This window comes from Oncorhynchus masou, chromosome 15, assembly GCF_036934945.1.
Source record: "Oncorhynchus masou masou isolate Uvic2021 chromosome 15, UVic_Omas_1.1, whole genome shotgun sequence".
NCBI lineage: Eukaryota > Metazoa > Chordata > Actinopteri > Salmoniformes > Salmonidae > Oncorhynchus > Oncorhynchus masou.
Window position 1 is genome coordinate 16164971 of NC_088226.1, and position 121896 is coordinate 16286866.

Sequence of the window (121896 nt, forward strand, 5' to 3'; positions counted from 1 at the left end):
TGGGGAGGATACTGTCATGTTTACACCCAATCCTCCCATCCGGCATTCGACGTCGCTGGTATACTAACCACCGGTCCTGGGATCCATCTTTACGCACACCTGGCATCAATCATTACGCGCACCTGCACGTCATCATGAGGCACATCTGGACTCCATTACCTCACTTATTACCTCCCCTATATCTGGCACTCCCTTAGGATCTTTCCCCAGTCAGTATTGTTCCTGTGTTTATGCGTGGACGCTACTGTTATGTTGTCTCGTTCCTTGTTTATTGTTTTATTAAACATTGCACCTGCTTCTCGACTCTCAGCGTCTCCGTTACAGACTCTAGTGTCGGATTATATTTCATAGCCACGGAAGGCTGGAAAGTCCCACCTATATCCCCCTCCTTTAAATCGCTGAAAGGCCTGTCACTTCTTGGCAGAAATATATGCATACTCGCACGACACTGTCAAACGAAGCCCATCGCTTCTATCCACATAAACTAGTTGTAGCATCGTTCGTTGGCGAACACACAAGGTTGAATATTGAATTCATTAGAAGAAACGGGAGAGAAGGAGACTGCCCCTTCCTTAATGTAGCCATTGGCTGTATTATACAACCAAAACATTAAGGAACTGGAAGTCTCTCTCACTCTCTTTCTCTCTCTCCATTTTCTTCTATTGAATTATATGTAGCCGAACACTTAAGTGGGTAGGTAGGGTGAACACTTGACATGCTATAATTTGAACTATGTAGTTAGGCTGTTATTAGGTATTATGATTTTCCTCTTTGTTTATTCATTCACAACTATGATGGGTAACGTTTTTTTTAGGGTCAATAATAAACCATTTATTACCATTCTCACAAAAGATGGGCATGCCATTGGTTGACATTCCTGCAGTACCTGGTAAAAGAACAAGCACACATCATAGGATGTTTAAGAAAATATATATACATGTGTGAATAACTACCGTACTAATATTGACAAAGGTTGCAGTAATGATTAAACGCTGAGCAAACGTTTTGTTAATGCCTTATACATGATTTATTATGGACTCTTAAAACAAAGTGTTACCCAGAACAGAACAGACAGCTCAGCTGCTGCTGCAGCAGTCAAGTGTAGTGGACATAGGGAGAAAAGAGAGAGAGGGAGAGATATGTACTGCCAGTGTATTGATGTTTTGACTCTATATTATATACAGTGCATTCGGAAAGTATTCAGACTCCTTGAATTTTTTCACATTTTGTTACGTTACAGCCTTATTCTAAAATGGATGAAAAAAACAAACATTTTACCTCATCAATCTAATCTACACACAATATGCCATAATGACAAAGCAAAAACAGGTTTTTAGAAATGTTTGCAAATGTATTAAAAATAGAAAACGTCAATATTACATTTACTTACAGTTGAAGTCAAGTTTACATACACTTAGGTTGGAGGTTTCAACCACAACACAAATTTCTTTTTAACAAACTATAATTTTGGCTAGTCGGTAAGGACATCTACTTTGTACATGACACAAGTCATTTTTCCATTAATTGATTACAGTCAGATTATTTCACTTATAATTCACTGTATCACAATTCCGGTGTGTCAGAAGTTTACATACACTAAGTTGAATGTGGCTTTAAACAGCTTGGAAAATTCCAGAAAGTTATGTCATGGCTTTCGAAGCTCCTGATAGGCTGGCTAATTGACATCATTTGAGTCAATTTGAGGTGTACCTGTAGATGTATTTCAAGGCCTACCTTCAAACTCAGTGCATCTTTGCTTGACATCATGGGGAAATCAAAAGAAATCAGCCAAGGCCCCAGAAAAAAATGTGTAGACCTCCACATGTCTGGTTCATCCTTGGGAGCAATTTCTAAATGCCTGAAGGTACGACATTCATCTGTACAAACAATAGTACACAAGTATAAACACCATGGGGCTACGCAGCCTTCATACCGCTCAGGAAGGAGACGATTTCTGTCTCCTAGAGATGACCGTACTTTGGTGCGAAAAGTGCAAATCAATCCCAGAACAACAGCATAGGACCTTGTGAAAATGCTGGAGGAAACAGGCACAAAAGTATCTATTTCCACAGTAAAACGAGTCTTATATCGACATAACCTGAAAGGCCGTTCAGCAAGGAAGAAAACACTGCTCCAAAACCGCCATAAAAAAGCCAGACTATGGTTTGCAACTGCAGATGGGGACAAAGATTGTACTTTTTGGAGAAACGTCCTCTGGTCTGATGAAACAAAAATAGAACTGCTTGTCCATAAGGACCATCGTTATGTTTGGAGGAAAAAGGGGAAGGCTTGCAATGATGGCAGCGTCATGTTGTGGGGGTGTTTTGCTGCAGGAGGGACTGGTGCACTTCACAAAATAGATGGCATCATGAGGAGGGGAAATGATGCTTCAATATGTCCACAACATCTGAAGACATGAGTCAGGAAGTTAAAGCTTGGTCGCAAATGGGTCTTCCAAATGGACATTGACCCCAAGCATACTTCCAAAGTTGTGGCAAAATGGCTTAAGGACAACAAAGTCAAGGTATTGGAGTGGCCATCACAAAGCCCTGACCTCAATCCTATATAACATTTGTGGGCAGAACTGAAAAAGTGTCTGCGAGCTAGGAGGCCTAGAAACTTGACTCAGTTACTCAGAATCCCAGAGCTTGTGGAAGGCTACCCGAAACGTTTGACCCAAGTTAAACAATTGAAAGGCAATGCTACCAAATACTAATTGAGTGTATGTAAACTTCTGACCCACTGGGAATGTGATGAAAGAAATAAAAGCTGAAATAAATCATTCTCTCTACTATTATTTTGACATTTCACATTCTTAAAATAAAATTGTGATCCTAACTGACCTAAAACAGGGATTTTTTACTATGATTAAATGTCAGGAATTGTGAAAAACTTAGTTGAAATATTTGGCTAAGGTGAATGTAAACGTCCGACTTTAACTGTAAGTATTGATACCCTTTACTCAGTACTTTGTTGAAGCACCTTTGGCAATGATTACACCCTCTTCTTGAGTGTGACGCTACAAGCTTGGCACACCTGTATTTGGGGGGTTTCCCCCATTCTTCTCTGCATATCCTCTCGTGCTATGTCAGTTTGGATGGGGAGTGTTGCTACACAGCTATTTTCAGGTCTCTCCAGAGATGTTAGATTGGGTTCAAATCCGGACTTTGGCTGGACCACTCAAGGACATTCAGAGACTTGTCCCATGTTGGCTGTGTGCTTAGGGTTGTTGTGCTGTTAGAAGGTGAACCTTCACCGCAGTCTGAGGTCTTGAACCCTCTGGAGCAGGTTTTCATCAAGGATCTCTCTGTACTTTGCGCCGTTCATCTTTTTCTGATTGCTCAGTTTTGCCGGGCGGACAGAGTCTTGGTGGTTCTTGGGGACCTTCAATGCTGCAGAAATGTTTTTTTTTTTTTTTTTTATGTTTTCAAAAAAAAGTTTGAAATATCCAATAAATGTCGTTCCACTTCATGGTTGTGTCCCACTTGTTGATTCTTCACAAAAAAATACAGTTTTAGATCTTTATGTTTGAAGCCTGAAATGTGGCAAAAGGTCGCAAAGTTGAAGGGGGCCGAATACATTCGCAAGGCACTGTAGGTGTGACAGACAGACGCAAAGACAGACAGAGTGACAATAGATGAGAACAAGAACAAGAAGCACAGACAGTACAGTAAAGGTTGAGAAATGCTGTACTATAGTTAATTATGTTATTTTGCATTAGCATTATTGCGCAGGGTTGTGGGCTGGTGTGAAATGACAGTGCTGAATTTTTGTCCCAGCCCGCCCCTGGCTATGCCGAAACGTATATAGGCGGACACAGCCCGTTTGTCTATAAAATCCACTTGTCGTTCCTCCTCCTCAGTGACTCCGCTCTCCGGGTTTTCTAGCTTGCCTCCTTCTCGTCCCACTCACACACACTGTCAGAGCGCGGAGTTGACACCCTCTGGCCACTGTAACCGTTGCGAGGCAGCCTGCTCTTTCCTCAGCTGAAGCTCTCATTGACTCGGGTCTGTGTCCTCATGCAAGGCTGCTGAAGAAGCTCTGAGAATCAGGTTTTTTCTTCTCTCTTTGCTCCTGACTCACTCAGATCGGACTCATCAACGCTTCATTACAGCAAAGCTCCTAAAGACAAGAGGATAAAAGTGAACGTTTAATTTCAAGACTTGTCACTGTCTACTAATACTCTTCACAATGTCTGGCGATGATGCACCTGCTCAGCAGCAAAACGCCGAGGAAACAAAGCAAGATAATAAACCCAGCGAGGAGCCGAAAGCTGAGTCCAAGCCGGAGTCCCCACCAGTCAGTTCCACCGAGGCGGCAGCCACACCGGCGGCGACCGAGAAGGTCCCCGAGGAAGAGCAGTTCACCTACCGCTCTCTGGTCCTTTCCGGCTACGGGGGCTATGATAAGGTGAAACTGCAGGTGAAGAAGGGGAAGCCGGCACTCAAGGCCGGAGAAGTCATGGTGCGGGTCAAGGCATGCGGGCTGAACTTTGCCGACCTGCTGGCCCGGCAGGGTCTGTACGACCGGCTGCCGTCCCCACCTGTCACGCCAGGGATGGAGTGCTCCGGGGAGATCGAGGCTGTGGGAGAAGAGGTGACGGATAGAAAAGTAAGCGCGCCACATCCTCTCCGCTCTCTCCTCTCCATCTCTCTCGCTTCACCTGCTTCTGAAGCCTCTGTCTTAGAAATGATTTAGCTTACTCCTATGATTGCCTAGTAAACCTGATCATTTGACAATTTCCATGAACAATAATATGTTGGCGGCTACTTTGTTCCAAAGAAAGCACATTTGTTTAACTCATTTCTTGAGGCATTTGGGTTTATATCAGGATGCTGTTTGATTTAGGGCGTGTCAGTCTTTGCTATTGATTTGAATTGACAATTCCGTCTCACATGTGTTCATGTTAGTCATCTATTACCAGCTTCACCATCATCATCACCACATTCAACACTAAAAGCCCAGACCAATACATTTGAATATGAATGTAATCTGATTTCAGAATATGACTGTCTATTTGTCCAAAGTCTCAAAATGACCAGAGAGTTGGAACAATGACAGCCCACAAGAATAATGTAGCCTAATGTCGCAGCTAAATGCTTTGGAGGGTTATTGCTAGCCCAGCCACTGGTGCGTAAATGGAGAGCATAGCAGCAGAATACTCACTCAATCTTCTGAGTGGAAAGTTACAAGCCGAGGAGTGCATTTGTTTATGCTTCCAGCAAAGGACCCAATTGTTTAATTGGCAGTGAGTTCAATGAAGCCAGCGCCCCTCGTCTACCGACAATAAAACAAATGAGTTGCTTTGCGCACGGGAGATTGACAGCTCCAAATTGTGAGTCGCGCCATCGGCTAGACAGCTAACCTGCTGAAATGCGTGTAAGCACTCGGTTCTGTGGATTTGGAGAGATTACAATGCTATCTCTACGTTTAGGGGATAGAAAAGACGAGATAATTAAACATTTTTAAAAACATTCCGCATGTGGCACTTTGGAGCACCGTTTCGGGGATAGGAGGGAGGTGGTGGGGCGGGTGCGACTCCACGCAGTAGTGACACCGTTGCCTTTGTTACCGAGAGCGATAGTGGCTCACGCACTAAGCGAACGGAAAGGGCGAGGCGCAAGACCAGGAGAAGCCGAAGATTTAAATTATTACTCGCGATCTTTGTCAACAGACATGTCTTTGGGAAAGTCACAAATCACCAACCATTCAATCTTCTGATTTTTTATCGATTTGAAATTAATATTGCTATATTCTGCATACCACGCCCATTAAACAGCATCTATTTTTAGGGTATACACGGAGCATACCAAACATTAGGAACACCTTCCTAATATTGAGTTGCAACCCCCTTTGCCCTCAGCACAGCCTCAGTTCGTGGGGGCATAGACTCTGCAAGGTGTGGAAAGGGTTCCACAGGGATGCTGGTCCATGTTGACTCTAATGCTTTCCACAGTTATGTCAAGGTGGCTGGATGTACTTTGGGTGGTGGACCATTCTTGATACACACGGGAAACTTCTGAGCATGAAAAACCCAGGAGAGTTGCAGTTCTTGACACAAACAAGTGCGCCTGGCACTTACTACCATACCCAATTCATAGGCACTTAAATCTTTATCTTGCCCTTTCACCCTCTGAATGGCACACATACCCAATTCATGTCTCAATTGTCTCAAGGCTTAAAAACCCTTCTTCAACCTGACTCCTCCCTTTCATCTACACTGACTGAAGTGGATTTAACAGGTGACATCAATAAGGGATCTTAGCTTTCACATGGATTCACCTGGTCAGTCTGTGTCTTGGGTAAAGCAGGTGTTCTTAATGTTTTGTACACTCAGTGTATTTCCGTACTATGAATATTTTGAAAGGACTGTATTATTTTGCTTATCTGCTTATCTATCCTATGTCTTCACATAATTCCATTGTCATATAATCAGCATTACTTGTAGGATACTAACATTGCCTATGCATTGATCATTCCAGGCTACCTCTCCTTGTTTGAATAGTGTGATGAGTCATGTTTTACTGCCAGTTATATTACTGACGGCATGGCAACACCAACCACATCCTTTCAATGGAGCTAATAGCAACATATTGTGCATAACGACCCTTTAAATCTGTTCATTTTATAACAATATGACAATTTAGGCATATAGTAGCCTAGAGATATTGTTGCTATATTATTTGAACCTGAGACCGAACACCATCACAGATCAAACTCTATGACAAAACCACAATGTTCACTAAGCACAAAGAATTGATGTATATTCATTGCTATTTTTAAAACACCAATCATATGTTCTGATTTTATAACCCTGCTGTAAACCTTTATTGCTCTTAAACAATTGATTAACCTAAAATTACAAAACCCATTGACATGAAGACAAATTGACCCAGGTCTAGACTAATTAAAATAAGAACACTCTGCATTTGTTGCATTTGAACCATGTCAGCAAGAGCCATTAAAGCACGAAAGAGAAGGTGCCAGATCAGTCCAACCCTATTCTTTATATAATGCCCAGAAGCCCTGGTCAAAAGTAGTGCACTATATAGAGATTAGGGTGTATTTTGGGAAGTACACTAATAAGATCAGTGCACCTCTGTCTCAGTAGGGAGTGGTTGTGTCCCTGAAATCCACTGGACCTGAACATCCGTAGGGATAAGATGAGCATATAGAAGCGTCTATATACCAGAGTTATTGGCTCTGTGTCGGTCTTTGACAGCACAATGGTCTTAGACATCATAATATATGATATGACCCATGTCCTGTTATATACTTCCCAGGCCTCACTGCACTTTGTTATTCATGCAGATTGGATTAGAAGGTCACACACACACACACACACACACACACACACACACACACACACACACACACACACACACACACACACACACACACACACACACACACACACACACACACACACACACACACACACACACACACACACACACACACACACACACACACACACACACACACACACACACACACACACTGCAGTCCCCATACACTCTGCAGTCCCCATACTACCCCTACCTTCCCCCAACTCCAACTCCCTAAATTAAGAGCCAATCTTCCTAATGGATAGAGATCTCTGTGTTTTGGCAGGAGGGAGCTCACAGAGAATGTGCTGACCTTAGTTGCAGTCACTGTTTTTGGGAGGCTTCTGTTCTCTCTCTCTCTCTCTCTCTCTCTCTCTCTCACACACACACACACAAACATAGACTCACAGACAAATGCATACATACACACACGCTGTCACTGAGTCTGCAGTGACACAGTGACTAGAAGTAGGTTACAGCTTTTCTCAATTGCTAAAACACTAAAACCCATTGGCTGAACAAAGTTCTCAGTTGCCTGGACTCATTTAGCTAATTATGCAGTCTGTTGTCAATACCTTAAACCATTTCACATGGTAAAACACAGTCTGTTGTCAATACCTTAAACCATTTCACATGGTAAAACACAGTCTGTTGTCAATACCTTAAACCATTTCACATGGTAAAACACAGTCTGTTGTCAATATCTTAAACCATTTCACATGGTAAAACACCATTTGCAGATCTCACTTAGACTTTTCAGCAAAACTCTAAACACATTCTCATTCGCAAAACACATTCTGCACTCTAATGCACATGTCATCCATACTGGTAAACACAAGTGGCAACAATCAAATACAAATAGATAACATATGTCATTGATTGAACTCAACCACTCAAAATTGATTTAACCTGTTTCAAATGATGCGACACAACCAACATAAGCCAGTTCAGAGAGAAAACAGGTTGTTGAAGGTGGGAAGGAGAAAGTCTGAGAATGGATACTGTAGTACAGTGCATTGTAGGCTGTATACTGTACAATGGATTCATTATATGGCCATGAACATTGTGCTTTCCATTTATTAACAGTACTGACTGCTCAATAGATTTTGACTGGTTGCAGGTTCATATCAACAAAGAACAAGAATTGCAGTATCACAGAGACAAAGGACAAGATTGTGAGATGCAGGGTACAGTACTGTAAAAATAGGGGTACAAGGAGGAGGAAGAACAAAACACAAAATTGCAAAGAGCAAAGCAGAGTAATTTCTGATCAATTTTGAGCTACTATGATAGAACATGTTTTCTTTCATCAAAGGACAATGACGGAAAAATATGAATATTTTTTTTAATTAAAAATGTACTTCTCCCTGAGAATTGTATGTTTTGGAACAATGTGTTTTCTATTTTTCGGTGTATTGTTTACTGACTGCTTGAGAGTGTATATCATTTTGGTAAACTTTGTTTATGATTTGAGAGCAGTGTTGGATTTTGAACACAGGTAAAAACTGTTTTGAGGCGAATGTTTCATTTTGCAGGAGGAGTCAGAGGTTACGTAAATAGTGCTTGAAGATGAGGTTTTGTGTTGAACGTTTTCAGGAAATGGAGGTTTCAGAAATTGTGTTTTAGCAGAAAAACTGAAAAACTGTAATACAACAGTGACATCACCCCGAATAACCGCACGAGCAGCGCGGGGAAAGAGCGAGTAAGTGACAAAAAGAGGGAAATATCCCAAATTACACTCTATTACTCATGACTGACAATCCTCGATCAGCACTTTTTTTCACTAAACCCTTTCCTTTTTTGAGAGTATAAGCTTTAGCTGAGCTCTGGTAGGACCTGACCCATATGTTCTCAATTATCTCCCTCCGGCCCACATTGTCAGTCTGGTATTTCCTCCGTCCCTCCTACCTCGCTCCGTTCCGTCCCTCTTGTCCTCCTTTTCGCTACAGATGGGAAGCACACTCGTAGCTTGCGTTTTGCACAGTCTGTCTTGATAGTCGGCCTTAAACAACAAAAGGGAGGAGAGAATCAGACGCCTGGAAACTTGGAGACAAACAGACGTCGTATTTCTGAGTTGTCGTTCTTGGTCCCTCTCGGTTTTTTGAGAGTGTGTGCTTTCGTCATTGTTATAATTAAGCAATAAGGCCCAAGCAGGTGTGGTATATGGCCAATATACCACGGCTAAGGGCTGTTCTTATGCACGATGCAACGCGGAGTGCCTGAATACAGTCCTTAGCCGTGGTATATAGGCCATATACCACAAACCCCGACGTGCCTTATTGCTATTAGAAACTGGTTACCAGCGTAGTTAGAGCAGTATAAATAAATGTTTTGTCATACCTGTGGTACACGGTCTGATATACCATGGCTGTCAGCCATTCTGCATTCAGAGCTCAAACCATCCAGTTTATAACAACTATTATAACCTGGGTGGTTCGAGCCCTGAATGTTGAGCAAAACCATGGGTCTGACAAAACATGTGTTTTTCTGCTCTAGTTGCATTGGTAACCAGTTTCTAACAGCAATAAGACATCTCGGGGGTTTGTAGTATATGGCCAATATACCACGGCTAAGGGCTGTGTCCAGGCACTCCGCGCTGCGTTGTGCTTAAGAACAGCTCTTAGCCATGGTATATTGGCCATTTACCACACTCTCTCGGGCCTTATTGCCTAATTATAACACTGCCGAAAGCACACACACTCAAAAAAACTCAACAGAACCGAGAGGGACCAAGAAAGACAACTCAGAAATACGACGTCTGTATGTCTCCAACTTTGTTACCGTAAACAGTTCTAGCCCATCAGTAACAAGACTTGCTGTCGCGGTACCGTTGTCATGGTAACGGCTGCAGTGGTAGAAAGAGCAGGTAGAAAGCACAGATTATAGGTCAAACTCAAGGTAGGTTCCATCCGTGAACAGGGCGGGGCCGTGATCCTGACACATATAATGCTCCATGGATGACCCTCTCAGTCTCACACGGTTCACACATCAGCAGACTGAAGGGTTTATCAGAGTCCAAAACGTGTCGGCGTACGCACAGTGGTTGTTCTAGAATATTGGACCGTTGACCTTTCAGACTCTGGAAGTTCCAACACAGCTCAAGCAATTTCTCCAACTGTCAACACATTCAAATGAATAGAGGAAGCGTGCCGGAGACGCGTTCGCTGGGAATTATGGGGAAGTGTGCATTTAGCCTCTGTGTGTCAACCGTGGATGGTGTTCTCAGAGCCGTGTAGCTATGTCACAATGGGACCTCTATGATTTACGCTTAACAATGTTCGACGACAACACTGCTGACACAACACAGTAGGATGAATACATTGTCCTTTGTCCTTTAGTATAACCTAGGCTCCATGAGAAAATTAAGGATCCATACGGAGTTCATAGCTACTCCTCCAGTTGAGACTAGAATCCATGATCTAACCAATTGGGGGCAAAAGTTGATGAGCTTGTCAAACCACATAACCTCTGACTTGTAGCCCACATACCCCCAAACCTGAATCACTAGTTGATAAAGACCAGTGGTATACAGCAGCTGACTACAAGGCTCTTTGAGAAGCTCCCCCTCATACACTGTGTGGTGACTTCATTGGAGGCTGGAGAGTCAGGAGGGTGGGGGGCATAAGAGAATTAGGAGGGGGGTCACACAGTAACAAGTGCTGTGATAGACAAGTCACAATGAGGACTTTGGCCAAGAGTGTGTGTGTGTGTGTGTGTGTGTGTGTGTGTGTGTGTGTGTGTGTGTGTGTGTGTGTGTGTGTGTGTGTGTGTGTGTGTGTGTGTGTGTGTGTGTGTGTGTGTGTGTGTGTGTGTGTGTGTGTGTGTGTGTGTGCGTGTGTTTGTGTGATGGTGACTCACATGCCTCACATGGGCACACAATACTTGCCGATGTAGTTGAATGTGAGGGTTGAGTCATCAGCGTGTTTCGTGCTGGGCTCCAACGCCTCCGCCTATTGATCCTACCTGCCATACTGGAGCTCCAATTAACAAACTAAGGGCAATGAGTTTCACCACAGACACAGGGAGATGGAGAGAAGGACAGGCAGAGTGAAAGAAAGAGAGAGTGAAAGATGAAGACTGATAGAAAAGGAGTGAAAGAGAGAAAGAGGAAGGACTCAAAACGCATCAGCTTGAGACGGGGATATAAAGAGAGGGAGAGTGAATGAGAGGGAAGAGGGAGATCTCTCTAATTGGAGTGGATAGACAGACAGCGAGGCGCATCGCTCCCTCCAGACCATTAGAGAGGCCCGGGCGGGCGGGAGGATGGTGGGGAGGCTGGGGCGGGAGGAGTGGGTTTGTTCCCAGGAGGAGAGAGCTTGTCTTGTGCTCAACCATGGAGAAGAATCTGGCAGGGCCGCTGATGAGTGGAGAGTGGCCAGGGGAGAAGATGGGACCCATTGTCCTGTCTCACTGATGAGGATGAGGGGAAACGGGCAACTCCTCGCACAGGGCCCATGGAGGGAAGTGGAGAGAAAGGGTGACGGGAGGAGGGAGGGAGATTTAAAAAAAGCCGGGGTAAAGGAGATACTGTACAAGACAGAGTGAGACAGAGAGAGAGACAATCAGAAGAGATACTGAAGGAGTAAGAGGGAGAGACAGCGCGGAAAAGTGACAGGTTGAGGGAAAGGGAGAGGAGTAGAACGAGGGAAGGAAGGAGTCAGATGGATGTAGAGGTGGGGTGGAGGAGGAAGAAAACAGGAAGAATGTTAGAATGCAGTGGTGGGCTCTGTTTCCTGTGTCCATGGTGTTTCCCTCCCCGATTGGCCAGTCCCTCGGCAGGGGGGGATGTTTACAATGGGGCTCTTCCTCCTGGACAGACAGGAGAGGGTCGGAGGTTCCTGCTGCTCTGATAAAGCCCGAATGGGGACACGGCACACAAAATGACAAGCAAGGGAGAGGAGGGGGGTTGGGGTGATAAGGAGGGAGGTGATAATTGTCAGAGAGAGAGGAGTAGCAGTGGGGGCTAATGCCACATCATGTTATGATGTTGACTGTTGTCACAGTGTGTGGTCCTATATAACAAACAACTAATGACAAAATAACTAACCTGACCTCCACAGTATTTGCATTGTGAACCTTAGATTTGTAAAATTCCCCCCAACACCAAACCACAAAACAGCTGATCCCTTGCTTTCCATAAACATAGCCACTTGTAACTTGTGAACTAAATGACATGTCTACAGTAGATATACACTAGTTAGGGTTGCAAAATCCCACTAACTTTACCCACATTCCCAGGTTTTCTCCAAATCCTGTTTGGATCCAGGATATCCTGCCTATTCCCTCCTGATTCTGTGAATCTTCCAAACAGGATTCTTGGAAACCCTAGGAATTGTCAGAAATGTACTGGGATTTTGCAACCTTATAGTAAGCCATGACTCTTTCCCGTCCATGCAGGTGGGTGACAAGGTGCTGGTGCTGAACCGCTGTGGGCTGTGGCAGGAGGTGGCTGTGGTGCCCGCTACCCACACATTCCTCATCCCAGAGGGAATGACTTTTGAGGAAGCCGCCGCCCTCCCCGTCAACTACATCACCGCCTATATGATGCTGTTTGACTTTGGCAACCTGAGGCCCAACCAGAGCATCCTCATTCACTCTGCTGCAGGTAGGAACCAATCACCATAAACACTGTGTAAGTAGGAACCAATCGCCATCACTAGTAGAGGGAGATAACATAGAACAAGACACACATCCCATAAAATTAAATCATGAGTGACCCATAGAATTAGAGTAAGTACTATTGTAATTGTAATCCAGTGACACACTTATTTCTTATTATAAACTGGGTGGTTTGAGCCCTGAATTCTGATTGGCTGAAAGGCATGGTATATCAGACCGTATACCACAGGTATGACAACATTTTTAGTTTTACTGCTCTAATTACATTGGTAACTAGTTTATAATAGCAATAAGACTTCTCGGGGGTTTGCGATATATGGCCAATATACCACGGTTAAGGGCTGTGTCCAGGAACTCCGTGTTGTGTCGCCCTTAGCCGTGGTATATTGGCCATATACCACACCTCCTCTGGCCTTATTGCATACGTTTACACCTGCAGGCCAGCAGGGGGGTCTCTGTCATTCAAAGGAACAATATGAATACATATATGAATACATTCCTGAATACAATATGAATACATGCTTTGGGAAAACACAGTGATAAGTCTTGAATGGTAGTGCTAAACCCATAGTCCAGTCCAGGTCAAGAATGTTGTGTACTATGAACCCAAGGAAATGCATCAATCTGTATTGTTCCATAGCTCCTGTCTATGATTGTGTATTATAACTATGTGAATTACGAGAAGGAGTGATATTGTAGATACTATGTAAGAGTATTGCAAATACCACTTAAGATCCAACCCTGTGTGTGTCAGTACTGAGTAGAGCAGAGAAGTGGTGAGAGTTGGGGTTGGAGGAGCACCTGTCACCTGGCTTTGGGGGTCAGAGTGCACTGTATGGGTGGAGGAATGGGGGAGTGAGGGGGCGTAAGCACCTGGGTATGGGTGTGTTGAGGTTTTGAGTGTTTTTGAGCGTAAGAGAGTGAGTGTCTCCGTTGTGTGTCAAGGACAAGGCCAGCTGGTCAAAATGGAAGACAGTTACTTTTTATTCTTCCTGTGCATACAGTACATGCATGTGTGCAGCGTGCATCTGTTATGTGTCAACACATTAAAATCACGTCATCATTTCCTCAATCAAAGTTTGTACCGACAGATGTAGCCTATTGAATGTCATTGTAGAATAGGCCTATGTATAAAATGCATCCTCCAATTGCAACTTCTGCCTACTGGTATGCCCACATAATGTTCTATTTATAATACCCTCAAACACCAAGATGGGCATACCTAATTTCAAAATAGGCCATCATCACTGTCAATCGTGAATGATAATTCTTCACGTTTTACCGGTGAAACGTCCAAACTGCATCTGCGTCTGTGTCAGTAAAATGCAAATGAATCATTATGTGATCTTGTGAGACATTGATTCAGCTTTTATCCAAGCATCATTGTGAGAAGTGCTAATATCTTATTTGTAATAATAACAAGTGACGACCAGGACTATTAGGCGTAGGTAATATGGACAGCCCTTCCGGGTGCTAAAAGGACAGCGCCAGAATCGCGTAATGATGTTAAAGAAGTTGAACCAACTTGTGTTGCTGAAGGACAGTTCTGTCATTCGGCCAGTTCAGGTACAGACAACAATAATTTGCAGTATAACCTAATAAGCCTATGACTATGTGGGATAGCTATTTGTAGGCAAGAGCCTAATCTAAATATAAATACATATAGCACTGTTTGTGAGGAGAGCTTTTGTCGCGAGTAGGCATTTCATGATATTGTGTAGCTAACACTATGCTGTATCATAAATCAATGTTGATTTGATTAGCTTGAACACATGGTTACAATATACTAGAGGTTGACCGATTAATCGGAATGGCCAATTAATTGGGGCCGATTTCAAGTTTTCATAACAATCGGAAATCGGTATATTTGGACGAGTTTTTTTGTTTTTTTTGTTTACACCTTTATTTAATTTTTATTTAACTAGGCAAGTCAGTTAAGAACACATTCTTATTTTCCACGATGGCCTAGGAACGGGGGGTTAACTGCCTCATTCAGGGGCAGAACGACAGACTTTCACCTTGTCAGCTCGGGGGATCCAATCTTGCAACCTTACAGTTAACTAGTCCAATGCAATAACGACCTGCCTCTCTCTCGTTGCACTCCACAAAGAGACTGCCTGTTACGCGAATGCAGTAAGACAAGGTAAGTTGCTAGCTAGCATTAAACTTATCTTATAAAAAACAATCAATCAATCAATCATAATCACTAGTTAACTACACATGGTTGATGATATTACTAGTTTATCTAGCGTGTCCTGCATTGCATATAATCTGACTGAGCATACAAGCATACAAGTATCTGACTGAGTGGTGGTAGGCAGCAGCAGGCTCGTACGCATTCATTCAAACAGCACTTTTGTGCGTTTTGCCAGCAGCTCTTCGTTGTGCGTCAAGCATTGCGCTGTTTATGACTTCAAGCCTATCAACTCCCGAGATAAGGCTGTGTAACTGATGTGAAATGGCTAGCTAGTTAGCGGGGTGCGCGCTAATAGCGTTTCAAACGTCACTTGCTCTGAGAATTGGAGTGGTTGTTCCCCTTGCTCTACATGGGTAACGCTGCCTCGAGGGTGGCTGTTGTCGATGTGTTCCTGGTTCGAGCCCAGGGAGGAGCGAGGAGAGGGACGGAAGCTATACTGTTACACTGGCAATACTAAAGTGCCTATAAGAACATCCAATAGTCAAAGGTTAATGAAATACAAATGGTATAGAGGGAAATAGTCCTATAATTCCTATAATAACTACAACTTAAAACTTCTTACCTGGGAATATTGAAGACTCATGTTAAAGGAACCACCAGCTTTCATATGTTCTCATGTTCTGAGCAAGGAACTGAAACGTTAGCTTTCTTACATGGCACATATTGCACTTTTACTTTCTTCTCCAACACTTCGTTTTTGCATTATTTAAACCAAATTGAATATGTTTCATTATTTATTTAAATTGATTTTATTGATGTATTATATTAAGTTAAAATAAGTGTTCATTCAGTATTGTTGTAATTGTCATTATTACAAATAAATAAAATTAATCGGCCAATTAATCGGTATCAGCTTTTTTTGGTCCTCCAATAATCGGTATCGGTATAGGCATTGAAAAATCCTAATCGGTCGACCTCTACAATATACCATATTACAGAATAAAAGAAAACAGAGAGGTGAACCATTCATAGAATTTATTACTACGTAGAAATGCAGGAAATTAAATTTAAAACAACCATAAAAATCAAGCTTTTGGTGTTGTGTATTCATGCATCTCAATAAACTATGACCTAAATGCATTATTACCTCCAACTTGGCCCAATTCACATTTATAATTGCCCACCCTGACATACCAAGCTAGAGCTGCGTCGGTCTCAACCAAAAGCCAATATAGTCTAAATATCCCAAGCAGGGCTACAACAACTTCCAGAGTGGGTCAGGCTCCTTGGGCTTTGCGGTGGCAACTCTGGTTTGGGTGTCCTGGGCGGAACGGTGTCACCGTAACCAAGTGGTCACATCATCTTGGGTTCCACTGCGCAAGAGGAGGTCCGTGGAGGTTTATGAACGTCATTGCAGACATACAGTAAATTTGGATCCTACATCTCGGTGTAACCCCCTGTCAAATTACGCTGAGCTGCCGGGATTGAGTTATATCTACTGTATGTTCAACGTTCTGATTGGCCAAAGTGCTATACATACAGTTGAAGTCAGAAGTTTACATACACTTGGGTTGGAGTCATTAAAACTCATTTTTCAACCACTCCACAAATGTCTTGTTAACAAACTATAGTTTTGGCAAGTCGGTTAGGACATCTACTTAGTGCATGACACAAGTAATTTTTCCAAAAATGTTTTACAGTCAGATTATTTCCCTTATAATTCAATGCATCACAATGCCAGTGAGTCAGAAGTTTACATACACTAAGTTGACTGTGCCTTTAAACAACTTGGAAAATTCCAGAAAACAATTTGATGGCTTTAGAAGCTTCTGATAGGCTAATTGACATCATTTGAGTCAATTTGATGTAAACCGGTGGATGTATTTCAAGGCCCACCTTCAAACTCAGTCCCTCTTTGCCTGACCATTGGAAAATAAAATAAAAATCAGCCAAGACCTCCACAAGTCTGGTTCATCCTTGGGAGCAATTTGCAAACGACTGAAGGTACCACATTCGTCTGTACGAACAATAGCACGCAAGTAGAAAGACGCAGCCGTCATACCGCTCAGGAAGCAAACTCGTTCTGTCTCCGAGAGATGACCGTGCTTTGGTGAGAAAAGTGCAAATCAATCCCAGAACACCAGCAAAGGACCTTGTGAAGATGCTGGAGGAAACAGGTTCAAAAGTATCTTTATCCACAGTAAAACGAGTCCTATATCGACATAACCTGAAAGGCCGCTCAGCAAGGAAGAAGTCACTGCTCCAAAACCGCCATAAAAAAGCCAGACTACGGTTTGCAACTGCACATGGGGACAAAGATGGGAATTTTTGGAGAAATGTCCTCTGGTCTGATGAAACAAAAATATAACTGTTTGGCCATAATGACCATTGTTATGTTTGGAGGAAAAAGGGGGAGACTTGCAAGTCAAAGAACACCATCCCAACCGTGAAGCATGGGGGTGCATCATGGGGGTGCATCATGTTGTGGGGGTGCTTTGCTGCAGGAGGGACTGGTGCACTTCACAAAATAGATGGCATCAGGAAAATTATGTGGATATATTGAAGCAACATCTGAAGAAATCAGGAAGTTAAAGCTTGATCGCAAATGAGTCTTCCAAATGGACAATGACCCCAAGCATAATTCCAAGTTGTGGCAAAATGGCTTAAGGACAACAAAGTCAAGGTATTGGAGTGGCCATCACAAAGCCCTGACCTCAATCCTATATAACATTTGTGGGCAGAACTGAAAAAGCGTGTGAGAACAAGGAGGCCTACAAAACTGACTCAGTTACACCAGCTCTGTCAGGAGGAATGGGCCAAAATTCACCCAACTTATTGTGGGAAGCTTGTGGAAGGCTACCCGTAACGTTTGACCCAAGTTGAACAATTTAAAGGGAATGCTACCAAATACTAATTGAGCGTATGTAAACTTCTGACCCACTTGGAATGTGATGAAAGAGATAAAAACTGAAAGAAATCATTCTCTCTACTATTATTCTGACATTTCAAATTCTTAAAATAAACGGGTGATCCAAACTTACCTAAGACATGGAATTTTTACTATGATTAAATGTCAGGAATTGTAAAAAGAAAAAAGAAAAAAAAAAGTTTAAATGTATTTGACTAAGGTGTATGCAAACCTCCGACTTCAACCGTATTTACAGTATTTGGTTTGTCATTCTATCGTTTTTAGTGGAATTCTTGTTGTAATTCAATTTAATTTATTTAGAATATATTGAAATATTTTTCCAATAAAAAGTTTTACCAGCTCTGTGTATTCTCAAATCTCTGATTCATGGGGGTTGGGTTAAATGCAGAAGACACATTTCGGTTGTATGCATTCAGTTGTGCAACTGACTAGGCATCCCTTTCCCTTTCCCGTGCTCCGGCAGCACTACAACCCTGTGTTAGGGACAGTATGTGGGTAGATATGGCTATGAGAAGCACAGATGATTTATCCTTCTGTGTATGTTAGGAACCACTTCACTCTACTCAGTGCAGGTGTGTGTGCCACTTGACATGGAACACAATCATTACGAGATGAAGTAAGAGATTCATGTACTACTGTAATATCCACAAGTGTGTTTCAGAGCTAGCAGAGGCTAATGAGTCAGGCTAATCACTCAGTTAAAAGTCACCGTGGAATTCACAGGTGTTTGCTTTCATTCCTATTATTTAGCTGATGTCATTCACCAACTTGGACCTTGGAAACTTGATGTAAAAGTGGAACTCAGTTCGCCTGGGGTTTTGTGCACTGTACGAGTGTATGGTTTCCATAGAAGGAGGGGGCGTACAACACTAAGTGTTCCCCTTGGTCTGGTAGAGTGTAGTGTAGTCCCGAATGGCACCCAAATCCCTATATAGTGCACTACCCTTTACCAGAACCTATATTGGGAATTGTACCCAGTTTCGGACACAGTCTACGCAGGTCTGGACCTCTGGTTTCTCATGGCTCCCACCTGTCTGTAAGGACACATGGATTACAACAAAGGATTTTACTGAATCCATAATAGAAACATTTGCCTAACAGCCTCTTTGCCTGAAGAAGAAGAAGAATTCTTACTCTTTCTTTCTTTTTTAAATCTCTCACCCACTCACCCACTCAGGGTCATTAAACAATCTATAGATGTATATTTTCTTCACTGTTTGTGAAGGCAATTTAGTTGCAAATGCAGTTATTGTGTTTGTAACCGTAGAGGCAGTACGTACTCTAGCTGCAGCAGCGGTGCTACTTTCATATGCATTTCATTTGAGTACACACATTTAGAACCCTATTCCCACAATGAGAGATGAAGGAGAGTCTGAGGAGCGGAGTGGGGAACGAGATCTACTTTTCAATTCACATTACATCCTTCCCTTCCCTTTTGTTGTGGTTGGCTATGCGACATTCTTGGTCCGCCGCTCAAATTTACCGTAAATATCACAGTAGCCACTAGCTAGTAAGCAAAAAGTATTCAACAATCCGAGCAATTTATCTTCTAAAACATATTACAATATTGAGTAATGCAACCAAAACATATTACACCCTTGAATAATGCAACAATCCACAAGCATGTGCAGACAATGAAAGGGTTTATTTTGTTGTCTGTATGTAACACAAGGGATATGAACAGGGTCTCCCACGTCTTAGACCAAAATTCTCTCTTTGACTGAGAGCACTCAGGGCAGACACTGGTTTGGAAGTTTGCAGGAGGGGCTTCCTCATTACGGGACCATGACCGACTCATGTCTGCTACGTTCACCCCCCTTTGACCTCCTCCCCTTTGAGAGACCGCCCCACGTTGGGCGCCATTGTAACACGAGGGATATAAACCTGGGGCCCGTATCCACAAAGCATCTCAGAAAATATCCTAGGAATCCTGATAAAACCGGTTTTAAGCCAAAAATAGCTCCCAGCTCAGAGTGTTTTAGGATGATGTTAACAAGACACTGCTCACAAGCTTATCTCAGCTGGTAATCACAACAGTTTGAGGAACCGCAAAGGAAAGATAGTAATGACACTCAATGACATTGTTGCAAATGATGAGGAATAACCTCTCGTTGTTAACTCTATAGCACACTTCAGACAGCCACGGTGAATGTGACTGTAAATCAAATGTTACAATGGGAAAACGTTTGATATAATTGAACCTGACACGATCACTTCTCTTAATTTTCACCTTATATTTTGGCATGCATAACCTTTTTTTAACCAATTCTAATGGTTGTTGAAAGCTGAATTTTGACAATATTACCGTTATATCAACGCACTTGTCACTCCCATTTAACAACTCGAAATCGCATTGGCACAGTCGGCCTCAAGTCACTTGCCGATAATGTTGCAAAGAATGTTGCATACAAATAACATAACATTATTCATGTTATGAAATAACATAATGTAGGTAATTAAATAATCGAAATAAAAACATTTATTTGTTTATTTATTAGCCTATTTGTTATAAGTGTTTAAGCATATGATGTGAAATAAGCCTCGTGAAATCATTGTCAACGACACAAGAGATGCTGTTGCATGGATATTTCGATTATTTATGGGTTGGTTATAAAGAATTATCAAAACATTATTTGAATAACTCCAAAACAATTGCATGTGTCACAGGAACCACTGACTCGCTACATTTTTCTATTATCGAAACAGCTGCTGGTAACTCTTAATGGGTTAGGACAGCTCATGAGGTGTGCTAAATATCTGTCGACTAGGTGTGACTCTTATGACTAAAGAGGCTTAATGCATAGCTTTTATTTTTACTCATAAGAATAGGAATCGCATGTCTCTTTTCTCAGCACTTACAACCACGGGTTTCCCACAGGATCAACCAACGTCTTCGACCATTAGACCAAGCCTGCAGTCCAAACACGTTCTTTTTTTTACCCCATCAGGCCTTGCGCTTTTCCTCAGGGGAATCCCCGTCGAAACAGGATGCAGTTTGATTGCCATCTTAAGTGGATGTCCAGTTCACTAACATTGCCCCCTAAGCCCTCGATTTAGCTTGAGTGAGCAAGTGGAGAACTTTGATCACTTGTGGGATTGATATGACCCACAGTTCAATGCAAACTGTGTTCATGTGTCAAACTGTGTCAAATTTCATCAACATGGCTACATTTTCGGCATGTGAGACAAAATGATGATGCTGGCTTGCAAAAAAATATATAGATGCCATTGATTTAAGCTTTGGCAAATGGGAATGATGTTCAAATTGGCTTAGTCTCGTAGTGAGGAGCCTATAAAATGTAGCTAGCTTCATAAATATATTTTGGGGAATTCAGAATGTATTGGAATAAATGACCAAACTATAAAACCAGCTAGCCAGCTATGGGTAACTGTAGCTCGCTACCTGACAGGAGTGCTAGCTAGCTATGTTAGCTTGCTAGGTACATTAATAGCTTTAGGTTGGTTGTTTTAAAACTCAACTTCAAGATTTCCACCAAGGACGTTGCCTCTCCGATCATCACTCTCCCTCACTTGGGCAAGGGACATTTAAGGTACACTCGGATGTGATGATGTAAAACGTCATTCAAGGGCTGAGGGTTTACAGTAGGGCCAGGGGCTGTCTATTTTGTGTTTGGACTGCAACCCAAGCGAAAATTCCCTCTTGGGCTGAGGGCAGACACTGGTTTTGAAGTTCAAAGGCGGGGCTACTTCATCACGTGACCATGAGCGACTCATGTCCGCGACATGTATACATTAAAGTGCTAACAATAGCTAACACAGCTAACTCAAGGAACATTAGCATATCAATAATGAATGTTTACCCCTCCCATACGAATATAGTAACGTTATCATACAGTGTCATTCATATTATAATATAGGCTACACAGTTAGCTAGGCAACATTAGCTAGCAAGCTAGCTAGCGAAACAAAATAATTTCTGCATTCTCACATAAACATGCTGTCTGTAGCTACTATATGCTGACGATTAGCTGAACCATAGCTAGATAGTGTAAGTCTTAGAGCTCCTAACTACCATATTAAAGGTACAGTGCCTTGCGAAAGTATTCGGCCCCCTTGAACTTTGCGACCTTATGCCACATTTCAGGCTTCAAACATAAAGATATAAAACTGTATTTTTGTTGTGAAGAATCAACAACAAGTGGGACACAATCATGAAGTGGAACGACATTTATTGGATATTTCAAACTTTTTTAACAAATCAAAAACTGAAAAATTGGGCGTGCAAAATTATTCAGCCCCTTTACTTTCAGTGCAGCAAACTCTCTCCAGAAGTTCAGTGAGGATCTCTGAATGATCCAATGTTGACCTAAATGACTAATGATGATAAATACAATCCACCTGTGTGTAATCAAGTCTCCGTATAAATGCACCTGCACTGTGATAGTCTCAGAGGTCCGTTAAAAGCGCAGAGAGCATCATGAAGAACAAGGAACACACCAGGCAGGTCCGAGATACTGTTGTGAAGAAGTTTAAAGCCGGATTTGGATACAAAAAGATTTCCCAAGCTTTAAACATCCCAAGGAGCACTGTGCAAGCGATAATATTGAAATGGAAGGAGTATCAGACCACTGCAAATCTACCAAGACCTGGCCGTCCCTCTAAACTTTCAGCTCATACAAGGAGAAGACTGATCAGAGATGCAGCCAAGAGGCCCATGATCACTCTGGATGAACTGCAGAGATCTACAGCTGAGGTGGGAGACTCTGTCCATAGGACAACAATCAGTCGTATATTGCACAAATCTGGCCTTTATGGAAGAGTGGCAAGAAGAAAGCCATTTCTTAAAGATATCCATAAAAAGTGTTGTTTAAAGTTTGCCACAAGCCACCTGGGAGACACACCAAACATGTGGAAGAAGGTGCTCTGGTCAGATGAAACCAAAATTGAACTTTTTGGCAATAATGCAAAACGCTATGTTTGGCGTAAAAGCAACACAGCTCATAACCCTGAACACACCATCCCCACTGTCAAACATGGTGGTGGCAGCATCATGGTTTGGGCCTGCTTTTCTTCAGCAGGGACAGGGAAGATGGTTAAAATTGATGGGAAGATGGATGGAGCCAAATACAGGACCATTCTGGAAGAAAACCTGATGGAGTCTGCAAAAGACCTGAGACTGGGACGGAGATTTGTCTTCCAACAAGACAATGATCCAAAACATAAAGCAAAATCTACAATGGAATGGTTCAAAAATAAACATATCCAGGTGTTAGAATGGCCAAGTCAAAGTCCAGACCTGAATCCAATCGAGAATCTGTGGAAAGAACTGAAAACTGCTGTTCACAAATGCTCTCCATCCAACCTCACTGAGCTCGAGCTGTTTTGCAAGGAGGAATGGGAAAAAATTTCAGTCTCTCGATGTGCAAAACTGATAGAGACATACCCCAAGCGACTTACAGCTGTAATCGCAGCAAAAGGTGGCGCAACAAAGTATTAACTTAAGGGGGCTGAATAATTTTGCATGCCCAATTTGTCAGTTTTTGATTTGTTAAAAAAGTTTGAAATATCCAATAAATGTCGTTCCACTTCATGATTGTGTCCCACTTGTTGTTGATTCTTCACAAAAAAATACAGTTTTATATCTTTATGTTTGAAGCCTGAAATGTGGAAAAAGGTTGCAAAGTTCAAGGGGGCCGAATACTTTCGCAAGGCACTGTACCTTAGAACAAACCAGGCTTCATTTGATCAATATCATGGAAGTCATTATATGAGGTAAAAGCAAATTGCGACTGAAAACGTTGATCATTTCCTAGGGAATAGCTTCTTGCCTGGACCTCAGTGCAGTCAAGCAACAACAACAAAAATACACTGTTGAGATATAAAGCTTTGGCGACAACAGGCTGCTACTACAATTTTAGGTACAAATTCAATAAAACAATTAAAAGAAAATAAGGAAAATGTCTGGACACTTCAGCTGTTTCAAAAACATTGGTATGCTATTAAAATGTTTACTGTAAGAGTGTTGGCTTAACGAGACAATTCTGTTTACACTGCCCTTCTTAGAGGGGGCAACTGTCAGGCAAGTGTCGTGCTCTACCTCCGGTCGAGACGTGACAAGTTCGCAAGTTTACATTGCAGCATATATGTAGCCGGGGGTATTTTTTCCAAACCTCTAGTAAGTGTGAAGACCTTCTTAGTCCACATCCACCCTTGTTTAGTCCCTAACTAACACCTCTGGTTGGTTGGGTCATGTGGCCTCCTCCCCCTCACATGGCGGTGGACGGTGTTGGGCAATGCTGCAGCCTAAGAGTCTGTCAGAGCACGTCTCTGTTTTTAAACTCTAGATTAGTGTCAGACATCAAACATTGTGTGTGTGTGTGTGTGTGTGTGTGTGTGTGTGTGTGTGTGTGTGTGTGTGTGTGTGTGTGTGTGTGTGTGTGTGTGTGTGTGTGTGTGTGTGTGTGTGTGTGTGTGTGTGTGTGTGTGCGTGCGTGCGTGCGTGCGTGCGTGCGTGTGTGTGTGTGTGTGTGTGTGTGCACAACCACAACCACAGTAATGGTACGTGCGGGTTTTTGTATTAGTGTGGTTGTGTGTCAGTGGTTGCCTGTCCTGCTCTTGCACCGGTGAGATTAAAAACACAACCAGCTATTTGAATCATATCTCTAACCTACAGTTTTACACATATGTACAGAACTTCAGTGTGTCCGGATGCATGTCTTTAATAGTGAACACAGACCGCTTTTTAATAAGATTCAGTGACTCTGTTTTTGCAGCTTTAGTATATTAAAGCAGTGGATGGTACTGCATGAGGACACAAGGAGCCATTTCTCATATCCAATCTCAGGGCATGTCCAGACAGATATGATTTAATTGTCTGTCATTTTTACTGGCAGTAAATCAATATATAGATCAACAGCCAGCTTCTTATCGTGTTGACCATAGAGTCATTGTTTGTTGAGCAATCTTCTGCTTCGGCTGTCATCAGTCTCTTCATCAATGTTACTCGGTTTCTTCCCTCTTATCGGCCTGTGGTGCCGTAGAGCCATGCAGGTGAATGAGAAACTACTAGAGCTCTGTCTATGGCTCTATGTGGCTCTATGGTGGTGCTGCCTGGTGTTTTCCACAGGCTGCTAACTTGTTGGCTCCCACTGTGAGGACCCAGGCAGAGAGGTGTCTAGCTCATTGCCTGCAGCAGCAGCACCACCCCCCACCCACCTCATGACAAGGAAAGATACTGTATGTTCTCTCCAGCATAATTATCACTGTCAATGTTTTAGCTCTCTGGAGATTATTAACATAGGCCTTGTCTGTCCTCGTACCCAAGAGAAGAGACCTCAGCTAAGGAGACCAAATTCAAAGGTAAACCTCAACCGTACCTCTGTCATAGAGTTTAGTACAGAGACTCAGAGAGAGAGAGAGAGAGAGAGAGAGAGAGAGAGAGATAAAGAGGTTCCCCTGGTGTGTCAGTGTCATGGCTGTGTGTGAACCCGGGAATCGTTGACTGACCCCAGTTGCCTCTCTCTCTCGTGGGCCTGTGGGCCGGCCGTTCCCGTCCCCTCTCCCCAAACAATGGCATGTTGTTCTCCTACCATCCCGCCCTCTCTGTCCGCTGGACTCGCACATCTGCATCCTCCCATCCTCCACCTCCCCTCCTCCCCCCTCCGCATGACCCCGACCGGGGAGGTTCCTCATGACCATGGCGTATCAGTGCTCGATACCTCGAGTGCATACATTCCCCCCTTTGTTTTCTCCAGAGGGACAGGGCAAGGGAAGGAGTGCAGTGACATTTGGACGTGTTTGGGGGGGGGGGGTCCACTGTACCCGGCCAAGAGCCTTTTCCTGCGACCTCTCCCTGAACCGGACCCTGTGTTTATGGATTAGGTCTGGCCAGCAGCCCTGCATGCCACCACGCCCAATAATATATACACACACACACACACACACACACACACACACACATTAACACACGTGCGTGCACACACATACATACACACTTGACTGGGTCTGGGCCAGAGTGGTCTGACTAACACTACCCTGTATCAACAGAGAGAGGAGAGGAGAGGAGAGGAGAGGAGAGGAGAGGAGAGGAGAGGAGAGGAGAGGAGAGGAGAGGAGAGGAGAGGAGAGGAGAGGAGAGGAGAGGAGAGGAGAGGAGAGGAGAGGAGAGAAAGAAAGAAAGACAGAGAGACAGAAAGAAAGAAAGAAAGAAAGAAAGACAGAAAGACAGAAAGACAGAAAGAAAGAAAGAAAGAAAGAAAGAAAGAAAGAAAGAAAGAAAGAAAGAAAGAAAGAAAAAGAAAGGAGATTGAGTGAAGATGATAATGGAAGAGAAGAGATAGAGGTGACAGAGTATGGAGAAAGTACAGAGATGTTGATGTTACCTGCTCACTCTACACTCTTAGAAAAAGGGTCCCAGACGGGTATTTCAGCTTTCCCCACAGGAGAACCCTTTTTGGGTCCAGGTAGAACCCTTTTTGGGTCCAGGTAGAACCCTCTGTTGCAAGGTTTCTACATTGAACCCAAAGGGGTTCTACCTGGAACCAAAAAGGGTTCTTCAAAGAGTTCTCCTATGTGGACAACCAAAACGTTTTAGGTTCTAGAAAGCACCTTTTTTTCTAAGAATGTAAGATATCACTCAATATGAGAGACAGACAGAATATCACTTTGCTAGTTTATCCTACAATTTCAGACAAATCCCGTCTCTATTTCAGCATATCCTTTAGCAGTCTACAATGACTCCCCACTGTCTGACTACCCCGTGCTGTAGGTCTTACCCTAGTTCAGTGAATGCTAATAAGGGCTGTGTTGGAGAGGAGAGTCCTGGTTGTGTTTGTTCTCTGGGCCTAGCTGGCTGGCTGGCATCATACCCAGACGCAGATCAGCTGCACTGATAGCACAGGAAAACCAGGGCATGCAGCCTCCACTCCGCTCCAACCTCCAACCCACCCTCCAATCAGAATACGCTCTCACTCACAACCCTTGCCTTATGACCCCATTCAGCTTAAGCCCCTACACCCACCCACAGAAGGTCACACACACACACACACACACACACACACACACACACACACACACACACACACACACACACACACACACACACACACACACACACACACACAGGTGTGTCTGTCTGTACATTTGAGTTGGTATTTATTTTTCTACAATGTGTTTTGTGTTTGGAAGAATGTGTTTGTTTGTGCATGGTTATCAATGGGTTTTATGAGAACATGTCTGTTTGTGTTTGTGTGTACAATGAGTGTATGTGTGTGCTAGTGTCTCTGTGTGCGTTAGCATTGTGTGAATTCTCACTCAGGAAATCGTAGGTTCTGCCTTCTCACACAGGATGTGTTTTGAATTCACTCACCCAGTCACTAAAAATGTGCATCCTATACGTGGTACAGAGAGGAACCTGCCATACGAGAAAGCATACTAAAACACTCAGCGAGTTCACAGCTACACAGAGCAAGGGGAAACCACTATGTTACGTAACACGGAGTCATCTTATAGCAGACACAGACACACGCCCAATGCCGTTCTATGCTCACACACTCATGTAAGCCTCATGGAGGATTTGCACAATAACAGAGCAAGAAACATTGCTCAATCATGCCCGACTTGTTGATCTTGTTCACCGTCCCTTTGGTAACGAAGGATTCTTGAGTTTATGGTTTTATGCCATTCTTTGTCAGCCACAGGCACCACAGGCTAATGATAGGGTGTGGGAGAGGGTCAGCTTGGAGAGTGGAGGCACAGAGAATGACACGGGGCAGAGCGCATGGAACCCTGACGTGACATGCGCGGCCTCACATCTCTCCGTGATTAGCATTAGCACGTGTGCTAGCTAGTGTTATCATTGCTAGCACCATAGGGCCCACACCTATAACCACAACCTAGCCTTTTTAGGTTAGAATTTACAGTAAGCACGGTCTGAGGTGAGTTAGCTTCTCCATTTGAGTTATGCTAAGACAAGCTCTCTATGTTTGCGTTGCTCTTGAGCTTACCTCTTACGCACCGTTCACACGAATGTGGTCAGTGTGTGGATGACTGTGAGAAAGTGCCTGTGTGCACTTTAATAATAATATGTAATATGGTGCAAGTATGTACAGTAGTAGGAGGTTTGCGTATCCTCCTTCCCTTTGGGAAATCTCAACAACATTTAGTGGCCCCACCCTCTCCTCACGTTGAACTCTGGGCGTGGACACACACATCATACTGGACTACATAGTAATGTGAACTCCACAGTGTTTAGGACAACATTCCTCTTCACTCTAGAAGAGCATGTTATTGAGACCTAGAGTGGAATTGGTGCCAAAGTCTGTGTGTGTGTGTGTGTGTGTGTGTGTGTGTGTGTGTGTGTGTGTGTGTGTGTGTGTGTGTGTGTGTGTGTGTGTGTGTGTGTGTGTGTGTGTGTGTGTGTGTGTGTGTGTGTGTGTGTGTGTGCGTGCGTGCGTGCGTGCGTGTGTGTGTGTGTAAAGAGTCCACTGTGTATGCTGTTCCTCCCTACACACCCTGGTCAGTTAACGAGAGACAGAGAGGGAAAACAACGCTTTTGACGGCCCTGTAATTTTCTTAGTGAAACCTATTCAATTGAATCCCAAGCAGAACGAATGGAATTAGGCGCGGGAATTTGCTTAAGTGTCCATCTTTGCACAGACAATGGTTTAGTGTTCAGGCAACGGGTTAGTGTTCAGGGACGGGTTAGTGTTCAGGGGACGACCTCGCGTCACATTGCCAGGAGAATGAAAGGAAGAAAAAAGGCAGTGCTGGTCTGGGTCTTGTGATGGCGGATCAGTCACAAGACGGGCAGACAGGCCCTGGATCTGTGGTTCTCAGGGGGATCCAGCCAGAAACAGGTGCCCCTTCCTCCCTTTCTAACACAGGTGGATGAGTGGGACAGAGTGACAGGCACCAACTCTAAATATCAAAACTCTGTCCTACCCCGACAGCCTAAACACTTCATGTTGACCATACACATTACTAGCTTGCCATATCAAAGTACATGTGTGATCAGAAGTCCATGTGGCTTTCCTTTTTGGGGGGGGGGCAGTCTTCAAGGTAAGCAATTTCTCATCTCTCCAACCTTCACACCAACGTACACACTCGTCTACTCTCTGCTGGCTCTCGGTAAGTCGTTATGTGGTGATCGGGTGGGTGTTACTGGCTGATCTGTCACATAATACCCCTGGATGAGCTTCTGATTGCCACCAAATGCCTCCTGTTTTGCCTGGAGGAAAAACAGCCAATGAAACAAAATGGCTCCTTTGCTCAGTCGTCACTGCCAATTTGGCCTGGGTTTCCCTGGCAACACAAACTTGGTTTCACTCTGAGGACAGAACGACAGGGAGAGATAGTTCTAGCTGTTTGGAGGCAGGCTGACTCACTGACACTTCCATCCAACAGCAACACCGTTGCTCTTGTTATTTCATTAAGTTCTTGATTGCGTTCCAAATCAAATCAAATTTGTATTTGTCATATACACATGGTTAGCAGATGTTAATACGAGCGTGGCGAAATGCTTCACGTTCCTAGGAAATTATGCTCTCTTCCCTACACAGTGCACTACTTTTGACCAAAGCCATATTAGCCCTGATCAAAACTAGTGCACTACTTAGGGAATACAGTGTCATTTGGGATGCAGACCTTCTCTCTTTCTCCTTGCCAGGCTTGAATACAGTGAGAAATGTCTATTGAGTTCCCATTGGCTGAAGGTCTCTTCAGAGTAGAGCCAGGAGGGAATTGGTCTCGTTCTAGTTTTATTTTCTTTGTAAGTGTCAAAGTAGAGAGAGGAGGTCAGCCTGTACGACGTAGCAGCCAGCGACTGCAATAGATTCAAATATACCTTCTCCTTGGTTCCTTTTGTCTCTGTCTTCTCAAGCTCATGGTGTGTGAGTGAGTATGACCAAGACGGTGGACCACAACTCCCATCCCAACGTGTTGCTGATGATAACCACAGTCAACCACGGCAGTTTAAATATGCTTGAGACAGGCATCTGTTTGAATGTAAAATGTCCATGTTGTGAACGCTCTGTTTGAATGTAAAATGCCCATGTTGTGAACGCTCTGTTTGAATGTAAAATGCCCATGTTGTGAACGCTCTGTTTGAATGTAAAATGCCCATGTTGTGAACGCTCTGTTTGAATGTAAAATGCCCATGTTGTGAACGCTCTGTTTGAATGTAAAATGCCCATGTTGTGAACGCTCTGTTTGAATGTAAAATGCCCATGTTGTGAACGCTCTGTTTGAATGTAAAATGCCCATGTTGTGAACGCTCTGTTTGAATGTAAAATGCCCATGTTGTGAAAGCTCTGCTTGAATGTAAAATGTCCATGTTGTGAACGCTCTGTTTTGCGTTCCTCTATTGGCTCTGGCCTCAGTTATAAGACGCGGTCTTAACTTGGTCCGGCATGAGTGACCTTTACGGGCCATGTTCAGTCCATCCAGTCAGCCTCCCTCTGTCCTCTCTGTTCTGTCCCACTACTTCACAGTAACCTACTGAGACCTGGCTTAAGACACACACAGGGACACACACACACACACACACACATACAGTATGTTCAGAAACAGTCGAATCATACACACACCAATACTACATCAAACAGCCATGCTGATGTAAGCTACACCTACAGAAAGCAATGCTCTCACACAGCTGCCACTTTGTCCACAAAGGTCATCACAGACAATGCGTTGTTCATCGTTTCAATGATTGATTCCCTATATGAGAAGGTTTTCTTTCAACTGGCACAGTTACGAAACTATGTTTTCCTGTTTCCTTGACCCCGTGTCAGACATTGCTCCCATAGCCAAAACAAATACCTCAAATTACCCTAGATTCTTAGTCAGGTCATCTTGCATGAAGCTAAAGTCAACCATTGTCATCTGACGTACAATGGCTACTTTCTCTAGTTGTGGATGTTTGTGTGCCTCTATGTCTAGTTGTGGATGTTTGTGTGTCTATACGTCTAGTTGTGGATGTTTGTGTGCCTCTACGTCTAGTTGTGGATGTTTGTGTGTCTCTCCGTCTAGTTGTGGATGTTTGTGTGTCTCTACGTCTAGTTGTGGATGTTTGTGTGTCTCTACGTCTACTTGTGGATGTTTGTGTGCCTCTACGTCTAGTTGTGGATGTTTGTGTGCCTCTACGTCTAGTTGTGGATGTTTGTGTGCCTCTACGTCTAGTTGTGGATGTTTGTGTGCCTCTACTCTGGACGTCTAGTTGTGGATGTTTGTGTGACTCTACGTCTAGTTGTGGATGTTTGTGTGCCTCTACGTCTAGTTGTGGATGTTTGTGTGCCTCTACGTCTAGTTGTGGATGTTTGTGTGCCTCTACGTCTAGTTGTGGATGTTTGTGTGTCTCTACGTCTAGTTGTGGATGTTTGTGTGCCTCTACGTCTAGTTGTGGATGTTTGTGTGCCTCTACGTCTAGTTGTGGATGTTTGTGTGCCTCTACGTCTAGTTGTGGATGTTTGTGTGCCTCTACGTCTAGTTGTGGATGTTTGTGTGCCTCTACGTCTAGTTGTGGATGTTTGTGTGCCTCTACGTCTAGTTGTGGATGTTTGTGTGCCTCTACGTCTAGTTGTGGATGTTTGTGTGCCTCTACGTCTAGTTGTGGATGTTTGTGTGTCTCTACGTCTAGTTGTGGATGTTTGTGTGCCTCTACGTCTAGTTGTGGATGTTTGTGTGCCTCTACGTCTAGTTGTGGATGTTTGTGTGCCTCTACGTCTAGTTGTGGATGTTTGTGTGCCTCTACGTCTAGTTGTGGATGTTTGTGTGCCTCTACGTCTAGTTGTGGATGTTTGTGTGCCTCTACGTCTAGTTGTGGATGTTTGTGTGCCTCTACGTCTAGTTGTGGGTGTTCCTTTTTGCCCATGGCGGCGGGTAGGAGGTAATGTGATGTGTGTTTAATGCTCTCCTTGCTTACCCCTGAGACACACACACACACACACACACACACACACACACACACACACACACACACACACACACACACAGCCAGCCTCTTACTGACTGACCTGGCCTGTCACAGTAAACAAAACAAATCACATTTAATGGGATTTATGGGTGCCTCAAGACATATTTATATCAGCTGAGTTGAATTGAGTTGGAGGTGTCTCCCTGAGTGAGTATCTCTCTTGAGGTAATGATTAGTGAAGCTCGGATAGAGTTTATTCGGTATTATACTTCCTCCCCTTAGCTACCCTGTTTAGAGAAACAACGAGGTAGAAAATGAAGGGATACATACACAAGTCTGAGCTCCAGCTCATCTTAACCACCCGTCTTTGTCTTCTTATCCTCTCTCTCTCTCTGCTTTACTGGCGTGAATGGGTGGTTGCCACGGTCGCAAATTGCGATGTTCACTGTAAATGAACAATATTTTTGAGCAACAATAATAATGTATCAACAAAAACAAATCTACATGGGAAATAACACACACAAAAAAGCATCAATTGAGAAATGTAATCTACTAGGCCTTATGTGTATGACATGTTGGGAGCTTTAGCCTCTGTTATGTTATAACAGGCCAGGACGTATATCCTGCAACATCTACTGTCTCTACGTTTTCTCCTAACAAACACTCTCTCTCTCCAGGTGGGGTGGGCATCGCGGCCACCCAGCTGTGTCAGACAGTGAAGGACGTGACCGTGTTCGGGACGGCGTCGGCCAGTAAGCACGAGACCATCAGCCAGGGCGGAGTCACGCACTGCATTGACTACCGTACACGGGACTACGTGGAGGAAGTCCGCAAGATCAGCCCCAAAGGTGAGAGGTCAGGGGTCATCCGACCCATCTTACAGCACTGAGATGGGCTGTGTCTCAAATGGCACACTAATGCCTATATAGTGCACACTATGGGCCCTCGTCGAAAGTAGTTCACTACATAGGGAATCGGGCACAATTTGGGACACAAGCACGGTGTGACCCATAATTTCCACAATGTGATCCATGAGATAAGTATACTGAGATGACTAATGGGCCCTGGGTCATGCAACCCGTTGGTCCTAAGGAATACTCTGTAGTTGCAGTGTTGTGTTCGTAAAGTTGTGTTTGTCTTCCATTTGCAGATAAGAAACTGCTGTTTGTTATCTGCATGATGCTTCCATTTCGCTGTGTCACGACTCTCAGCCCTGATAGCTGGGGTGCTTTTGAGACGGTCACGAGTGTAATCAACACTAGACAGAAAAGTGCTTTTCCGCTCAGACAAAGTATTTGAGAAGCCCGTGACTCAGTGTGGATCACATCCCCCAACATATCCCCAAGGCCAGGGCACTTAAGATCCGTTTTTGCCCGAAGAGACATTTAATTCATTACTCATCACCGAAACAGAACGTCCTCCAATTCCTCACTCTTTGCTCACTTACCTCTGGTTTCATAGAAGCAGGGTGGAGAATTTTATACCAGGAGCTCATTTGGTAGTACCTCTCCCAGCAGCAGCAGTGAGAAAGAGAGGGAAACAGAGAGAGGGGGGATAACTGATATTTTGGACAGAAGATCATGTCAAATTAGCGGCGTGGATCAATGAGAAGTCTATCAGTCTGTGTGACTGTGGCTCAGTTAGGGCAGGGTCCTGCTGAGAGCCTTGTGAATCAACGGGCCTATCAGCTAATAGACCAAGGAGAGGAGAGGAGAGGAGAGGAGAGGAGAGGAGAGGAGAGGAGAGGAGAGGAGAGGAGAGGAGAGGAGAGCGGGACTAACCCACTTTAAGGAGCCCCACATTCACTGAAAAAAAGTCATAATTGGGAAAGAGCGAGACAGCATGAGCAAAGATATATAATATGTTGCAGAGACACTGGATGAGTCTGGGTCTCAAGCTTTAGTTTGTTATTTATTCTCTCCAAGAAATCACTACCTGGGAATGGAATGGAACTCCAACAGACTAGGATAGGATTATGTTTATTCCTTGTCTTATCAGTGACATTAAAATGAGTAGAATTCCAGCGTTTTCTCCCCCTCCCGTCAATTTGGCATCTGTATGGGCTGCTCTGCATAAACATAGCAAGGCCTGCCCTCCTCCCTTTACACCACCCGCATTCTAATATGATACCCACCAACCAAGCAACATTGAACTGTACTGACTACCTCTCTCTGTCTTTCCTCCTCTCCTCTCCTCTCCTCTCCTCTCCTCTCCTCTCCTCTCCTCTCTTCTCCTCTCCTCTCCTCTCCTCTCCTCTCCTCTCCTACAGGGCTGGATATTGTGCTGGATCCTCTGGGAGGCTCAGACACCCACAAGGCTTACAACCTGCTGAAGCCCATGGGCAAGCTCATCACCTACGGTGAGACAGGAAGGACAAAAGAACTCAATCATACATTGCTTAATTTCAACACTTATCAATACCAGTGGTTTAAAACACAAATAGCACAGTGTGTACAAAACATACACAATGGGTTGGGTACACATCTGGGTACACAACTTCTTCCCTACAGAGGTCCATGTCCTCAGTGTGTGTGTGTGTTGTCCGTGGGAAGGCCTCTGTAGTTTCTCTCTGTGATGATGCCAATTTGCAGCGGGCATGGCATGCATGATACAGTGGGCTGGGGAGGCATGCCTGGAGAACAGGGCCTTGCCTTCTGTATGTTGCAAAAAAGACGACCCAACTACCCAGCATGGTGGTCCCAACCTGATCCATTCACCCGATGAACCCTTCTCTATCCCCCACCCCATAACTCCCCCCGCCCACACTCCACCTCCCTCCCTGCTGCTCCTCTACCAGTTTATCAGAAGTATGCATGGCGGAACAATGGCCGTTCTATCCGCACGGAACCTGGAATGTCTGAATGTAGCAGACTGAATACCTCTCCGGCTCCCTCTCCTCTCTCTAAGCATGCTTTGTGTCCCATCCACAGGAGAGAGGGAGATAGTGAAAGAGAGAGGATGAGACAGAGAGAGAGAGAGAGAGAGGAGGGCAGAGAGGGTTATGAGAAAAGAGATTTAGAGTGAAAAGGGGATTTGTGGAAAGTGAGGCTGGGAGGAAGAAACGAGGACAGAGTGAGGGAACGGGAGAGAGACAGAGCATTAAGGAAGAGAGGCAGAATGGGGAAAGGACCTCAGCCTGGCAGTAGAACTGTCCTTCGGGAAAATGGCACTGAACATGGGACATACTAAAAAGATAACGTAAAAGAGAGATAAAAGAGGGGGATCCAGTGGAAAACATTAAGGGCAGAGAAGGTAAGGCCAGAGAGGGAGGTAGAGGGAGAAAGAGGGAGTTGGGGCAGATAATGAGACTTGGAGGTGGACTGAAGTGGACTGGATAACAAGGGCTGATCAGTCAATCAATTATACACAGACCCAAACTGACCCTACATTAAGAATAAAACTGACCCCAGGACCCCTGCCCTATTCTCTCTCTCTCTCTCTCTCTCTCTCTCTCTCACACACACACACACACACACACACACACACACACACACACACACACACACACACACACACACACACACACACACACACACACACACACACACACACACACACACACACGCACAGGCAACCCATTTTAACACATTAACGCCCTTTAACCCTTTGTGCTCTCTCCCCTTGCAGGTGCAGCTAACATGCTAGCAGGCCAGAAGAAGAACCTTCTGGCGGTAGCTAAGACCTGGTACCACCAGTTCTCCATCCACACACTCAGCCTTATCCAGAACAACAAGTCAGTGTGTGGCTTCCACCTGGGCTACCTGGACGGAGAGGTGGAGGTGATTCAGCAGGCCATGACCACCATCCTGGACCTCTATAAACAGGGCAAGATCAAACCACGCATCGACTCCACCTATCACCTCGAACAGGTGGGTGTATGTGTGTGTGTGTGTTTGGGGCGGGGGGCTGTGTGTGTGTGCACTTGTGTATATGCGTATGTGTGTCTGTGAATAAAAGGGAGTCTCTCCCTCCATCAGATGTCTCTTTGAGTGAAAGACAGAATCAGATTGACAGAAAGAGGGATAGAGGGAGGGTGAGAGAGAGGGGGAAGAAAGAGGGGGCTGATATGTTCATTGGTTAATGCCAGGTCCAGTCAATGGTTAGGCCTGTGATACTGGCCAGAGAGAAGTGTTTCTCTCTCTAATGTCTCTCTCCCTCTCTCTGTCTCTCTCTCTCTGTCTTTCTCTCTCTCTGACTCTGTCTGTCTGTCTGTCTGTCTCTCTCTCTCTCTCGGTCTGTCTGTCTGTCTATCTGTCTCTCTCTCTCTCTCGGTCTCTCTCTGTCTCTCTGTCTCTTTCTGCCTCTCTCTGTCTCTCTCTCTCTCTGCCTCTCTCTGTCTCTCTCTCTCTCTCTGTCTCTTTCTGCCTCTCTCTCGGTCTCTCTCTCTCTCTCTCTCTCTCTGTCTCTCTCTCTCTCTCTGTCCCTGTCTGTATCCACAGCTTATTCACTTACTCTCTGTTCTCTCTCTTTCTCCGCCTCACACCCTCCCTTTCACTCTGTGTATCTTTTTCTCCTTTTCTCTCCTGTTGTCATGGTAACCCCCATTGGTCTGCCAGTGCTTCTGTCTTAGGGAGGGGCCCCGTGTATGACAACGAGAGACAGAATGGGATGAAGGAGTAGAGGATGGAAGAGGGTAGATGAGAGAAGGATAGAGAAGTGAGGTGGATAGAGTTCAAGGAAAGATGATTGTAATAGGAAGTGGCATGTCGCAATAGCTGTTACAATTCCTCTCGGTGTGAATTCTATTACATCTCATCAGCATAAAACAGCTCTTAAACTTGAATTAATAAGACGGTATATCGATTAATGTGACCCGGGGGTCCCAGGCACCACACCCTGACTCCATCTATCAACCCCCTCCTCTCTGACCTATCCTGCCCTGCTCCATGTCTGCACTATTAATCATTGAACATGTTAACACAGCATGTATTAGAGCCTGGTGCCTCTTCTTCAGCAACTCCGTCAGGGCTTTGTACTGTAGAGCATATTAGCTGTGATGTCTACCGTTCTCAGACAGACAGACAGTGCTTCTAGTGATTATTAGTGCATACACTGCAGGGAGGTAGGGAGCCACTCACTGTGAGCACACTCAGAGTTAGACGGCAGAGGCAGACTTTCAGAGAGAGAGAGAGAGAGCAGAGCAGTGAGTGATTGAAGGCTGGATGCTTGAGTGCATACAACAATTGCAGTGCTGCTTCAGTGATTGGGCTCATTGTGGTTTCATTCACACAAGCTACACTTGTAAATCCGTGGTGTCCCCACCCCTGATTACCACACCTCCATCGTCTGTCCTCTCTCCTCCTCCACCTCCTCCTCCTCCACCTCCTCCTCCTCCTCCACCACCTCCTCCTCCTCCTTCTCCTCCTCCCCGTCATAGGTTTTTCATTAAAGTGATGTTCCAGTGTTTTTGTATAATATCAGCCAGTAGTTTTGAAAGTAGTGCTCACAGGTCAAAATGGTTCCCCGGAAATTGTGCACAATTGTGTACTACCATTTTACATGGTATGTTACATCCTGAAAGAAAATGACAAAGAAATGATCAGTCTATAATTTTAATGGTAGGTTTATTTGAACAGTGAGAGACAGAATAACAACAAACAAAAAATCTGAAAAACGCATGTCAAAAATGTTATTAATTGATTTGCATTTCAATGAAGATAATAAGTATTTGACCCCCTCTCAATTAGAAAGATTTCTGGCTCCCAGGTTTCTTTTATACAGGTAACGAGCTGATATTAGGAGCACACTCTTAAAGGGAGTGCTCCTCATCTCAGTTTGTTACCTGTATAAAAGACACCTGTCCACAGAAGCAATCAATCAATCAGATTCCAAACTCTCCACCATGGCCAAGACCAAAGAGCTCTCCAAGGATGTCAGGGACAAGATTGTAGACCTACACAAGGCTGGAAGGGGCTTCAAGACCATCGCCAAGCAGCTTGGTGAGGAGGTGACAACAGTTGGTGCAATTATTCGCAAATGGAAGAAACACAAAAGAACTGTCAATCTCCCTCGGCATGGGGCTCCATGCAAGATCTCACCTCGTGTAGTTGCAATGATCGTGAGAACAGTGAGGAATCAGCCCAGAACTACACGGGAGGATCTTGTCAATGATCTCAAGGCAGCTGGGACCATAGTCATCAAGAAAACAATTGGCAACCCACTATGCCGTGAAGGACTGAAATCCTGCAGCGCCCGCAAGTTCCCCCTGCGCAAGAAAGCGCATATACATGCCCGTCTGAAGTTTGCCAATGAACATCTGAATGATTCAGAGGACAACTGGGTGAAAGTGTTGTGGTCAGATGAGACCAAAATGGAGCTCTTTGGCATCAACTCAACTCACCGTGTTTGGGGGAGGAGGAATGCTGCTTATGACCCCAAGAATACCATCCCTAGGGGGTATGCTAAGGGGACAGGACAACTTCACTGCATCAAAGCGACGATGGACGGGGCCATGTTCCGTCAAATCTTGGGTGAGAACCTCCTTCCCTCAGCCAGGGCATTGAAAATGGGTCGTGGATGGGTATTCCAGCATGACAATGACCCAAAACACACTGCCAAGGCAACAAAGGAGTGGCTCAAGAAGAAGCACATTGAGGTCCTGGAGTGGCCTAGCCAGTCTCCAGACCTTAATCCCATAGAAAATCTGTGGAGGGAACTGAAGGTTCGAATTGCCACACATCAGCCTCGAAACCTTAATGACTTGGAGAAGATCTGCAAAGAGGAGTGGGACAAAATCCCTCCTGAAATGTGTGCAAACCTTGTGGCCAACTACTAGAACCGTCTGACCTCTGTGATTGCCAACAAGGGTTTTGCCACCAAGTACTAAGTCATGTTTTGCAGAGGGGTCAAATACTTATTTCCCTCATTAAAATGCAAATCAATTTATAACATTTTTGACATATGTTTTCCTGGATTTTTGTTGTTGTTATTCTGTCTCTCACTGTTCAAATAAACCTACCATTAAAATTATAGACTGATCATTTCATTATCAGTGGGCAAACATACAAAATCAGCAGGGGATCAAAGACTTTTTTCCCTCACTGTACATATATAGCATTTTTGGGCAATTCGTATCAAATTAAATCAAACTATTTGTCACATGCGCCGAATTCAAGTGTAGACTTTACCGTGAAATGCTTACTTACAAGCCCTTAACCAACAGTGCAATTCAAGAAGAAGAAAATATTTACCAAGTAGACTAAGATAAAAAGTAACACGATAAGAATAAGAATAACGAGGCTATATACAGGGGGCACCGGTACCGAGTCAGTGTAGTTGAGGTAATCTGTACATGTAGGTGGGGGCAAAGTGACTATGCATAGGTAGCAAACAAACACTGAGTAGCATCAGTGTACAAAATGGAGGGGTGGGGGTCAATGTAAATTGTCCAGTGGCGATTTTATGAATTGTTCAGAAGTCTTAGGCTTGGGGGTAGAAGCTGTTGAGGAGCCTTTTGGTCCTAGACTTGGCGCTCTGGTACCGCTTGCCGTGCGATAGCAGAGAAAACAGTCTACGGTGACTGGAGTCTCTGACAATTTTATGGACTTTCCTCTGACACCGCCTATTATATAGGTCCTGGATGGCAAGAAGCTTGGCCCCAGTAATGTACTGGACCGTTCGCACTACCCTCTGTAGCGCCTTACTGTCAGATGCCGAGCAGTTGCCATACCAGGTGGTGAGGTCAGGATGCTCTCGATGGTGCAGCTGTATAATAATATCCTTTTGAGGATCTGGGGACCCATGCCAAATCTTTTCAGTTTCCTGAGGGGGAAAAGGTTTTGTCGTGCCCTCTTCACAACTGTCTTGTTATGTTTGGACCATGATAGTTTGTTGGTGATGTGGACACCAAGGAACTTGAAACTCTCGATCCGCTCCACTACAGCCCTGTCAATGTTAATGGGGGCCTGTTCAGCCTGCCTTTTCCTGTAGTAGATCAGCTCCTTTGTCTTGCTCACATTGAGGGAGAGGTTGTTGTCCTGGCACTACACTGCCAGTTGTCTGACCTCCTCCCTATAGGCCGTCTCATCGTTGTCGGTGATCAGGCCTACCACTGTTGTGTCGTCAGCAAACGTAATGATGGTGTCATGGAGTCGTGGGTGAACAGGGAATACAGGAGGGGACTAAGTAAACACCCCTGAGGGTCCCCAGTGTTAAGGATCAGCGTGGCAGATGTGTTGTTGCCTACTCTTACCACCTAGGGGCGGCCCATCAGGAAGTCCAGGATCCAGTTGCAGAGGGAGGTGTTTAGTCCAAGAGTCTTTAGCTTAGTGATGAGCTCCGTGGGCACTGAACAGCATTCTCACATAGGTGTTCCTTTTGTCAAGGTGAGAAAGGGCAGTGTGGAGTGCGATTCAGATTGCGTCATCTGTGGATCTGTTGGGGCGGTATGCAAATTGGAGTGGGTCTAGGGTGTCTAGGAGGATGCTGTTGATGTGAGCCATGACCAGCCTTTCAAAGCACTTTATGGCTACCGACATGAGTGCCACAGGGCGGTAATCATTTTGGCAGGTTACCTTCACTTCCTTGGGCACAGGGACTATGGTGGTCTGCTTGAAACTTGTAGGTATTACATGGTCAGGGAGAGGTTGAAAATGTCAGTGAAGAAACTTGGCAGTTGGTCTGCGCATGCTTTGAGTACACGTCCTCATAATCCGTCTGGCCCAGCTGCATAGGGAATGTTGACTTGTTTAAAGGTTTTGTTCACATCGGCTACCGAGAGCGTTATCACACAGTCATCCAGAACAGCTGGTGCTCTCGTGCATGCTTCAGTGTTGCTTGCCTCGAAGCAAGCATAAAGGGCATTTAGCTCGTCTGGTAGGCTCGCATCACTGGGCAGCTTGTGTCTGGGTTTCCCTTTGAAGTCCATAATAGTTTTCAAGCCGTGCCACATCCGAAGAGCGTCAGAGCCAGTGTAGTAGGATTCAATCTTAATCCTGTATTGACACTTTGCTTGTTTGATGGTTCGTCTGAGGGCATAGCTGGGATTTTTTATAAGCGTCCGGATTCGTCTCCCGCCTCTTGAAGGTGGCAGCTCTAGCCTTTAGCTTGATGCGGATGTTGCCTGTAATCCATAGCTTCTGCTTGGGATATGTACATATAGTCACTGTGGGGACGACATCATCGATGCAGTTATTGATGAAGTCGATGACTGAGGTGGTGTATTCCTCAATGCCACTGGATGATTTTGGAACATATTCCAGTCTGTGATAGCAAAACAGTCCTGTAGTGTAGCATCCAGGTCATCTGACCACTTCCGTATTGAGTGAGTCACTGGTACTTCCTGCTTTAGTTTTTGCTTGTAAGCAGGAATCAGGAGGATATAATTATGGTCAGATTTGCCAAATGGAGAGCGGGGGAGAGCTTTGTATGCGTCTCTGTATGTGGAGTAAAGGTGGTCTAGGATTTTTTGTTTCTCTGGTTGCACATGTGACATGCTGGTAAAAATGTGTTAAAACTGATTTAAGTTTCCCTGCATTCAAGCATTCCACTAGGAGCGCCACCTCTGGGTGAGCATTTTCTTCTTTGCTAATGGCCTTGTAGAGTTGGTTGAAAGCTGTCTTAGTGACAGCTTTGTTTTGTGATGGTAAATAGACGGCTACGAATAATACAGATGAAAACTCTCTTGGTAGATAGTGTGGTCTACAGCTTATCATAAGGTACTCTACCTCAGGCGAGCAATACCTCGAGACTTCTTTAATATTAGATATCGCGCACCCGCTGTTATTGACGAAAAGACACACACTCCCACCCCTCATCTTACCAGAGGTAGCGTCTCTGTTCTGCTGGGGCATGGAAAATCCCGCTAGCTCTACACTGTCCATATCGTTGTTCAGCCATGTCTCGGTGAAACATAAGATGTTACAGTTTTTAATGTCCCGTTGGTAGGATAATCTTAATCGTAGGTCATCAATTTTATTTTCCAATGATTGCACGTTAGCAAGAAGAATGAAAGGCAGTGGGAGTTTACTCGCTCGCCTCCGGATTCTCAGAAGGGTGCCCGATCTGCGGCCCCTTTTCCGGCATCTTTTCTTCATTCAAAAGGCGTGGATCTGGGCCTGTTCCAGTGAAAGCAGGATATCCTTCTCATCAGACTCGTTAAAGGAAAAAATTTCTTCCAGTCCGCGGTGAGTAATCGTTTTTCTGATGTCCAAAAGTTATTTTTGCTCATAACAGACGGTAGCAGCAACATTATGTACACAATAAGTTTTAAAAATTACCCAAAACGCAAAAATAAATTACAAAGTAGCACAATTGGTTGGGAGAATGTAAAACGTCAGCCATGTTCTTCAGCGCCATCTTTTATTCCAATTCGTACAATATGTTACAAATTTGTAATTGCTTAAGATCCCGGACTGCATCTTTAAGCATTCTGTCCATCTGAATATCACCAGTTGCTCCAGTTGCTCCCTCCCTCTCTTCCTCTCCATCCTTAACATGACTCCCCTCTTCCATGCCTGTGTGTGTATGTGTGTGTGTATGTATCTCAGGGCCAAGCTTTGACAAGGCTTTGGGTTGCTAGGAGATGGCCCTCTGTTGCCGTGGCATTGGTCGTTAGGTGGTCTGCCTGCCTGCGAGGGCTGGAGTGGGTGGGGGTAGAAGGGAGGGGTGGAGGGCAGAGGAGGCTGATAGGAGGATCTATAGGAGGATGGGCTCATTGTAATGGCTGGAATGGATTAACTGAAACAGCATCAAACACATTGAAACCATGTTTCACTCCATGTTCCATTTATTCCATTCCAGCCATTAGACAGAGCCCGTCCTCCTATAGCTCCTCCCACCAGCCTCCTCTGATGGAGAGACAGACGCAGACATTAGGCGTAGCCAAGCGGTCGGTATAGGGTGGGACTGGCCTGTCTAGGATCTGCCCCTTTGTCACTATGATTGACAGGTAGGCAGGACAGGAAGAAGCCTATGGGTCAATCAATCCTGGCTGTGGCACAACCCTGGGGACCGGCCTCTGACGTGACACTGTGACAGGCACCTAGAAACCAGTCAGTCAATGATGGTAATGTGACATGATCAATACATTGTCCAGCTCTCAATGAGACCCCTACGTGTTATCTATCCTGTGGTTTAATTAAACATACGCGGACGACATAGACAGTTTTAAACTGAAGTTATTTCAAATGAAAATAAATGTAGAATTTAGCAATGCATTAAAAAATTTAAACACAGAATAATGATTCATAATTACACCAGTTTTTCTTCGTTCTTTCTCTCGGTCTACATGATTCTCCATCTAAAGCTTTTGCTCTTGCTTTCTGTCTGTCAAGCACTGACTCAGGCTCATGTTTACACGACCTCTCCATCTTTCTCCCTCTCTCTCAGCTATTAATACATCCTCCCACTAAAGTTTGTACAAACTTCACTCTCCTACGTTCTGATACATGCCTGTAGTTTATGTTTAAGGAGTGATAGACTGGGCAAATTATGCTTGCGGTGCCTGGCATCATCGTCTTCTATGGGTTTGGAGAGCAATTTAGTGTGTGTGTGTGTGTGGGGGGGGGTGTTTTATGTGGTTATGTATGCATATTTGTGTGAAAGACAAACCAACAGTCCTGGACACATGATTGTAGATGGATATCTACTCTCCCTCCCCCTCTCCCACTGTCCATCATTCATTCATTCATATCTCTCTCTCTGCCTCTGCTTCTCTATCCAGGTGGGCGATGCCATGCGGAGAATGCAGGAGAGAAACAACATTGGCAAGGTGATCCTCATCACCGAGCCTATGCCAGAGGAGGAGAAGAAAGAGGAGCCTAAGAAAGAGGAGAAGAAGGAGGACAAGAAGAAGGAGGACAAGAAGAAAGACGACAAGAAGAAGGATGACTCCAAGAAGGAGGACAAGAAAGAAGAGAAGAAGAAGGAAGAGCCGAAGAAGGAGGAGAAAAACGAGGAGAAAAACGAGGAGAAGAAAGAGGAGAAGAAGGAGGAGCCCAAGAAAGAGGAGAAGTGAGGGATTGATGGATGGATGGATAGTCAGGCAGGCAGACCATAGGGGAGCTCTTGTCCTGGGAGCAGGGGTTTGGTTTGGGAGGGGTGACAGGGCAGGGGAAATGTGGTGGGGGAGGGAAAGGGAGGTGTGGTGTGTGTGTGGATTGGAGTTGGGAGAGCGGGGGATGGGGGTGGGCTTTATAGACACATTGCACAGCAGTCAATCTGTCATCCCTACCATCATCTCTCAGACCCCTTCCCAGTCCACTCTGACAACGAATACTCAGGCCTGGGCCTTTACCCACCCCTCCCCCTCCTCCCCTCTCTCTCCTCCCCCACTCAAGCAAGGGTCAACTTATTTCTGAATCCCTCACGCTCCCTCATCCCAAGGCACCTTAATGATAGCCGGGCTCACAGAACAGCTCCCTCCCTCACCTCGCCACCATGGGAAAATGACCACTACAATAAACTCTCCTTTGACTCATGTCATAACAGTCTGAAGGTGTTGCCTGTTGAGACCCCAGAGAGATAGTCCGAGAGAGAGACACACAGAGGGACAGTGTGGGTGTAATTCCCAGGCCTGGGGTGCATCACCGTTGCCTTGACAATGATAATTCGACCTGTTCCAACTCACACAGTGCCCCTCCTCCCTCCATGTCGACTCCCACTATGCTAAATTGCCCTGCCCTGACTTCCACCTGTCACCTCTCCTTCCTCCCCTCCCCCTATCCCTATTGTATAAACCCACAGACAGACAGACAGACAGACAGACAGACAGACAGACAGACAGACAGACAGACAGACAGACAGACAGACAGAACCACACCCACCCACCATCTCACATACGGTCCAGTGTTTTGTTATGTCACTGTGCATGAGTCAGTCAGTGTTTGCTTGTCTGTGATTGGCTGTCAGCTCGCCTGGAGATGTTTGCATGGCTGTGTGATGCTTGACTCCAAATCCAGTGGTTACAGAACTCCCCTGTCAATCACCACTACCCACTCTTTATTTAAGTATATAAAGAAAGGTTAGTGGCACGTCCCTTAAATGCCAGGGCACTTCTAGTATCACACAGCTCCGCCCTCACAGCTGAGCCCACACTACAAATCCCATAATCCTAGAGGTGACGCACTAGAGACCAGACAATAGCGTGTGACAGGATGAAGCTCCAGACAGAGAATTAATGAGCCATTTGGTCCAGTATTAAATAGGGAGGGAGAAATTAGGGCTTAGTTTTGGTGCTCTATAGTCACTGATGTTTCTAATGAACCAACTGTTGGCAAGCAGTGCATATTGTCAATTAGGAGAGAAAATTGTCTCTCTTCAAACAAGGCGCACAAACACACACACACACACACAGGGCGATGTGTTCAAAGGGGCAGTATTGTGTAGAGACACGAAGACATGTGAATGGAGTAAGATAGAGTTGAATGCCACCCAGTTCCTTGATATCAGACCCTACTCCTCCCCTGACATTCCACTCCTTTAACAGTGACCGCTTGCCTGTCGTTCACCCTGATCTGAAACAGGAGAGTTTAGAAGGGTCAAAAAAACTCCTGCTGCTGTGCATTCTCACCCGTCCCTCCCGCTTCTCCTTTCTCTACATCTCTCTCTCTCTCTCTGTGGTCGGCATAGCAACAGGCACCAGGCTCGTCAGAGATGGCGCTCTGGTCTATTTCTCGGTCTATCGAGAGTGAGTGTGTGAGTGAGCAGTAAATTGTCTAATGAAACCTTGGCTTTAGTATTAAAGCTGTAGTACAGAGCAGTAAAGTCAGGCTAACATCCAGGTTTCTATACTCTGGAAATATTTCTATTTGTATCGGTATATTATGAGGACATTCAAATCTCATATAGTCTGTGTGCTGTTGGCACACCTGGGGCCACAATCAGTTGTTGGCCTCTCCCATATGAATGCACTGCTGCCCCTTGTGGACATAATTTAGAACAGCAAGACTGGTTTTCAGAAGTTGATTATAGGCGACTCCTTTGTATCAATAAAGCGGGGTTTTGTTTACGTCCTCCTCTAAATTATATTGAATTAATCTGATATTCATTCTTACGTCAGAGATTAATTGTCTATAATAAACCATGGGCGGAAGCTAAACCTGTTATGTGCAGGAGTCCTGCAGTACGGACTTCAAAAACACACCACTACTATCCCATTTGGAAATATGTGAGAATCCATGCTCTTTACACACTTGTCTGTCCGCCTGCCTGTCTGTGAAGAGTCTCAGATGGTGACTAGTGACTTTGTAAAGAAGTTGTTGTGTTAGCATGAGTGACCTCCCTCATGTTGTGTGTCAGTCATTGTGTGTGAAGATGTGTGTGTCCTCAGGTCGTTTGTCAGGTTAAGAAAAGACTCCCACCACCTCAACCCCATTACAACCTCCCCTTCCTTGAACTCTTTATCTGCTTCACAGCTGTCTAGCTCTAATCCTTTGTTTCTCACTCTCTTTCTCTCTCTCCTCTCCTTCTCTGACGAGGCCAATGTTAAGAGGACAGTTGGTATAGGTATTTTGCACTCTGCTCGCTGATCTTAATGCACTTCCAGGCATGGCAGTCCCACTCCAGTCCCACTGTCTCTGAATCCGCTCCTTCCCCACTCAAAGAGACCATACTGTATCTGCTGAAACTCACTGGAAGTACAGTGGAAGTGACATTTTTGCATGCACTCAAAACACAAACACTCATCTCCTCCTCTAACTTCTGCCAGCTTCTCCTGGGTGGCAGCTCAAATGAAACCATTCATTCATCCAGGGCTGTGAAAGTGACGACCCGGTGTAGCGGGGACAGCAGTGGGCCTGGGACGGAGTGTGAGTGCCATGCCAGTGTGGGGAGTGACTGTGTTCTGTCAGGCTCTGGTTAGTGTTATTTTCTGATCTGCTGGGCTCCTTCTGTGAACCTGTGGACCGGTGCTTTTGTTTTCTGAATGCCATGTGAGAAGCTAATGCTTCAGTAAAAGGATGTTTTACTTAGTAGGTTATTTTTTGTTGTTGTTTGACTTAATGTTTTTTTGTTTTGTTTTCCAAGGGGTTTAAAGTTCAAAGTTCATACTCTTTACGCAGGGACCTGCCTAACTACATTCCTTTTCAATGTGATGAGCCTTTCTGTTGGGCCTGACCATTTGTGCCAAACTGTATGTACTCCTCTGTCAATGCCTTGATTACAACGGTGCATTCAATGAAAAGGAGAAGAAGAAAAAATGTTTCTGGGTACTTTTCCTATGACCTTGTAGAAAAACAAAAACAATCTGTGTATGATTTCTGTCCCAAATGCTTATGGGTGCTGATAGAGTTTTGCTACAGTTTACAAAAGGTTCTAGTTGTTTCTGATTGGTTGGGGTCTTGCTCTCATGCCTCAATCCTAACACACACACACACACACACACAGACACAGAATCTTGTTGAGAGGCACTTCCCTCCATATCCAAATTCCTCATTGTGCTAGTCTCAGATCAGCGAAATGTGTTAAGAGTATTATCAGGCCTCAGACATCTACTACAACAAGCTGATCCCACATCAGTCGACAGGCCTATGCGTTTACATTCATACCATATAATCTCCATAACAGTGAATGGACAAGGTGTATGGACGATTAGGCTGCACAGCAAAGCAAACAAACTCAAATCTTCTTAGAATTGCAACCCCAAAAAATAAAAAATATATTTTTTAAACTGATTCTTTCAAAAATATACATGACCAGGCGAATCATTGAATCATGGAGCATTTCTTTCATCCACCTCTCTCTAGTTTAGCTTTGTGAACACCACCATACTCCGGTTTCCTGTTTCTCTTAGCCTGATTCCAAATGATTTGTATGGGATGAGAGAGAGTGAGTTAGCAGATGTGTAGGGGATGTCATAGCGAGGCCATATGGCACAGCTGCACAGATAGAAGCCCAGCTCTCGGTCTGTCCCAGATGCAACATATCTGCCCTAAAGCCGATCCCAGTTCACATACAGCCTGTTGGTCTCAGACATTCCATTATCCTCTATTGCACCTCGAGAGCTCTTTGGTTCTAGTCAATTATCAGTTAGCCAAAGCCCCGCCCTCTCCCCTCTCCATGCACACACTCATCATACCATACACACACATCACATAAACATCTGGAATTCAGTTGCATGCATCCAATGGCATGTGGTGCAGAGATTATATGTCATTTGATTCAATGTTTGTCTTCCTGTTTGATAGAACCAAAAGGTCTCTTAGATGAACTCAGCTGCAGCACACGGGTGGGTGGGTGGGTGGGTGTAGTGAGTGGCTGGGGCGTGGGGTGTAACTGGGAGTCAGAGAGGAGAGGATGAATCTGATGTTGGCTGTGCCTGAGCCCTAACCCACTCCTCCCAACCCCTAGCGCCCGATTGCCTTTCCAGCTTGGTGAATCTACGTTGTATGTCAGCTTGAATTGCTTTTCCAGCCAGACACACATTCTTATGCAAGAGCTCTAAAACCAGAGATGATCCTTCGAGAAACTAAGGCATTTCATGCATTGGAAAACATCACAGCGCCCAGCTATATTGTTCTAGATAACGTGCTGATTGTTTCTTGGGAGTAAAGAAAAAGTGTTTCATTTGATTGGCAGCAGTAATATCACTGTTTCACATGGTTTCTCACAGGTCATTCCAAACAGCCTCCTGTACTCTTGATCAGAAATGACTGCCTTTGAGTACATTTGTCTGTCTTTGTTTTTCTCTCTCACACACACACACACTATATCGTTCTCCTTTCCAGTCTTATGTCAATCGCAGTGCTTGGTGGAGTGTATTCCTAGTTAGAAAGATAATCCCAGTCTGGAGATTATTACCACATCCAGAGGCGTACAACCCCCACCCGTCCACCCCCCTTCCCTAAAAGAAAACAACCCAACCGCTTCTGGCTGTCTCTGGCTCTTCATTAGCAATCACTAAAAACTGTTGCCACGTGCCAACTACCAACACATTCCACGACTCTATAGAAATGTTGTGAGTGTCTGGTGCATTTGGCTAGGCTTGTTATGATGTGTATAGTACACTAGGATCTGTGTGTAGGTGACCCGGAAAAAAGGCATGTGTGTATAGTTCACTATTCCTTCCACTGTATTGTTCAGTAGTGTCTCTGTGCAGAGGGAGTCCCCTTTCCCTTTCCACCCTCATCATCATGGTGCCAACAGCAGCCAAATCACTGCACCTATACCCGCTCCTGCCCCCCTCGCCTCTCCTCACTGCACCCATACCCACTCCTCTTCCCTCATCTGGCACTGTCAAGTCAGCCTCATAACAAGATGCACATGAACCCATCTACGGGAAAGTTTCAGGAAAAAGAGGTCCATTGTCACTTTCCCGTCCAGACAGCTCAGATTCCACACATGGTTTACTGTGAGACAGCTATTCGACCTACACATTGATTTTGTCATTCCTTCTCTCCTTCTGTCCACAGTGTTGTTTTCCACTCGTCTACTAAGTTGTCTCCACTTTGTTTTTTTTAAACCCTTTGAATTGATGCTGCTTCTGTGCTTGTCTGGGTTTACTGCGTACGTGGTGCCATGCTGTCCACAGTATCGGCTCTAGAGCTTGTAACGCTTCAATGTGTAATGTTACCATATGCCTTACATGTTTTCCAGGACTAATAAAAAAGCATAACGGAAAAAAAAAAAAATTTGACCCCGGAGCTGTGGTTTTGTTTGTGTTATTAGGATTTTACTGTGAGGAAACAATATTGAACTGCAATTACTTGATATTTTATGGCTCATGTTTTGAGTGCGTTTACATAACGAATGTGAATGCTGTCAGCGGCGGGAGTACAGAAAAGGTATGCACGGTTACGCGGTCGCGGTAAGATAAAGACGGGAATGTTTACTGTCAAGTCTCTAGGGATTCAAAACACAGGACAGATCAAATAAACAATAGCTGCCAGGACTAGTATTGGTCCAAATAAAATAGTAGCTCAAATACTTATTAGTATATCCTGTCACTATCATCCATAAAATATCTGTGGAAATCAATTGGTCCTGATTTAAGCATGAACAACAGCACAACTATAAAACTCTTCAGAACCAAAATAACTTCTCTCATTGGCTTATTACTATACAGACTCACACAAGCCTTCAAAGATTTCTAGGGAGTCTAGGGACACAGAGCAAAAGACATCAGCGTACAGATTAAACACCTTCATAAAAACACAGAAAATACTATCTTTGTCAGGTTTTGTTTGTGACTTGAGACTTGGCAGGGGCCTCCTCAATCCCATGAGCCCTCAGTACTTCAGACAGGCGATTCAGATAGGTGGAGTCTGGATAACCATTCCTGTGTGGACACAAAATTACATTATGGTGTATATCTCAAATGGCACCCTAATCCTACATAGTGCACTGCTTTTGACCAGAGCTCTATAGGTTACATCCTTTATGGTACCATATTCCCAAAAGTAGTGCAATATAAAGGGAATATGGTGGCATTTGGGACACAATCTAGGTAATAAAACGGCCAGCACATAACATTGACCCCCGACTTTCTGCTCTTTACTGTTGCTATTTCAGTCGAGAGCCACTAATGGGTACTGTGACTCCAGTACTCACCCAGACTTGCCCCCCTGCAGGCTGGTCTTGTGGGGGATGCTGTCCCAGCTGACCCTGGCCCCTGGCTCCCTGCCCGTCACAGTGAAGGTGAGGCCTAGCCTGAAGGCTTTCTCCAGCCGCGGTAGGAGTTTTCTGGTCCTCTCACATAGGGGAAGGTAGGCCTCAAATACACCCCCCCGAAACGCAGAGCCAGGCGAGGGGTGGCCCTCCTACAACAAGAGAGGGAGGCAGATAACGGGGTGTGTTCCAGATTGCAATAGCCAACAGACAGTGTTAGGAGTTAAACATGACAGAACTTAGAAATGTAAAGCAAGAAATTCCTGACAAGGGATACTTAAACTTAACATTTGAATATAAGCTGATTTAATAATGGCAAGAGTGCATTTGGACAGTTGAAAAAAAATAACACATGAATGACATGACACATTTAGAATGTCAACAATAATTGGCCCATCAGATAGCCTGGTAGAGAAGTCCTGCCCTTACCCCCTGAATGCCATCTGGGATGCAGTAGGTGATCTTAACGATGGCGTCTCTGCCATGGCCTGGCAGGCTGAAGGGCATCTCAGAGTAGCTCATGTTACCCTGGACACCCTGTGGAACTGCCACCTCAGCCTTGGATTGGACACTGCATTGGACATGGGCTTTGAGAAGGCACTGTGGGCACAGGGTCATCCCACACCCTGTCCTCGTCACTGAAGCCCCACTCTCCCCACACACACAGATCTGTGTCCGTGCCCCAGACAGACTAGACCTTCCCGGGCCGTGACGTGTCAGAGCTCCCCCTGACCCGGGCCTCTCCTGGTTCTCTGCTCCACTAAACTGTCTGTTGTTGTCCTTCTGGGTCACTCCGGATCTCATGTTGCTTTCTTTTGGGGGCGTGACCATGTCTTGATTGGTACCGCCACCATTCACTGCTCCGGGCCTTCCTCCGTTGCCTATCGCTGAATGGCTGAGAAATGTGTCAGTCTTGCTCCCGTCTGCCTCCATGGTCCCTCCCCTCTCCACTTTCTCCTTTATGACAGGGTCTTTCCTCGCTGGTGATTGGCTAACAACTGTGTTCTTGTGTTCTGATTCGCTGTTCCTCATCCTCTTGGAAGAATCACTCCTTTGGATGTCATTCTTCTTCCTGTTGGCACCAGGCCCCTCCTCTCCCCCTCGCTGAGTCTCAGACATCCACTGAGGGCTATTGGTCTGAAATTGTGTGGAGCTCTGGACCCCATTCACCTGAAATGGACTGGACTGATTGAAAGTGGAGGTAGACGGGACAGAGAAGCCCTCTTGTCCCCCCCTCTGGCCAGTCTCCCCAGGGAACACCTCCCTCAGTGCTGCACCCACTTGGGAGCACAGCTGCTTGGGGCCGATTAGAAACACACTATCTCTCATTGTCTGGATGGAGACCTTCTTGAACCGTTGCCTCACCTCAGCACAGCACACCTCTAAAGTCTCATCTGCTGGGTCAGACACGCCTAACTCAGCCAGAGGCAACTCCTGCAAACAGAAGTCTGTCTTCACCATGGCAACCAACCTCTGCATCTCCAACTGACAGGTGTGCAGCACAGATGACTCCGCCCCCCTAAGGATGACAGTGACGTCACTGCTTTTGTCTGATGGGCTCTCCCTCATCTGCAGGTCAGAGGTCATGTCCTGTATACGGGTGGCGTAGGCCTCCTTCATGTAATTCCATATCACCATGGAGACGGTTAGCTCTGCACTGTAGGCATTTCTCCTGTCCAAGCTATTGGACCACCTGGCTCTGGTTGTGGCTTTCTCAGCTTCACTCTGTCCTGGGTCCTGGACCTTGGACCTGTCCCGTCCAGAGAAACTAGTGGCCCGCTTTAGGGTGGACCCTGACCCGGAGGTTGAGATGGTGGTGCCCCCTGACAAGGTGTTCAGAGTTGAGGTGAATGGGGCTGTCTCACCCTGCTGCCCAATGTCTGTTGGTGATGAGCTCAGGAAGAGTCCATTCTCCATAGAGGAAGGGGTGAACAGGGGGTCACCTCTCTTGAACAGGATATCCTCTCCACTACCCTGTGTACCTTGCCTGTAGAGTCCCCCAACATTTGACCCTGCTCTGTCTGAGCCAAACAGGTCATGGCCTAACATGGGTCCAAAACCTGGTCGTACACTTGGAGATGTGTCCCCTACCATCACTGTGTCCCTAGGTCTGGTGCCTAGCCCAGCCGGCCCTAATGCCTTGAAGCAGGGGGCAAACTTATACCCTCGGGCCCCCTCGGTCCTCCTCTCTGTCTCATATTGCTTCAGCAGCTTATCTACCCTGGCGTCCAGGGGAGTTCCTGCTGTGGAGGAGAGAGTGGGTGTGAGTCTCTCCTCTTCCCCTGGCTTGGAGGAACCAGATGTGGATGAGGGTGATGGTAACAAGCTGGCTACATCCTCCACCGCCTCCTCTCTCTCCCCCAGGAGGAGGAACTGTTTGGCTTCGGACACGTCGCTGCTGTTGCCAACTATGTAGATGTTCCTGTCATCCTCACTGAGCAGCAGCTTGGGCAGCCTGACCCGCAGGCCCTCCATGGCCCTGGACAGGCCTCCGCTGGGAGAGAGGACACTCTTGGGCAGCTGGGCTCGCCGGAGCCTGGACTCGTTCTCCTGGTAGAGCCGGCTCAGGTCCGCACGAGCCCCACTCAGACTCTCCTGCCCATTGTCCCCCACCCCAGGTACACTCTGTAGGAACAGGGTGGTCAGCCCCTCAGCGGTCACGTCCACCACCTCTACCCCATGCTGGCTGAGGATCTCCTGGTACTCCCCTCCACAGTGCCACTGCAGGTAGTGGAACAAGTCTGCATCCATGATCAGGGAGAGGTCCTCTTCCACCATGGGGGGTTGCTCAGACAGACTCACAGCACCCCCCTCTGCCTGGGCTGTCCCCTCCCCCTCCCAGCCCTGACCTCCAGACGTAAAGTCCCTAAGTGGGCCTGAGCCTCGATCACTTTGCTCATCACCTCTCCTGTGATGGTCTGCTGCCTCCTGGGTATGAGTCCTTTTCACTTGGCCCCTAGAGCCTCTAGTAAGGACTCCCAGAACACCATTGGCCCCAGCTGGGGGTGTATCTGTGGAGGCCAGGACCCCAGGGAGCCCCAGTATTTGGGCCAGTGCAGCCTGGACCTGGGAGTAGAGGCCCTGCAAGGTGCAGAGCTGCTCTGGGTTGTTATAGCGGATCTGGAGATCATGACTCCTGTCAAGGCTGGCCAATGCTGCCTTTCCTCCAGGTAGCTGGCTGTAGTCCAAAGTAACAGACATGCTCAAGATGACCTGAATGGGAGAAAGAGAGGGGGAGAAAGAGGGAGAGCATGTAAGTCTAATCAAAATGTGTCACTTTCTCCCAATATTATGCCAACAACGTACCTTATTTGGGTTCAGGTCTTTGTGAGGTTCACTCAAGGTGAGTTCATACTTCTTCCCGTCCACCATCAGAATGTGTCGGCCATGTTGAAGCACGCTCCTTACCACTGTGCGGGGTCACCAGAGTACAAGAGCTCAATCAATCTCAGTCAGAGAAACACCCTTACTAAGCACTCCTGCCCCTGGCCTCTCCTTGAAATGCATGCCAACCCCCGAGCCCGCCGCTAATCGATGGTGGCAGGACACAAAGCATAATACTTTGCAAATGGATGCAAAATGACGTTTAAAAAGAGTGGCTATGGTCAACGAGCCAGATGGAAATCTACTGGGAAGGAACTTCGCAGTGGCAACGATGTTCGGTAGTTACTTTATGCCTCTACGTTATGGTGAAATAGTCCATTTACCACCATCACGTCTCCAGTCTCCTGATCTCTTTTCTCTATCAATTCATCATTCACATTCCATCCCCTACGCACCCCACCAGCCCTCCCCTCCCAGGAGCCTCAGACACACACACTCACACACACACACACACACACACACACACCTACTGACCTCCAATGTCCTCAAAGGTGATGAGGGCAGAGCCGGGTGTTGCCTTGACAATGGTGACATGTGCTATTTCCCCTCCTCCATTCCTGGCCCTCAGGAAGTAGATGTATAGCTTGTCTGTCAACCGGTCCTCCTTTATATCAGTGGGCAGGCCACTCACCCTTACTGTCCTGCACTGCTCCGCCATCTGCTGGGCAAACCTGGGTTACTGACATACAGGAGGAATATATAGGTGGGTCTACCAAGCCAAGTATCCCTTCAACAATAACCACTGATCGTAAATTGTCAATAAATATGTAATTGACACGTAATAGGCCAACATAATATTTTTTTTGTGGGGGGTATCTGGATATTTGATCAAATTACACCCTCTGCTGGACGTTGCCAGGAAACTTCACCAACATAAACGTCGTTTTATTAAACTGCTGTGTCAACGTTAGTCAATGCTATGGAAACGGCTTGAGGTACGGTTGATGTTGATAGTATACTGTAAAGAGAGATGTGCGAACTGTTCACATGACATGCGCACTGACTGCTCGAGGTTCAAATGGAGTCCACAAAGAGCAATCGACCAGTAGTAGGCACAGTATGCGTCAAATCACTTTCATCCACTGTTTCAGAAATAAACGCTAAATGAGTGCGCATAGTTATCCATTCCCTTCCCGCTCTATAAAAGAGACGATCACTTTGACCATCAGGTCACAACATCAGTGAAAATCAAAGGAATGGGTAAGTGTGCGGACGACGAGACTGAGAAAATGAAACTTCAAGGAAGTGCACAAATCCAAAGACACAATCTAAAATAACCTCAAAGTAGAGCTCTTCAAGGCATTGCCTCTTTTCACAATGATATCAACGCAAATATCCTTACCGTACTTTTTAAGAAGCCTCTCATATCTCTCGTCTCGCACCAAAGACGTGGACGTGCTTCCCTTGCATGTTGTTCAAAACATGGATGGAAAGTGAAACTAAATGAAGTAGGAACTAGAGGGTTAAGATTGTTGTTGTTCTTCATTTCAAACGCCAGGGGGCGAACACAAGGCCAGGTTCACAGATCCAAAAATGAATCAGTGGCATTGGTCAACTGAAGACCCAGATTAGAATTAGCCAATAATGAAATACATTTGTCTTTCAACAAATTGTGTGTGTGTGTGTGTGTGTGTGTGTGTGTGTGTGTGTGTGTGTGTGTGTGTGTGTGTGTGTGTGTGTGTGTGTGTGTGTGTGTGTGTGTGTGTGTGTGTGTGTGTGTTTGTAAAGGAGCTAGGGTTAGTTTTTTTAGGGTTAAGGTTAGGTTTTCGGCTTAAGGTTAGGTTTAGGGTTAAGGTTAGTGGAAGGTTTGGCCGGGGGTAAGCCGTTATGGTAAATAAGCATTTGTTCTTAATTAACTGACTTGCCTAGTTAAATAAAGGTACATTTAAAAATTAAAAGGGTAAGGTTACAGGGTTAGGGTTAGAATTGTGAATGGGACTGAATTGTGTGTCCCCACAAGGTTAGTTGTACAAATCAAATCAAATTGTATTTGTCACATGCCCCGAATACAACAGGTGTAGACCTTTCCGTGAAATGCGTACTTACGAGCCCTTAACCAATAATGCAGTTCAAGAGTTTACTATTTACTATATAAACTAAAGTTAAAAAATAACAATAATGAGGCTATAAGCAGGGTGTCAATGTGTGTGTGTGTGACTGTGTGTGTGTGTGGGGGGGGTGCAGATTAGTCGAGGTAATTTGTAAAATGGGTCAATGTAAAGTCCGGGTGGCCATTTTATTAATTGTTCAGCAGTCTTATGGCTTGGGGGGGGGGGGGGTAAAAGCTGTTAAGGAGCCTTTTGGTCCTAGACTTGCTGCTCCAGTACCGCTTGCCATGCGGTAGCAGAAAGAACAGTCTATGACTAGGGTGACTAAAGTAATGACCATTGTTTGGCCCTTCCTCTGACACCGCCTAGTATATAGGTCTTGGATGTCAGGAAGCTTGGCCCCAGTGTTGTACCGGGCTGTACGCACTACCATCTGTAGCTCCTTATGGTCAGATGCCAAGCAGTTGCCATACTAGGCGGCGGTGATGCAACCGGTCAGGATGCTCTCAGTGGTGCAGCTGTATAACTTTTTGAGGATCTGGGGACCCATGCCAAATCTTTTGTGTGTGTGTGTGTGTGTGTGTGTGTGTGTGTGTGTGTGTGTGTGTGTGTGTGTGTGTGTGTGTGTGTGTGTGTGTGTGTGTGTGTGTGTGTGTGTGTGTGAAGCCAGTCACTGAAGTAAATTCAACATTAAGTTCAACTTTATTTTCACAATATGTCTCACTAATCTCTCATAATTTGAAAAATTAAGAAGAAACAGTCAAACATCTGCATAGACATTATTCTCGCCAAAGAGATGATTAATTCTACCAAAGACATGACGACAGGCTGAAACTGCTTCTCCAATAGAAATCCCCGATGACACTTGTAGGCGATGTCATGGCGACAATAGCTACCTAACTCATGCGCAGAAGCACATTTTCGGGTCATACGGGTTGTCTTCCGCTGAGCTGCGCTTGTGCAGACCGTCAAATCAAAGGCATTCCTTCGATATAACATTAAAACGTGTTAGTTTGTCAGTTTCACGAGGTTGGAGTAATAACATGTTCAACTACTTAAGACATTGACTCAAATATAGGTTGTGCCTTTACATTTTGAGAAAATTAACAACTAACGAATAATTTTTCACTTCTCTCATTGACTTCTCAAACCTTGGCCCGGTCTGCATGGTTTGTTTCGCAAGTCTTCCGTAAGTCTTGTGATGTGGCCCCTCGGGGGTTAGAAACTCTATGATTCAACCCTGTTCAAATGACAGAAATATATAATTATGAAACAAACTGTGTGGTTCGAGCCCTGAATGAACTTCAGCAACCAGAATGCTCAGCGACATTCTCACTGGCCAATGAATTGAATCGATAAACAAGTCCCGGAGCACTACTTATCCAATCAGAGAGGAGTTTGTTACAAGTTGCCGCGCATGCCTTGTAGAAAAATAATTAATGCGTTCTAACGTTGGAGGTCATAGACAGAACTGACAAAACAGTAGGTGAGTGGTAATGTAGTTCTGACTATATACATGTATTAATATATAATTAACAAAGCTCCCTAATAGTCAGATATTGCTGTGTGACGAGTTATGTGTAATTATTCCGTAAAACGGGAAGGTACGCATTGAGTAACAATGACACGAGCGAGCGATTTGCAAGTTCATGTCGCTGCGTGAGCATGTAGCTACAGATTGTCGTGATAGCTCTAGATCAGGGTAACAAATACTGTCGTTTGGCATGACAGGTCCAGGTGTGACATGTTTCTATTCACATAGCTAGTTAAATAGTCTTAGTCGTTTTTGTTGCGAAGTCTGCTTGCTTGGCTAGCTAATGTAGCGTTGGCATCATTGACAGACCAAGGCCATCACGTCAGAATGGAATAACTCCGAGCTCTTGATAGCTTTAGTGGTTACTTACCTACATGCAGATATATTATACCACTACATACTCAGTAATATGATTAAGAGCTATAAACTTAAATACATTTTCTTTCAGGGCCGCAGACATGGCGAAACTATTTGAATCCATCGGGAAGTTGGGGCTGGCCCTCGCCGTTGGTGGAGGTGTTGTGAACTCCGCCCTCTTCAATGGTGAGACATTGAGCTCTGGAAATGGATCCGTCGATCTTGATATCATGGAAACACCTGGAGTTTGATTTTATTTGAACTTTTATTTAACTAGGCAAGTCAGTTAACCCACATTCTTATTCATTGAAAATAAGAATTTGTTTATAACTGCCTTGTTCAGTGGCAAAAGGACAGATTTTTACCTTGTCTGCTCAGGGATTTGATTTTGCAACCTTCCGGTTACTAGTCCAACGCTCTAACCACTAGGCCACCTGCCGCAATATTAGGAATGACTTAAGACTTAAAGTTGTGAATTCCATAACACTACCAACCTGAATTGGCCTAATATTTCTTAATGTTTCAGTTGACGCAGGTCATCGGGCAGTTATATTTGACAGGTTCCGGGGAGTGCAAGACGCCGTAGTTGGCGAGGGAACCCACTTCCTCATTCCCTGGGTACAGAAGCCTATCATCTTTGACTGCCGTTCTCGTCCACGCAACGTGCCTGTCATCACAGGCAGCAAAGGTAACTAACATGAGTCACGAGGACCAGCATATTAGCCTTCACACTTAGTCTTTCTCTGACATACTAAAAGCTTTTACCCCCCCCCACACACACACACAGATCTGCAGAATGTAAACATCACACTGCGCATCCTCTTCCGGCCAGTGACGAGCCAGCTCCCACGCATCTTCACCAGCATTGGAGAGGACTACGACGAGAGGGTACTGCCGTCCATCACCACAGAGGTCCTCAAGTCCGTAGTGGTGAGTGTTAGACTAATGCCGCATTTCCATTAAGGTTTTACTCTGGGGTTTGGGGGTAAAAACAGACTTTTGTGTTTCCACCTCTGAGGCCTTGTCATTAAAAAAAAGTCTGAATGGCATTGGGTTGCAGTGAAGTCTATGCTATCCTGTTTTTATTTTTTTATTTGCGTCTATGTGTGTTTGTGTGCACCTCACAGGCCCGGTTTGATGCCGGTGAGCTCATCACCCAGAGAGAGCTGGTGTCTCGGCAGGTCAGTGACGACCTGACAGAAAGAGCCAACACCTTCGGCCTCATCTTGGATGACGTCTCACTGGTGAGCTGCTGTTTTAAAGGAATAATACTCAAAACAACTAATTCCTATGATTTTATAATATCTTGTGAGTGCAGAAAAATATTGTTAACGTTTCATATCATTGCTCTAATGAGTAAGGAAGCAACAGTGTTTTACCAAGTGGTTCTGGTCATTACTTTTACATGTTCTGTGTTTTTAATTGAAGACATGTTCCTCCTTCAACAGACACACTTGACGTTCGGTAAGGAGTTCACAGAGGCTGTTGAGATGAAGCAGGTGGCTCAGCAGGAGGCCGAGAGGGCCAGGTTTGTCGTGGAGAAGGTAAGAAGGCTGAAAGGGTTTGTTTGAGACATTGACAGATTTGTTCTTTAAGGTGATAAGAATGATGACCATGCATTTAAAACACTTGAAGCTAGAAGTGACCCTGAACAACCAAGTGATTCTGACCTTGCACACCTTTTATAAAGGATGAATAGAAGTCAACAGTGTGTTTCTTCTCTACTTTCCCCAGGCCGAGCAACAGAAACAGGCAGCCATCATCTCAGCGGAGGGTGACTCTCAGGCCGCCCTGCTCATTGCTAACTCCCTGCAGGAGGCTGGAGACGGGCTGGTAGAGCTGCGTAAGCTGGAGGCTGCCGAGGACATCGCCTTCCAGCTGTCCCGCTCCCGCAACATCACCTACCTGCCTGCCGGCCAGGGCACACTCCTCCAGCTGCCCCAGTGAGACCCACACACCCTGACCTAACCGCCCCTCCCTGTGACCGGCCATGGAGGGGGTGAGGGAACGGGTGTCCACCTTCACACACTCTCCTCCCACTCCGACTAACTATGGACTAGTGAAATAATGGCGGCTTGGGAGTGTGGAAAGGTCCATGATAAGGTTCTGAAGTCTGGGCAGTGTGTGGGGAAGAGGGAGCCTTAGGATTGATCTATGGTAAACTACATATAGTAAGTCAATTTACTGCATCACTGATTTTGTATTTACCTTGGCTTTGTCTGGCAAATTCAGCGCAGTGACAGTCCTGTGATATGAAGAAGTTGTAATTGTGTTAATTTAGGAGAAGAGCTGTTTGGAATGTCATGAAGGATGGAACATTTTAGCACTATTATAACCACCACGGCAATCACAATACTGGGGATTTATTGCTCTGAGAGGACAAGCTATTTAATCAACTGGATTTGCATTAATCTTAGCCAAGCACAAACTTCCATGGGTGAATAAGATGCTGCTATACACCAAAGTAGTGTAGGATCCAAAGCACCCTTGTAATTTAAAGTTATGAGTGGAAAAACCATTGTACAAATGATCTGAACTAATCTACCCAGAGCCGTCTATTCTAAATATGACTCTGAATCTACCCATCCCTTTGACTTAGTTTATTGTGTCTATGGCTTGTCAAATGTCCTCTCACAGCTAGCTTTCCTAAAATCCTCCCAGTTTGATTGCCATGGAGTCCCAGTGCTGCACTCCCCTCTACTTGATTGGATCCTCTACAGAATCATCTTTGGTTTACTCGCACGCTGTCCACACCACCTCATCCATGGTCCTCTGTGACATGTCCCTCCTAGCCCAGTGGTATGAAACGTGCCTGTAAGATGGTCAAGTGTCGCAACCTTCCCTGATTCTTTAAAGTTTGTCGCTGTGTCTGTTATTTTGGAGGGAGGATATGCAAGCCCCCGCATTCCACTCAATATGTCTCAACTTAACAATAAAATTGTCCTATTTCTACAGCAACTCTTTTTGTGTGTGTGTGTACCAAATCTCTGAAATGTGACACTGATGTTCAAGTTATGGTTCTCTCATTTATAGCCACAAGAGGGCCCTATAAATATATTGTGAGTTTTGCATCCAATTGTGAATACCTGCACTTGTGTGCATAAATATAAAACTTAGACCAGATGTAACTTTTATCTGCTATTGAGTAAATTCTGTATAGAGTTTGAAAGGACTTCCTAAGCATATTTTATGTTTACATTGAGGCAGAGAACAAACATTTACTAGGTTACCATTGCACAAATATATACAATGTAGTTTATACACTAACTAAAGTAGCGGTAGTTTTATAAATATAAACCTGGCTATGCTTCATATCAGATGGTTTTGTTCTTGACTGGTTCTATTGCCTTTCACCTCCTAGCCCAACAGCCTGATTATAGGTTGTAGACACTTTAGCACAGATCTTTGCAGAATGGAGTACTATAAACAGTGCCTCATTCAGGTCTCGCTTACACAGGATGTAAGTCTGATTTCCTGTTTGTTTTAGTCAGTTGTGGGCACTACAGTAAATATTACAATCTAATGAACGTATTTGTATGACTGTAATTGGCATACTTCAACTGACAATTACACTTCTGTACCTAGGTCAGAGGGGAAAGTTAGTAAATATACAGTTGCACATTGTTCCACATTTCATTTTAGAAGAGTGGTTACAGACAGGAACAACGGACCAGTCTCAATCTACTGTTTGGTTAGTACATTACATCCATCCTTATAGACTTCTATGTCCAGGAAATGGGCAATGAAAAAATGTATAAAGTTAAATACTGTATCCAACAAATCTCCCTCAACATCTGGGCATTGTCATTTAGATGTACATTTCATGCAGTCGTTCGCTTTTTCCAGTAACTGATTCCGTGTCTAATCCAGCTCTGGTTTTCTCATAATTTCCCGGCTAAAGATGGGGACAGATACGAGTGCGCGCATTGTGCCCAGTCTGGTTTGGATAGAAGACGAAAAAATTGTGGCGCGCCTACCCAACCCAGACAGCGGCCTGCCTGTCAGTGCCTGGGATGAGCGAGAGTCAGTAACGTTAGTGCGAGCGAGACCTTGGCTGGGCCACGTAGCGATGGATCTACAGTAGCACCGAGTCTACTGCTAACATATCAGTGTCATACATTCTAAAAATGCATTAGTAAACACATTTGCAATCGAGCATGCAATAGGATTATCAAACAGTGGTGAACTGCAACAGTAGCTGGCTCTTTTTGTGCGTCTGCAGCACTCCAGAATCCCTGCAACTCTGATTGCACGAAATGAGAAAGAGGGCGCTCTCACCGAAGGTAACATTTATCTACAAGTTATTGTATATTTTTAATGTATTTACAAACATGACATTTGTCTAAAATGCAAGACAAATTAATGATTTTCTTAACGATTGTATTGTCTTGGTTATTATCAAGCTAGACTGCTGACAATAAACCGTCATTGAGTATGTAACGAGCTGTGTGCTATCTTGCTAGGTTTTTCATGGGGAAGAGCGAATTTAAAAGATTCTTGTAGCTATGATTGTTAAACAATTTTATTAACAAATATTGACATATTTAACCTTGATTTGTATAAACGATGTACACGATTTGATGCTGCAATAGTGTATACTAGTGTAAAATCTCGGTTTAGCCGATTTATATCTGGGAGGTTTTGGGTTAAAAAAAGTGAAAGTCGTCTGTGATTAGCTAGGATTTGCTAGCTAACGTTAGCCGTGTGCCATGGTAATTCACATTTGCGCTAGCTATGTAAGCTAGTATTATTTCTGGTGAAACGGACAGTGCACGGCGAGTTTGATTAGCTAGGTAGATGCATTCAAATTGTTTCTGTCTTGTTAGTATGTCGATTTCCAACCAATGTAAAATAAAAGCGTATGTCTTTAGATAGCTACTGTAAACTGAATATACCTTGTTAGTTGTTTGTTAGCTAATAAATTGGCTAGCCGAACGGCCTTCCGTCCGATGGTCTTGACCAACCAATGTTTCCTTTTTGTTTAACCCGTTGCACTTATTTTTAAAGTTGGTTGTTACCAACAAAACTGCATATAATCGTGTAACCTTTGTTAATCTGCGTTGCTTTGGAGGTTGTAGGATTCAACTAATATAGCCGTCCGTATTTTATCAATCTGTTTGTATTATGAAAATATATCGTGGGTTGGTAACGCGTCAGCGCCAAATTGACGTACCTAGCAAGTTAAGCTAGCATGCAATAGCTAGCTAGCTAGCTAGGCCAGATTGATTACAAGCGAAACAGAGTTAGCATTCGTGCTAGATAGTCTGTTATGTTTGAGTAGGGGGCAACGGATTGCTTTGCAGTGTGTCAGCCGTGATTTAGGTCCAGCTGCTACCTTGCCAATTCTTGCGAAACAAAATGTCAACTTTTATTGAGCACAATATGTCGGTTGTGCAGACGCTTTTATGAGGTGTCTTTTGCCATGCACACGTTCGTTGTGTTGAACATAGCCTCATTTGTAAAACAACATTCAGACATTTTGCTTCCAGTTCCTTCATATCATATTGTCAGACCCAACTTCATAGATACATGTTTTTGTCAATAGTAATTAAATGGCAAGCTCCCACTAATCACTGTGGCATGTATTTTAAGGGATTTCAGTATGTGTTTGTTATTAGTGTTTTAAGTTTGACAGACTTCTCATCTGTCAAAATTGAGAGTCACCGTGGACCATCTCATTAGCCTACGTTGTTGCATTTCATCATCCGATACTTTCCCCTCTTCCTTTCCTGTGTTGTCACAGAGAGGGCTGTGGTGGGAAAAGTACCTCATTCTCATACTTGAGTAAAAGTAAAGATGTCTTAATAGCAAATGTATAAATTAAAATAAAAATTGTAAGTCAACCAGTAAAATACTACTTCAGTAAAAGCATTTGGTTTGAAATATACTTAAGTATTAAAAGTAAATGTAATTGCTAAAATATACTTCAATTAAAGTGTATATCATTTCACATTCCTTATATTAAGCGAACCAGGCAGTATTTTCTTGTTAATTTGAATTTACAGATAGCCAGGGGCACACTCCAACACTCAGACATCATTTACAAACGAAGCATGTGTTTAGTGAGTCTGCCAGATCAGAGGCAGTAGGGATGACAAGGGATGTTCTCTTGATAAGTGTGTGAATTTGATCATTTTCCTGTCCTGCTAAGCATTCAAAATGTAACAAGTACTTTTGGGTATCAGGGAAAATGTGTGGAGTAAAAAGTATATAGTTTTCTTTAGGAATGTAGTGAAGTAAAAGTTGACAAAAATATAAATGGTAAAGTATAGATACCGCAAAAAAAACAACTTAGGTAAAAATACCTGTAAGTACTTTACACCACTGAGGGAGGGAAAGAGCAAAAAATAAACGTAGTCCATGCATTTGGATGGAGGATTATGACAGAGCAGAGGCCTGTGGAGGTTTAAAGCGTGATTGCCTACCACTGCTGCCCTTCTATCTATATCTCTAGAAGGCTTAGGCACAAATACCTACAGGGGCATGGGGCTCCCCTACTGTGCGCAACACAGTGAGCTGGTTAAGGTCTTATGAGTTTGGAGTCAGGAATGTGAGCCCTCACACATTTGCCTCAAAGGGAAAGCTCATTAAAGTCCACAGACAGAGGGTGGAATTCAATGCTGCAGAATAATGCGTTGAAACAGTGGTGAATGAAATTAAACCTCTGGGAAGGACTCAGCTGACACACTTTGGTGCATACCCTCGACATGTCACTAGCTACATAAAGTTGCGATTCCCGTCTGCACAGGATTTGAACCCATCTTGCAGACACTTTAGATGAGGGAGCAAAGTTCATATTTGAAAGCAGCCCAAACGGTTGTGCTGAGCGATCATGTTTTTTTTTTTAAACAACTAATTGACCAATGTCAGTTCAAATATTTGAATTCCATTTTGTTCTGTTTTTTTTCTGTGAGCTCAACGCAGACATTGCACAATTTCTCTAGAGATAAATCAGATCATGCCCGAACTGTGCGCTGTAGTATGGAGTTGTAGTTTCCAACAGGCCAATATTCTACAAGGTTTAATGCAAAAAACGTGGTAAATAACGACAATGACCAAAATCCTTTGCTCACATACTGTCCGGTTTATGTTTATTTTACTCTTGCTACATAAGAGACAGAATGCGAGATCAAGAGGGAAAGAGAGCAGTTGCTTCGAGGTATCTCTACCTGAAAATACGTGATCTAATTGATTGATAGATAGTCATAACAGTATGCCATATTTACTTTGAAGTACTACTAAAATAGTGATTTGTCAGACTGCATAGGCAGCAGCTCTATAGAGAGAATTCATATTCATATACACAACTGAAATATTTGATTAAAGTAATGTGAATAAATTATGGTTAATAAATGATAAGCAGTAATGGGTAGTCACTACCACACTGCAACTTTTATTAATTGTTTTATTCTGTGTTACAGCACTCAACTCATATAATACAGTTGAAGTTGAAAGTTTACATACACCTTATGTACACGCACACACACACACACACACACACACACACACACACACACACACACACACACACACCCTGACCCATGCCAAATACATTTAAACTCAGTTTCACATTTCCTGACATTTAATCCTGGTAAAAATTCGCTGTCTTAGGTCAGTTAGGATCACCACTTTTATTTTAAGAATGTGAAATGTCAGAATGGTAGTATTAGAGACTGATTTATTTCAGCTTTTGTTTCTGTCATCACATTCCCAGTGGGTCAGAAGTTTACATACTCAATTAGTATTTGGTAGCATTGCCTTTAAATTGTTCAACTTGGGTCAAATGTTTCGGGTAGCCTTCCACAAGCTTCCCACAATAAGTTGGGTGAATTTTGTCCCATTCCTCCTGACAGAGCTGGTGTAACTGAGTCAGGTTTGTAGGCCTCCTTACTCACACATGCTTTTTCAGTTCTGCCCACAAATTTTCTATAATTTTCCTTTTGCTTGATGCCATCTATTTTGTGAAGTGCACCAGTCCCACCTGCAGCAAAACACCCCAACAACATGATGCTGCCACCCCCGTGCTTCACGGTTGGGATGATGTTCTTCGGCTTGCAAGGCTTCCCCCCCCTTCTACCTCCGAACATAACGATGGTCATTATGGCCAAACAGTTCTATTTTTGGCAGACCAGAGGTCGACCGATTATCATTTTTCAGCGCGGATACCGATTATTGGAGGACCAAAAAAAGCCGATACCGATTAAATCAACTATTTAAAAAAAAAAATGTAATAATGACAATTACAACAATCCTGAATGAACACTTCTTTTAACTAAATATAATACATCAATAAAATTAATTTAGCCTCAAGTAAATCATGAAACATGTTCAAATTGGTTTAAATGCAAAAACAACAAACGTTTCAGTTCCTTGCTCAGAACATGAGAACATATGAAAGCTGGTGGTTCCTTTTAACATGAGTCTTCAATATTCCAAGGTAAGAAGTTTTAGGTTGTAGTTATTATAGGAATTATAGGACTATTTCCCTCTATACCATTTGTATTTAATTAACCTTTGACTATTAGATGTTCTTATAGGCACTTTAGTATTGCCAGTGTTACAGTATAGCTTCCGTCCCTCTCCTCGCTCCTCCCTGGGCTCGAACCAGTAACACAACGACAACAGCCACCATCGAAGCAGCGTTACCCATGCAGACCAAGGGGAACAACTAATAGAAGGCTCAGAGCGAGTGATGTTTGAAACGCTAATAGCGCACGCTAACTAGCTAGCCATTTCACTTTGGTTACACCAGCCTCATCTCGGGAGTTGATAGGTTTGAAGTCATAAAACAGCGAAATGCTTGACGCACAACGAAGAGCTGCGAAAGTCACACACGAAAGTGCTGTTTGAATGAATGTTTACGCGCCTGCTTCTGCCTACTACTGCTCAGTCAGATACTTAGATACTTGTATGCTTAGTCAGATTATATGCAACGCAGGACACGCCAGATAATATCTAGTAATATCATCAACCATGTGTAGTTAACTAGTGATTATGATTGTTTATTTTATACAAGATCAGTTTAATGCTAGATAGCAACTTACCTTGCCTTACTGCATTCGCGTAACAGGCAGTCTCCTTGTGGAGTGCAACGAGAGAGAGGCAGGTTGTTATTGCGTTGGACTAGTTAACTGTAAGTGTTAACTGCACTTTTCGCACCAAAGTACGTTCATCTCTAGGAGACAGAACACGTCTTCTTTCTGAGCGGTATGACAGCTACATGGTCCCATGGTGTTTATACTTGCGTACTATTGTTTGTACAGATGAACGTGGTACCTTTAGGCGTTTGGAGATTGCTCCCAAGGATTAACCAGGACTACGATTTTTTTTTCTGCTGTTTTGGCTTAAGTCTTTTGATTTTTTTCCTATGATGTCAAGCAAAGAGGCACTGAGTTTGAAGGTAGACCTTGAAACACATCTACAGGTACACCTCCAATTGACTCAAATGATGTCAATTAGCCTATCAGAAGCTTCTAAAGCCATGACATAATTTTCTGGAATTTTCCAAGCTGTTTAAAGGCACAGTCGACTTAGTGTATGTAAACTAATGACCCACTGGAATTGTGTTATAATCTGTCTGTAAACAATTGTTTGGAAAAATTACTTGTCATGCCCAAACTGGATGTACTAACCAACTTGCCAAAACTATAGTTTAACAAGACATTTTTGGAGTGATTGAAAAACGAGTTTTAATGATTCTAACCTAAGTGTATGTAAACTTCCGACTTCAACTGTACATAGTGCATTTAATGTAGAAATAAATCATTGAAAACTGATTTTTTTTTTTATATTCAAGCTGAAACAGGACCAACCTCGAAAAGCATGAATCGCTCAGCACTACCAAACTGGAAAAAGCAGAGTCATAAACAATCAACGTTACACTGAATTTAACCTCGAGATCTGACAAGGTAATCGTAAAATTACCACTGATATTGTGAAATCGTCTCTCTTCCTGCTCACCACATCAAAGGGCCGTGCTATCTCATTGTGAGTGAAACTCTACTGTGACTCATCTAAGTAAGGATTTTACTAAATATGAGCTGCATAACCTCAGCTATCCTGTGTGTGGTTGTGGAATGTTTGCACATGCTCTCTTGCCCCCCCCCCACACAAATCTCACTCCCTGTTTGATCATGTTAATGACCGGAACAGCACGAAGGGTGTGCAAAGTTGTCATAAGTTCTGGTCCAGTAATTTCGTTGCAAATCTTCACTGAGCAGAACGAACCCTCAGTCTTTCGATGTTAGGCACGTGTCAAACTCATTCCGCGGAGGTCCAAGTGTCTGCAGGTTTTCACTCCACCCTTGTACTTTTTTGAATTAAGGTCACTAATTAGTAAGGAACTCCCTACACCTGGTTATCTCGGTCTTAATTGAAAGGAAAAACGAAAACCTGCAGACCCTCCGAATGATTTTGAAACCCTTGGTGTAAAGGTAGACCTACATCTGCCTGCACTACTCATCAGGAAAGCCGTGACTCATTTGACACTCACTCCACTCAGAGGGACCATCAAGGCACACAGGCCTCTGTCTTCCTGACCCTACTACATTCCTGTGCACAAGCAGCTGTTCAGAGAGTACAGGGCCTATTGGATTGGTTCTGGCAGATATAACATCACATCTGCACACGGGGCAGGAGAGCATCTGAGGGAGTTTAATACTCCAGTAGGTGAGACGAGGTGCTCTATGGAGCGCAGTCACTCCTCTTGTGGTTGTAATGCGCCAAGAGCGGTCCATTTCTCAGAAAGGATCAGACAGTCAGCATGCACAGGAAGAAAGGTTGTGGGTGGGTGTGCATTGTTTTGCTTTTGTCTGAATGCCTATGCATGTCTGTCCTCTATTTATTTTTTTGTCAACACAGCTGTAGGCTGTGTGCTTGTTTGTGTGTATTTGAATCGCTCTGTTCCAGAATTGTACTTCTCGCAACTTGAGTGTAGTGGATAGAGGAGGTGGACCCAGAGAGTTTGGGGCTGTGTGTGGAGCTCGGCCTCAGACACAGTCCAGCTGGAATCTGTTATTTGAGGGCCTCTTTGGCTTGATAAGTCTCAGAATCGTGGAGCTGGGTTGTGAGGGTTAACCTATACTGGGCCGTTGAGCTGAGGATGTTTGTTGTTTATGAGAGAGGTTTAAAAAAATATTTTTTCTTCTTGTGGCTCTCGAAGTTGTTGCAAATCAAGAAGCCGACCCCAGTGCTGAGTCAGCGTCCCGTGCCCAAGGTCATTTTGGGGTCTGACATACATGGTGGAAATAACAAAAAGCTTAAAGTTGTAGCTATGTCTGACTTAAATGTTTCAATACAAGTGTCATCTCCTCGCGCACTGTGCCTTGAGGGTCACTGCCGTGACAGTGTTATAGGGGCGGCAGTAAACGACCCCTCAAAAGCCAAGTAACAAGGATATTGCAAGAGCTTTGTTTACATTTACAAACAGTATGTTTTTTGTTCTTTGATCACTTGCACACATGCGCTGTGCAGGCTTACTCAATCACTCACTCAAACAGAGACGCTGATGTACAGTTTCCTGTGGTTGAACTCATTTACAGCTCCCATGCTGTGGTTATTTTGTGCTTCGTAACTGCCACAATAGAGGGGAAGGGTGGGTGGGTGGGTAGGTGGGTAGGGGGGGCAAATGACATTTTATAGCTGTTAAGGTACGATTGCAAATCATACATAGTAGCACACCCCCTAATCAGAGTTCAAGAAGCCAATTGAAACACCTGGAAGAGCAGAGAGCTTACTTTTTCAGTAAATTGTCGAAAGATAGGCCTACATGATTGCCAATATTCATTGCTTCATCATTAATCGTTATTGTAGAAGAGAATGTGTTCTCAATGACTTACCTGGTTAAATAAAAGCAAAGTAAATAAAGCAATATTGTGTATTTCATACCAGCTTATGAATATTGTTATATATGTCAGTGTATCTATTTAGTTTTATTGAACCTTTATTTAACTAGGCAAGTCAGTGTGTAAAGTGTGACCGCTATTGAAATGTGAAAGCTGAGATTGAGGTATTGATTTGTGAAACTGGTGTTTTGAAAGCCGAGTTGAGATGGAAGATGGGTTTTCTGATTAAATGTGAGCGGATGATAGGATGGCATATATCAAGTCTGGTTAACAAGATGTTGAGATTAATGAAAAATGACTTGACCTGAAAGCATAAATAGATTGTGAAGAGCAGGAGGACTGTGTTTGGGGTTAAGTCCTCTCTCACAGAGCTCTGATGCGTGTGGTTTGGATGTTCACACATGCCAGTGAAACGGTTGCGGTGAAGCATGGCTCAGTCTCAGTTCACAACGCCTTCCCCAGGTTATAGTTTCACATCAGACAGACTCACTCTGAGGCAGCACCACACGCTTGTCACCGAATTGAGCCTAATCTCTCGTTCTCCATTTCTCTTGCTCTCACAGGCGGCAGATTGCAGATGGCTCCTGAAACGAGGCACAGAAGTTCTGGCTGCAGCTCAACGTCCGGCGTGAAGCTCACCCTCAAGACAGAAGCTTAAAGACTGAAGCCCTAACGGACAATATAACACTGACAGCCTCGAGTGAGAGACTAACCTGAGAGGCTTCATCTGCGGAGAGACCAAAACCTCATCGAGGTTGCAGAGCAGACACCCCAGATTCCAGAGAAGCTTTGAGATTCAAGCTCAACAGAAGCCTAAGCTTGTAGCAGAATGCCACTCACGGTCTGTCCTCAGGCTTTGTCCTGTGGTGAGCATGGATCCCCTGTTTGAATCTGGGTGACGCTTTCTTCCCTTCGCCCCTTCCTCCTTCCTGTCTCCTCAGTGGCGGGAGGGGTGGGGGATTGCTTCCGTTCCCCCTGCCCCTCCTTACAACATAGCGAGCTTACTCTCACAGTTTAAGAATACCAACACTGCTAACAAGCCTCTGGCTGAGCTTCAACTAGCACTACTACAGTCTTCCCCTCCCACACACATGAAATCCTGCCAGAGCCTGAAGGGAGAGGTGTCCAGCCCAGGTGGGATGTCACAGGAGGGGCGCAGAACGCAGCAGGTGGCCCAGTCCTACTACCACTCCCCCGCCCCAGACCTGGACCTAACGGGCAAGCTGTACAAGCGGGAGGGCGGGGGCAAGCCTTACTCTGTGCTAGTGGACAACAAGATGGCAGCCAAGAACCCCATGGGTGACCAGACTCCCAGTCAGCTGTCCCCGCAGCATGTTACCTCCCCCCAGCAGCAGTACTACAGAGAGGGGATAGTAGGGCAGGAGGGGGGCGCGCAGGGGGCCCAGGCAGGCAATGGGGGCACCTCCGAGGACTCAGAGGAAGAGGAGGAGTCATTCAATCGGGAGCAGATCATCGTGGAGGTCAACCTGAACAATCAGACACTTAATGTATCAAAGGGGGACAAGTCCGCCCCCCAAACCGATGCCTCAGAGAGACACTGCAGCGAGGAGGAGGAGGAGGAAGAAGATGAGGAAGATGTGGAAGAAGATGAAGTTGAAGAGGAGGAAGAAATAGAGAGTCGTAGAACGAGAGCCAAGAGGGCTCGGCGTGGGGTGGTCCCCGCTACCAGCCAGTCCCGGAGTAAGACCCAGTGCACCGCTCTGAGCACCACCGGCATGACCACCAGGGGCCGACGGAAGAAGACCACCCAGCCACCCAAGAGGACACGCCAGACTGCCAGGGAGGGCAAGGGGACCCCCTCAGCTGGCTCTGCCACAGGGGATAAAGCGGATGGGGAGGAGCGGGAGACGCTGGCGTGTGAGAAGTGCCCCCGTGTCTTCAACACTCGCTGGTACCTGGAGAAGCACATGAATGTCACACACAGACGCATGCAAATCTGTGACAAGTGTGGCAAGAAGTTTGTCCTGGAGAGTGAGCTGGCCTTACACCAGCAGACTGACTGTGAAAAGAACATCCAGGTAAGGAGAGCTGGAGCGTGTCCCAAATGACCACCTATTCCCTATACAATCTACCACTTTTGACCAGCGCCATATGGAGCCCTGGTCAAAAGTAGTGCACTATGTAGGGAATTAATTTTTTTATTTTACCTTTATTTAACTAGGCAAGTCAGTTAAGAACAAATTCTTATTTTCAATGACGGCCTAGGAACAGTGGGTTAACTGCCTGTTCAGGGGCAGAACGACAGATTTGTACCTTGTCAGCTCGGGGATTTGAACTTGCAACCTTTCGCTTACTAGTCCAACACTCTAACCACTAGGCTACCCGGAATAGCGGGCCATTTGGGACGCAGACCTGGTCTCTGGTTTTTAATTAACTGTACAAGGTGTTTTTGACCTGAGCAATCAAAACAACTCCATTGATTGGGTACATTGGCTACAGTTACGTACCAGGTACAGTGAAACGAAAATCTGTCTGTCATCAAGGCCAGATTTCTGGGGCTTGAAGGATGTAAGAAACGTTTTTGTCCAGCAGAGGGAATCGGAGCGTTAGGAACCAGCCTAGGCAGATACTGTTACAGCAGTGTGGGAAATACCACCTGCAGCTCCAGACACTGTGATTGTCTCAATTGCTTGCTCCTGTTCTTAGATTGTGTCAGGGTAATCAATGGCACAAATCAACATTACTGAATGTGTCATCTGTGTGTGTTGTTCTGCTGCTCAGTGCGTCTCCTGCAACAAGTCTTTCAAGAAGCTGTGGTCGCTGCACGAGCACATCAAGATCGTGCACGGCTACGCAGAGAAGAAGTTTGCCTGTGAGATCTGTGACAAGAAGTTCTACACAATGGCTCATGTCCGCAAGCACATGGTTGGTAGGTGGACTCCAGTTAGTCTGTTCCTGCTCTTTCTGGTAACTCCCAAATGTCCCTAATAGGATGTGCAGTGCCTTGATAAAGTATTCACACACCTTGGGTTTCTACACATTTTGTTACAAAGTGGGATTAAAATGTATTTAAATTTGACAACAACCTACACAAAATACTCTGTCAAAGTAGAAGAACATTTTGAACATTAAAAAAAAAAGATTCATATGAGTTAAATAACAAAAATATAGTTGTTGCATAAGTATTCAGCTCCCTGAGTCGATATATGTTAGATAACACCTTTGGCAGTGATTTACAACCGTGAGTTTTCTTGGGTAAGTCTATAAGAGCTTTACACACCTGTTGTTGTGCAATATTAGCCCATTATTCTTTTCATAATTCTTCAAGCTCTGTCAATATGTTACAGAGCATGGCCAGGCAGTCATTTCTGAAGGTCTTGCCATAGATTTTCAAGCAGATTTAAGTCAAAACGGTCACTTGGCCACTCAGGAACATTCACTTTCTTCTTGGTAAGCAACCAGTGTACATTTGCCCTTGTGTTGTAGGTTATTGTCTCGCTGAAAGGTGAATTCCTCTCCCAGTGTCTGGTGTAAACCAGACTGAAACAGGTTTCCCTCTAGGATTCTGTCTGTGCTTAGCTCCATCCCGTTTCGTGTTGGATTTGCCCAAAACATAAGGCTTTGCACTTAGGCCAAAAGGTGTATTCATTTACGGTATTACTTCAGTGCCGTGTTGCATACAAGATGCAGGTTTTGGAATATTTGTATTCTGTACATTTGTACTCTTTTTCACTCTGTCATTTAAGTAATTATTGTGGAGTCACTACAGTGTTGTTGATCCGTCCTCAGTTTTCTCCCATCAGGCTTTAGAAAAGCTCCCTGGTCTTTGTAGTTCAATCTGTGCTTGAAATTCAATACTTGACTGAGGGATAATACATACATATGTGGTATGTATGGGGGACAGAGGAAGGGTTGGTCACTCAATCATGTCAACCCCTATTATTTCACACAGTGAGTCCATGTAGCTTATGTGATTTGTTAAGAGACATTTTACTCCTGAACTCATTTAGGCTTTTGCTTAAACAAAGGGGCTAGCTACTTAGGCAATGATTATATTTTAGTTATGTATATGGAATTATTCTTCCACTTTGATATTTTGAGTAGATTGTTGACAAAGAAATGACATTTTAAATCCATTTTAATCCCACTTTGTATCATTAAAATGTGAAGAAATCCAAGGGGTATGAATACTTTTGCAAGGCTCTGTACATCTGTATCAATTGGAACTAACTCACCCTCTTTTGCCTTTCTAGCTCTCTTTCATGGAGCAACATTCAGAGCTCTCTTTTATCGAGAGCGAGAAAATGAATACTCTTCACTTTTGAGCACGATGAATTACTGTTTTAACGGCCCCAATATCTATCCCCTGTCCCGCTCTGGTTGGCACCCACCTTTAACATGTTCCTTTCTCTCTGCAGCTCACACTAAAGACATGCCGTTCACCTGTGAGACCTGTGGCAAGTCGTTCAAGCGCAGCATGTCCCTGAAGGTTCACTCGCTGCAGCACTCTGGGGAGAAGCCCTTCCGCTGTGAGGTGAGCTGTTTAGACTTGCAGTCGCACTGTCCCTCCCACACTCAAACACAGACTGAAACAGAAGATTTATTTCATTTTATAGGGTATTGGAAGAGATGGACACACACACACTGTCAAATATATATATATATCCAAAACTGAGGCTTGAAAGCAAAATAAAGATGTTTCAATAAACCGTGCGTAAATGAAAGGTGAAAACAAAACACAAACGTTTTGGCCTCAGGCCATCATCAGTTGGAATTGTCGGCAGGCACGTCTGGCTTTGTTTCAAGGATAATTGCATATGTAACATGATCAAGCAAGAAAACACATCAGAACATTACTACCATAGAATGCCTGATCTAAATTATATACGAAAGGGAAAAGAGAAATATCATCAAATATTACTGTTACATATACCATGTGAACATTTGTTCAGAATATGTAACACAGGATTGTAATAGAGTAGGGGTGCTAGAGAGACCACTAGATGGGGATATGGAACACCAATAAGTGACAATATACCAGTTACAGAAACCCTTCGATAACAAATCTTCATTCATGCATGACGGGTGGAGTTTTTAAATAGAACATCCACCTGCTTTCGGTCTGGAGAAGACTAAGTTAAAGATTACTTTATAGAGTGTATACACTTTTTTTTCATGAATATTAGTTTTATAAGGACAGTGTTTCATCAGAGTATGAATAGTGTCCATTTTTTATGTATTTGTATTAGAGGTCGACCGATTTAATCGGAATGGCCGATTTCGATTTCAAGTTTTCATAACAATCGGAAATGGGTATTTTTGGGTGCTGATTTCAGTTTTCTTTTTTATACCTTTATTTAACTAGGCAAGTCCATTAAGAACACATTCTTATTTTCAATGACGGCCTAGGAACGGTGGGTTAACTGCCTTGTTCAGGGGCAGAACGACAGATTTTCACCTTGTCAGTTCAGGGGATTCGGTCTTGCAACCGTACAGTTAACTAGTCCAACGCTCTAACCATTGCACTCCACGAGGAGCCTGCCTGTTATGCGAATGCAGTAGAAGCCAATGTAAATTGCTAGCTAGCGTTAAACTTATTTTATAAAAAACAATCAATCATAATCACTAGTTATAACTACTAATCCAGTTTAGCAGGCAATATTAACCATGTGAAATTGTGTCAGGTGAAATTGAGTCATATGCAACAGTTTGGGCTGCCTGGCTCATTTTGTGAACTAATTTTCCAGAATTGTACGTAATTATGACATAACATTGAAGGTTGTGCAATGTAACAAGATTATTTAGACTTAGGGATGCCACCCGTTGGATAAAATACAGAACGGTTCCGTATTTCATTGAAATAATAAACGTTTTGTTTTCGAAATGATAGTTTCCCGGATTCTACCATATTAATGACCAAAGGCCCGTATTTCTGTGTGTTATTATGTTATAATTAAGTCTATGATTCGGACTGAGCAGCAGCAGGCCCGTAATCATTCATTCAAACAGCACTTGCTTGCGTTTTGCCAGCAGCTCTTCGCAAGCACAGCGCTGTTTATGACTTCAAGCCTATCAGCAGCCTAATGGCTGGTGTAACCGATGTGAAATGGCTAGCTAGTTAGCTGGGTGTGCGCTAATACTGTTTCAAGCGTCACTCGCTTTTAGATACGGAGTAGTTATTCCCCTTGCGCTGCAAGGGCCGCGGCTTTTGTGGAGCGATGGGTAACGCTGCTTCTAGTGTGGCTGTTGTCGATGTGTTCCTGGTTCAAGCCCAGGTATGGGCGAGGCGAGGGACGGAAGCTATACTGTTACACTGGCAATACTATAGTGCCTATAAGAACATCCAATAGTCAAAGGTATATGAAATACAAATGGTAGAGAGAAATAGTCCTATAAATACTATATTAACTCCAACCTAAAACCTCTTACCTTGGAATATTGAAGTCTCATGTTAAAAGGAACCACCAACTTTCATGTTCTCATGTTCTGAGCAAGGAACTTAAATGTTAGCTTTCTTACATGGAACACATTTTTACATGGCACATATTACTTTCTTCTCCAACACTTTGTTTCTGCATTATTTAAACCAAATTGAACATGTTTCATTATTTAGTTGAGGCTAAATTGATTTTATTGATGTATTATATTAAGTTAAAATAAGTGTTCATTCTGTATTGTTGTAATTGTCATTATTACAAATAAATAAATAAAAATTGGCTGATTAACCGGTATCGGTGTTGAACAATCATAATCGGTCAACCTCTAATTTGTATTAGAATCCTTAAATATTGACTTCTAGCTGGTAAGGTTTGAATGGCTAACTCAGACAAACTGAGCAGGATTCAGACAACTATGGGTTGTTTGAACAGAGGAATATGGCCTGCTCTACTGTGACTGCTCCAAAATGGGGATTACTATTGAACCAAGGCACACTTGACTACATATAAACTATCCCTAAATGTTTATGATCACACAGTTGGAGCAATGGCAACCAGGTCTCGATGCAACATGTCCATGTCAAACATTAGCAGACCATGAATACACATTGTGTAGAGAATAACTGGAATAAAAATACAGACGGGTGGAGTTGGAATTTTGGACTGTTTACTTTTTAAAGACCCAGTGCAGTCAAAACTCTATTTTTCCTGTGTTTTGTATAATATTGTTGTACAACAGCTGATGAAACTAACACTGTAAAAGTGTGAAAACATTTGAAAACAAGTGTTAATTCCTGATTTGTTTTTTTTCAACCAGTAACTATCTACATAGGACCGTTTAATCAGCAGAGCTCTATACTGCAAATCAGGTTTGAGCAGTTCGAGAGGTAACTTCGGTCAACTCTGAGTTCAACTCTGGATAACCGGTACAACGAGGCTCACCTTTTAGCAAGGTACATTTCTATGGCAAGGACTCCTTCATAACTACCTGCCCTGGGGCAAGTAACTCTATTTATACTGCTTGAAGTGTCTGAGCCGTAAGTTGAGGACCAATAAATTCGGATTTATTCCCTCTCGCATAGATTGCGTCATCATCCACTTCATTTGAGGAAGATGACTGAATATTAAATTGTCATGTTAAAATACCTATCCCATTACACATTTAGTAATGACAGAATGCATTTGAAACTTCACACTCAGTAAAAAATTTCTGACTATTTCTATTTTTTTAAACCTTTATTTAACCAGGCAAGTCAGTTAAGAACAAATTCTTATTTTCAATGACGGCCTAGGAACAGCGGGTTAACTGCCTGTTCAGGGGCAGAACGACAGATTTGTACCTTGTCAGCTCGGGGGTTTGAACTTGCAACCCTCCGGTTACTAGTCCAACGCTCTAACCACTAGGCTACCGTGCCGCCCCGAAGGAGGTGCTTATGTATTGGTAAAGCAAAGCACAGCATAGCAAAGCCGGCATTAACGATAAGTAATCAAATAAAACAGCACTTCTAAAAGCCTGTTTCGGACCATAGCGTTCTATATTTGCAATACAACTTTTCTTTCAATTAGATTTTGGCACAAATGAAAATGTGGTATCGACTCACCCATGGATTGATGTCTCAGCATGGTCTCAGTGAAGAGTTTGGCGTTCCAGTAGCCATGTGTGACATGTACACGCAGTTTATAAGCCTCATTTCGACTGGCAGAGAAATGCTGCCTGTCTGTCCTTTCCCTTCTCGTTCATTACTACGGGACACCTGGAGATCAAATTTGAATATTGAAACAATGTTGCAAATGTCAGAGAGCTTGACAGCAAGGTTTACGCAAATCTCCATTGTTGAAAAATAAATGCTAATCAAAAAGAAATGAGATAATGTCTAGATGTGTTTTATAGTGGAGATCAAGTTTATAAATTGCATGGCTGGGCAGATGAGACAGTGGATTGCGCATTCAAATGGAACAGAGTAAATAAGCATTTTAACATAATAGATTTAGCCTGTGGTTACTTGTGGAATAGACACCGGCTGGATTTAAAAAAATAAAAAATGTACCTTTATTTAACCAGGCAAGTCAGTTAAGAACAAATTCTTATTTTCGATGACGGCCTAGGAACAGCGGGTTACCTGCCTGTTCAGGGGCAGAACGACAGATTTGTACCTTGTCAGCTCTGGGGTTTGAACTCGCAACGTCCGGTTACTAGCACAACGCTCTAACCACTAGGCTGTCTGGGAACATGTGGTAGGTTGGATGGCTGGTGCTCCATGTGATTAAATAAAGCAACTCCACTAGCATGTTATTAAAGAGTACAGCTGACTCGGTACTGCGTAGTGGGCTCCTTCTTCCACTGCATCTGTGTTAGGTATATATTATGTGTGTTTATGTATGTATTATAGTGTTGTTATACAGTAGCCCTCGTGAATTTCCATTCCAGGAATGATTGTGTACTTGCTATGACGTCTAAATGGCTACGTCTCAAATGGCACCCTATGTCCATATATGGTGTACTACCACCCCTCATGGGCCCTGGTCAAAAGTTGTGCACTTACTAGGGAATAGGTTGCCGTTTGGGACACCCTAAATGTCTCTCTCTCTCTCTCTCCTCCCTGTCTCTCTATAGAACTGTGCTGAGAGGTTCCAGTATAAGTACCAGCTTCGCTCCCACATGTCCATCCACATCGGACACAAGCAGTTCATGTGTCAGTGGTGTGGCAAGGACTTCAACATGAAGCAGTACTTTGACGAGCACATGAAAACACACACAGGTAAGACACAGTGAACACACACCAGTTTACACTCTCGCACACTCACTGAGGAATTTGTGTGACACAAACGTGCAATTACAAAGCTCACCCTCCAAGGACTATAAAAGCCTTTGAGCTTTTTCATGTCATCGAAATGTTTGAAACCAAATATTCAGACGCTGGTGTTCCAATAACGTTAGAAGCCAGACCTCTTCATTCGTCAACATTCGGAGGTTCTCCCTGACCAAAGCCGTCCCATTTACTGAAGAGTCTGCATGGCCTTCAGTCTTGATCCCTCGTCAGCCAGTGAGACTCCGTAGATGCTCTATAAAAGGAAAGCAACGGGGCGTCTCAAGGCGAACAGTACCGAGACCTCGCCCAGCCTCTATAATGAGAGGGTGGCATAGGATCAGTGGTGCCTCTCCCACCATGTCTACTTCTAATGACTACCCTGACACGTTCTATATTACATCTTATATTTTCTCCCCTGCCACTTCTCTCCTTTTCCAAAGCAGAACACCGGGACCAGGCATGTTCTTTTTCAGTCTTTTTAATTTCTCCCTCCTAGTGTGGGTGTATTCTCTGCACTCCCTGGTGGTTCTCTTTGTAAGGTGTAATTATTTTACCCTCTCCTGGCCGCCGCTGACCGATTTGGCCTCCTGTGGTCAGACACACCCAGTGATGCCTTGTAATACACAGTCTTCTTCTTCGTCCTTCTTTTTTCCTCCTTCCCCCCCAGGGTTTATGCTTTCCTCTGGAACTTACCTACTACACAGAAGTTGCAGAACATTAACAAAAGGCTCCAGTATAATTTGTCACAATTAAATGATTCACTGTCATACTGTAAATGGTTTACCGGAGCCTCTCAGAAAACATGCAGCTCAGATCAAAGCCGAGAGATGCTTTGAGTGTGCTGTGAATGAGTGTACGGGGGTGGTAACGGGCACATTGAATGAAAGGTTAATGAGAGCAGCTCTCGAATGGACAGCCGTTGTTCATTTTCTCATCTCCTCTCATCCCAAAGTGTGAACTGGCATCGCTGCCTGCTGAGTGGGTGGTTAGACAGCAATGACCCCTCATGCTCTCCTACAGGGACATTGTCTGATTGTAAAGTTAACTTCTTCATAAAGTTCAGAGGGGTTTAATCGGCACAGGACAAAAAGTGTTGCCAGGTGGTATATTATTCTTCTCATGCATGAAGTTCGGTGACGTGTGAAAGTTAAACTAATTAAGGAGAGGCAGGGACTAAATCACCCATCTCCTCACGCTCTCTCTCCTTTCTCTCTGTTCCCATCTCCTGCAGGAGAGAAGCCATTCATCTGTGAGATCTGTGGGAAGAGCTTCACCAGCCGGCCCAACATGAAGCGCCACCGCCGCACCCACACAGGAGAGAAGCCCTACCCCTGCGAGTTGTGCAGCCAGCGCTTCCGCTTCTCCAACATGCTCAAGGCCCACAAGGAGAAGTGCTTCCGGGTCACCAGCCCTGTGACACTGCAGACCAGCAGCCTCCCCCTGCCTCTCCACCTCTCTGCCACCTCCTCCTCTGGCCCCGGCCCGGGCCTCGCCCCCTTAGCTGCCACCACCTCCGCCCCTCTGGGCCTCAGCCCGACAGGGGGGGCTCTTCCCCCACGTGCACCCGTGGGCCACCCCACCTTCTCCCATCTGCACATGACCCCCTCTCACCATCTCCCTCACCACCAAACGTCGCAACAACAGCAGCACCACCCCGGCACGCCCCTGCAAGCACTCCCTCTGCCCCACCACCTCCTGCCTGTGCCCCCTGTCTCCCCTCCCCCCGCGCTCTTCAAGAGCGAGCCCCTCACCCACTGTGGGCAGGAGGACAGCAGCTACCTGCGTTACATGGCACCGCCGGACAAGGGGCCAGGGGCCCCCCAGCATCACTGAACCCTATGTGGGCTCCAGGCCTGCCACACCTCGATTACCCCCACCCCAACTCTCCCTGGCCCCTGGTGTAGAGCGGCCCCTCGAAGACTGATATGAACAAGACACTCAGAGCTCAGTACACACCAGTGTGTGAGGGATACAGACAGGTACACTTTCAGTCTACACTTTAGATAAGTGAGTGACCCACTTAGCTAGAGACCTAGGTCAACTGACACAGATTTTACAACCTCTTGCTCATATCTTTTCTTGTGAAAATATTCTTAGAAAATCCTGTATTCTAAGACAACCTGCCTCCCATGGTAGAAGGCTGTGTGTACCGGTATGTGAGTTATCTCTTGTTTGTGTCCATTTTATCCTCTCCACTGACGGTTGCTAATGTCATTATTCTGCTAGTGGTTCCTTATCCAGGTAGCGGATCAGAACAGATCCATTTCATCAACTTAGTCCTTCACGTCAACTGACTTAAACAACGGTTGCACAGTTCTGGGGGAGTTGTAAGTCCTAAGGCTGACCCATAGGACCATGGGGTCACCAAGTTCTCGTTGAATGTTTACCATCCTGGTGCCAACTGGGTCTCCCACTGTCTCCTGAGGCATTCCACACTGGCTCTACCAGCAGTAGGCCAGGAATCACTGCCACAGGTCACAGTGGGGAGGTTATAAAATGGCTGTTAGTGCTACTACTAGTCTGTTGCGACAGAGATTCTGGTTAATTGGTGCTTTCCATTGCAGTACTACACACTTCTATACACAGGCTAGATCTCGTAACATCTGGAGTGTACTGTAACAGAGTAGGATGTGTTGTGATGCAGTTCTGGGATTTGTCTTCTTGACTGACATACAGCCTTTGAGCTGACATGGTCAAATGTTCCCAACAGAACAAACCTGATGATCCTGAACGTGCCGCCATGTACACACACACACACACACACTTCAAAAAGCTGTATGACATCACTGGTCTCACTTCACACAAAATGCTTGTCAAGGGATTCTGCTGTATTTTCTTTTTTGTCTTCTGTCATCAAAACAGTTAAATACTGCCACTGTGACGGGTCCTCACATACGACCCAACCTGGACCTCGCGTCTCTCTTCTGTCTCTCTCGCTTTCTTTCTCTATCTCTTTCTTTCTCCGTCTCTCGCTCCTCTGTCTCTCTCCCGCTGCTGCTGCCGAGATGATGATGATGATGATGATGATACGGGTCACCCTGTAAAAGGCCAATAGAACACATTCAGAAGTTCTGACTTTTTCAGCACAACTCATAACTGAAAAATGTGTATTTTTCCCCAACCAGCCTATATTCCACAGCTTGGTGTGGAGCATGACACTTGTTTGTAATGTAACAGTTTGTTCTCTTAGTTTTAGGTTACACAAACATTGAGGCCCTATTGCCCACGTTGGCAAATAATGATGAATCAAAACACGCTGAATGTTGCCTAGATGGAGGGATATTGGCTAACGGTTTAGCAATCAAATATGTTATTTTCGAGTAATAATTTCTTGAAATATGCTACATTCGGTTTCAGACTGAAGAATTGTTCTCACCTCGCTCTGAACATACTGTTGAGTGATAGTCATAGGAAAGGTTGGAGGACTATGTCTAACATGCGTTTCAATTTCTCGTGTAGATACATTTACTCAAGTTGTACATTTACTCAAAGAAATCACATTGGTATATGTAACCTTTTTGTGTGTGTTGTGTGTGTGTGTGTGTGAATGTTCCCGCTGTCCCATTGTATGATGTTCTGACAGTCCGGTTGTTGTTAGTGTTGATGGATGACAGAGATTCTGTCTTGTGGGATTGTTGATAGTGGGTTGCAGGATGTTGTCCGCCGCCCCTTCACCCTGTCTGGGACTGTTATCAGAATGAGTGGTGAGGAGCAACATGTCTCAGTAATGGCAAAATGGAACCCCTCTGGTGCTGTTGTACAAAAGCTGCTTTACATAGTCTCTGGGTCTCTCCCTCTATGCACCACACACTGCTGAAGCCATGCCATCTCTTGAAGGGGGTGCTGGGGGTGATTTGTACACAAGAATATGTCTGATATATGTTTCTGTGGATTAACACAATAGGTATAGCGTAGTAGTGGATCAGGTTACTGTGTTTGCATATCGGGAGAAACTGAAGAGGAACAATAGCAGGCCATGAGCAAGGCCCATTGAATTTGGTTTAACAGTGGACAGAGATACCCACCCTCTAGAGAGCTATACCATTCTGCCGTTACTGTGGGTCTGTTAGTAGGGCCTCTGTATCGGCGTAACCATGAGTTACTTAGTGTTTTTCACAATGTTTCACTATGAGTTGTTTTTGTTTTTTTGTTACGTTAGTTTTGAAAAGCTTATTCATTTGTGTGTCCTCTGCACTTTACTGCTGCGTGAGTGAGGCACAGTGAAGGGAGGGACTGACAACGCATTGTGGGAGTGAGTGATGTGTCGGGTGCATGGAGGGAGGTGATTGGTTTGGTGAGTGGCTGTTTGGGCAAGGAAAAGGAAAAGGAGGAGAATCAATCTGGACATGGAGAGTGTGGAAGGGACCATGGCATAAGGAAATGTTTTGTTTAGTTCATACATTTGTTTATTATTTCCTGTAAGGAAATAGACTGGCTCTAATATGGACTCCCAAAGAGTGATCGAGTAGTGTTGTTCCTCCTGCTTTGGCGATTCTTACACTAGCCCCTCCCTGCTTCATCTGATCTGAAATACATTTGAGGTGTTTGTCTGCCTCATATCTCGTTTCCTCTTTTGTTGTGTAACATTTTCTCTTCCGATTTACCGTATGATTCTCCTCCTTTCGTATTTGTAATATAGAATGCACTTTTGACTAAAATCCTGGCTAGTTACGAAAAATAGCAATGTATATTCTTTAAAGATGTTTAAAAAAAAAAATCTATATACTTTTTCCCGTCATGTATTTTTAACCACTTAATGTAGCATTGCATATTTTATTATTGTCAGTATCTGGTACAAAATTGTGCGGCTTTATACTGTCTTGGGTTGTTTGTTTTTTTGTGGGGGGGGGGGTTTGTATGTTTGTTTTTTGGAGATTGAGAAGTTGAAATGTTGGGCCTTTTTTTAATAATGTACATTTAACAGACTATCTGCTAACTTTCAGAAGTAAAAAAACGAGTAGCCATAATTATCACATATTTGTGTGCTGTTGTGTGTTCTTCTCCATCAGATACTATGTGGTATTGGTAGCTTTCAAATGCACATGAAGTTATCTTTGCATTAATGGTATCCTGTTCTCACAGCTTATGGAATAACATTTTACAGCCTCAGCTAGGGCTGCACAATTATTCAAATTATTATCGAAATTGCAATATTGACTTGTAAAATATGCATATCGCAAGAGGTGGCAATTTATTCTTAAACGCCATGAATGTAACATTCAAACGTAATAAGGGTCCCCTGGGAACCTGGCCAACACTGGTTCCTACCCTGTCACAACTTCTACTGTACCTTGCTTGTTCTTTCGTTGTCATGCCAAACTACACCAAGCATAGAATCAGCAAGGCTATTTTTATTTCTATGAATACAACAGTTCAGAAAACTGTTTCGATCTAAATTGCAAGTTAAATCATAATTGCAATATTTGGTAAATATTGTGCACTGCTAGCCTCAGCCCTTCATCACATTGTCTGTTGCAACGGTGACCACATGTGTCTTGTATACAGACGGGTTGTAACTGAGGAAATGCATCATGTTCACTAAGAATGTGACATACTTTTTTTCACTGAATTTTAATCTAAATTCAGACCCCCCCCCATTGAATGGATAGTTTGACCTGCCATTTTGAGTCACAGGCTGATAATATTAAAAAAACAAGCTGTACAATCAGTCCTGGCCTAAACAAATCCGTCACCAAGGTGGAAAGCTGTGGTTGAAGTTGTGCACCATGTTGAGAACCAAAAGCGGGTTTGCCGCCAAGCCTTCAATGAAACAGGGCTGTTTTCCATAGTTAATCCCAGGTGGCTGTAATATTCATTACTACATTGATTTAATCAACATGGGTTGTGTTCTGATTGCTTAGTCATGTTTGATACAGGCTCCAGACACCTACAACTCTGATTCTGGTCATTCCTGTTACACAGGGTTTTGCAACTCGCTAACCTTTCTTTCACTCCTTTTGCAAGCTGGCTCATTCTGTACATTTTGTTCTCTTTTTCTATTTTCTTCTGATTGTTCCATCTCTGTGGTTGCTGTCAGTTTTTGTGTTTGTCGGGTGGTGTTTTAGGGTCACTTGACAAGCTCATCTCTTGTGAGTGGATGTGATTCTATCAACAGAAAGAAGCTGATACTGATCAAATGGCTGCAATCACTGTATTACCAAACAGAGGCTGTCCTTTATCTCTCACCAATTGATCTGTGTGGCAATTCCTTGTCTGTGGCAACAGTGTGTAGTTATGATCTGGGTCTGTGGTAAGTCGAGTAATCCCTGTGTCTTTGGCAACGGTGCTGGAGCACTGTATTCCCTTTGGCCTTGTGTGCCAGTCCAAATAGGTCAAGTCTTCTACACCCCTGACCTTTTTTAGATGACCTGACTCGACTCCATTGTTACCTGGCCTCACAGCTTTAGAAGTCTTAATAGCACAATGTCCGGGGGGGATTTTCCTCAAGGAACCGTTCTAGAGATGAATAAATGAAAGGCTTGCACAAACACAGCTTGACAAGTTTCCCAAAAAAATGTGCTTTAGTTTTAAGCACCAAAAGACCACTGCTAATGAGCCTTGTTGTAAGCACTGCAGGAACACTTAGAGCAGTCCCTGTGCATAACTAGACAATATTATGCACCCGTTTTTAATTAATAGAACTGGGTTTGCCAGGAAGGAAGGAAGCGGGAGTGGTTTGACATGGAGGACGCCACATAAATCACATGACAACACTAGCTTGATTGTATCCAAGATCTTTTAAGCAGCTCTCAATGGGAACAGTAAGTATTTTAACAGCAGTGTATTGGGCTGCAATGTGTGTGTGTGTGTGTGTGTGTGTGTGTGTGCATGAGAGTTTGAAATGTCTCTGCCTTCAGGAAAACAAGAAGTGAAGATCACCAAGTGCATGTTCCAAATAGGTGGGTCCACGCCACATCAACCAGGTTAAAGGACACCCCACCCACTAGTCCCTTGACTCTGTCTGGGTGTCTGTTTTTGGCTTCATGAGTGTTTGTCTGTGTGTTCAAGTGCTTGCAGATGTTTACTCTTTATCCTGTGGAGACCCTGTAGCCAGAGCAGGCTATTAGAGCAAGACCTAACAAAGTTTATTTTCAGAACCTGATGTGAGAGAGAGAGTCGATTACTGATACTGAAATTTTAACATCACATTTCCTTGTTGACATCACAGGGTTAGAGAGGATGTGAGTCCGTGTTTGTGTTCTATGCAGATGAGAAAGAGAGAGCACGCCCAGCTAGCTCATTTGGTTCCTTGGAAGTTGTGGGAATGTTTTGAGGTGGGTGGGGGAGGGGGGGTGTATCCCAATTGGTTCTGGGAACAAAGCCGTATGATTCCTAAACAGTAAAACTGAATAAGTAGTAGATAAGTAATATAAGTTTTTAAAAAATGCCTGTTCTGGGAACATACATTTTTAGGTTGCAGGGAGGTTCTGGGAGGTTTTATAAACACTGAAAATGGAAATTATAGGTTACTTAAGAGTTTGTTGAATAACTTCCTTACACAACTTCCTTACCAAACCGTCTTCGCTCGTGTGTGCGCCGTTGTGCCTGACGCGTTCATGACACGCAGGCTAAAATGCCAATTAATTTGACCGGTCAAAACACAAATGAAACATTCAAGGACAGATTGCTATTGCTAGCTAATTTGTCCTGGGAGAAGAAATGCATAAGGTCTTTCTTTTTTTTTTTGCTGGATCATTGTAGAATTTTGGCCCATTTTTGAGTCATCCAAAATCATGTGTTCTCTACTCTGACAATCCACTGATAAAATGGGAAACCTAGTTCGATTTTTAGTGAGATTTCTCTCTATTCAGTTTTCTTTTTCTTCTGTGGATTTTATATGGTGTTTGGTAACCAACTTTAAGGTGCGTTACCTCCAACTAGACTGGAGTCTGGACCTCCAATCACCCACATGGGTTAGTATGCTCTTAGAAACCCATGAGTAGATGGGAGAGGTGGCTTGTCTAAAATAGAGCCAAGTTCTATTTTAGCGCCTGGCTACGCAGACCATGTGAGCAGTTGGGATGAAATTATTGAATAACACACATGTAAAAAAAATTTGCACGCAACACGGCTGGTTTAGTCACCATCTTTAAAAGTTTCAATGAATGTTTCAATAAGACTAAACACTGCTAGCTTGTTTTAAGTAAACTTTTTATTTTACTCCAAGCACATAGGAAATACATTTTCATGTGTCCTAAGGCTTTAATCATGCAAACACATAAAAAAATATATATTATGACATGGCATCTGAAATTTGAAGCTCTGTTCTCTATCCATGCATGGAATTAGTCCACTGGGCCACCAGGTTGGAGCTAGCATTTATTTCTTTATTTTCTACATATACAAAGCAACATTCCCAGAAAGTTGTGGGAAGGTATGCAAAATAACTATAGCACAAACACGCTCACATCAAGCGCTAAGAAACATGGTTCTCAGTTATGTTATGTGCTTGCTGGGAGTGGCAGAGGAACGTGTGACTGACTGACTGACTGACTCACCACAGCACTGATGCTGTATGTGAGTGGGTGGTCAGGTTCATTCTCTTGCACTGTGAGTGGGAGAGGGCCGGGTGAATACACAGCACCAGATATGTCTACACTCCCATCTGCGTTCAGAAATAGTCACTTCCCAACTGCTAGGCATTATTGGCTCTTGTGGCAGAGAGGCAGGAGGAAGGGAGGCTGGCTGAGAGGAGATAAAGACATGAGGGGGGGTTGGGGGAGGGTAACCTGCTGGGTCGCAGTGGCTGAGCATTCAGAGGTGCAAATGTCTTGTTTTCGCCTTTTTTCTAAACCACTTGTAAACCATTCATAGTTTATTTTTCCATACATTTGAACATTGTGCTCTGTGTTCTTGGTGTCACCCTTGGGTCAATTAGGGATGTGTGGTTTGCACACACACAGCAAAAAGGCTGTAAATGATGTCACATAACAGGCCTATCTTGTGTACATACCACTAAGCAGTTTTGTTATGCATACATTGAGAGAACACAACAAACGGAATCTCTCCCACGTTCTCTGTGGAGGCTGTGCTGAATGATATTCAAACCAGAATCAACCAACCTCTCTCCAGTCTGTCTGCTGCTCTATGGGTTCACTTACACAGAATATTGGAGGCGGACGCCAAATGGCCCGTTGTTGCGTAGCCTAGGACGTCATAATCGTAGCAAGCTCAGTGGTTTTGACAGCCAATAAAACGAGCTGAAAGCACCCTGTTCCTCGACAATCAAACCTATATATAACCAAGTGATGGTCAAGTTCGAGACTGGACAAAGTACAGCATGCCGGTGACCAATTCAAGAACATAGGCACCTTTAGAGATACTGCGAGGGACAACCGTGCCGTCGGGACATGTTTGTGGACATACATTCTTACTGGTACATTTTTTGCTATTGTCCTTTGCAAATAAGATTAATTATTTAGTAAACTAACCGTCGGGACGTTTTCCAGTGCGTAAATACAGCGCGTTCACTCGTGGATTAGGATACATTTGCATAAAGGCTAATGTATCTATTAGATGTTCATCAGACTACTCGGTTTTTGGAACAAATTCTTATAGGTTAAGTAATTTATATTCCTGTGAAATGGCATAATATAATGCGCTACTGTACTATATTCATTGCATACATTTGTATGTAGCCTAATATTGTATGAAGATGGTTACATGACATTATTTGCCTCCAGTAAGAGCTGCAGAGCGCGCTACATTTTCTGGCATTGTAGATAATTACAACATTGAACAGTGTCCGTCTCTTGGGGTTATTTACAGGGTTTTCCTGTTCCTTAATTATCCTCCTCACTTTACAGATCCCATGCATTGGTTGATAGTGTTCTAGGAACCCTCTGTTGACAGCACGGAACATCGAAGGTCAGTACAGTATGTTCCGTTCTTCTCACTGATTCCTTGCAGCTTCAAACAGAGCATCGCATGACGTGTAGCCAGGCTGGCGTAAAAACAAATGTCTTGATTTAAGATATCAGTTCACTTTGCATGCTGTTGACTCGTGTATTACTTGGTCTTATTACGTTTCAATGTTCTGCAGCTGCACAGGTGCAGGACATCACAGCTGGACCACTTACATAATAATGTGACTTTACATTTTGACGTTTCAAATGGTAAAAAAAAATCTGTATTGTAGTACTCTAGTCCAGGACCAGATATGAATCGACACGATCTTTGTTGCGTAATTTAACACACTAGCTACAACAGCAAATGTTAGAGAGCTAAATGATCTAGATATCCTTACAATGTGCAACAATGTAACAGCATTTAGTACGTATAAAAATGGTTGCGTGGCAGCTTAGCACTGCAAGTGACTTGTGATACGACTCGTGGCTATAAAGGACTCGGACTTGAAGACTTGTGACTTGCTCTGACTGACTTAATGTGGTTTCAGGGGTAGAAATGTATACTAAAACATCAAGCACATGTTGGGTGGCTACCAAGCAGAAATGCAACCCATGCTGATATTGGCAAAACGATTATTTCTCATACCACTTATAATCTTTCTATTTCAGGTCCATTGAAAAAATAAATTCTCTAAATGTTTGTACTTTGTTTGTCTTTTCCTCTTCAATCTTTACTTTTACTCTGCTTCCATCCTCCTCCTCCCTGTCCTATTAGACACATTCTTCCCAGAACCCCTACCTTGTGTTTTCCGACCTGCCTCGTCGTGAACGAGAGACCAAAAGAGCAGGATTTTGGTGCCACTCATCTCAGTAAGAGGTTGTGGCAAAGCCAATCATGAACTGCTTTGGCTCTCCCCCAGGCGAGGACGTTACCCCCCCACGTTCCAGACGCTCTGCAAACAACATGGCCGCCAACTCCGCAACACCCCCCTCTGACAGGCGCTTCCTCATCATCTTCGACTTTGACGAGACCATTGTGAATGAGAGCAGTGATGATGTGGTGGTGCAGGCAGCACCAGGGCAGAACCTCCCCGCCTGGCTGAAGGACACATACCGGCCGGGCCACTACAACGAGTACATGCAGCGCGTGCTAGCCTACATGGCAGAGAAGGGCGTGCCCGAGAGCGCCATCCGCTCTGTCATCGAGAAGATCCCCGCCTCTCCTGGCATGCTGGCCCTGTTCCAGTTCCTCCACCACCGCCCTCCGCAGGACTTTGAGGTGGTTCTGGTGTCTGATGCCAACACCTTCTTCATCGAGTCCTGGCTGCGCCGCGTTGGGGCCCGCCAGCTCTTCGTCAAGATCTTCACCAACCCTGCCACCTTCGACAAGGATGGCCGGCTGGTGCTGCGCCCCTTCCACTCCCACAGCTGCCTGCGCTGCCCGGAGAACATGTGCAAGCAGGTGATCTTGAGGGACTATGTGATGAGGCGGACGCAGGAGCGTGGGCGGCCGTTCCAGAGGGTATTTTACGTGGGCGATGGGGCCAACGACTTCTGCCCGTCACTGATCCTGGGCCCCCGGGACACGGCGTTCGCCCGGCGGGACTACCCCATGCACCAGCTGATCACTGAGATCCACGAGGCCAGGCCGGGGGAGTTCAAGGCTGTCACTGTGCCATGGGCCAGTGGGGATGATGTGGTGGAGCGACTCAGGAAGCACGCAGAGGAGAAATAATGAAGCTAGGGGGGCGGGGGGTACACCACCTGCTCACACACACCCATGAACAAATACTCGGAGACACACGCGCACACACACACACACACCCATACACACTCATACACAAATCACATTCTCAGATCAAATACCCACAAAACCACATACTGACACACATCAATGGAAAAAACACTCTACACTCAAGAATAGAACATGCCAATTGAACAGGCCTTTGATATATTGCCTGCGACAGACAGTGTCACACTTCCGCTCAGTCCATCTGTCTTACTCTGACTCAGCCATAGAGCTAGAGATACTGTAGGGATACTGTAGTCTTTCAGTCCAGCTCCTCATACTCTAGGCTTAAGGTCAATGAAAGATAGCAACCCAATAAAAGCATCACCTCTGTTAATCATTACAGAGACCTATGCCTTAGTTGATACCCTACCAATCAGGCCAGTATTGAGTCATCCTCTTACGCTGGATTGAGAGGGAAGAAGAACAAACATACATCATTGACTGAATAGGGGGTTCTGCAGTGATACATTTAGGACTGATGTATTACCTATATTCCTTTGACACTGAGCTTTATTGGTTTATAAACAGTCAAATTAGGTCAGTAGGGCAGCAGATCATGTTAGTTAGTGGCCCGTTCTCTGACTCTAGACCTCTCCAGTCCACACAATGGCATTGTCGATGCTAAATGAATGGGTGGTTATTCCAGTGTAATTATTATCTTATCTTATCAATAATGAATGGTGTTGTTTACTTGTTAACAGTGCTCTTTGTGAAATAGAGAATTTATGGCTGATCAGGGAAAATGTAATGTGACAACATTGCCATCTACTGGCAGACCTACAGATTGCAACTGGAGACCAGTTTTAAAGTTTGGGAAAATAAGTTCAAATGTAATGTACCATATGGCATAACTAAATATTGTCATTTTAAAACATGTATTATTATTATTTGTGTATACATGTCTGTTTTTAATATGTACCATGTACTTGTTCCACCACCAGCAGGAATATAAAGCCATGAACTTACCTTCTGAGTCTGTACATTAATGTCCTATCCTAACACACTCTATTTGCACCCCACTATGTTATTCTCTACACATAAGTGCCACTGGAAACAGTGTTTTCTTAAGGCAGCAGCACAATAGGCTTGAACACGATCCCATGCCTATGCCACACCCCTCCCTCTCAAAACATTAGACCACGGAGGATAATGAGCTGTGAGATAGGCCAAAACCAATGTGACAAAGGAAAGGTCTAAATAATGTCTCAAAAGTGGGTGAAAAATAGTTCACCATGACACCAAAAAGATTCTGAATTTATTCTGTGTCCGCTGATAAAATGCATACTTTTGGTTCGACATATTACAAGGCCTACTGAACTACAGAGGCAGATTTGTTCCTCATGCCAGTCATCTGACACCCCAGAACTATGCAACCATCAATGAACAATTGTCAATTTCCACAACAACAACAAATTATATTTGTGCCAACATCGCTTGAGCCCTTGAGGATTTATCCATTGGTTGTATTATAAGCAGGCCTAGCTTATCTAGAATATATCTATGACACAAGCCTATCGAAAAGATATCTATGACATTATACAGAATTTGAGAACAAGAACAGTCCAATGTTATTGTTTCACATAATGACTGTAACCACTTAAACTGTTTACCAAGAGCAGGCCATTAGAGAAAGCTAGTTTAACAACTTATATATCTTGATAATGGTTGCAATACATCTGCATTTGGCAAATATATGACTGTCCGTCTCCACCTTAAAGGCCCAATGCAGCCATTTTTATATCAACGTCAAATCATTTGAGTAAAAATTAAAACCCTTACGTTAATGATTTCCCAGTAAAATGGTCAAAAAGAAACAAAAATAGCTTTATAGCCAAAACCTATTTCTCAAGCATTAATTTTGCTAAGAATGTCCCGGAGTGGTCTTAGTGGGGCAGGCAAAACTGAAAACTAGCTGTTTGGAAATCTCTTTGTCATTGGTCTTTTAACTTATTTACTGCCTGGGAATGTCACCAGTGAAGCTGAAACTCCTCCCATGCGAAAAACCTTCTGATTAGATGGTCCAGTGTAGATTGTATTTTCAACCAGCAACTATTAGGAAGAAGCATAACATTCACCATGTTTCCATCCAACCATGGAAATGGAAACATGAAATGCCGGTACAATTTTATAAATGCTGACAGACAATTTTTTTTATTTCGACAGGGTGGGAACTTTCTGTGTCGGTAAAATGATTTATGCGGGAAATGGCGGTGGAAATGCCTTTATACAAATATTGATATAATAGCCATCAAATCGAAGTCAACTTGGAGTCACGCGAGGATATGTTGTGTGGTCCTCCCACTACGACTCAGGAAAGCTTGACGTTTATTAGGCTACAGATTGAGCTCCCGAGTGTCGCAGCGGTCTAAGGCACAGCATCTCTGTGCTAAAGGCGTCACTACAGGCCCTGGTTCAATTCCAGGCTGAATCACAACAGGCTGGGAGTCCCATAGGGCGGCACACAATTGGCTCAGCGTCAGTCTAGGTTTGGCCGCGGGGTAGGCCGTCATTGTAAATAGGAATTTGTTCTTAATTGACTTGCCTAGTTAAATAAAAAATACATCAAATAAAGATGAATAAGTTATGATTAACTTCACAGGGTGGTGAATGTGCAAGGTGATGAGCTTTATGCTTCTTTACAATAAATATCAAGGGACTTATTCTTGTGACATGATGATTTTACAAATACAAATAATATCACTCTTATAATAATAATAATCTCATAATGTAGGTAGCCTACCTTCACTGTATCTGCTGTTGGCTAGAGTGCTTGTACCAAGACCATAGTGGACATATTTGCTATATAAAGAAACAGTTTTTGTGACAAAACCATCAGTAAAGTTGAAAATGCGATGGAAACCCATTTAACTTGTATTTTTCATTCAGTACATGTGAATTTAACAGCACATTTTATTTTTATGTGCACTATGTCATCAGGCACAGCCTTTTATCCACAAAAAGTCTGTTTGGTAGAAACACATTTCTGGTGGGAAAATGCTCATATTGTTTTATGCAGATTTTAAAATACGTGCATGAAAATCTGTCTCAAATTGTTTGGAAACTAGTAGCTGCTGATCAAATCTTTTGTACTGCTAAAATAGTTTTTACAATGTTAGTTTCATTAGCTGTTGTACAATATGACACAAAATACAGAAAACAACATTTTGAGTGCACTAGGCCTTTATAACAAACCTACAAATCCATCTAACACAAACATTGACTTTCAGTACCAAATATCTATCCTGAGTTATCTCGCTTGTCGTTCATGTAAAATATGCGCCTGTACAAAAAATACTCTTGCCCAGGCAAGAGACTTCGCGCGCATGAACATTTTCTTCCAAATATATTAGCAAATACAATATCTGTGGACTGTACATGTTATATAAATTTCATAAAACAAATAACCATAGATATATTATTTGAATATCATTATTTTTAATGCATTGTACTTTAATAAAATATACAATCAGGCAATATGAAGATAGTCTACATTTGTGCATCACCTACGCTCGACGTCCGTTTGCATTAAGGGGTCCTACATGTGCATGGTTTGGAAACAGAAGAGAAAACATTGCGAATAGTTCAAATAATTAGGAAAATAGTGATACAAATTTGAAACTACAGCTCTTATTTGCACATCAAGGTAACGTTATGTGTTTTTGTGCTGATATATTCTCCAGAACAAGCTTGCTACTTTATTGTAGAAAATTTAAACATCATCAACCGCAACATAGCCTGTCCGTTGGTTAGGGATGCCATTCATTCCCTATATAACTGCTATCTGCTAACTAGCTAGCGATTCCACCAAAACATAGCTAGCGAGCTAAGAGATTACTGTAGCTACTAAATATCTGTATTACAAAGTTGCACATTTCAGGCCTTTTTAAAGTGAACCATTGTCTTTGAGGTGTGAGTTTGATGGGTTTCTTTTCATGATTTTCTCAACTTGCCAATGCATGTAGTATCTAGTGTGTGTGTGTGTGTGTGTGTCTGAAACGTGCATCTGAAACGTTATACATGAACATCTGAACCAGTAACACAGCTAACTAATTGCAGAGTTAAAGTAGACAACATTCATTGGTTTGTAGAAGGTACACTTTGCAGAAGGCTAAATCATGTGCGTGGGTGTGATGCAGTTTTAATGCTAATCCATTATGTTTTCCTCTTACTCAGTCCCTTTTACAATGGAGACGGATCTGTATGACGAGTTTGGGAACTACATTGGTCCAGAACTAGACTCTGACGAGGATGATGATCTGGAGACAGATGACAGAGATGCGGATGAGGTTTGTTTACTGAAATCAACAGAGAGCATAGACGTTAATGCACATTACAAAGCATTCTAACAAAAATGAAGTAGGGTTGTTTATAATGTCTGGTCATTTCATGACATGCTTGTGTCCCTTTCTGCTTTGTGAAGGCTGATGAGGATGAGGATGATGAGCCGGCTGATGCTGATGAAGATGTTCCAGGAATGGAGGTAGTTCTGCACGAGGATAAGAAATACTATCCTACAGCAGAGGAAGTGTACGGGCCGGAGGTGGAAACTTTAGTCCAGGAAGAGGACGCACAGCCCCTCACAGGTCAGACACCACACACACAAACACAGTTTCACTTATACACAAGCACATAGATGCATTAATTCAGATATGATAGTATTAAACTTATTCCCATTTTCTCTCCATCCCCATCAGAACCCATCATCAAGCCTGTAAGGAACAAGCAGTTCACTCTGATGGAACAGGAGCTACCTTCCACTGTTTATGACATGGAGTATGTAATTGACCGTTCACAAGTTTGACTGTTGTAAACTAGACCTGCGTCTGTCTGTCTCTGTCTATACTCACCAAAGGTCCATGTTTAACCCCTACCTCTCCCCTTCTGCAGGTTCCTGGCTGACCTAATGGACAGTCCCGAGCTGATCCGTAACGTCACCCTGTGTGGCCACCTGCACCACGGCAAGGTTAAACATTCAGCAATTGACCTGCTTTAGAGCCAGAGCTGGCTAAATCATGGATGTTAGTAACTAGACTGTTGGCATTATTGTGATTTAATGGATTTGTTTATTGTCTGTAGACGTGTTTCGTGGACTGCCTGATTGAACAGACACACCCAGAGATCAGGAAGAGAGATGACATGGATGTGAGTTTACGCCTCAGCTTGACTAAACTGCCCCAAACTTGCTGCTCACCTTTCATCCTAATTTGGAGAAATCCTATAAGCAAGAGAGGCTGCAGCCTACATACAGAGACTTGAAATCATTGGCCACTTTAATAAATGGAACACTAGTCACTTTAAATAATGTCACTTTAATAATGTTTACATATCTTGCATTACTCATCACATATGTAAATACTGTATTCTATACTATCTGTCTGTCGCTCTGACATTGCCCGTTCATATATTTATATATTCCTAATTCCATTCCTTTACTTAGATTTGTGTGTATTAGGTATTTGTTGTGAAATTGTTAGATATTACTTTTTAGATATTGCTTCACTGTCGGAACTAGAAGCACAAGCATTTCGTTACACCCGCAATAACATCTGCTAAACGTGTGTGTGACAAATAACTTTTGGTTTGAATCTGAAATGCTCTGTGTATACTGTAAATCAGCCATTAATTCACTGCATTTTTCCTTGGTATTTCAGCTCCGTTACACAGACATCCTGTTCACTGAACAGGAGGTACGTTGTTATTGTATTCAGAGCTATGACAAACAATTCTGCAAGAACTTATCTCCCATATAAGTGCATTGTGCTGACTCCTATTTGGTGCCTCCACAGCGAGGGGTTGGTATCAAGAGCACCCCTGTCACAATGGTTCTTCCAGACTCCAGAGGCAAATCCTTCCTCTTCAACATCATGGACACACCAGGTATGCAAATCAACATAAAATCCACTGTTATTGGTCACATACACATATTTAGCAGATGTTATTACGGGTGTAGCGAAATGCTTGTGTTCCTAGGAAACGTAGGGGAAGATTAAAAGAGTAATAAAGGGCGGTTGATTGATATAATTTACCGCCTCACTGTGTGTGATGTTGGGTTGGCTGCTTTAGAAAGGCAGAGCGGGACCTCATACCCTTTGTCGTCCCTGCAGGCCACGTCAACTTTTCGGATGAGGTGACATCAGGCATCCGACTCTCCGACGGCATCGTGCTTTTCATCGACGCAGCAGAAGGGGTGGGTGCTCTTACTTTTTCTTTTTTTTAGCTCAAATCCCCACTCACCTCAGAGAGATTCACTATCTTGTCTCATTTCTCTTATCAGACTTTGCTTCGGAGTTTGGCCTGAAGACGCAGGCTTTTGTGTTTCCACCTCTGAGGCCTGGCCCCAGAAAGTCAACTGTACAATTTCTCCCCTAACCCAGGCCTCTCTGCCCCTCTGTGTGTCTTTAGGTGATGTTAAACACAGAGCGTCTGATCAAGCACGCAGTCCAGGAGCGTCTGGCCATCACCATCTGCATCAATAAGGTGGACCGCCTCATCGTGGAGCTCAAGCTGCCCCCTACAGACGCCTACTACAAACTACGCCACATAGTGGACGAGGTCAACGCCATGCTCAGGTACTGACGTGGGGAGGGCCTGGTAACCATGGCTACAGGGCTGACACAGGGGTGTGGAGGAAAGGAAATATCAACTTTTTTCAGATGAGATTACTACGAGTAGCAAACAGAGCATTTGTAAATAAGATTCCATTGCAGAGTGAAACCATGAATGTGAAAACTACTAGCATTGAGATTAGCCTGTTGTATTATAGTGTCCAGTGTGTGTCATTGACTGTGGCTCCGCTCTCCCCTTTCCCTCAGCACCTACTCTACAGACGAGAACCTGGTGGTGTCTCCTCTCCTGGGGAACGTGTGTTTCGCCAGCTCTCAGTACTGTGTTTGCTTCACCCTGGGCTCCTTCGCCAAGATCTACTCCGACACCTACGGTGAGACGACCCTCATTGTAAATAAGAATTTGTTCTTAACCGACTTTCCTAGTTAAATCAAGGTTACACACACCACACTGACCAAACAATTATTTTGTTGGCGTTTACATATGTCCCCATTACCAGTAAAACATAATCAAAACCTATTTCTTTCACTTACTTGCTGTGCTGTTTCGTCGTTCATTTCTTCAGTCGTTTCATTCTCAACCAGGATTTCTATGGTATGCCGTTTGGGTCTTTGCGTGTCTAAAAAGATGTCTTGTGCACCTACAGTGCTGGTCATAAAATTAAAAAAGGCTAGCTCATGGATGCAAACAATGTTCTTCCCCAGAAACATAGGAAAACGACATCTGTTTCAGTAGCTATAGTTAGCTAGGTGTCATCTAAAACAACCCTAATTTATAAGACAGTCTTATTTGATTAATGGTGGTCGGACCCATCTACAGCGGGGCAAAAAATTATTTAGTCAGCCACCAATTGTGCAAGTTCTCCCACTTAAAAAGATGAGAGGCCTGTAATTTTCATCATAGGAACACTTAAAACTATGACAAACAAAATTAGGAAAAATTATGGTGGAAAATAAGTATTTGGTCAATAACAAAAGTTTATCTCAATACTTTGTTATATACCATTTGTTGGCAATGACAGGTCAAACGTTTTCTGTAAGTCTTCACAAGGTTTTCACACACTGCTGCTGGTATTTTGGCCCATTCCTTATTGCAGATCTCCTCTAGAGCAGTGATGTTTTGGGGCTGTTGCTGGGCAACACGGACTTTCAACTCCCTCCAAAGATTTTCTATGGGGTTGAGATCTGGAGACTGGCTAGGCCACTCCAGGACCTCGAAATGCTTCTTATGAAGCCACTCCTTAGTTGCCCAGGCGGTGTGTTTGGGATCATTGTCATGCTGAAAGACCCGTGTGGTTCTGGGATTTTTGCTCACCGTTCTTGTGATCATTTTGACCCCACGGGGTGAGATCTTGCATGGAGCCCCAGATCGAGGGAGATTATCAGTGGTCTTGTATGTCTTCCATTTCCTAATAATTGCTCCCACAGTTGATTTCTTCAACCCAAGCTGCTTACCTATTGCAGATTCAGTCTTCCCAGCCTGGTGCAGGTCTACAATTTTGTTTCTGGTGTCCTTTGACAGCTCTTTGATCTTGGCCATAGTGGAGTTTGGAGTGTGACTGTTTGAGGTTGTGGACAGGTGTTTTTTATACTGATAACAAGTTCAAACAGGTGCCATTAATACAGGTAACGAGTGGAGGACAGAGAAGCCTCTTAAAGAAGAAGTTGCAGGTCTGTGAGAGCCAGAAATCTTGCTTGTTTGTAGGTGACCAAATACTTATTTTCCACCATAATTTGCAAATAAATTCATTAAAAAATCCTACAATGTGATTTTCTGGATTTTTTTCTTCTCATTTTGTCTGTCATAGTTGAAGTGTACCTATGATGAAAATTACAGGCCTCTCATCTTTTTAAGTGGGAGAACTTGCACAATTGGTGGCTGACTAAATACTTTTTTGCCCCACTGTATGTGAAGCTAGCCACATTAAGGATTAGCCACAATAGTGGACTTTGCATTTAGCCTTCAAAATAAAAGTATGGCATAATTGTACTATTTGTATTCATTTGTGTCACTGTCAATGACATACTTTTATTTTGAAGCAAACCGCAAATTCCACTATTGTGCCTAATCCTTATTGTGGCTAGCTTCACAACCCGGTCTGGTCGAGCCTCACTAGCCAGATGAAGCTAGCTGGCTACTTATAACGTTAGCTTTGGGCAAAAGGGTTAAGTAGCTGGCTAGCTAACTGAAGTTCAATTTCAGTAGGTGAACAACAAGTAGCAACCTAGCTAATACTTCCTTAGAAGGATTTCTAAATCATTGCTAAGAAAAATGAAAATGACTGCAGTTTCTGCTGGTCATTGTTTTCAGGCTGGTTGTATTGGTGCTAGCTAGGTACCAAGCTAAAGCTAGCCACCCCAGAAATTGCGGTCGAAAAAATTATGCTCTATTGTAAACACATCGTGCGTGGCTGGTGTTTGCTTGTTTGCATACTTTTTTATACAGCTTTGACAGTGCTTACCTTATCTGTTTTGACACGCAAAGACCCAAACGGCATTCCATAGTATGTATGTCGTGAAGCTAATAGCAGTACTACTATGTAACTCCGGTATGGAAACATCTGAAAAATAGCGCACTTGGTAGTGTGTACCGGTGCTCGACCAGTCAGCGCAAGCCAGCTTCACCTACGACAGAGAACGGTTGATTGTCAAGGGCAATGAATTCCATTACGGGCAGACATTGTGGGCTAGGTTAGGAATTCTGTGTTGCAAGTGTAGCGCAAAATTTTACGTGGCGTCATTACGTTATGTACCTACGTTATATACAGTTGAAGTCTGAAGTTTACATACACTTAGGTTGGAGTCATTAAAACTTGTTTTTCAACCACTCCACACATTTCTTGTTAACAAACTACAGTTTTGACAAGTCGGTTAGGACATCTACTTTGTGCATGACACAATTCATTTTAACAACAATTGTTTACAGACAGATTATTTCACTTATTCACTGTATCACAATTTCAGTGGGTCAGAAGTTTACATACACTGTGCCTTTTAAACAGCTAGGAAATTTACAGAAAATTATGTCATGGCTTTAGAAGCTTCTGATAGGTTAATTGACATAATTTGAGTCAATTGGAGGTGTACCTGTGGATGTATTTCAAGGCCTACCTTCAAACTAAGTTCCTCATTGCTTGACATAATGGGAAAATCAAAAGAAATCAGCCAAAACCTCAGAAAAAATTTGTAGACCTCCACAAGTCTGGTTCATCCTTGGGACAAATTCCAAACGCTTGAATGTACCACGTTCATCTTTACAAACAATAGTACGCAAGTATAAACACCATGGGACCACGCAGCCGTCATACCACTCAGGAAGGAGACGCATTCTGTCTTATGTCGTTATGTTTGGCGGTAAAAGGGGGAGATTTGCAAGCTGAAGAACACCATCCCAACCGTGAAGCCCGGGGGTGGCAGCATCATGTTGTGGGGGTGCTTTGCTGCAGGGGGGACTGGTGCACTTCACAAAATAAATGGCATCATGAGGGAGGAAATTTATGTGGATATATTGAAGCAACATTTCAAGACATCACTCAGGAAGTTAAAGCTTGGTCGCAAATGGGTCTTCCAAATGGACAATGACCCCAAGCATACTTCCAAAGTCGTGGCAAAATGGCTTAAGGATAACAAAGTCAAGGTATTGGAGTGGCCATCACAACGCCCTGACCTCAATCCCATAGAATATTTGTCGGCAGAACTGAAAAAGCATGTGCAAGCAAGGAGGCCTACAAATCTGACTCAGTTACACCAGCTCTGTCAGGAGGAATGGGCCACAATTCACCCAACTTATTGTGGGAAGCTTGTGGAAGGCTACCCAAAACGTTTGACCCAAGTTAAACAATTTAAAGGCAATGCTACAAAATTCTAATTGAGTGTATGTTAACTTCTGACCCACTGGCAATGTGGTGATAGAAATGAAAGCTGAAATAAGTAATTCTCTACTGTTATACTGACATTTCACATTCTTAAAACAAAGTGTTGATCCTAAGACAGGGAATTATTACCAGGATTAAATGTCAGAAATTGTGAAAAACTGAGTTTAAATGTATTTGGCTAAGGTGTATGTAAACTTCCAACTTCAACTGTAGGTATGTACGGCAGCTTTGACTCTGGTTTTTAACATCGCCGTTAAACTAGACTTCAGGCCGATACCGATGTTGGCATTTTTAGCTAATATTGTCCGATTCTGATATGTTCACCGATATATCGTGCATCCCTAGTTTTAACCCTACGAATAACTGTTAAAAATGAACTGTTAACCCTTCTCTCTGGTGTTGCAGGTGACATCAACTACACAGAGTTTGCCAAGAGGCTGTGGGGAGACATTTATTTCAACCCCAAAACGTAAGTGGTTTTCATTCAGTGTCATTTAGACTTTTTGTCTGTAATGGACGACGATAACCCTGTTTCGTCTTCTCTCCTCAGGCGCAGGTTCACTAAGAAAGCCCCCACCAGTAACTCCCAGCGTAGCTTTGTGGAGTTTGTGTTGGAGCCTCTGTACAAGATCCTATCTCAGGTAAGAATGCAATTATCGCCTAGAAAACAAATCTTATACGCTACATGTTAAGTTTGCAAAGGGTCGGACACTTTCTGGGAAATTTTTGGAAATTTTCCATGGTTAAATTCAGCAAAATATTTACTTATAACAGTGAATCTTTTTTTGTGGGATACACATCAGGCAATTCTAGGTCTTGTAGCATATTTTGATTAAACTATCCCCAATTCAATGGAATTGCAACCCTCTGCATGCACGGTGCAGTCTTCCGTCACATGTACAGCTGATTCTCAAGATCTTGCACACTAATGAGATGCTATTGAGCCCACACTACTACACTGTGTGAGCCAAGGACTACATGCTTTCTGGTAAGTTTTGATTACAATATTGGGTGGGGTGAATATATTTTATATCACATACATGATTTTTTGTTAACAAGTAAATAGTAGCCTACAGCAAAGTGTGTTTAAATAATTTCTAACTTGATAACAATTTCTGCTAGTTAGTTTATGCTACCGTGTAGGTGCTAACTGAGTGTTAATTCAACTTAAATGTTTCCATACATGTTTCATTTTAAAACATTTATATTACAAAGGAGTTGTTTAATCTAACTGCTTAACTATTTATCTGTACATGGAATTGTGTATATATATATAAATATTTTTTTACTCCTTTTTTCTAATCTTTACTGGAAAATGCCACAGGCATTATATAATGTGTGGAGACATTTCCCTGCAGCTAATGTAGAAGGAAAAGCTGTGCACATTTGCAAGCTGTGCCAAATCATATGTGAAGAATGTAACAAAGATACAGAATCATCTGGCCAAGTGCATAAAGTTCCCTCAGGAGCTCACAAGTAACCTCTGACAAAAGTCCCTCTACTTCTATTTGATGTGAACATGATGAATCAGACACCTTATCGATAGCAACAGCTCATGGTCCTCCTGGAATCAAAAGTTTTTTTGACTCAATGGAGGAACGTAGTCAGAGACATGCTGATGAATGTCTTGCTCGAGCTGTGTATGCAACTGGTTCACCTCTGATGCTCACAGGCAATGTTATTGGAAGAGATTTCTGAATGTTCTTTGCCCAGCATACACCCCTCCAACCAGACATGTTTTATCTACTCATATGCTGGATGCAGAGTTCAACAGAGTTGGTCTAAAGTGGAGGAGTCCTACCCTCACATCACACCCATTGGCTGTGCTGCTCATGCATTGAATCTGCTCAAGGACATCATGGCACTGAAAAACACTCTACAAGAGAGCCAAGGAAATTGTTAGGTATGTGAAGGGTCATCAAGTTATAGCAGCAATCTACCTCTCCAAGCAAAGTGAGAAGAATAAGAGCACCACATTGAAACTGCCCAGCAACACCCGCAAGAGCATCCTGTCTGGTGCAGAGATCAACAAGGCCTAAGGTGTCATCACTACCATGTCTCACCACATTGGCCTGGATGAGGGCAAGGTTCTTGGCAGTCTGGCGAAGTACAATTGCACGCCTGCAATATGGCAGGCGTGCCAACATGTCTCATCAGCCACCTGGTGGAAGGGAATTTGTGGATCTGAGGCTCCTTCCCCTGTTGCCACATCAACCCACCAACATCAACCGCCTCAGAGGGCAACTGGTCCTTGTTTGGGATCATTTTACAGATGTATGTTGAAAACGTTTTTGGGAGATGCGATGGATCATTCAATATTCCCTTTTGTTGTTCAGTGAAATCATCCCATGTAAAGAGTCAACGCATTAATTAAAGTTCGATTCATAACTAAATTGTTTGTTTTATTTCTATTGGAAGGATTTAATCTTTTGAAATTATGTCTACTTATGATAAGGTAAAACGTTTATGTATCTGTCTCCATATGATATGGTAAATATATCAAATGAAAAAACATTTACATTTAAATGGTATTAATATTAATTTGCATATATTTCCATTAATTCCCACAGAAAGTTTCCACCTCCTGAATTTTCCCCAAAATGTGCAACCCTACTACATGCACAGATGATTTCTTTAGTGTAGACATGTCTGTTCCCTCAAACACTATCCCTGTGAGTACAAAAAAAGAAAAGGGTATTGCGTCTCTCATAAAAGACCGCAACAGTTCTTTTCAGTTCACGGTGCCCCTAAAAGCTGACTCATTGCGACCTCGATCGGTCTTTGTCACAGAAAGCACCCTTTGAGAAAGGCCGGGCGAAACGCGTCCGCTTATGAACTCAGTAGGAGCGCCGTGAATTGAAAAGTGTTGTTGTGGCCATTCATGGGAGATGCCGTCACATTTTCTTGTTTGGACTCCATGACTTGACCCAGGTGACCACCCCATTCCATAGAAGTCTTTAAGTAGCGCTAGCATGTTCTGAAAAGTAAACTTCCCCCTTCTCTCTCTTTCCCTCCCAGGTGGTGGGTGACTGTGACACGTCACTGCCTCGGGTGCTGGATGAGTTGGGGATCCACCTGGTCAAAGAGGAGCTGAAGCTCAACATCAGACCTCTACTCAGGCTGGTCTGTAAGCGCTTCTTCGGAGAGTTCACTGGTACGTACGCCATCCGCCACCCCCGTTTCCTCTCTGACCTCTACTGCCTCATCTACCACCAATAACTGTATCGTGTTTCATCTTATTCACAGAGGTCGTTTACAGTTGAGCCATGTTTATCTCCTGTCTTTAGCAAGGCCTAATTCTATTGTACCTATTGTCATTATAGGCTTAGTTTGCGTACACAATGACTCACTGTACGTGGTTATCGCTCACCCTCCGTGTGCTCTGGCCAGTGTATCCACCTACACTCTTGGATAATCAGTGGTATAATTGCACTCAATGTTATGTTTCTGGTGAGTGTGACAAGCATATTATTGTGATGCCAAGCATGACCTCCCTCCTGCAGGCTTTGTGGACATGTGCGTGCAGCACATCCCCTCACCACAGGGGGGCGCCAAGAACAAGATAGAGCACAGCTACACTGGAGGACTGGACTCAGACCTGGGGGAGGCCATGGCAGAATGCGACCCTGATGTGAGTGTGACGGAGTGGGGGGAAACAGGCCCTGGGTCTGGGGGTGAGAAGAGGCAAGAGAGATGGTTGGTTTATAGTAGGGGGAATCTGTTTTCAGTGTTAATCAATAGCCTCATTGCAATTGGAATCGCAATTAAGCAAGCGGGTGATTTGGAATTGACTGGGAGTGAAGTGAGTTGTTAAAAAAAATCGATCACAAACATTCCAAATGCCCTTCAGAGATCCTCTAGCCAATAATGAAGGGAGAGGCTTGAGATGTAACAAATAGTTGCTTTTGAATTCTGTTAGAAAAGCTTAATAACTAAGTTTATTTATTTCCTCTCTCCCTGTATCCCTTCTCTATTGCCCGTTCTCTTTCCCCTCCTCCCACCAGGGTCCTCTGATGTGCCACACCACTAAGATGTACAGTACTGAGGACGGGGTGCAGTTCCACGCGTTCGGCCGGGTGCTGAGCGGTACCATCCAGGCGGGCCAGCCAGTCAAGGTGCTGGGCGAGAACTACACTCTGGAGGACGAGGAGGACTCGCAGGTCTGCACGGTGGGACGCCTCTGGATCAACGTTGCCAGGCAAGGACAGGCATTGTTAATATGCCACCTCGTGGACACATCACTTGACCTGCGTCCCAAATGGCGCACTCTTCCATACATGGTGCTCAAATTAGGACAAGAGCTTTATGGGCCCTGTTCAAAAGTAATGCACTGTATAGGGAAAAGGGGGCCATTTTGGGCGAAGAATGAGTGTGTTCATTATAACAAGTTGACGGTTATGTATTCATTAGTCTAACCCCTCGGTGTTTCCTCCCTAGTCTCTAGTCCTCAATATAATAATGATCATCATGATTTGGTGGGTGCTTCTGTAACCGATGTGAAATGGCTAGCTAGTTAGCGTAGTTAGCGCACTAGCCTTTCAATCTGAGACCTTGAAGCAGTTGTTCCCCTTGCTCTGCAAGGGCCGCGGCTTTTAGAAAGCGATGGGTAACGATGCTTCGTGGGTGTCAGTTGTTGTGTGCAGAGGGTCCCTGGTTCGAGCCCCGGTAGGGGCGAGGAGAGAGACGGAAGCTATACTGTTACACTCATATTTGTCCTATCTCACATGTACATGTGTGTATTATACACAATGTTTTTTTGCGTATCCTAACCCCCTAAGTGTTCAGTATGAGAAGTTGTCTTGTCATTTACCCCAGCAGTTCACACCCCTTCACGTTCTAAACCACAGGTACCAGATAGAGGTGAACCGTGTGCCTGCTGGCAACTGGGTTCTCATTGAGGGCTGTGACCAGCCCATCGTCAAGACAGCCACCATCACCGAGCCCAGAGGGAACGAGGAAGCCCAGATCTTCCGGCCGCTCAAGTTCAACACGGCGTCTGTCATCAAGATCGCTGTGGAACCAGTCAACCCGTCAGAGCTGCCCAAGATGTTGGACGGACTGCGGAAGGTCAATAAGAGCTACCCCTCCCTCACCACCAAGGTGGAGGAGTCAGGGGAGCACGTTATCCTGGGTACCGGGGAACTCTACCTGGACTGTGTCATGCACGACCTGCGGAAGATGTACTCTGAGATCGACATCAAGGTCAGTTCTCGCTCTCTCACATGTCCCTTCACCCAATTGGAGCAACAAACTAATCTTCCTGTATTGGAATTGTAACATCTTAAACAAAATACCCTTCATCTCTGGTGTTATTCCTTGATTAGTTTTCCAGTACTGAATGTTTCCCTCTTTCTCCCAGGTGGCTGACCCCGTGGTGACCTTCTGTGAGACGGTAGTGGAGACGTCGTCTCTCAAGTGCTTTGCCGAGACGCCGAACAAGAAGTAAGCATCCCCCATCCCCCGTGGGTCACCAGTGACCTAGCCTACAGTACACTAAACGACTAGTGTAGACTGGTTGCGTCCCAAATGGCACCCCTTAGGGCTCTGGTCGAAGGTAGTGCACTATATAGGGAATAGGGTGTCATATGGGACGCATTCGGGTCCCATGTTGAGCTGTGAGGTTTCGTGTGCTGTGTGGATGGGTGGGAGATTGAGAGCTGGGGCTGTTTTGTCTGAATTTTATTTAACCTTTATTTAACTAGGCAAGTCAGTTAAGAACAAATTCTTATTTACAATGACGGCCTAAGAGCAGTGGGTCAACTGCCTTGTTCAGGGGCAGAACGACAGATTTGTACCTTGTCAGCTCAGGGATTCGATCTCGCAACCTTTCGGTTACTGGCCCAATGCTCTAACCACTAGGCTACCTGCCGCCCCTGTGTGATTGACGGTTGTGTGTTTTGATTGACAGGAATAAGATCACCATGATTGCCGAGCCTCTGGAGAAGGGCCTGGCTGAGGACATAGAGAACGAGGTGGTGCAGATCACATGGAACAGGTACGGGACACACCTGCACACCAGCTATTTCTACAGAGACCTGCTGTATCCTTCTACCTGTCCACATGTCAGTGTCTCAACCCAAACAGACACCTGTCTTTACCGTACCTTGAAGCCTATCCTATCCGCAGTTGTGTGTGTGTGTGTGTGTGTGTGTGTGTGTGTGTGTGTGTGTGTGTGTGTGTGTGTGTGTGTGTGTGTGTGTGTGTGTGTGTGTGTGTGTGTGTGTGTGGAAGTGTACAGTGTCCGGCCCTCTGTGTGCTGCTCATCTGTGAACCCATCTGGGCCTGGCATTGCCAATGTGAGCCACGGTGCCAAGGCAGTGACACACTTTAACTTGACATCCCATGAAACCAACTCTGTCCCCTCTGTTCCTCTTCCTGTCACCCACATCCCCACGGACACCACTCACTAATTCATCCTGTTGTTTAATCCACGGTTCCAGGAAGAAGCTGGGAGAGTTTTTCCAGACCAAGTATGACTGGGATCTGCTGGCTGCCAGGTCTATCTGGGCCTTTGGGCCCGACACCACCGGGCCTAACATCCTGGTAGATGACACCCTGCCTTCTGAGGTGAGACCAGGGCTCTGGGGATGGGCTAGGGGTGGTGTGGAGGGCTGGTGGTCTTTGGGTCAGGCTGGGCTGAGGTGAGTTGGGCAGGCTAGGGCTCTGAGGTCGTGCTGGTCTACTTTGGGGTCAGCCTGTCTGTCTCTAGGCCTAACTGTAAACAGACTGTGTGTGAATTGTGAGTGCGTGTTGGAGTGATTTAGGATGACTGCTGTCTAGCAGATGTGTGAAAATGCATCGATGGATGTGTCAGTGAGTTGGCCCTCTGTCGACACCGGTGTGATCATGGGGGCATTGACCCATTGAGTGGCCTGTCATCGGGCACAACAACATTGGTCGTGGGTTAGTGTTATGCCACCTGGAAGACGAGGAAATATTATGATCGATGAGAACAATCAATCTCTCCATATTGATCTTTGATTGTGACACTTGGGTGTAATGAAGGCAATTTTGTGTCCACCTGTATTCAGACGTGCGTAGCTTGGCACGAGGCATATGTCTCCTGGTAGTTGACGGCGTGTCGTTGTGTGCAGGTGGACAAGGCTCTGCTGGGCTCGGTTAAGGACAGCATCATCCAGGGCTTCCAGTGGGGCACCAGGGAGGGGCCTCTGTGTGACGAACGTAAGTGTCTGGCCGCTCTTTATCACTCACTCACTCACTCACTCACGCAATCACCTAACCGCTGTATGTCCCCTCCCTAGCTATCAGAAACGTGAAGTTTAAGATCCTGGATGCGGTCATAGCGCAGGAGCCTCTACACAGAGGAGGAGGACAGGTCATCCCCACAGCCAGGAGAGTGGTGTACTCTGCCTTCCTCATGGTGAGATCCTCTCTCTCTCTCTCTCTCTACATCCCTCCCTCACCCTCTCCTTTCTTCCATCTTTCATTAACTCTCGCTCCCTCTCTTGCTTCCTATCCCTTTTCTCCAGTTTTTCTCCTGATTTACATTACCTTGATTTAAAGTGCTGGTTTCTTCCGACTTGCTCTTGTTTGTACTGAGGTGTGATAGCCTCCCTCTTTCAAGGGTGTCTCCTTTTTTTTACTTTTGGTTCCTTGCATCCCTCCATCATTGCCTGCCTCTCAGGCTTCTCTCCTCTGACTTTCTCCACTGTTCTTTCCTCCCCTGCCTTCTATCTTCTCTGGCTCTCCCTCCTGCCCTCCTCCACTGTTCTTTCCTCCCCTGCCTTCTATCTTCTCTGGCTCTCCCTCTTGCCCTCCTATCCTCTGACTTTCTCCACTGTTTTTTCCTCCCCTGCCCTCTATTTTCTCTGGCTCTCCCTCCTGCCCTCCTCTCCTCTGGTTCTCCTAATGGCTGTCCCAATTACTGTCCCTCTCCTGTCCCTCGCAGGCCACCCCCAGGTTGATGGAGCCCTATTACTTTGTCGAGGTCCAGGCCCCAGCTGACTGCGTGTCTGCTGTGTACACAGTACTGGCCAGACGGAGGTGAGGTCCGCAAACCACTAAATAACGATGTCTCCTCTGTACCATCCCAATTACCCCACCCATAACTTCTTGACTGACCTTTTTTAAACCTTCATCTGGAAAGTTAAACGTGGAAATATTGTGCTGATTGCTCAAATGTGGTGGTTTTGTTATTGTCGTTGTTACAATTCAATTTGCTGTGTTTTTGTGTTGTGCTGCAGAGGTCATGTGACCCAGGACGCCCCCATCCCCGGGTCACCCCTCTACACCATCAAGGCCTTCATCCCAGCCATCGACTCGTTTGGCTTCGAGACTGATCTGAGAACACACACACAGGGCCAGGCCTTCTCCCTGTCAGTCTTCCACCACTGGCAGGTGGGATCAAACGGCCGGACACACACACACACACAGACATGTGTGCCCTCTTTCTTAATGCCCACCAGCTGTGTTAACATACACATGCACACACACTCGGACAGAATGATGCCAGAGTCACGAACCTCGTGCTCATGCCTGCCACTCTGAGTAAATTGGTTTGGATGCTGACTAGAAGGGTGTTGAGTCAGCAGCTATTGTGTACGCTACAGTTGTCTCTGTCTTTCCCCCCCTGTGTTGTGTGTCTCTCTCTCTTCTCCTCTTTGGCTGTGTCAGGAAAAATGTATTTGCTCCCGTCGCCCTCGTTTGCTCCAGCCTACTTCTAGTCTCTCCTCTTCTGTAAAACTGAAACGGGGGTGATTCCTCTCCGTAGCGTGATCCTCACCCCCTCCCAGTGTGGTGTGATGGCGTTTAGCGGCTCTGCTCCATCTGTTCATTGGGCTGCAGACGCTCCATTGATTCCCCCCCCCCCTGTTCAATCTTTCCCCGCAGGCCTGGGGTTTTGTTACAGCACAGTCCTAGGATTTGTCCCAAATGGGCACCCTATTCCCTATTTAGGCTAGTGCACTAATATTGACCAGGACCCATAGGGCTAAATAGGGAATATGTTGCCATTTTGGGATTGGAACACAGCCCCACACGGAGGAGGGAGTGAGAGATTGCAGAGTTGGCGAAATAGCCCCTTGCCTGATTTGGGACCAAGAGATTCACCCCCCCTTGCCCCCCTTAGGTTTAAGTAATCATTTTAAAACGGCATTCTACTCTGAACTAGATGTGCTAACGTTGCGGCAATGAAGAGTGTGACGGACATCCCCCTGACTCCGTGACATGGAGAACGCCGGCTGACTAGCAGAGAACAAATCACGCGTTTGAGTGGAGAAAGGTTTAGTGGTGGTGACTCTATTATAGGAGGCCTCTGCTCAGGTTTCAGCTTCGGTACATCTAGTCAGTGTGTGGATCATGTGAAGCCGAAGACTAGATGGGGAATGTCTCAAACTGACCATATTGTCCTTTGCACTCATTCCCCTTTTTTTCTTTTCAAGCCTCTCATGATCCCTGTTTCTACTCCTCTCCCCCCAGATTGTCCCTGGTGACCCCCTGGACAAGAGCATTGTGATCAGGCCGCTGGAGCCCCAGCCTGCCCCTCACCTGGCAAGAGAGTTCATGATCAAGACCCGCCGGCGCAAGGTACGTATGTACACTACCCCCCCCACCATGTCTGTGTATGTAAGTATGTACTATTGACCCGGCACATCACGACCATGTGACTGACCGACTCCCTGGTTTCCATGCAGGGTCTGAGTGAGGATGTGAGCATCAGCAAGTTCTTTGACGACCCTATGTTGTTGGAGCTGGCCAAGCAGGACGTGGTGCTCAACTACCCCATGTGAGGTGTCAAGAGACTGGGAGACAACGACCGGAGAGCTACCCTCCACCACCAGCACCACAACCAACATCACCACACCACACTGTATGGGGGCTTTAAACCCCACTGAGGAGGGTGGACATTGTCACAGAGGGAAGCGGAGTCTGCCAGTCTTGTTTCCTGCTTTCATATTGGTGATTTATGTGGACTTTGTTAACCAGGTGCGGTCACTTACCCCCATCAATGACTTAAGTTAATCAATGAAGCACTGATATGGACCCCAACAGACCCTGCAATCTCCTGTTAAGGCTTTGGCCACCCAACTCTCCTTGTAGGAGGGACTGTTATTATGATACAGTTGTAGGGGCTGGCGGGATAGTAACATCTCTGACACCTCTCGTCAACAGCGCAATGAATAATACTGCTGAGATGTTCCCCCTCATCAATGTCTTTGACGTGTATAAATTCCCAAATGTTTTGTAGATGGAAGATGACTTGAAAGCAGGCTTGATTTTTTTATTTTATTGTGAAATTGGATATCTTGCGTCTGTTTTGAGTAAAAAATAAATATGCTTGTGAAATCAGTTTTGTTGGAATCCATAACCAACTGAGGTAACTTTATTTTCTTCACTTCCAGGTGTTTAGTTTGAGGGCCCTTTTCGGAAGTTACTGTATATACGTCATGACCTTGATGTGTTATTGCACTGTATGTGTATGGCGGTGATGTACAGCAGAGGTGGGTGTGTACAGTGTGGAGCGCCATGTTGGAGCACAGGCGTCCGTGTGACTGATTGGCATGTCTGTTTTGGGGGGCTGTGTGGGCTGTGACCGATGGCCAGGCCTCTGGATGGGGATAGGCAGCCACGGAAGATGGATGGCGAGACCAGGGTCACATGCACCACAAGTGTGCTGCACTGTGCTGGAGCACAAATCCTCTATCTTAGTCTTTCTGTGATTTCTCACATTCTATCTCCTTGCCTCCTTTATTGGAGGAGAAGGTCCAGGGTCCCTCCCCTAGGACCACCTCCAATGGGTTTTGAGAAGGAGACGAGGAAAGAGGAATTGAGAAAGAGCCATCGGGAAAGGTAGCAAGGTGGGTGGAAGGAGGTTAAAGAAATGGACATACTGGTGGTTTTTATTTCTAACTGAGCTTCTCTCTTGGTGCCCTGATGATTAATGTAAAAGTAAGTCAAAGTTTCCCAAAGCTTTTTCCACTGACCCAACTAAAGTCTGAGTGCACAAGGAATTGGCTCCAAGATACAACATTTGGCAAAGACTCGTGACATATTTGTGTAATAGCTTAAATATAACCACTATATATATGTGTGTGTTAGAAAGCAGGGCTTGATTCAGTCCACTTGACTAATAATGGATTATTCCCTTGTCTTGATGACTTGGTGTGTGGTTATGTCTGGCTGTCACACCTAGAGAGCTCTGACATCTCAGCTGTATGCCCGTCATGATTACTAGAATGGATATGGGGATGCAGGGTGGGGGACGGGACTGGACCTGGAGGGACAAAAAACGGTCTGGAGCAGCTTTGTGAGGACTCTGTGGGTGTGGTTTTCATTTGCGGAGACATCGGTACATTAAGATATGGAATGTTCCAGCAGGTTATTAGAAGTCCAATGCGGCTATTTTTTTATTATTATCTAGATATCAAATCATTTCTGGTGACGATTAAGTGATTGTCTACAATTAAAATGGTAAATATAAGCAAATAGCTTCTTACAAAAGAGTAATTTCTCAAACAACAGGTTTGTTAGGACTGTCTGAGAGGGGAACATTTTAAACCTGCTGTTATTGGCAGAGAGGTTTGGAACCCTCTTACTTATTGGCCTGTTTAACTAATTTACTAATGTCACCAGGCAGGTCAAAATTCCATCCCACCAAAAAAGGCTGGCATTTCAGCTGTTCTTTTCAAACCGCTCTTACACTAAAAGGGCATCATAATTTTCACAATTTCACAGTGTTATTCCAAAATTGAAGTGTGAAATAGATAAACACAGGAAAATAATGTTTTTGACTGCACTGAGCCTTTAAATGCAACGTTTTATGACTTTTTGTATTTTGTACATGTTTATGGTCTGATGTAATCAGTATTGTCAGTGTCAAACACAACAGTTACAAGAGTCTCAGTTTGTTGGTGATTAACCAAGTCTCCTACCCTCCTTCGATGGGTCTGTTGTGACATTGTATATGATAATTTTCACTCTCCCACACTGCTGGTATGTACTGTACAGTGTGTGAATGTGTCTTTTAACCCTCTGCAGTGGTCCTATCTCTCTCCCTACCCCGTGCTGGCTGGCGTGAGTTGTGATCGTGCGTGGCCCTGGGCAGTGGGACGGATGGCAGCGGTTCCTGCCGGTCTGAATGCACGTCCCCTGAGCGCTCGCTGCAATCTGTGGACTGCTGCTAAATATAGACGAGAGACACTAGAGACCGCTCTCTGCTATGGCCTGGCTGAGGGCACCCTCCCCAGCAAGGCCTTCCCTTCCCTCTCTTCTCTCATCCACTCTCATCTGTCTCTTTTCATCCTCCTTTTCATCTGCTCGATTCCCCCCTCTTCATCTCCTCACTCTGTCTATCTTCTCCTACACCTCTGGTTCTGTCATCTGCCTCCTCTCTCTCTTTCAGTCTCACCTCTCCTCTACATCATAAGCAGTCACATACATTCCTCTCACACCCCCCCCCCCTCCCCCAGCAGAAAACATATTCAAGTCTACTGTGATAAGAAATGTAATAATATATAATTATTTACATTAGTTTGTTAGTGTGACCCAACCACAATACCCATAGACTGAGCAGAGACTGGTGGCTAAATGCTAAATATATGTCTCCCTTTATCAGCAGATGACTAGAGACTGGTAGAGAGTAGGTGGCTTGATGACAGAGCTGTATGTATACGTAGAGGTTATTTCCTAATCCTTTAATGGGGAGGAGGGTTTGTGGCTGCCCTGACCTCCCCTCCATCCTTTCCTCCCTGAATAGTCACACATGTCCTAGAGACACAGGGGGGCGCCATTGCTGCCTGGCTGGCCGGTCCGTGACAAGTGTTGGTCCGGCAAGGTCGGAATACTGAACGAACAAAGGGGAAAAGAAAAAAAAACGCATGACTGTGTGACTCTCTCACCCCGAGGGCACCTGAAGGACCCAAAACACTGAATCATCATCCTCCGATGATGAGAGATCACAGGATCTGTGGAGGTCAGGCCACACTGCAGAACACAAGCAGCTAGGCAGGGAGAGTTGGGCTGGGGATGGCTGCACAGACACATGCCTATCAGAAAAAGCGAGACAGACGGGGTGGAGTACATTGGACCCACATTGAAGAATTAGGCCTCAAACTTAGCGAGCCTGGTTTCAGTTAGCCATGTGTTCCCTGGCTTGAGGCTTCACACAAAGGCAGATCAAGACCAGGCCCCATGTCATTTTTTTTTTTTTTTTTATTGTACCTTTATTTAACTAGGCAAGTCAGTTGACGGCCTAGCAGTGGGTCAACTGCCTTGTTCAGAGGCAGAAGGACAGATTTCTCAGTACTGAGCAGTTAGTTAGGGAATGGATGGATGGATGGATGGAGTGGCTATGTTCCTTTCCAGTATAGCGCAGGAGTGAGAATGTTAACGTTATTTCCAGTGAATCAAGAATGGAAGATTTGACTATGGGATCATGATATGGAAGGGGCTCTTTTGGAACTTAATCTTCCCCTTGGGACACTGTTGTCTTTGGCCTGGTGGTGGAGACTGTCAATTACACTCTGCATTATGGGTCATCCAACCGAGTGAAGTCATCAAAGTTGTATTGGGATCCCAACTTTCCTCTCTCCTCGGGCTCTTGGTGTTGAGCAGCAGCAACTGAACAGAAAAAAACGAGTGTAAACCTGGCATCAGCCTCTTCTCTGGGCGCCCTCACAGGCAGAGCCCAGACCCAACCAATCCTGTCCAGCCTGTCCTGATTTGACAGGGAGCTATCACCGTGTGGAGAGAGGATGAGGGACTGCCACTGGTCACAGCGGGAACCCGGTTCCGTTGTCACTCTCCATTTCATTGCCACAAGGTTATCTCTAAAAGGACTTACATTGTTCTACCGTTGGAACTTTCCGTGTCTCTTCGCGCGCTTCTCTGTGATGGAAGAAGTAGAAAACCCGGTGTCAGCGCAACAGCTCCTTTCATAAGAAACGTAAATCTTACATCAGGCATTTTTAGGGTAAGTAGAGTCAATTCGATTTTGAATTGGCCATTGAGTCAAAGTCAACATTCTATGGGTTTGTGCGTTAATAGGGGATTAGGTTACTCTAACATTTTAACGGTTAATTTGGAGAAGAAATAGCCTACAAAATTAGGTTATCACAATATTTGCACATCTAATTCTGCAGACAGTTCAAGGTAAGGTAACTAACTTTTACACAATTTAATTTGTTCCATTGAAATGTTCCCTCCCTCTAGATATAGCTCATATATTGAAATAGTTGTTTGCTAATGCAAAGGAATTGCCTCCTCAACGTGCGGTGATGTTTATGGTGAGTTGTGTCACCAAAATCCAAATGTGTAACCTGACGGGCACGCGCACTGTCAAAGATGCGCAACATCCCACTGTTCTTTCGCATCACATCGACATCACTGCGCTTCTGACAGAAAATCGAGCTGTCACTCTCCGGTGTCCATCGTATCTTCAACCAAAACGTGTCAGCTCGAAGTCTAGCCAGCGACTATGTCATGCCAAATGGTAAACAAACGCTCGCCTGCCATAATAGATACGAGAGGAGAAGTCACTGTCGGATTGAGGTGGATTAGACCAGTTGAAGTCACTTGCACAAGACATCAACTCTCTAGTTTTCCGACGATGAAGCGACTCAAGAAGGAACAATAAGATGTGAGCGATTCATGGCTTTGTTAGAAATGTTGAATTGTGGCAACCCAATACAGCGACTGACATGAACAAAATAATTTGTCTGAGAAGCTGATGCTACTGTTCCATATGCAAAGAAGCCTTGAGACCCGACAAGTGGCGCATGTAGCCTACTAGAACGTTGAACAAGTAACCGAAAGGTTGCGGGATCGAATCCCCGAGCTGACAAGGTACAAATCTGTCGTTCTACCCCTGAGCAAGGGCGCCGAAGACGTGGATGTCGATTAAGAAAGACCCCGCACCTCTCTGATTCAGAGGGGTTGGGTTAAATGCGGAAGACACATTTCAGTTGAATAGGTTCAGTTGGACAACTGACTATGTATCCCACTTTCACTAGTAGGCTACCGAAATAATAAGACCGTAGACTGTTCAGGAATGCGCTCATTTGGGATTTGGAATGCATTTTACTCAGCAGAGAACTTTGCTTTAATCGACGTACTTGTATCATGAGAGAATAATAGTTATCCTAGGAACATGGACAAATAATGCACAAGCTTTGCCTGATGCGATGAGATACTCTTCAAGTTCTCTTGAGAATTGGAGCCAACCATATCAACACCGACAAAAATTTAAGTTTGGACTGTGTGTAAAGCCAGAACCGACAAAACCAATTTCACGGGAACACCGCATCTATATTAAACCATCTTCACAGACTCGCATAGCGGTAAGAATTTCTGTCCTATACAATAACGATGCTGCTCTTTATTTGCCTATTCATTGTCTGCACGAGGCTGTGTTCCGTAGTGCGTTTTGGTTAGCCTTGGGTAACCAATGCGTCTTTGCAACAATGGCAAATCGAACGCACATTTTTGCATGGTCTGTTTTTTTCGTAAATTGTGATATACATTTTGCATTGCCTGTTTCACCGTTATGTTGCCTACAGGCCTACTGTACCTTAATATCACCAGGAGGGCAACTCTCAACCGACCACACCTGCATGCACATGTGGTTGGAGAGGCGGATTAGATTGTGGCGGCTAAATTGCGCGACGTAAATCTATTTTGTGAGTGCAATCCGTTTGCCAATCTCAAATGAATAGTCTATCACCGGTTAATTGTATGGTTATTTCAAATACGTGTATTCGGTTTGCATGTCAAGAAACGATTCATTAGCCTGTCCTTTGTTACAGAATATTGACAGTTGTCATGTTGGATGATGATTCTTTTTTTTAGTATGCATTCATTTAAATGTATGTAGCTTTTCGGAACTAGTGCTTGTATATTAATTAACGATCATGTGCAGTGCGCTCGATTTAATGGGATTAACAAACGTTCGGTAACCACAGTCAATGAGTTGGGGACAATAGGCTCTGGAGCGTTAGCTACAGTTCATAGTGTTTAGTATTTACTACTATGCACAATAAGACAATACACAAGGGAAATGTAGTTGTCAAGATATACAGATCCTCTTTATTTGTTTTTAGGCTATTCAGAATATGTTGTGTTTTTGTCTCGTGCGAATATGGTAACATTTAAACATGATTTATCTTTTACTTTTATGACATTACTATTATATAACAATTCAATTATTATTATTTTTTATTAAAGGAGCAAAAGAGTGAGTCGTGGACAGTGTAAGAAAGGTATACCGTGATTTTCAGAAATGGCCCTCCTCCCCATAGCCACCTATTCCGTTTCTCTCCATTCCGTGGGTGTTGCTTTATTCGCCACCTGATTCTCTAATCCATGCAAGTATTCATTTGGACCAACTTCCCTCTCCCTGGATGTATTTAATGTATCTGTAACTGGTTCAGTCCGAGGCACTCCCATCACTTGGTATGGTTAACCCCAGACATAGCCTGGATATTCCATTCTTATGTTACTGCAATGAGTTCCTGTTCCATTATCCCTTATGCACATTAAATATACACTGAACAAAAATATAAACTCAGCATGTAAAGTGTTGGTCCCATGTTTCATGAGCTGAAATAAAAGATCCCAGAAATGTTACATACAGACAAAAAGCTTATTTCTCTAAAATGTTGTTCTTGTTAATGTCGCCAACTGTTGAAGAGCATTTATCCTTTTCCAAGATAATCCATCCACCTGACAGGTGTGGCATATCAAGAAGCTGAAAAAAACCAGCATGATCATTACACAGGTGCACCTTGTGCTGGGAACAATAAAAAGGCAACTCTAAAATGTGCAGTTTTGTCACACAACACAATTCCACAGATGTATCAAGTTTTGAGGGAGCGTGCAATTGGCTTGCCGACTTCAGGAATGTCCACCAAAGCTGTTTCAATGTTTTTATATATAGATTTTGGCAGTACGTCCAACCGGCCTCACAACCACGTGTATGGCGTTGTGTGGGGGTGAGAGGTTTGCTGATGACAACCTTCTGAACAGAGTACCACAAGCTACGGACAATGAACACAGTTGCATTTTATCGATGGCAATTTGAATGCACAATCAAGATCCTGAGGCCCATTTTCATGCCATTCATCCGCCGCCATCACTTCATGTTTCAGCATGATAATGCACAGCCTTTTTTCGCAAGAATTTGTACACAATACCTGGAAGCTGAACATTTTCCAGTTCCTCCATGGCCTGCATACTCACCAGACATGTCACCCATTAAGCATGTTTGGGCTGCTCTGGATCGATGTGTACGACATAGCTTTCCAGTTCCCACCAATATCCAGCTACTTCACACAGTCATTGAAGAGTGAGACAACATTCCACCGACCACAATCAACTGCCTGATCAATTCTATGCGAAGGAGATGTGTTGCACTGCATGAGACAAATGCTAGTCACATCAGATACTGACTGGTTTAATGATCCACTCCCCTACCTTTTTTTAAAGGTACTGTATCTGTGACCAACAGATGCATATCTGTATTCCCAGTCATGTGAAATCCATAGATTAGGGCCAAAATCATTTATTTCAATTGACTGATTTCCTTATATGAACTATAACTCAGTAAAATCTTTGAAATATTTGCATGTTACGTTTTATATTTCGATTCAGTATAAATCCGGTTTCTGTGTAGTATTTATTCTGTCTCCCCTTTGGTGAAATGACCATCGTCATCCCCTCATTTGCCCTGTTTTCCCAATACCTTCTTGTCCTTCTCTCTGCTTTTAGATTTACAAGGTGTGTTTTGGCATTTCTCTTCATTTCCACCATGGGACTGTGGTGCACACTTTTTTTAGGCAGTTTATCTCTGTCCCCCTCCAACAACCCCCAGACCAGCCCCCTTAATCCTGAGCTCTCATTTTAGTCCCTGGAGAGTGGGTGGGAGACCCGACCACTGCAGGGAGGAGGAGGGGTCAGCAGGGAGACCAGCCTCCCTGGCCCCAGTGCTGAGAGAGGGATGAGTAGCAGATTCTGTGTGGCAGCAAAAAAAAGAACACCATTTCCCACATCAGTTCTTTATCATCATGACTGATGTGCTCTTCTAATATCTCCATTCAAAACACACAAATTGCTCTCTGTTGAATCATCTGTTGGGGGAAACCACTGGGCCAGACTTATACTGTAGAGAATACAAATAATGGATAAACGAATGGAATAAATCATGGATATTAGAGTCTGCTAGGTGCTAGAAGAGAGAGATTTGTCTCCCCTTGAGTAATAGTGTAGAATGTAAAATAAATCACAGCTGTTGTAAAATAGTTGGCTAATCATGGACCTAAAAATGGTCAACGTCTGAATAATGGTGTACGCCGACGGACTGTATCTTGCAAAAGATGTCCTGAAAATGCAGTGTGCTCTTTCAGAAAAGGATTTGACATTCTCCTTCTTTGAATAGTGAATGTCATTGTAGAGGGTTCCTCACTCTCCGTCCAATTTTCTAGCTGCATGGGACAAGAGCTGAAATGCCTAGGCATTATGTGTACATTGCGGTTAGCAGATGTCAACACACCTCAGATTTAACCCTGGTCGCACAGCGCACAGACAGAGAAGACTGAGGCTTTGTGTCTGAAATGCAAATGCTTTAGATTCCCTCCATTTTCCTCTTGGCTAGTGCTTTAGACTTGTCAAAAATGGAGAATAATCTTAAAGTAGAATGAAGGGACCTGTTTTATCGAATAGTGTAAATGGTTGTTGTAAATTGGGTTTGTTGTGTGTTACTGACAGTTTTGGTCTGGTATGAAGTTATGACAAAATTTAGAAGAGCATATGTTCTTTTGGTGGGGGGGGGGGTGCTGTATGTCTCTGGGTTTTAATGTGGTTTATGTTGTGGAACAGGAACAGTACTGGTATGATGATTGGGCTGGTCTTGTAGAACATCTTGGATCTTGGCTATGGGTTGTGGATTGAGCTGGTTTTGTGAAACTGTTTGCTCTGGATTATGAATTTGGCTAGTCTCTTAGAACCGTTTCAATTTCACTAAGATTTTGGGACCATTCATTGAACACTTGACGACCGTTTTGTGACACAAAGCATTCCTCTATCCACTGACGGAAGGTCATGCTGTACGTGAGTTAAGAAAGCGAGTAGAGGATTTTTAAACGTGTGTGGGGAGATGGGTGTGTTAAATGAAAGTTGCTTTCTTGAGAAAGGTCGATTACTTCGAAGACTTTGACCTTGCTGTTTTGTTTAATTGCTCTTAACTAAAAATGCATTTCTTCCCCCCCTTCTAATTAATGTGTAAGATTAATGAGTGCGCACTGCAACTACACACGTTCTTTGTCCTTGCTTCTTCTTAACACTAACACAGAAACGTGGTGGGGCGTCTGTAGTCCATAACACACGATTAGCATCAATTTGTTTGGCAATCGAACACAAAAAAGGTCCAACTGAAATTTGACTTCTGCTTCATCCCAACCATTCCAACAAAACTACACAGTGAGCAGTGGGGAAGGACCGTGTCCTTGTCCTCGTGACTCATCATGACGTGATGTCAGTCTGAGGAGAATGTCCCCTGCGGTCACCCTCCCTTAAAACACAAATGTCTGTAGTTGACATTCCACGTGTAACGATGAGTCTTTCATTTTTGTTAAGCAAGAGAAATTGGTCATTTTCCTAACAAAGAGAATCCATATCGTCATGATTCACGATACACCCATACTTATCAGGGTCATTTTTCGGGGGGAAAAGTCAACTGTGTCATTTTGTTCATTTTCTTACACCCCTCAGATATTGAAGACTTGTAGACAGGCTTATAGAGAGCCATGAATGTTCATCAGACCAGACATCAGAAACTTTATATCAGTGTTATAAAGGTCTGTAATGCAAAGGAAAATGTCTGTGTGTGCATGCGGGCGTGTTTGTGTCTGTGTGTGTGTGTGTACAGACTGTGATGTCTGGTTTACCTCAGTGTGTGCTCCTAAGGAGAGTTGAGCAGCACAGCAAAATGCATTCAGCCATCAGACTCCTTCCCACTGGGAAAGTCACTGCTGAGCACGGGGATCCGCTCAGACACATGTGCCTCGTAACACACACACATCGTCTCTCTCTCTCACACACACACAGGCACACACGCACACACACACACACACACAGTCTCAGACACACACAGATTCACACACTGCTCTTACACACAGAGACGTTTACGCTCTGACATACATATTCACACAGATTTCTCAGACTCATGAGTCAGGGCTCCATGATGCATTTACGTACAAGCGTGGAGGAGACAGCACGGCCCGCAATGCGTGGCGATGGGTCTCATGCCTACTGCCCGCAAGTCACTAAAGGGGTGGAGCCGCATAGCTGAAAGCTGGCTGCACTACACGCAGTCGGAAGGAATGTACTTTAACCACAGACGCTGGTCGTTCACTCAATGAAACTGAGATCTATGTGTGTCGTGTGTGGGTGTATGCACATGGACGTTTGCGTGTGAGGTGCAGCTGTTGCTAGGGTGAAATATAGTCAGGACGGAGGATGCACAGTTACACTGTTTAAACATAATCGCATAGCCAGTGCCACTTGAATCATATTATATTGAGATACTGTATCTTGGCTCCTTAAACCAAAGCCTTTCTTCGCCTGCCTGAGTTCTAAGCTCTGTGGCTAATAAGCAGCTCTAGACTAACACACACACACACACACACACACACACACACACACACACACACACACACACACACACACACACACACACACACACACACACACACACACACACACACACACACACACACACACACACACACACACAGTATGATACTAAGGTGAAACATGCTGTGAAACACTGTGACAAATTATCAGCAGGTTGTCTCCGCTGCAGTGGAACACACAGAGAAAGCCCTTTCACTCACACACACACACAAGAAATATCAGCACACTCGCAAGGGTCATCTGCAGGGTGCAGAGACTGAGGTGGTCGTCTATAAGAATCCAGTAGGGGATCTGTGTCACAGTGCTGTGCACGGCGAAGGACGCACGATTTGTCCAGCAGCGTTCACTGCTCATGCCCCATTGGCTTAGCTGGGC

At 44.3% G+C, this 121896-nt stretch overlaps 6 protein-coding genes across 12 annotated transcripts; 5 read left to right on the forward strand and 1 right to left on the reverse strand.

Moving 5' to 3' along the window:
* Positions 1–3852: 3852 nt before the first annotated feature.
* Positions 3853–47494, forward strand: LOC135555750 (synaptic vesicle membrane protein VAT-1 homolog). The gene is made up of 6 exons (XM_064988448.1): positions 3853–4611; positions 12726–12933; positions 32561–32731; positions 34153–34242; positions 35511–35752; positions 43546–47494. Exons 1-6 carry the CDS (start codon positions 4192–4194, stop codon positions 43837–43839), a joined length of 1425 nt encoding a protein of 474 aa, XP_064844520.1. The 5' UTR covers positions 3853–4191; the 3' UTR covers positions 43840–47494.
* Positions 47495–49627: 2133 nt separating this feature from the next.
* LOC135555749 (uncharacterized) lies at positions 49628–55309 on the reverse strand. 4 transcript variants are annotated; one of them, XM_064988447.1, is made up of 6 exons: positions 55158–55309; positions 54285–54468; positions 53733–53836; positions 50856–53639; positions 50370–50578; positions 49628–50097 (listed from the first exon to the last, which is right to left on the reverse strand). In XM_064988447.1, exons 2-6 carry the CDS (start codon positions 54466–54468, stop codon positions 49992–49994), a joined length of 3387 nt encoding a protein of 1128 aa, XP_064844519.1. In that variant the 5' UTR covers positions 55158–55309; the 3' UTR covers positions 49628–49991. The 4 variants fall into 4 exon arrangements, with proteins under 4 accessions (XP_064844519.1, XP_064844518.1, XP_064844516.1 ...); XM_064988446.1 differs by having other exon boundaries at positions 54285–54489; positions 55158–55308; XM_064988444.1 differs by having other exon boundaries at positions 55153–55308.
* A 1927-nt stretch (positions 55310–57236) lies between these two features.
* Positions 57237–60703, forward strand: LOC135555751 (prohibitin 1). Its single transcript, XM_064988449.1, has 7 exons — positions 57237–57344; positions 57841–57935; positions 58276–58437; positions 58537–58679; positions 58877–58993; positions 59198–59293; positions 59484–60703. Exons 2-7 carry the CDS (start codon positions 57851–57853, stop codon positions 59694–59696), a joined length of 816 nt encoding a protein of 271 aa, XP_064844521.1. The 5' UTR covers positions 57237–57344; positions 57841–57850; the 3' UTR covers positions 59697–60703.
* A 972-nt stretch (positions 60704–61675) lies between these two features.
* LOC135555753 (zinc finger protein 652-like) lies at positions 61676–83775 on the forward strand. Its single transcript, XM_064988450.1, has 6 exons — positions 61676–62032; positions 70156–71631; positions 72335–72482; positions 73972–74087; positions 78605–78749; positions 80032–83775. Exons 2-6 carry the CDS (start codon positions 70684–70686, stop codon positions 80631–80633), a joined length of 1959 nt encoding a protein of 652 aa, XP_064844522.1. The 5' UTR covers positions 61676–62032; positions 70156–70683; the 3' UTR covers positions 80634–83775.
* A 4213-nt stretch (positions 83776–87988) lies between these two features.
* Positions 87989–91406, forward strand: LOC135555754 (probable phosphatase phospho1). 4 transcript variants are annotated; one of them, XM_064988451.1, is made up of 3 exons: positions 87989–88176; positions 88607–88667; positions 89424–91406. In XM_064988451.1, exon 3 carries the CDS (start codon positions 89544–89546, stop codon positions 90381–90383), a length of 840 nt encoding a protein of 279 aa, XP_064844523.1. In that variant the 5' UTR covers positions 87989–88176; positions 88607–88667; positions 89424–89543; the 3' UTR covers positions 90384–91406. The 4 variants fall into 4 exon arrangements, with proteins under 4 accessions (XP_064844523.1, XP_064844525.1, XP_064844524.1 ...); XM_064988453.1 differs by having other exon boundaries at positions 87991–88176; positions 89569–91406; XM_064988452.1 differs by lacking the exon at positions 87989–88176 and adding an exon at positions 88195–88358.
* A 2543-nt stretch (positions 91407–93949) lies between these two features.
* Positions 93950–111186, forward strand: LOC135555755 (116 kDa U5 small nuclear ribonucleoprotein component-like). Its single transcript, XM_064988456.1, has 26 exons — positions 93950–94083; positions 94614–94726; positions 94861–95023; positions 95135–95213; positions 95328–95403; positions 95517–95582; positions 96092–96127; positions 96227–96317; positions 96545–96627; positions 96843–97009; positions 97253–97377; positions 101284–101347; positions 101429–101519; positions 103897–104032; positions 104382–104509; positions 104883–105076; positions 105726–106080; positions 106238–106320; positions 106787–106873; positions 107319–107445; positions 107973–108060; positions 108141–108259; positions 108788–108882; positions 109083–109236; positions 110317–110424; positions 110532–111186. The coding sequence occupies exons 2-26, from the start codon at positions 94625–94627 to the stop codon at positions 110625–110627; spliced, it is 2913 nt and encodes a 970-aa protein (XP_064844528.1). The 5' UTR covers positions 93950–94083; positions 94614–94624; the 3' UTR covers positions 110628–111186.
* Positions 111187–121896: the final 10710 nt, after the last annotated feature.

What these genes read in the sequence shown, in the direction of transcription:
- LOC135555750 (XM_064988448.1), top strand. Translation starts at nt 4,192, where the DNA reads ATGTCTGGCGATGATGCACCTGCTCAGCAGCAAAACGCCGAGGAAACA. An exon ending in AAGAGGTGACGGATAGAAAA is followed by an intron (nt 4,612 to 12,725) that starts GTAAGCGCGCCA and finishes CCGTCCATGCAG; the next exon opens with GTGGGTGACAAGGTGCTGGT. An exon ending in CCTCATTCACTCTGCTGCAG is followed by an intron (nt 12,934 to 32,560) that starts GTAGGAACCAAT and finishes CTCTCTCTCCAG; the next exon opens with GTGGGGTGGGCATCGCGGCC.
- LOC135555749 (XM_064988444.1), bottom strand. Translation starts at nt 55,296, where the DNA reads ATGAAGAACAACAACAATCTTAACCCTCTAGTTCCTACTTCATTTAGT. An exon ending in GAGGCTTCTTAAAAAGTACG is followed by an intron (nt 54,469 to 55,152) that starts GTAAGGATATTT and finishes TTTGCCCAGCAG; the next exon opens with ATGGCGGAGCAGTGCAGGAC. An exon ending in CACCTTTGAGGACATTGGAG is followed by an intron (nt 53,837 to 54,284) that starts GTCAGTAGGTGT and finishes GACCCCGCACAG; the next exon opens with TGGTAAGGAGCGTGCTTCAA.
- LOC135555751 (XM_064988449.1), top strand. Translation starts at nt 57,851, where the DNA reads ATGGCGAAACTATTTGAATCCATCGGGAAGTTGGGGCTGGCCCTCGCC. An exon ending in GAACTCCGCCCTCTTCAATG is followed by an intron (nt 57,936 to 58,275) that starts GTGAGACATTGA and finishes TTAATGTTTCAG; the next exon opens with TTGACGCAGGTCATCGGGCA. An exon ending in AGGTCCTCAAGTCCGTAGTG is followed by an intron (nt 58,680 to 58,876) that starts GTGAGTGTTAGA and finishes TGCACCTCACAG; the next exon opens with GCCCGGTTTGATGCCGGTGA.
- LOC135555753 (XM_064988450.1), top strand. Translation starts at nt 70,684, where the DNA reads ATGAAATCCTGCCAGAGCCTGAAGGGAGAGGTGTCCAGCCCAGGTGGG. An exon ending in ACTGTGAAAAGAACATCCAG is followed by an intron (nt 71,632 to 72,334) that starts GTAAGGAGAGCT and finishes TCTGCTGCTCAG; the next exon opens with TGCGTCTCCTGCAACAAGTC. An exon ending in GCACATGAAAACACACACAG is followed by an intron (nt 78,750 to 80,031) that starts GTAAGACACAGT and finishes CATCTCCTGCAG; the next exon opens with GAGAGAAGCCATTCATCTGT.
- LOC135555754 (XM_064988451.1), top strand. Translation starts at nt 89,544, where the DNA reads ATGAACTGCTTTGGCTCTCCCCCAGGCGAGGACGTTACCCCCCCACGT.
- LOC135555755 (XM_064988456.1), top strand. Translation starts at nt 94,625, where the DNA reads ATGGAGACGGATCTGTATGACGAGTTTGGGAACTACATTGGTCCAGAA. An exon ending in TCCACTGTTTATGACATGGA is followed by an intron (nt 95,214 to 95,327) that starts GTATGTAATTGA and finishes CCCCTTCTGCAG; the next exon opens with GTTCCTGGCTGACCTAATGG. An exon ending in CAACATCATGGACACACCAG is followed by an intron (nt 96,318 to 96,544) that starts GTATGCAAATCA and finishes TCGTCCCTGCAG; the next exon opens with GCCACGTCAACTTTTCGGAT.